Genomic DNA, 121896 nt, shown 5'->3' with positions numbered 1-121896 from the left:
TGTGGATTCCAGGCTGGGCTGGATCCACCACGACGCGTTCCAGCCTGACCAAGGACAGCGGTGCTCCTTCTGCTCCCAGCTGGGGCTGGGACACTCCCAGGGAACAAAACCCTGCCCGGAGGAGCTGCTGTGCCTGGCTGGATGCTGGATCCCGTGCTGGAGCCACGCTGCACTTACCGTGAGCTGCCAGAGCTGTGCTGTGGCTCCCGAGGGCTGGGCAGCCGTTCACCCCTCCGGACGAGCTGGACCAGGATTCCTGTTTGGCACCAAGCTTTGTCCTGGGCTGGAGCTGCACTTGGTACTGCTCTCTCAGTGCTGTGGCACACTCTGGTCTGTCCTGCTCCATGGAACCATTCCCAGGACCCTGCTCCAGTTCCTGACCCTCCTGCTGCCCCACAGCCCTGCAGGTGGCTAATTGCCTTATTATTTAATATTCAACTCCTTGTCTTTGTATTTCTGTACTTTGGCTGCCCTGGGCTGTCCCTCTCCATCCTCCTGCCCTGTCCTGCCCCAGCCCTGCTCTGCCTCATTCCCTGCTCACTTCACAAACGCCCCGCGTATAAACATAACCTTTATTGCACACAGCGCTGGGTTTTTTTTCATAGAAAAAGGTATTAACACATAAGCATTTGCAAATTGAAGCAACTCCTGCTGTTTTCAGAACAGTAAAATAGCATGCAATGTCTCGGAGACGTTCCTTTTTTAAAACCACCGACAAGATCAGGGAGAGAAAAAAAAAAAAAGTCGCTGAGTCTTTCCTTGTGCCCCTTTCAAAATGATGTGAAATATATATATATGTTTACATATATATTATATTTTTAAATCTGTAACATCAAATTCTTTGTGCCCTGGTTTCTTTTTCTGTTCGGAGAAGAAGAAAATAGCTTCATTTATACAAAAGAGTCCGTTATGTACAAGTTTGTTAATTAAATATAAACGGCGCGGGGAAACGAGCAGCATCCGGCGGCGGCCCTACACCAGCGTGTAGGACTTGGAGTAGGCTCCGGCACCCTGTTTTTGAGACCTGCCCACCCCCGACGTGCTCATCTCCAGCAGTGAGTCCCTGGAGCCCCCCACTTTGGAGTGCGTGGGCACCCGCGCCTCGGCGGCGGCGGCGGCAGCCACGGGGGGCTCGGCGGCCACGGGGGGAGCCGGGGCGGCGCTGGCGGCGGGCGCGGGTGCGGGGCCGGCCGGGCCGGGCATGGGGAGAGTCCTCTGAGGTAAGGTGGTTGCGGAGGAGGCCGGGGGAGGCAGCCCCAGGGGCTTGGCGCCGGGCTCCAGCGTCATGTGCCGGGCCTGCGCGTGGTACGCCCGCGCCAGGTTGCGGATGGAGGCTTCCCGCGGCGGCACCACCGGGCACGGCTCGTGCGCGTCGGGCTTGCGGAAGAAGGCCTCCGACTTGACGTACAGCGGGAGGTTGCAGTAGTCACCTGCCGAGGGAAGAGCAGGCAGGTAAGGCTCTGTGGAGACCCTGCTGCCCCCCCACCCTCTGGACATGCTGGTGTTGGGCTACGGAGAACCTGTGCTGTGGAGAACGCTTTGGGCTACGGAGAACGCGTTGGACTACGGAGAATGAGTTGGGCTATAGAGAATCTGGTCTATGGAGAACACGTTGGGCTACAGAGAACACGTTGGGCTATGGAGAACCTGTTCTATGGAGAGCATATTGAGCTACAGAGAACACGTTGGGCTATGGAGAACCTGGTCTATGGAGAACGCGTTGGGCTATGGAGAACGCGTTGGGCTATAGAGAATGAGTTGGGCTGTGGAGAACCTGGTCTATGGAGAACATATTGGGCTACAGAGAACATGTTGGGCTACAGAGAACACATTGGGCTATGGAGAATGACTTGGACTACGGAGAACCTGTGCTGCAGAGAATGTGTTGGGCTACAGAGAACATGTTGAGCTATCGAGAACATGCCGGACCATGGAAAATGAGTTGGGCTACAGAGAGCATGTTGGGCTATGAAGAAAACATTGGGCTATGGAGAATGACTTGGGCTATGGAGAAGCTGTGCTACAGAGAGTGCATTGGGCTACAGAGAACGGGTCCTGTCGAGAACATGTTGTGCTACAGAGAATATGTTGGGCTCTCGAGAAGCTGTGTGCTGCAGAGAACGTGTTGTTCTATCGAGAACGTGTTGTGCTACACAGAACAGGTCCTGCAGTAGAGGGAGGACGTGCTGTGCTGTAGAGAACACGCTGTGCTATAAAGAATGTGTCACATAATCATCCCAAAATTGTCCCACTCCACGCAACGCCTGGGATGCGTCAAGCTCTAGCGTTCAACGCTGTACACAGTGTCCTGTAAAGTATGGTGATGAAATAGTGTTAATTATAACACTAAATGCACAGTGATAAATGTTACAATGTGATGTAATGCTGAATGTACAATGTAATAAAGTATTATAATAATAATAATAATAATAATAACGTGATGCTGGAGTTCTGCTGCAGGACAGGCACAGATCCCGTTCTGTAAAGGACAGGGGGAAACGCTCCTTGTGCTCTGTGTCCCAGCGGTGCCAGCGCCCAGCAGAGGAACGTGGTGTGTCCCACACCCAGCTTTACTGTGCCAAGGTGAGTGGCTGTGCTGTCATAAACCACAGCTTCTGCTGTGCTGTGTTATGGCATCATCTATAGTTAGTGCCCAAATTTAGGGCTTTTATGTCCATGTATGGATAACCCGTGTTGTTATATTGGCTCTTATCAGTGTTGTAGGGTTTTATTTCTGTTCCATTACACTGCTCCCTTTGTGTTCTACAGCATCACCTCCAGCTGTAGGGCTTTCATTTAAGGATTTATATGTGCATAGATGTAAAGGCCTGTTATTAGTTTGCCTTTTATATTTGCAATATATAACACCCCTAGCCATAGAGCATTACTCTTTAATTGTACCTATTGTGCAGTGTGTGCTGTAAGGGCATGCTCCTCTCTTCACAGGATGTGGAGAGAATGTGCTGCAGGATCTGTGGTGTTAATAAAAGATACAGCACATACATATATGGGATTATTTGTATTAGTACCTTAAGTTTAGGAGTTATGGTTATGTGTATATATATAAATTTTTACATTTTAAATAAATTATATATATTTAAATAAATATTATATTTAATAAAATAAATGGATAATAAATAAAATAAAAAATATAATAATATAAATATTCTTTTTCTATATAAATGTACATAAATCTCTATAGAAATACATATAAATTTCTATAATAAAATATAAAAACTTTTCTATGTAGATATGTACATAAATCTATATATAAATATATAAAGATTTACATATAAGTATACATAAACCTTTATGTATAAATTTTTGTATGGAAATATAGAAATTTCTATATGAAATATAGAAATTTATATACAAATATATAAAAATCTATGTATAAATTTATTTTATATAAATGTATATCTTTGCAAATAAACATATAAAAATATATAGTTAAATATATAAAAATTACATAATATATATTTTTGTATAGATAGGGCCCTGTGTTATTATATTGTCTCTTGCAGGTGTTATATTGGTTTTATTATAGCACTATTGCCTTGAAACTTGTGTGCTTTATTATAGGTTCTGTAAATTCCTTTTTTTTAAGGTTACAATGGTGTTATACCTAATACACTCTGTGCTTCTTAAACTATGCCATAAAAATATGTGGTCTAATTTGAGGAGAAAGATGGTCCCATCATATTGTGTGTTATATAATCAGTAAATAAATTAACTATCAATTCCCACCTATGTATTTTTTATATATCTTCCAGGTGTTGTTCTATTTTGAGGTAATAAAACTCATGGGGGTGGGAGATTGTCGGGGTCTAGCACTAAGAACAGGGGAGAAATACTGAGGAATACAAAGGAATAGTGATGAATTCCACTAAAGCAGGGGGAAAGTGCTGATAAACATCGAGGAATACTAAAAACAAGGCAGGAAAATCCTGAGAACACCAAAAAATGGGGAAGGTCCTGAGGGTCTGGGGCAGTGCTGAAAAATGGGGGGAGGAATAACAAGGAATACTGATGGATATTAAAAAATGGTAATGAATATTAAGGAAGGGGAAGGAAGAGTAAAGAATAGCCAGGGATACTAAAAATGGGATGGAACACTAAAGAACGGAAAAGAATACTAAAAAACAACAACAAAAAAAGAAAAATATCAATGAATGAGGAAAGAACAGTAGGGATGCCAACAAATAGGAAGGAATTCTAAAGAATGGGAAGGAACAGTAAAGAATAGCCCGGGATACTAAAAAATGGGAAGGAATCCTTAAGAATGGAAAGGAACAATAAAAAGTAGCCAGAATACTGAAAATGGGAAAGAATAATTAAAAAAAAAATGGGGAAATACTGAGGGATGTGGAAAGAACTGTAAGGAATGCTACCAAATAGGGAGGAATACTGAAAAATGGGAAGGAACAGTAAAATACAGGGAAAAAATACTAGGGTATGGGAAGAAATCCTAAAAAATGGGGAGAAATACCAAGGAACTGGGCAAAAACATACTGAAGATTGGGTGGAATACCAAGGAATGGATGGAATGCCAAGGAAAGGATGAAACACTAAGAAATGGGGAACGGCGTTAAGCAGTGGAGAAAGAACATTACAGCACGGGGAGAAACACCAAGAATGCCAAGGAATACGGGACTGGGCAGGCCTCCTAAGGGTTTTGGGGAGCTTTGGGGTGCTGAGGGCGTGCAGGACCCCCACAGAGCCCACGGGAACCTACTCTTGCTGGCGCGGTGCGGGATGGGCACGGCCACGCCCTTGCCGCGCTCGCTGTCCTGGGGCTTGGGCGGGGAGGCGGTGAAGCGGCAGATGCCGGGCTCTGACGGGGTGCTCATGGAGGTCATGCTGTCGGCGTTGTCCGTGGTGCCCGTGGTCATCTGGTCCGAGGAGCTGTCGGAGATGAAGCACTCGGTGATCTCGAACTTGGCGTGCTGCAGCTGCTCCTCCAGCTTGGCGTGCTCGTAGGCGCGCGCCAGCTCCTCGTAGGTGGACGAGGCGCTCTCCGTGGACACCATGCTGTTCCGCCCCTTGTCTGTGGGGAGAGGATGTGTCACCCACCTTGAGTTCTCCCTGGCACCAGGATTTCTCCCTGCCTTTGTCCACGGCATGGGAATGCCCAGGCTGTCCCTGCTGGGATACACCTGGCCACCTTCAAGGCCAGGTTGGATGGGACGTGGAGCAACCTGGTCTAGTGGAAGGGTGGAACAAGATGAGCAATAAGGTCCCTTCCAACCCAAACCACTTGGTTTTTTAATGACTCTATCTATTTTTAATTCTACCATTTTTAATGATTCTATCCCCATAGCTGATCATGGCCCTGGCTGCTCATGGTTCCACAATCCCACTGAGCAGTTCTGCAGTCACCCTGAACTCACAGTTTGGGGTCTCTGTGCGCCCCAAAGCAGCAGATCACTGCCAGCAGCAGTGCCAGGGAGGCGGTGGCCCTGCATACCTGTGTCCTGCGAGAGGCTGGCGCTGTAGCTGTCACTCTCGGTGACCGTGATGCCGTGCTGGGAGCCCACTGTCCTCCAGTCCGAGGTGAGGGTCCGTGCGGGGGTGGACGCCTGGCACTTGGTGAGTGTCCACTGGCTGGAGTACCTGTTGCGGGTGCTGTGTGCAGACTTCACGCTCTTCCTCGACACGGGGTCTATGGCACAAAGGTGGCAGAGTCACAGTGGGTCCCTTCCCTCTCCCTGGAGCACAGCCTACCCCTTCTGCCTTCCCAGCAGCGGCTTTTGGGCACAGCCAGGGCTGGAGGACAGTTCCCCCACCCCTGTCCTGTGTGTACAGCCCCCAGCCCGGCCCCACACACTCACTGGTGCCGGGACGGATGTCGGACATGTCGATGAGGGGCCCCGTGTTCTGGATCAGGGCTGGGTGGTGCAGAGAGACGCCCGTGCAGAAGCTCTGGGGGTTCACTGCCTGGCTGAACTCCGTGTCGGTCACCGGGATCGTGGCTTTGTCATCCCCTGTGGGAGGGAGCTGGAGCTCAGACTCTCTCTGGCCAGGCGCTGTAGGCACCTGCTGGCCCACAGCCCATCCGTGGGTCCCCAGCACTCTGGGGCAGCAGGGGGTGGCACTCTGCCTGTGCTTACCCAGCTGCTTGATGCCCTCCTTGTCCTCGATGAGGAGCTGCACCCGCGGGATGTCGATGTGCAGGCGGGGGCCCTGAGGGGGCCCCTTCACCGGCGTGTCAAAGCTGCGGTTATTCTTGCTGTGAGGTGAGAGGGGACGCAGACCCGCCCATTACCGGACAGAGCCCCGGCGGCTCCAGCCTGGCACGGGCTGGGGAATGCCACCAGCCAGCCCACCCGGGGCTCAGCTCTGCCCAGGCAAGCTCCAGTGTGGCTGCTGGGACCCTCGGGCAGGTAGGAGCAGCCAGGAGCACTGGGCTGCTGTGCCACAGAGTCACTGCCACAACCTTAAGGTCTGAAACCCAGTGAGGGCTGTACCCAGGCTTAAAAGCAGCCACGACCACCCCCAGCACCACCTCTTCCCTGCCTGCCCACCCAGTCCCAGCCACAGGCAGATGTGAGACTCACCTGATCAGCATTTCTGCCAAACTCTTCGCATCTGTGCAGGAGACACAAAAACCAAGAAGTTTTTTGTAGGGAGCAGTTTAGGGCACAACGAGGCAGCCCAGGAACACAATCTGGGGTCCCGTGCTCTGCGCCTCTGAATCCCATCTCACCTCGAAGCCTCTTCAGCCGCTTCTCCTTCCTCTTCTTGCGGATGATGAAGAGCAGGGCCACTCCCAGCGTGGCCAGGATCACGGGGCAGGCGATGGTGAAGAGCTTCTTCACGTCATCACCTTCCCCTTGGGCAGACTTGATGGGGGGGATGGTGCCTAGGGCAGAGCAGGGGCGGGTGGGCACTCAGCGTGCCGGGACCCCCCTCTCTGGCGGCGCTCCCCCAGCCCGTGTCCCCACTCACTGCCGTCGTAGTCCAGCGTGGCGAACTGCGCGGTCTCGTTGCCGCAGCCGGCGCTGTTGCAGGCCTTCATGCGCAGCTCGTACCAGGTGGCCTCGCGCAGCTCGGTCAGGAACACCTCGCTGGAGCTGTTGGTGCGCAGGCTCTGCCACACCCAGTTGCCCTTGGGCCGGTACTCCAGCACGATGGCGGTGATGGGGCAGCCCCCGCTGCTCCAGCCCTGCAGGTTCAGCCTGGCGTGCGTGGAGTTGATGTGGGTGAAGAGGTGCTGGTCCTTGCTGAAGGAGGGTTCTGCGGGAGAGGAGCAGTCAGGAGGGTGGGGAGGGGACCCCCGTGGCCTCTGGCGGGGCAGGGACGCCACGGGCCAGGCTCACCTCTGCCGTGGGTCTTGGCCTCGATGATCTCGCTGATGCGGCCGGCGCCCACGCTGTTCTTGGCCGCCAGCTTCACCTTGTACCAGGTGCCACACTTGAGGCTCTCCAGCTTGAAGGAGCGCTCGGAGGAGCTGATGAACACGTCCTTCCACTCCTCGCTGTTGTCCACCGAGTACTGCAGCACGAAGCCTGTGGGAGCGAGGAGGGGGTCACCTCTGAGTGAAGGGGTTACGGCTGGCACAAAGCCTGTGCCCACGTCCAGCACAGCCTTGCAGTGCCAGGGCATCCATCACACACCAATTCCTGCACCAGTGGTGGTGAAACCTGCCTGCTGTGCCCACCACACAGAGCCAGGCAGGAGCCACGGACAAGAGGAGCGTGGGCACACCCAGAACCTCCTGAGAGCTCTGGCCACACCTCGCCTGCCCCCAGCACACCCAGGATGGCCCCGCTGCTCATTTCCACGAGGGAGTGCACGCTGTGATTGACTGGTGCGAGGCTATAAAGGGAAAGCCAGAATGAAGCAGCTCCCTCGGGAGGCTGCAGGGAAGTTGCTTCTGTCATTGCAGACCGCCTCCTCTGCCGTGATGAGGAGTATTAGGAAGCACACTGTGTCCTAGATGAGCAAACCTGTTACGTTGCCATCACCAAGGCACCTGGAGACGGCTGGTCTGGGCTTCCTGGGAGAGCACAGGGACACAGGGACAGCCCCAAGGGCATCGGGGCATCTCAGGACAGCACATCCCTGCTGCCCTGGCCCTGCTGACCAAACTTTCCTGGTGCACTGAGAGGTTTGGCTGTTTCTGCAGGATATTTAGCCAATTCTCAAATAAAAATAGCAGGGAAGAGTAGGCTTCCTGCCTTGCTGTGTGCATAATGAGCTGCACAAGGCAGGGCTGGCAGGACGGCCCCGGTGCCAACACCACCCAGGTACCACCGTGGCAATGCCAGAGGGTTCAGGTGAAGGAGCTCTGGGAACACCCAGCTCCAGCTCAGTGGGGACACTTCTCACACCTTCCTACCGCCAAGGATTCCCTGTGGATGGTGACACCAGGAGCTTCCCAAAGCCACGGGCATGTGACTGCCAGCAGTGTCGACACCAGCCCTGACACCCCCGCACCACCACCCTGGTGCCTGCCACTGCTTATTTATTTATTTTGTACATGCGGTGTGTTTTTAATATTTCTAATCCAATTATAACCAAATTTATCAACAGAGTCCGCTGGAGTGAAAGGCTGCTGGCTGGGGAGATTTGCTTGTAATTACTTTCATGCTTTTAATTAATTGTAAGCGAGGTCTCCTTCCTCGCTCCCCGCTCCCCCCTCCGCATGCAGCTGTTTCAACCTATAATTCATGAGATGAATCAGAGCAGAAAGGAGACTTGGGAAGGCTGGGATGCTCCTGGAGCCCTCCCAAAGCCCCCAGCCTGTCAGGGATGTGGGACAGCTCCTGCTCTGGTGGGTTCAGCGTGGCACCCAATGCCAGGAGACACGGAGAAGCACTGGGCTTGCCCTGGCCACCACCACCTTAGCACCCAGTGATGTGCCCTTCTTTAGCTACATCAGCCCCTGCAGCTTGTCCTAAACTCCTGACAAACCCCTCCTCAGGGCTGGCAGCCCCTGCTAAGAGCTCAGAGCCATCAGCCTCACTCTGAAGCATTTCTCAGGCATTTTGGAGAGGGGGAAATTGATGTGCGGGTACAAAAACGTGGCACAGCATGCCTGCAAATATGTTCCATGAGAATGGAACCAGTCATGGTTCTGGGATGAGCTGCTGGCAGCAGCCCCATCGCTCACAGCAGCCCTACCTCGGATGGAGCTGCCCCCGTTGTCCCCAGGGATCCAGGCCAGCGTGATGGACGACGCCGAGGTCTTGGAGACAGTCAGGCGGGGCTGGTCTGGGGGCACTAGGGAGGAGGGAAAGCCCATGAGCACCTCACACATGCAGAGTGCCCCAAAGTGTGCCCCCAAAAGTGGCAAGGAGACCTCACACTCATCCCTGCAGCAGGACGGACCCCGGGCACTGGGCAGTGGGGACGGAGCGTGTCCGTGCAGGGCGGGCACGCGGGTGGAGCCCTCACCTTGCACCAGCAGGTTGATGATGATGGTGTCGAAGCCCCAGGTGTTGGTGGCAGTGCAGGTGTAGTAGCCGGAGTCCTCAGCCTTCACCGAGCGCAGCACCAGCGTCCCGTTGGCCTGGATCAGGCGGTGGCCGTCCACCGTCACCGGGATGGCAGAGTCCTCGCTGCCAGCAGGACAGGGGGCACATCAGCCTTGTGTGGCACAGCAGATGGCTGTGCCAACATCCCCCAGCACGGCTGGCAGCCCCCACCATACCTGTCCTTGGTCCACTTGATGGCAGGGACTGGCTCCCCGACGGAGTTGCACGGCAGCCTCACGTCCTTCATCCAGGGCGTGGTGACGGTGCCTCCGAAGGAGATGATCTTGGCGGGGGCTTGGGGACAAGGAGGAGATCAGCCTGGGGGTCAGGCCCCGTGCACAGACCCCCCCAGGTGTAAGGACACCTGGGACCCCAGTGCTGCCCCTCCTCTGCCCTGGGGTCCCCCAGCCGCCGCTCCCTGCCCTGGGGCAGGGCACAGCAGCGGGGTGTCCCCCCAGGCTGGCAGCCCCCCGTACCTTTGCCCGCGGGCTCGATGGTGACCTTCTCGCTGATGTTGCCGCGGCCGGCGGAGGTGACGGCGGCCACCCAGAGCAGGTACTGCTGGCCCCGGTTCAGGTGGGCGATGCGGTAGAAGAGCTGGTCCGGGCTGGTCTCGTACTCGCTGGGAGCCTGAGGAGGGGGACACGGGAGAAGGGGAAGCTTCTGTGAGACCCCCAGCGCAGACCCCAGAGCCCCTCGCGGGTTTACCCCGGCTCGGCTCCGCTCACACCCCTCAATGCCCGGGAGAGCCGGCGGGTGTCGTGGTTCCTCCAGGGAGCCGGCAGCAGATGGCTGAGCCGGCATCCTTGTTCCCAGGAAAGGACTCTGCCCTGGCACCGCCGAGCTGCAGCAGGGCCAGCCTGCAGGCAACCCCAGCCGGGATGGCCCAAAGCCACGAGAGGCCAAGGGGGTCCCCAAAACCCACAGGGGGTCACCACATCACCTGCCCCAGCCCTGTGGTGGCCCTGAGGACAGGGCTGGCTGTGTGCAAGCACTGGGGACAGTCCCCATCAAGGCAGGGACAAAGTCACCCTGCCCCATGAACGCCACGAGGGGATGGACACAGCACATGGCAGTGCCACCATGCCAGCACCGGGCAGGGATGGGCTCCATGGCCCCCGTGGTACAGGATGGGTCTATTAAAGCATGACTTGGCAGGTGCCTGTGTGCTCACTGTCCCCACGTGTGCCCTTGTGGGGACACGGATGTGAGCGTACCCCAAGGCAGACACACCTATATGAATATTGCATAGTATACATAATTTTTTTTTTTACCCAAATGACAGTTTTGACAAGATGCCAAGAAAACAATATCGGATCCCAGCGGTTTTACCAGTTGCTTTGATGAAAAGATTATGTTGCCCTGGAAACCAGAGGCTCAGATAGTGAAATGAGTTTGAGAAGGAGCTTTTGATAAGCACTAGTCTGCAGACCTCCCATCAACCTCTCCCTCACCAAGGAGGGATGGGGCCAGGTTGGATTTCTATTTCATTTTCGGTCAGCTGCTGGCATGTTTCCCCCTCTGGAGCAGGCGCTGAGCAGGGCAGATGCCAGAGACTGGGAACAGAGAGACCATAGGACCATTCCCTGCTGCACAGTGCCCACGGATGCCCTTGGACAATTCCGCAGTGCACCCCAAGAGGTCTTTGCTGCGGCTGCTGCCTGGCATCAGCTCTCCCTCCCGCTCCTGCCTGGCCAGCTCAGCATTCCCTGGCCATTCCCAGCCCCGTTCCCATCTCGTACCGGCTGCCCTGAGCCCGGGCTGGAGCAGAAGATGGTGTACTTCCGAATGATGCCGTTGGGCTTGGCCGGCGGCAGCCAGGACACCACCACGCTGCTGGCAGAGGACGGCACAGCCTTGATCCCAGCTGGGGGACCTGGAACTGAGGAGGGACAGCATGGCAGAGCTGGTGCCAGGAGGTTTCCAGGGTCTCTGCCCAGCTGGGAGGGGTGGCAGCACCCTGCCGTGGGGCTGGCATCCCAACCACACCCTGGGAAGCAGCTGCAATGGTGGTGGCACACACAGGCAGGGACAGGTCTGCCTGCAGGACACCTCTCCACGGGTGGCTCTGGTCCCCGTGTCAGCCAGAGGCAGGAGGGTTAATTGCAGCCCAAGCTCTGCTTTAGAAACCATGATTGGCTTTTAATGGCCATCTCCTTAATCTGTCAGCCGTACCCTGCCCAGCTGCGCCTCCCTCCCAGCATCTGGCACTTCCTAGGACACAGGCCCAGGGATGCTCTGCTAGCGAGCTAATGGCATTAAAGTAGGGCAGGCGGGGTGTAAATATTTAAATATCAGCACTTAAGGAAAAGGAAAGAGAGGGAAAGGGAAATGCCCTGCCCATGGCTGTACACGGGGGGGTTTCCCCTGTGCCCCCGCAGCCCCTGGGCACGAGCGGGTGGCAGAGGCACTTACTGTCCTCCTTGGTCTGGATGTAGAGCACGCTGCTGCGGACGCCGTCGCCCGCCTGGGTGTAGGCCAGCACCTGCACGCTGTAGTTGGTGAATTTCTCCATGCCGCGCAGCTCCACTCGCTCCCGCGTGGTCGTGATGTTCTGCATCTCGCCCCACTCTGCGGGAGACGGGCCCTGTCAGCCCCTGTGCCCCCCAGGGCCCCCGTGCCACCCGCTGCCCCCGTGCGCTCACCTCCGTCCATGTAGAGGGACCAGAAGATGACCCGGTAGCCCTTGAGCACCCCGTTGAGGGTGCTGCGCGGGGGCTCCGACCACGAGATCACCGCCACGTCCGAGGTGATGGAGATGGCGCGCACGTTCTCAGGGGGCTGGCTGGGAACTGAGGGGGGATGAGGAGGACAATCAGGAGGAGCTGGAGACGCCAGGCTGAAGGAGCTGTGTCCCACACAGCTGACTGCACCCACACGGACCCCGCTGTGCTGCTGGAAGCCCTCAGCCCGTCCTGCCCAGCAGTGCTGTCTCCAACATCAGTTTTCCTTCTCCTGGGCCAGCGAGGTGGGTGTGAACCCTGTGCTGGTGGTGACAGGGAGGATGCTTTCCAGGAGGGGAGAGTGGGAGAGCTGACTGGATGCGAGGTAATTAGATCCCATTGCCCCGCAAGAGGTAACTCTAATTTTTATGAGCATTTAAATGATAATACATCACCATAACGATCCTCTTTGAAAATGATTATTGTTTCATATTACTTAGGTGCAAAAATATAAGCACCATGTAATTAGGGACAGAGTATAATAAACTAATACAGATAGTCCGTTTGAACAAAATGAAGGTAATATAATTATGGAAAAGACACTATTGCTAAAACAGGGGCCCTTGAATACCCCGGGAGGAGTGCTAATGCAGCCAGGAAACGATCGCGGTTTGACAGGCTAACGAGAGCCTTAATTAAGTATGAAAAACTGCTGAGCAAACGCACTGCAAAACTTTTTCCTCATTGTTTTTAAAACAACCGAGGCCATCAGCGACTGTGTCCCAGACAGAAACCTGCCTGGCACTTCAGCAGTGCCAAAATCCACCTTGCACCCTTTAGCTGTGCCACAAACCCAGTGCCACGGGTGTCCTGTGCCCCCGGCTCCTTCCCAGGGAGCTGTGAGGGCGCACACAGCCACCACCCCAGACCTGTGTGATGGGATGGGCACCAGCTGAGCGCCCTGGGTGGCACCTGGACGTGGTTTGGTCACTGGGCCATCCTTACCATCCTCCAGCGTGGTGGCGTTGATCTCGCTGGACGAGGGCCCCGTGCCCGCGCGGTTGAACGCCTGCACCACCACCCCGTACTGGGCAAACTTCTTGAGGTTGTCCAGCGTGTAGACCTCGCTGTCCCCCGTGGCCTTCATCTCCACGATGCTGTACTGCCCGTTGCTGCCCGGGCTGTTCTCCCGGTAGCCAATCTGGTAGCCACGGATCACCCCGTTCTGCAGCTCCTTCTTGGGGGCCTGAGCACAGCGAGGGCAGGACGGAGCAGTGTCACAGGGGTGGGAGGCTCGCAGGGCTCTGTGCCCCAGCCACCTCTCCACAGGGGCTTTTCCCAAGGCTTTCAAGTTGTTTTCCCTCCCCACTTTTCACTGAGTGGCAAAATAGTGATAAAAAATGTCCAGTGGGTCCTCAGAGCCACCGGAGAGGAAAGCGCTGCCTGGACAGCACCAGTCCCCAGCTGGAGCAGGAGAAATCCCAAGTCTGGCAGCCTGAGAGGCCAGATTGAGATCAATCTAAACAATATTTCTCTGAAGCATTAACAAATCAATAGGGTTGATTGCAAATTTATGTTACAATGCCAGGGCGATCCATCTCGCTGAAGTACTCCTAAAACGAAGTGACTTATCTTTCAAGTGAATCTTACTTTTCATTAATCTGTTTTTCAGTGCTTAAGGGGAGGTGGGGGGAGAAGCTGGAACCCTAAATTTATTGACTTAGCAGTTCATTCCCAAGTCCTAACTTTATAATCAATTTTATTTTTCATTAGGCAGCTTCGGAAAAATAAATCCGGTTCTAAGTTTTATTGATCTCTGCTCAAACACTTTGCAATGCAGCACCTGAGTTTTTACATATTTAGCCTCTCTGCCCCATGGTCCCCCACGGACACCCTATGAGATAATGAGCTTGTTGTAAAACATGATTGATAAGAGCCCTGAGCAATAAGGCGAGCTGCTTGCCCAGCCTGCAGATTTTCCCTTTTCCTGGGAGATTCTTCCTGATTCCTGTAATATTGATGGCATGCCGGGTCTCAGGACAAGCTGGGACAGCATTTAGCCAAACCCCCATAGCCAAAAAAAGCCCACACACCATCCCAGCCTCACTCACCTTCCAGGTGACCTGGATGCTCTGGGACGTGATGGGCTGCAAGGTGACATCCATCGGGGGGCCATCGGGAGCTGAGAGAGATGAACAAAAAATTGCACATTGAGAAGGTTCAGGAGCTCCTCACCAGGAAACCCCCTGGCTTTAGCAGAGCTGTACCTCAGCCAGCTTCCCCGTGCTCCCCCTGCCCACCAGCCCCACGCCAGGAGCCCAGGGAGGCACCTGCTTCCTCGGTGCTGATGGTGAGCTCCTTGCTGGGCTCGCTGCGCCCGATCTTGTTGAAGGAGTACATGCGGATGCTGTACACCGAGGCGGGGTGCAGGTCCACGATGTTCGCCTGGTTGATGGTCGGGGAGATGTTGCGTGTGGACTGCTTAAAATCCCAGGAATCTGGAAGAGCAGCAGAGCGGGGCAGAAGGGTCAGAGCCTGGATCCCACCCAGGGTCTGCAGTGCTGAGGGGCCATGCTCAGGCAGGTGAGGTCCCCAGGCACCCCCAGCTCTTGTACCCCTGGAGAGGTGCTGCTTCTCTCTCTCGCTGTTGTGCACTGGGGTTCAACTTTTTGCAAATATTGTCTCTTTTAATATTCCCTTTCAAATCCTCCCATCCAACAGAAATTACCATATTTCATTAATGCCGCTCTCTCCTTTCTTCATCAAAGGAACCGGGATGCAGAATATTCCCTTGGAGGCACCGGTGGGGCAGTCCCGCACCTGCCTGTGCCGGCCAGCCCCCAGCCCCACTGTGCCATGGGGAGGGGACATCACTGTCACCTACCTGACTTGTTCTTGTACTCGATATCGAAGCCGGTGATGATGCTGTTGCCGTCGAAGCGCTGCGTCCACCGCAAATTCATACTGCGGGCCTTCACCTCACGGATCTCCAGCTCCGGCGGGTCGGGGGGCTCTTGGGGACACAGGCAGGTTAGGGACACAGGCAGAGGAGGCCCCCAGGAGCAGGGGCACGCTCCCAGCAAGGCTTTGCACCGCAGGGCTCACGCAGGGGGGATGGAGTACCTTGCACAGTGAGCTGGATCAAGCCTCTGTCCTCGCCGTAGGAGTTGATGGCGTGACAGGAGAAGAAGACGGAGTCCCCGCGGTCGGCTGGTTTCAGCTGCCAGTGTTCCAGGGAGGGGAGCCAGTTCAGACTGAGCTGCCCCAGCACTGTGCCCTGCCATCCCTGCCTGCTCCACCACAGTGCCACTCGCTGGAGCTGCAATCCCTCCCATGGCACTCCCAACACCCCTCTGGGCTCATCTTTGCTACTCAGGGAGCCCAGGGCAGTGCCAAGCTCTGTGACACCCCTGGGGACCACCACACCCTCCCTGCACCTCCCTTCTTCTCTCCCACACCCAGCAAGACATCATCCTGAACATGGATGCCAGGGAGAAGAAAGAAGAAGGACAGGGCACGCCCAAATCCCTCCATCTTGGAACCCCTGACCCCCACGTACAGAATTCCAAACTCCCCTGTACCATGCTCCAAAATTTTTCCCTTCACCCTGTGACTGCTACTACCCTGCTACTTAAACTTCTGTGACCTGTAATTCCTCATATAACGTTGGTAATTTGCTCCATGAGTTGAGATCGAATTCCCAGGTGCCTTTGGCTTCCTGCCAGGGTCTCTGAGCCCCCGCCAGGATCTTGAGCCATGCAGAGACCCCAGAGGGATGTGCTGGGTCCTGGGCAGCCCAGGTAGGCGCAGGACGCGCAGCCCTCACCTTGAGGGTGGAGATGACCTCGTCGCCGTTGTCCTTGGTGGCGATGGCGTAGCGCATGTTGCGGTCGGGGTCGATGACGGTGTCCCCCTTCTCCCAGCGGATGATGATGGGCCGCTCGCCCCGCGCCGTGCAGTTCAGCTCCTTGCTCTGGCCCTTGATGGCGATGGTGGTGTTGGGGTGGGAGGTGATCATGGCCGGGACTGCGGGCGGGCACAGTGTCAGCGGGGGGACGCGCGGGTGCCACCTGTGGCTGCGGGGCCCTGCGGAGCCCAGGGAGCCAGCGAGGGCACGGCGCATGCGGCGCTCGCCCAGCGGCCCCGCAGCCGCCGGCGGAACCGTCGCGCTGCGTTATACAGCTCGGGATCATAAAATAATGAAGCAGATAAATTTTATAATGCATAGCATTACACCGGGGTAGACAATAAAACGTGAAAGACAAATAACCAAGTGCACACTATAATGAAGAGAAAGCCTCCAGTCTGAGACGTGCGGGTATGAATTATTGACTAAGGTTTTACACTCCCGAGGATGAGAGGAAGAATGTTTTCCATCACGGATTTGCATAATTCACTCGTATAAACCTGGGCAGAATACAGAGTGTGATTTCCCATCAGCAAGGCCGCCTTTGCACTGCAGATGCCAGAGATATTTTTTTCCATATTCACCCCAATATACAAAGGGGGCCAGTGGGGACACCCTGTGCCGTGGTCACCACCTGGCAGGGGTGCAGGACCCAGAGGTGCTCGAGCAGTGGGTGCAGCCCAGATGGGGATGGCTGATCAGTGCTGTGAGGGTGCTGTTCTGATCCCTGGCCTGGCTCTTCCCTGCTCCAGGAGCCAAGCTCTTTGTGCCACTCCAGTGCCATGCAGCGGGCTGGCTGTGGCTGGCACCACACAGGAGGAACGGGCTGGGGGACCGAGGGCAGGCTGGGTAAGCAGAAAAAAATGTAATGCATAAACAAACAGCAGTGCTGAGTCCTGCAGTAATGTATGATAATGACAATCCGCAAAGGCAACACACACTGTTCTAATGGGACACAAGAGGCTCTAATGAGCTACGACTCCTCGGCTTTCTGTGGCAATGTAATTCAATTAACAGCGAAGGAAACCTTTCCTCCTGAGCTGCTGGAGTTTGTGGGGTGCAGGACAGTGCAGTGCCCAGCTTGGTGCCCGTGTGACAATCCTGCCCCAAGGGGAGCACGGCACCCCCGAGCTGGCAGGGGATGGCAAAGAGCAGGGATGTTGTGGCAGCGCAGCCTGGGGCACCAAGGGTCACAAGAAGCAGCCCAAGGCTTCTCCAAACTCTGCCCTGTCCCACCCCCAGTGCTCTGACACCTCTGCCTGCCTGGGTCAGGGACACACGGGGACAGAGGCAGGCCTGGGAAGGACTGTCCCACCCAAGCACCCCGTGTCCCATGGGGTGGGGACAGAGCACAGGGACAGCCGGGGGCTCTTGCCCTTGCCCCAGAGCAGGGCTGGCTGCACAGCACAGCATAAAAGCACACACAACTGGAGGAGGGGCTCAGCACCCACTCCTGGCACGCCTTGCCATGCTCCTGCCCGCTGTCCCCTGCTCCTGCCATGGAAAACCACTGAGAGGCATTATTTGGGACACAGGGACACTGGGGATGTGGTCCCTGCACTCAGCCCTCGTTCAGCCCAGGCTGCAGCACGTGCAGCAGCAGAGGCTGGGAGGCCGTGGGGCCGAAGGGGCAGGAGAGCCCCCCAGGGCTGCAGAGCCTTGGCTGCACCGGCCCCTTCCCAGCGAGCACAGACCCTGGGAGAGGAGCTCCTTTTCAGGCTCTGCTTCACTGAAATGCACTTATTGATGTTTGATTAAAAGCAGCTCCTTGGATGTAAACATATCAACTTCTCTCAATTGCCAGCGTCCCACGGGAGCTGCACGTAGTCCAGAGCAGGAAAAGAGCACAACAAACCCCAAGAAATCCCCAAGCAGCTGTGAGGGTAGCACAGATTGGGGCACTGGCGCCTAACACCTGCCCTGGAGCAGCTCTGCAGCTTGCAGAGGGACCACATTGCGTGGGACTGGCTGCAGGGACCTCCGTGGGTGGCTGGGGGCTGCTCCTCACCCCTCTGTGATCCTTCCCTGAGTGCAGGGGCACCAATAACGTGGCACCAGCCACAGCTCACGCAGCACTCTGGGCACACAAGCTTCCTTGGAGGAGAGCTCACCTCCAACGCCTCCTGTGCCCTCCATTCTGTGCCCACCCCACCCAGCCAGCCTCTCCAGGTGCCCACAGCCTTGTTAACAAGGCCACAAGCAGAGCTGCTCCCCCTGGCAGGGCAGAGATAAGCCTGGGAACAAAGGGAGCCGACAGCCCCCAGCACGCTGCTGTCCCACACCCAAATTAAGGGGCACGAGCCGCTTGGCAGAGCGCTGGTGACAACTGAATGAGAACAGTGACAAGGGTGACAAGGGCTGTGCCTGCCTCCCTCGCCCCCCTCGTTCTTGTTTGGAGCTGGCTCTGTGATGTTAATTTGATTGCACCCGTCTCAGCTTCCTTTCTACACTGATTAGCTGAGCTTCACCTGAAGCATGAGATTAATTCAAATTGCATGGAAGCAATCAGTTATGCTCGTGCTGGGTGGCAGCGAACTTCCAAAGAGGGCAGTGCCACGACCACGGACAGGGACCCCTCCACCTGCCCCCTGGCTGGACCCCTGGCACCGAGGTGCTGGCACGAGCAGGCAGAGGAGCCCCCTCCCCAGTGCCCAGGGTGCTGCCGCTCCTGCAGGACCCCCGGGGAGGTGACTGTCCCCACCCCACACGCTCCCGACACCCGGGCAGGTGTGCAGCCATGTGCTAAATGGCATTTTTCACGCGCTGCTGGGCCCCTCACCTGCGCCCAGCCCAGCCCCGGGCACACACTCAGATACTGCAGCACTGCCCGCCTTCCACTCCCCGCTGGCTGCTGGTGAGCTCCTTGGACAGGGAAGGACAGGCTGCCATGCTGTGGCACCCAGGGACAGGAAAGCCTCCACCCCGTGGGTGACATTCCCCAAGCAAACCTGGTGGCTTTCCCCACCCACCACCCCCTGGCAAAAGCATCACCCAGCTGCTCCTGGCTCTGCCCAGCCCAGGGAACTCAGCGTGCCCGGAGTGTCACCCGGCTGTCCCAGCTCACCCCTTGAGTGGTACCAGGGCAGGGGATGTGTGACACCAGCAGGCTGTGGCACTGCCCTCTCCCCTGCTGACCGCCAGCACGCTTTGTTTGGGCTCTGATTAACTCTCATTTAACTCGGTCCGCAGTGGCCTGACTTTCAGGGAAAGCCAGCGCTGATCTCCCTTTAATTGGGCTGACATTTCGCTAAACAAACAAAAACCCCAAAATGAAACAAAACAAAGAGCCCATCTAATGCTTAATTGGCTGTGGCGCCTCGTCTACCTATTCATCCAAACCTTTTCAAAGGCGGCGAGGGCTCCGAGGGCTCGGGGAGATGCAAAAGCACTCGCATAATAAGGTTATGTGCTATTCAAGTCAGCAAGCAACCTGTCCTGGGATGCAATTACAGGAGCTAGCAGGGACACGGCACCAGCTCGGGCTCCCAGACTTCGCCTGCTCACTCGGGATTAATCGCCTCGACTTTGTACCTGCTCCTCATTGAAGTGCCTTGTTTGAAGTCGCTGGGTTTGATTCATCACTTGCAGGGATAAATTAAACAGCTGACAGCGAGGGGAACAGGAACCCGGGAAGGCAGAGGCTGGGTGGGGAGGGAGGGGAGAAGCCCCTGAGAGGAAGAGCTGCTGGTGTTGGGGAAGAAAGCGCCAGGCTGGGGAGGGGAGGCCAGGGCATGGTGGTGACCAGAGAGGGCTGCACGTCCCCTCTGCCACAGCATCCTGGGTGGCTCCACGGCTTCACCAGCAGCCTCCATCCCCTCTGGCACAGCGTGCTCACTGCCCCATTCCTGGCATGGCCAAGGCAAAGTTTAGTCCTTCTGAGCCCAGTCCTGACCCCAGCCCCTCCTGGAGACACCAGGAGTGAGGGTGATCGCTCTGGACCCCCTCCACCACCTCCTTTTGGAGGTTTGAATGCTCCCAGCAGCAAGGAGCCCGATAACTAACACGGAGCTGGCAATTATACATTCTGCTGATAGCAACGGGAGAGCAATCCAATAACACACACAGTTCAAACACGGTGTCTAACAACACTTCCCAGCCCATCCCTGTCAAAGCAGCCCAGCTATTTCCTTTCCTCCTGGATGATGTAGATTGATTGCCTGGTTTTATTAAAGACAAAGTGTGTTTAATAGCAAAAGGGAAGCGGGTCCCTGGAGGGGAGGAATCGATGCCCTCCCGTGCCCTGCATTGATCGTGGGGATGCGTGGGGCCGAGGCTGGAGCACGGCTGCTGTGGTTGGAACCCTCAGAGCAGAGAGGGAGGCTGTGCCAGACCAGGCTCATGTCCCACAGCCACCCTCACTGTGCCCACTGACCCCCGGGGTCACCGCTGTGGCCCTGCCAGGAGCAGCTCCCTGTCCCCGTGACGACGCCCCGTGGCACAGCCCTGGGTACCTACTCTTGACGGTGAGGAACATGGACTTGCTGATGTCTGTGCCCACGCCGTTGCTGGCCTGGCAGAGGTAGTAGCCGATGTCCTCCTCCAGCACGTGGCGGATGAGCAGGGAGCTGTTGGGCAGGATCTGGATGCGGCCCGTCAGGGGGATGGGGTGGTACTGCTGGGGGTTGCCACTTCCTGGCAGGGGACACAGAGGGACAGAGCTCAGCTGAGGCAGAGCAGCTCTTGTGAGGCTCAGAGCTGGGGTGGCCATGCCCGAGGGACTCTCCCAGTCTGCAGTGCCATCCCCACACACTGCCGTGACCCATGCCTACCTTTAGCGTGCTTCCACATGACTTTGGGAGGGGGGTACCCATCAACAGAGCAGTTCAGCACCCCGGCTTTTCCATAAATGCCATCTTGGTTGTTGGGTTGGACCACAAAGCGAGGAGGCACTGCGGAGTTTGGGAGAAAGGACGGTCACTGCAGGAAAATCCCCGTCAGATCCCTACAGCTCACACTGCCTGTGAGCACCGGGGTGCCGTGGCGCAGCCTTGCTCCTCACCCTCCCAAATTCCCTCTGCTGCCCTCTCTCCCAGCGGCACTGGGTGGGATTTGGGGCTGGGTGACCCCCGGGCTCACCCCGCACGATGAGCTGCCGCTCGCGGCTGACGGTGGCCGCGTCGTTGCTGGCGATGCAGGTGTAGTTCCCGTTGTGCTTGAGGGACACGCTGGAGATCTGCAGGGAGCTCATGAACTCCTTGCTCTCGATGGTGACCCCGGAGCCAGAGAGGATGACGTGCCCGTCCTTCCTCCAGGTGATGTGGATGGGCATGTCCCCGGAGGAGACCACGCAGGGGATGTAGAGGAGCTGTCCGATGGAGGCTGGCGGGAACTCGAAGGGCTGGATCAGAGGAGGGACTGTCGAGGGGAGAGGCAGAGGATGCTGCAGAGCCCATCCCAGGAAAGCCTTCCTCGAGTGGGGATGGGCTGCACTGGGGCTTGGGGAAGATGTTATCCCGGGAGGAGAAGCCCAGAAACTAAAACAGGCTTTTGATGCCACCAGGAACAAGGCCAGGGGACAGCAGGAGGTGCCACCAAGCAGAGAACAGCAGGAAGATTCTCCCACCTGGCAGGGCCACCCTGCTGAGGGTGGGGTGGAGAAACGCTGACCCTGCACTGGGGAAAGCCCCGGCCACCCCCAGCACGTGCCACCCGAAATTCCAGCTCAGCATTTATCCACTCCCAGAAAAGCCATTATTAGATGGATGCTTTTCTTAAAGGCGCTGCATTCAGAACCAGCCATTATCTTTCTGATAACTTAATTAGGCAACTGCAGCAGCATCTCTGGCAATGTGGGAGGGGGAAGAAAGCGGAGAGAGGGAGACAATTAGCTTAACAAGGCTCAGCACCTGGTAGATGAGATCCTCGTTCTGCAGTCTCCATAATTAAATTAGCAGCCTGCCAATTGTCCCTTCAGCAGCAGGGAGCTGCCCTCTCGTGCAGGCACGGGGGCAGTTCCCTGGACCCCCACGCACTTCCCTGGGCTCCCACCTCCACCCTGTGCCCGTCCTGCCACTCGGGCCTTGGCACTGCTGCCTGGTCCAGAGCACGGCAAGCAGAGGCTGTCACTGTCCCCAGGTGGGAGCACTGCCAAGGACAGGCAGGTACAGGCAGGGCTGGCCTGTCCCCCTGCCGGTGGCAGCAACGTGGCTCGAGCTGCCAGAGCCATGGAGCCAGTGCTGCCTGTTTTCCATAATTAATGAATAATTAATTGGGAATGCACTGCAGTCTATTGCAGAGCGGGGATGGGCTTGTGGACCACGCCTCTCCAAACACGCCCCTCCGGCCGCTCTGCCTGCTCCAGCTTCCCACAAACAGAGCTCACAACTCCCCTTTCCTGCCCAGATCGCTTCCCACTGCCATTCTCCTTTCTCCAGATCTTCCAGGCTCTTGCTTGCCCACAGCCTGGAGCAGTCCTGGTTGCCCATGGTGCCACCACAGAGCCCATCCCAGCAGCCCCAATGCAGAGGTGACCCTGTGAGCAGCCTCTGCCTTCCCGTGGGGTGAAGGATCACCCCACAGTGCCCTGGTAGTGTCAACCCCGCGCTCCCCAAAACTGCAGCCACCTGAGCAGAGCTGTGTGGGAGCCCCAGGACAGCACCAACCCACACGGGATTAATTAAAACCTTCAAAGATGTCTGCAGGAGTAAGGAGCTGTCAGGGCACCTTGGGGGAGGCTGGATTTTGGATTGTGTGCAGGGAAGAGGCCCCAGCAGCATCCCTGACCAGCAAAGCCCTGTGGAGCAGGGAGGTTTAAACTGGATCCTGGGGCTCCCTGGCCAAGCAGCAGCAGCTGCACCTGGGCAGGAGTTTCCCTCAGCACGAGATGGGGATGAGGCCTCCCAAACAGGGCTGCACATCCCTGCTCCTGGGGGAGCAGTGCCAGAGGGAGCAGTAAAGCTTTTACTGCTGCGAGATGGAAGGACCTGCATAACTCACTGGTGGAATTTCATGTGATCACCAGGCACTTGGGGCCTTAAAAGCTTTATGGTGCTCCATGCCACCCCGCGCTCCTCGGGCTACACGGTGATGTTTATTCACTCCCTGACTCTCTCCTAGGGCCTTTGCTATTCTTTTCCACAGGCCTTTTATCCGAGGGCCGGAGGAATTGAGGAATTCAGCTGGGTGTAAATCTCCAGCAGTGGAATGAAGACGTCTGGCCCGTGCTGCACCATGCTCCAGCCTGCTCACCTTCCTCAGCCCGTCACCGGCCACTAATCGAGGCAGTAAATCCACACTGGGAAGGGTTCAGTAGCCGCTGCTTCCCAGGATACACAAATCCTCTGCTGAACTTCAGCATCCTGCACCCTCTGAGGGCACCTCCCAGCGAATCCCGTTATTTAAGTGCTCACAAACCCCCTGAGATGATGTCCCCCCATCAGCCCTGCCTGTCCCAAGACAAGACCAACATCTCTGGCCTCTTTCCAAGCCCTGGGGCTCCACATGGATAGGGATTTATGTGAGGTGAGGAAAGCAGGGCTGGCCAAGCCCTGCAGACCCTGCACTGCCCTCGGACAGGTTATCCACAGCGTCCTCTCCCCTTTGGAAGGCTGGGAGAAGAGCATTAGCTAATCAAGTGGCAGCATCTCTAATCAGCTTGATGCGCTCTCTCGCTAACCTGATTCCTAATAAGAAAATGGTGGCTGGGAGGGGAGGGAGGGGGATCAGAGTAAATCCAGTGCACGAATCCCCCGCTGGGTGAGAGGCAGCGTGACAATTGGCCGGCTCTGTCCCCAGTGCCGCCGTGTTTGTCTGAATGATTTACTGCCAGCCCCGAGCTGGCGACGGGCAGAGGCGACCCCACAACTCCTGAGGAGGGGAGACCCGGGAGCTCCCAGCACAATCTCAGCCAGTCACTGGGAGGGAATGCATCCGGCTCAATTCATTAGGACTGATAGCTCCCTCAATGGGGCTGAATAATTGATGGCCTGGAGAAGCTTTTAAGATGTTCTGTGCGCTCGGAAGACCGAGAGTATGATTTTTTTAAAAGCTAGCACACACAGAAAAACATCGGTGAAGGTGATCCAAGCAAAGGTTAGATGTTTTAATACGTTATGTTTACACCATAAATCCCTGCTCCATCACTTGTAAGGGGAAATGGATACAGCGTGGCTCGGGGCAGCTGCTGGCAGCTGGCAGGACCAGGTAGCCAAGCCAGCTCCTGAGGACTGAGCTCGACTACAGAGCATGGCCCCACCTGGCCATGCAGGCGCTCCTCTGCCTCCATCCCATGCAGGGAGACCCAAAAGCAAGCTGGCTGAGCTCTCTGAGCTCTCCCTGGCATCCATCAAGCACCCTCTCACCTTTGACGGTGACGTGGACGCTCTGGCTGATGGAGAGCTGGGGCTGGATCAGCACGCTGCACAGGTACTCTCCTTCATCCATGCCCTTCTGCACATCCATCAGCTTCAGGGTGCCGTTCTCAAAGACCACTTGGCGGTGGTTGTCGGGCAGCAGCAGGGAGTCCTTGTACCACTTGATGGAGTAATAGGGGTAGCCGATGACCCTGCAGTTGATGAAAGTGTCCCTACCCGCGACCGCTGTTATGTTCTTCATGGCGCGGATGCTCGGGGGACCTACATATTGGGGAGGAAGGAAGAGGCAGGCTAGGTTAATTCCGAAGGGCCACTTGCTTGCGTGCAGATCTGCTGCTATTCCAGAGCTTCACAGGCCGAGGAGGTGACCAGGGCAGCCGGGAGCCAGCCTGGTTTGGGTGAGGAGGCGGCACGGGCTCCTCTCAGCTCGCGTGGGGACGGCTGCTCTCGGCTGCAGCCTCCAGCTGTTCTCCCTCACCTACCAACAGGGCTGTGCTCCCGGGGCACAGCCACACTTCAAACGGCAATCCCACTCAGTGCTGGGGGAGCTGAGCCCACACACTCCACTGCTGCCCACTGCGGGAGGTTGGACGGTGTTAATTTTCTGCTCTGGGCACTGTGCCTGCCCAGCGTGCCTCCACCTGGCTCCTCTGGCAGCACCAGAGCTGTGGGAGAGATGGGGAGAGCTCCCCCACCATCACAGCCTCTCTCTGCCTCTCCCAGGAGGAAGCTGCCAGCATTGTGCCAAACATCCTTGGCAAGAGCTGCTGTGGGAACCCGACTTCCACTGGCAAAAACACTTCACCTCCTTGAACCCCACTTTTCTGTGCCCCCCACTGCCAACCTGCGTGTCACTGAAAAGCCAGACAGCCACCAGTCTCTGTCTGGCTTTGGAGCTGCCTGAGGACTGGGAGAATGCTGCAGGTGAGCCTTTAAACGAGAGGTTTCATGCATCAATAATTACATTGTTCTCCCAGTCGCTGCATAAAATAGCAAAGTAATCTAAAGATTAACCCTGTCTTGACTCCTCATCCTGAGGGTGTAGCAAGATAACAGCTTAACAGGCACTCAGGATCGGCTGATGGACAGTGTTTTTCATTCTAGGACACGTTAAGAGAAGGAGCAGGAAGAAAGGAATTAGCATCTGGCTCTGTAACCATGTCTTGGGCCTGTTTGAGGGACGTGCTCTGTGCCACTGAAAAAGAAACCCGCATCTTATCTAGTGACAGCCCATCAAGAGCTGAGAGAGGGGAAAAAGGGAGACAAGGGAACATCCTCATTGAAAACGCTGCTCTGGCTTCTCCTGGCTGAGGGATGAACTTCCTCCAAATTCAGCAGTAAACGGCAGCAAAATTCCGACTCTCCTGGGATCCCAGCCAAAAAGCCACTAGATCCATTTCAAACCTGAGACACAGACAAACACAGCCCTTCAACCCTCATTCTCAGCAGACAAATAAACGCTCCCTTATCTTGTCTCGCTCCCACCTGTAAGCCTGGGAGCTTTAATTGGGGATTATTAATGGGCAGGGGCTTACACCACACCCCGTGCCTGAGAGCGCTCCCCGGCACACAGCGAGCGACGCGCTGCAGCCGTAATAACATGGTGATTAACGCGGCCATGGCTTTTAGCAGACAAAGAAAATACAGACATGACAAATCAAAGCTCATTTTCCACGATTTCACGTGCTGCCTCATCATCGTTTGTCATGGAGGTCCTGGTGCCACCCGGCGCGGTGGCTGCCAAGGAGTGGGGCTCCAGTGGGGAACGGGGGCAGCTGGCAGGGCACAGGGGACCTGGGACACTTCTGGGGCTGCCACCTCCTTCTCCATGCCTGGGGTCCCTCAGGGGGTGCCTGCCCACCCTGTGCAGACCCCAAGGCAGGGTTTGGCAGAGTGAGAGTGGACCCAATGTGGACAGTGCTGCCCTTTGACTCCTGCAAAGCCAAGCTCCAGCTCTCCAAGCCTCTGGAACTGCTTTCCACCTTGTTAAACTCCCTGCTTTAAGCATCAGAGAAGCTCAACCCTGAGGGTGTGCAAGGAGTGGGGCAGGGCTCAGGGGGCGAGGCTGGGGCAGCCAGGGAGACCCACAGGGCCGGGAAGAAGAGGGAGAGGAGAGGAGGAGCGATCAGCCGGGGGGGGGACAGAACCAAAACCAAAAAAAAAAAGCCCAGTAAAAGTCCTATTCTGATATTTAAAAGTAGACAGGCACCTCTTACGTTTATTCGCGCTTGGTATTCGGCGCTGCCCACCGAGTTCCGCGCGGTGCACCGGTACACGCCGCCGTCCTTGATCTGCGGGCTGCTCACGTTCATGTGGCTCACGGTGGTGCCATCAGACATGGTGTACTGGTTGGAGCGGTGCCCGCTGTCCCGCGGGATGGGCTCGTCGTCCAGCGCCCAGGTGACGGTGGGTGGCGGGGCCCCCTTGGCGGCACACATCAGGGAGAACTGCTCCCCGGGGTTGACCACCTTCTCGCTGAAGGAGGAGACGATGCGGGGGGTCCCATCTGGGGGGCACCCAGCGGGATGGGGGTCAGGGAGCGGCAGCCACAGGCAGCAGCAGTCACCCGCCAGCAGGATGGCACTGACCTCCCGCCCCGGGTTCAGCTGGGACAGGAGCCCAGCTGGTGTCCCTGTGGCAGGGAGATGCAGGCAGGGGCGAGGGGGCACAGATGCCAGCTTGAGGGGACACCTCCCTCAGCAGAGCCCATCCCTTATCACACTCAGTGGGCTGGATCATGGGGGCTGCCTGGTGAATGGGGTGCCCAGGGGCTGGGGATGGCAAGTCAATGCTTATTTTGGTCCTTCCCCATCCTGGCCGTGCTGTGCCCCTGCAGACATCACACAGAGCCCAGCAACAGGCTGGCAGCAGCCTCAGGACCCCCACCCCAGCGGGTCTCCCTGCCCCCCAGCCATGCACAAGCATCCCCTCAGAGAGGGGCAGAGGAAGAAGCCCCCAGCCCGGGAAGCCTGCTCACCCTCCAGCGTGATGATGGAGAAGTCCTGTGCCGTCTGGGACTTGCGGGTGGCGAAGCACTGGTAGGCCCCGGAGTGGCTCTTCTGGGCGGCCGTGATGAGCAGGGTCTCGTTGCTGATGCCGCGGATGGAGATGTAGTCATCCACCGCCACCAGGTCCGTGTTGCGGTACCAGCGGATGACGTACTCGGGGGACCCGCTGAGGGCACAAGAGAGGATGACGGTGCTGCCGATGCCCGTTTTGAGCTTCTTTGGTGTGAGGGTCACACGCAGAGGGTCTGTGAGAGAGGGGACAGGCGTTGGTGGTGCCAGGGAGTGCCGTGGGAGGGGCTCATCCCTGCTGCGCTCTCCACTCCTGCTGCCCCGGGAGCGCCAGCCTGGCTGGGCAGTAAATGTCACTGCACAATAAGGCAGGTGGCCCTGCCACCATCCTGGCTGCTGACAGCCCCTGCTTTTAACGTCAGGGTACTGTGGGCAGGATGGCTGCAAGAAGATGTGGTCCATGTGAGGGGCACAGTGCTGAGCTGGGGGCACACCAGGCTGGCTCTCAGCAGGCTGGCACCGTGCTCCAGGTAAGGCAGGCACAGTGGCTCTGGCACTGCCAGGATCCTGGTGACAGGAGGAACCCCCAGGAAAGCAGCACGTGATAAATACTTGGCCTGCCCAGATGGTATTTACTGTTTGGCTAGAGCTTATTTTATGTAAATCGACGTAAATTTTATGTAAATCAACAAAGCAAAGCACAGAAGCACCCAACACGTCGGACATGTGCAAGACAGTGGCTTCCAGCGAGCCAAACACTGTGCCAAAACACCAGGCTGTTGTTTGTACAGCTGTACAAGCCCCTAAAGCCGTACCCTGCTAAAGGCTGCACGTGTCAGAAGGCAGCAGGACCAAGCCCCACGCCGCTCCTCCCCGCCGGCTCTCACCTATGACCGTGAGGGTCCCGGTGACCTCTGCGGAGCCGAAGGTGTTGGTCACCTCGCAGATGTAGGTGCCGCTGTCCTCCACGCGCAGGTCGCTGATGGTCAGCCCCGTGATGCGCTTGCTCCAGCGGCTGTCGGCGGGGAGCGGCCGCCCGTCCTTGATCCACCGCACGGCCGGGTTGGGGTAGCCCGAGGCGATGCAGGGCAGCTCCACCAGCCGGCCCGCCTTCACCTCCCTGGACTGGAAGCTGTCTAGCATCGTGGGGATGGACTCCGCCGGGTCTGGGGTGGGAGAGGGACTGGGCTCACCCGGGGAAGAGGGGGACGTGAGGTGTCTCGGGGACACTGGGAGACCCCCTGGCATGGTGACATCCACTAGAGACTGGCTCTCCCCACTCCCCTGAGCTGCTGGCACTGCCAGGAGTGCATGATGCACCCGCTGAGCACGGGGTGCCCTGTCCCACCCGGCCAGCACAGCCCTTGGCAGCCAGGACAGCAGGCACAGGTGGAGGAGGGAGGAAAACACATCCTAAATAGCTGATGGGAGGAATAAACTCAGCATCGGAGGAATTACTCAAGGTGACACCTAATTGGTGCAAAATACACAAATTTTGTGGCACATTTCAAAATTTACAAGCAAAAGGGCCCATCAGGCAGCTGGGAAAGGAGAAAATTAATCACTAAGTCTCAGGCGTGAAATTAAATTCCAGGGGAAAGAAACCTCTTTCATTACTCCCAAGCAGAAGTAAAACGCCGTGACGTGTAAATAATGACAGCGACCAGGAGGGGACCGGGCCAGATCGAAGAGCGCGATTTGGGGGTGATACCCCCGGAGATGCCCCCGCACCGCCGGGACGCGTGGCAGGACTGGCACGGCCGGACCCGGGGTCCCCGAGGGGCAGGATTCGGGATTCGGCAAGCCCTGCATCTCTTCCCTGCCCTGCGGGGGGTTAATTCTCGGAGCCGGTGCGGGAGCACCCGAGGATGGGAGCAGCATATGGCAGGGAGCGGGCGCGCTGCGCCGAGCGGCTGGAGCCGGGCGAACTCCCTCCCTCCCTCCCGAGCGGAGTAATTTGGGCAGTCAGCGGAGCCGGGAGCGCCCCGAGACACCCGGCACTCCGGACTGCACTGCCTCCGCCGCAGTATCGCTTGCATGTTCGTCACATCGCGTCAGGCTGCTCACATCGCGGGCTGTCACATCGCATCGCCTCCCGCTCGGGGTGACGCGCGGCACTGCCACCGCCGCGCCCGGCTCGGGGCGGGGGGCTGCGTGCTGGGGGGGCGCTGCCAGCCCCCGGGGGACCCCCACGGCACCTCCTGCCCCGCACCGGGGTGTCCCCTGGCTGCGGGGAGCAGAGGTGGCGGTGCCAGCGCTCCCTGTGCGGGGTGGCAGTGCTGCCCGCAGCACGGAGGGGAGTGGACAGAGGGCAGGGCTGGGTCCATCCCGGGCACAAGAGCCCCCTCCTGGGCACAGGGGCCCCCTCCCGGGCACAGGGGCAGCCCCCCGGCCGCGCTGGCAGCCGCACGGGCTCACCTGAGACGGAGAGGCGGGCGCCGTTGCTCTGCCGCGTCTCCCCGCTGTACTTGTGCTTGGTGATACACCTGTAGGTGGACAAGGCATCTTCCTTCTGCACGTCCGATATGTACAAACCTCCATAAGAAGTAATAAAAAACCTATTTTCTGGAGACACAAAGGGAGGAGAAGAGTGAGCGAGCCTCCCCCGGCCCCAGGCCGAGCAGCCGGGTCAGGCAGAGCCCCTGCACTCCGAGCTGGCACCGGAGCCGCGGCAGGGAAAGAGGGACCCTGCTCCACCTCCCTGCACCCCCACCACATCGGGGTGCAGCTCTGGCTGAAGTTGGTGAAGTTGGCTGAGCCACAGGAGCCTCGAGTGTGCAGCAGCAGCCCTGGCACTGTGGGCACAGCATTGTGGGCACAGCCTCGCCCCATCGCTCCCCCTGGCCAAGCACTCACACCTGCCCAGTGTGAAGGTGGCTTTGGGGTGTGTTTACACACACCTGGGCTGGCAGGGCTCGGGTTCAGGCGTGTGGCACAGCTCTGGCACACGCTGCTCCGCCGCCGTGCCACGCGCTCCATGGCAACGCGGCAATTAAAAGTGAATCCGTCCCGCTGAGTTAATAATTAGCTTAACTTACTTAGAATCGTGTGAAAACAAATAAGGGCTTGAGCTGATGTTTGAGCCCCGGGAGGAGGGTGGCGGGAGAGCAGCCCCCTCAGGCCAGCTGGTTTTGGAGCCTGGCACAGGGGGAAGGAGTCTTTGGCTGGCGCCTGACCCCTGTAATTCATCACGAATTATAACAGTAATTAACACCAATAGAAAGGCCCGTGTAGTGGCTACATGGAGAGCAGGATAAGCCGAGGCTCTGGAGAGGCTCCCTGCCCACCTGGAAAGCACTTTGCCCTGCCCCTCCGTGCCAAGCAAGGCTTTCACCCCCAGCTCTGTGGGGCTCTGGGGTTTATTCCAGCTCAGTCCCAGCTGGGAGGGGACGCTCCATCTGCTCGGCTGCACCGTGCTGCCAGCCAAACCACCCCCTACCAAACCCCACCACTGCAGAGGGTAATTTAGTGCAGCTGAATGCTCAGAGTGAAAACCTTTAAACCCAGCCTGTAAATCAGCAACATCTGCAAATGGCTCCCTCAAGCCCTGCACAACGCCTGCTAAGCCAGGATCTAGCTGATGAGGCCAAACAACTGCTTCTACTTCCAGCACCTTTTGGAAGCACCTGGATATTCTCAATTTAGGCAAGAAGAGAGCTCCGTGGTCAGACTCAGGAGTGCAGAGTGAGCACGAGTGAGAGAGGATGAGAGGCAGATGCTCCCAGGGCACTCTGGCTCCCACACCCTGGCAGGACCCCAGGCCCAATTCCCTGCAAATACTGCGGGTGACAGACCAGCAGAGAGCAGGGATCCTCACCCAGGGAATCTGGGAGTGTCCCTGGCACAAGCCAAGGCAATGGCAGTGCCAAGCTGTGCTGGCATCACCCATTCCAGCCAGATGTGAGTGTTTACTCCAACTGCTTGATACAAGACAGTGGGGGACTCCAAACAGCAAATAACCAGCAAATAATTAATCATAATGCCAGTCAACTGTGGCTAACAGAGGCACGGGCACCTGCCAGGCTGGCACCCCATGCTGATCCTCCCTGGATCAGCGGGAGCTGCCATCCCCACATCTCCAGCAACACCCCTGCGACTCCAGCCCTGCTGGGAGGGTTCTGAGCCAAAACCTCAGCCCAAACCTCCGTGCCACGGCGTGTGGGCCCCGGCGTGGCAGCACAGGGCCCGCAGCAGGCTGCAGCTGGCACCAGAGGGGCAGTGAGCGGGGTTTGTGCCCAGTGGGAGCCGCCCCGGGCTCCGCGAGACCCCCGCGGAAGGGCAGGGGGAGCGGCCCCACAGCGCCGCAATCACATGCAAATCAAACATTAATTTTTCATCTCCCATCAAACCAGTAAGCGGAGAACATTGGCTGCACTGGAATTTGAGATGGGGGGAGCCGGTTTCCATGGTAACGGGGCTGTATTTTGCCAAGTGCTGGCAGCCCCAGCCCACACCCTCACACGCGGCCGTGCCTGGGGATCCACAGCCCTGCGCTGCGTGCTCTGGGCTGCAAACAAAGCCTTGTGCCCGAGACCCAGGCTCTGCACGGAGCTCCAGCCACAGCAACCTCCCCGGGGACAGGAGCTGGCAGAGATCCTGCGGGTTTAGGACCCACGGCTCCACCGTGGAGTGACAGGAGGCATCTGCCTCTCGCACGGTGTGGTGACACTGCTCCATCGCGTGTGAGATCCACCCAAGCTGACAGCACAGCTTCCTTGTTTGTTCATTTATTTATTTATTTGTTTCTTTATTTATTTTTCCTGGGAGGGGACAGGCGGCTCTGTCGAGGAACGTGCTGCTGGCCCCGGGGAGATGCGGGGCTGTAACTGGTGTAAGCGGCTCCAGCAGACCTCGCCCAAGCGACTTATTGCTGAGTTTGCCAGGCAGATTAACGTCTGAGGGCTCCAAATAAAATCAGATCTGTCTGCCAGGAGGTGGAAAGGCTTTACAGGAAGCAGAGGATTAAGCACATCCGTGGCCAGGCTGGGGCGAGGTGCCTCTAATAACTCATCCAGCGAGACTTGAGCTGCTGCCTTTGGAGACACCTCACCAAACCCTTGGATCAAACCAAGAGCCCACCACGAGCTGAATTCCACCTAAATTCCCAGGACCTGGCTCCTCACCTGGGGAAAGCACAAGGGTGAGAGGGGGGCTCTCCTGTGGGGTCTCACTGAGTGCACACACCCCTCTCCCACATCCAGCTGCCAGCGGTGGCCCTGAAACCCCAGCATCGTTCCCAAGGGGCTCCCAATTCCAGGAGAAAGATTCCAGCCGGTGCAGGTTACCAGCTCCTGCTCCATCCAATATAGATTTATCAAAACACCGGGGTCAGGGCTTCGGGAGGGAGCACGGTTTGTAGTTCATAAGACTAATGAGATAACTTTCCCCTGGTACTGCTGCACAATCAATAGGTGCCAGCGTTTATGAATTGGCCGCACTCGGAGCATGTGCATCCCAAGGCATCCCGGACAAATCCAATCACTCTTCGGTGTTATTTCTGGCTGCGTTTAAAGTGACAAACGCCTCCCGGGGGGAAGGCACGGAGGGGGAAGCCCCAAAGAGCAAAGGCTGTAATTTTCCACCGCTGCCACTTTTCTGCTGTGGCTGCTGCTCCACCGTGCCATTTGCCCGGCATGGAGCTCGCCTGGGGACAGGGAACATCCACAGAAATCCCAGCCAGGATGGGCACTCCTGCCCGCCCCATGGCACTGATCACCAGTGCAGTGCCCAGCGGGGCAGGGACACAGGGCACAGGAGCGGGCTGGCATCGGTGGCCGTGCACCAGAGCTGCCTTTCATCTCAGCAGGCCGAGCCCAGCTCGTGCCACAGCAAATGCTGAGAGCAGAGGGGGCCCGGGCCGGGCACTGAGATTAAAGCTCCTGCATCCCTCCCTGGTGGAGGTGTTAAAGAGGAGCTGTGAGCCGAGCCCAATGCAAATTTCATAGGACCTGCACAAATCTGACAGATTTATTTACGTGTTTGCTGCCGTGGGGATCCCAGGGGAGCTGCAGGGCAGTCGCTGCTCCCAGCCCTTCCAAAGGCAGCAGATCTGTGAGCTCAGCCAAAGGTTCCCACCTGGAAGAGCCGCGGGCATTTGTAACGTGAGCGGTGCCAGCTGAGCCTGCACTCGGGCTCCTCCTCATCCTCCTCTCCTCTTCATCCTCCTCATCCTCCTCTCCTCTTCATCCTCCTCATCCTTCTCTCCTCCTCATCCTCCTCTCCTCCTCATCCTCCACTTCTCCTCATCCTCCTCTCCTCCTCATCGTTCTCTCCTCATCCTCCTCTCCTCCTCATCCTCCTCTCCTCCTCATCCTCCTCATCCTTCTCTCCTCCTCATCCTCGGGCTCATCCTCATCCTCCTCTCCTCCTCATCCTCCTCATCCTCCTCATCCTCCTCATCCTCCTCATCCTCCTCTCCTCCTCATCCTCGGGCTCATCCTCATCCTCTCCTCCTCCTCATCCTCCTCTCCTCCTCATCCTCCTCATCCTCCCCTCCTCCTCACCCTCCTCATCTTCCTATCCTCCCCATCTTCCTCATCCTCCTCTCCTCCTCATCTCCTCATCCTCCTCTCCTCCTCTCCTCTGCTCCTCCTCATCCTCTCCTCCTCTGCTCCTCATCCTCCTCATCCTCCTCATCCTCCTCTCCTCACCCTCCCAGGAGCAGTGGCCCTTTTCCCGACAGAAGGACCCGGTGGTTTCTGCGGGAGTCAGGGCAGAGGGAGCAGCAGAGGAGGGGTGGAAATCAGGGATTCGTGACGGGCTTTCCACCTCCCCTCCCCGAGCTCCTTAACAAGCATGGCTCCATCTCCTCCCGTTACAGGATTAACACCCATCTCTCATTCTCCTCCCGCAACAAGATTTTATTTCTAATTACGCTGTAATAAAACTGGGCGCGCTCCCAGGGCTCCTTCCAAATGACTTGTCGGCACTCGGCGAGATTGAATCCTGCTCGGGCCGTTTCCGGCACCTCTGCCGGCTGTTCATTAGGCATGCATGAGGGAGAGGGTTTAAGAACAGAATTACATTTAAATGGCTTTTCTGAGAGGGAGACGTGAAACAAGAGAGAGAAGAAAAAGCAGGGAAGGTTTACAAGGAGGGTGTCACTGTCACCTCCGTGTCACACTGCTGTCCAGCAGCTGTTGTGCCAAGTCCCCGCTCCTGGGGCTCCAGGGATCTCACGAGCCAAAAAAATCCAAAAGAAAACACTGGAGGGGATTTCTGAGCATCAAAATTTTGCAACAGGATGGCAACCGGGGACAGGTGTCACCAAACACTGTCACCCTGCCCAGGACACTGCACACCTGCTGCTGTGCTGGTGGAGAGGTTTTCCAGCAAAACCAGGGATTTTCCTGTCAGGAAAACACACAACCAGAACAAATATGGGATGGGCATGATCAGGAGCTGGCACTGCCGATCTGGGTGTGAGCAGGCAGCCCGTGGAGCACCGGGAGCACCGCCTTTCCCTGAGGTTTTCCATCCTCCCTGGCAGTGGGCAGTTTCTGCTGCCTGGATGTTCCTTCCCAGATCCAGGCTCACGAGTCGGCAAAAACTGGGAAAACAGATGTTAGGAAAGATCTCTCTCTATTAGCTCCCTCGGAAGTGAGGTATCCTGCAGGGCTGGCAGGAGTTATTAAATCAAGAGTCATTATTTACCCAAGGGCCAGTCTTGCAAGTCATGTTCCTAGAAGTAAATCCGGAATTATGCTGCCCACGGAAATGGATTCACACGGGTGTGAGGGAGAGCACAGTTTGCCTCTCCGGGTTTTAATCCACCTCTGAGTCACCGGAGCGCTTGGCAGAGAAACCCAGCAGTGTTTGGGGACACTTGGGTTTGTTTGCGTAAGCGACTTCGGGAGTGACACACTTCCACTGAACCAGAGCACCGAGGAGGAGGAGGAGGAGGAGAGGGGAAGGAGGAGGGATCCCCTGGGGGGGCCACGGGGCCGGGGCTTGCCCGTGGAGCAGCCCCCTGCCACCAGCCACGCTGGCACTGCCAAAAGAGGAGGAATTATTCTCCCGAGGTGGTCCGGAGCCGCCTAATGCCAGCAGAAAATTACAGAACAGGATGAAGAGCATTACAAAATGAATAGGAGGGGACTAGAGATTTCCATGGCTAATCCTGTTAACGAGACAATTTCTTATCAAACTCATTATGTGGTGGAAAGCAGCGGGGAGGGAGGGAGGGGCTGGGCAGGGATGCTGGGGAGGGGGAGGGCGATGCCAGGCGAGAGGCATTCCCGGAGCATCGGGAATCGGGACGCGGCGCTGGCAGGGGAGCGGGGCAGCTCCCGAGCCCGGCTCAGCACGCCAGCCAGGGTTGTATTTCTATTTCCGAGCAGAGCTGAGTATTACTAGAGTGACATTTACCACCAAATAGTGCCGTCTGCTCCGGCTCCATCAGCAGCCCTCTCCCAGCGCTGAGCTGGGATTACGGCGGGCATAAAAACGTATAAAATCCACCAAGAGAACACTCAATTCAAAGAGGGAATTTTGGAGCGTTTTTTTTTTTTAATTTTTTTTTTAACCTCGTGTTACGACGAGTCTCGTTTTCCTGGAGGATGCCAAACAAAAACACGGTCCACAGCTGAACCTGTGTCTGCCCAGCTCAGGGCGGGTGGGCTGGGAGGGCAGCCCAGGGTGCCGGGGAGCAGGGCAGGGCTCTGCCCGCCGAACCCTCCGTGCTGATCCCCGCATCCCGCTCAGCCACGCACGGGCAGAGCTGAGCAGCCTGGCGTGGAGAAACGCGGCTGTGGCTGAGTGATTCCCAAAAATCCTCACCAGCCCCTCCACCTCCAGCCCCCGAGAATCACGGGGGGGGGGGCTTCGCCGCTACTTTATGCCCAGCATTTAATTTTCTTTTTTTTTTCTTTTTTTTTCTTTTTTTTTTCATTTGCTATTTAAAAAACCGCGGAACTAGTCAGATTTCATGCTAATGAGGAGAAAATCTGGATCGAGGACTGTGCAAAAATTTGCATCTCAAAGAGGAAAACAGGAAGTCGCTAAGAAAGGAAATTCCACGCAGAGGTAGCGGGTATGGCCATAATTAGGCTAATGCTGCTGCGTTCTGTCAGCTCGGTTCCATCAGCCCCGGGCTGGCAGGGACAGCAGAGCTCCTGCCCCCGCCGCGAGTGCCAGCCCGAGAGGGAGGCTGAGGGATGCGGGCACCAGGCTGGCAGTGCGGGATGGAGGATGGCACGGGATGGAGGATGGCACGGGATGGAGGATGGCATGGGATGGAAGATGATATGGGATGAAGGATGGCACGGGATGGGGGATGGCATGGGAGGGAGGATGGCAAAGGATGGAGGATGGCAAAGGATGGAGGATGGCACGGGATAGAGGATGATATGGGATGGAGGATGATATGGGATGGAGGATGATATGGGATGGAACACAGCATGGGATGGGGATGGCAAGGGATGGAACATGGCATGGGATGCATGGCACGAGATAGAACATGGCATGGGGTGGAAGATGATATGGGATGAAGGATGGCAAAGGATGGAGGATGGCATGGGATGGAGGATGATATGGGATGGAGGATGATATGGGATGGAGGATGATATGGGATGGAACATGGCACGGGATGGAACGTGGCATAGGATGGAGGATGACATGGGGTGGAAGATGGCAAGGGATGGAAGATGGCATGGAATGGAGGATGGCACAGGGTAGAGGACGATATGGGATGGAGGATGGCATGGGATGGAAGATGATATGGGATGGAACATGGCATGGGGTGGAGGACGGCACAGGATGGAAAGTGGCATGGGATGCAGGATGGCATAGGAAGGAGGATGGAGCAGGAAATGTGGTGGCCACAGTGCCCTGGGAAGAACTCACAGAGACTCTGGAGTTTCTCTGACAGCACCCCCAACACCCTGGCACTGCCCACAGCCAAAGGGAGAAACCCTCATGGCCCCAGCCCCCCTTCCCACCCCAAGGCAGGTGAACCCAGCCCCAGGCAGGTGAAGCCAGCCCCACCGCCTGCCTCAGCACAGAACGAGCCATCGCTGTCCCCCATCTTGAGAGGGGCTGATTTGCAGTTTTGCATCAATTTTCCTCTGATTTTTTAATTGGGTTTTGCTGCCGCTGCAGACATTACTGTGCAAACAATTCCGAATGGCTCGAACCAAGATATTTGCTCATAAAAATCCATCACCAGCGCCGAGAATGACAGAAATGGAAAATGCCTAATGAAAACAAAGGGGAAAACAACAGGTACCCTGGTCCTTCGCCATCCATCACCAACCTCGGATTATTGATGGGAGGGGAAAAAAATTCTCCCATCTGCAATCAAATCTTGAGAAATCTTGAAAAGCCAAACACCACATAGGAGGAAATTCTTTGCCCCCACTTCAGTCTGCAGGAGTTTCGCCATAATTATAATAAGAGTGAGGCTGCTGGATAACATGAGAATTATTTTCCCCACTTACATTGTCAAATGATCATTTTGCCCTGCAGTGAAATCTCAATAATTATAATGCCGAACCGTGAAAGAACAAAGAAATAAAAAAAGCAGTGTTTTCTTCCAGGGAGCGGGGGGAGGGGGGAGCCGCCATTGCAGAACTCAAAGTGCATCCTTCCCCTAATTATCTCTTCCAGGGCTGTGCATCCCTCACCCTTTCCCCACGGCCTGAGCCCCCCGATACCTCCCTCAGCTGGAGGGGGTTGTGTGGATGGGAGCAGCCACCTCTGTGCCCAGCGTGGCAGAGATTCCCCGCTGAGGAGCGAAGGGGGAGCGTGGTTTGGGCTCCCTGGCATCGCCCCCAGCCCCAATGCCAGCCCCAGCTCTGCCAGGAGCTCCCCACAGCGGCTGCCCACGGGCTGGGGGAGTGCCACGGCCAAGCCAGCTGTGCCTCGGTGTCCCCTCACACCCATCCCAACCCCGACAGCCCCTCGGCAGGGGAGAGGCAGGGAGAGAGGAGAGAAAGGGGACAGAAAGCAGAGGGGGGCGTGGGGGGGTAAAGGAGGCGAGCAAGAAAAACAAGACGACAGAACGCTTGCTCCACAGCCCTCGGCTAAATTACAAACCAGTTTACTGAGGTGGAAAGCTGCAGTGAGCTGAGGAGGAATATGTGGAAACCATCTGCAGATTTAAAAATAATCTATTTTACGATCACCCTCGAACATATTCTTTTGCAGAAACCAAATAGGATTTGTTGTTGTTGTTTTGTGCAAACTGTTAGGGAAAAATTACTAGAAACATGCAGGGGGTTTTGCCTTCTTGAGTACTGAGAGGCTAAATATGCCCTTCCTTATGTTTAGAATAGTAACAGTCATCTTAAAATTAACTTGGTCTGCATCAGAGCTTAAAACAGTTGCAATTCAGAGCCTGCAAAAGCAGGACAAACCTGCGCCGGGATATCTAGCGCGTTGAGCTGACAGATGTCTTCCTACATACAGTAAATATAGGTCGTCTTTTCCTACCCAGAGAACTGTAGATCTTAATTAACCAGGCCACTAGCAGCATATGCAATGATTTTTTTTCAGCTTGCTAAGTAAACCCTCCCGTGATGAGAGGGAAGGGAAACCAGAGGCACGTGAGGGGGACCCCCCTCTCTCTGCCGCGGTCAGCGCGGCCCTGGCGCCGCTGTTATTTCACGCTATAAAATCTGCCTAACGAGATGGGAAGGGTGTGGAGTGCCACATCCCCCTCCCCGTGCGCGGCCCAGCCGTGCCCAGCCAGCCCTGAACCCCGAGCCCTGAGCCCTGAGCCCGGCTCGGCCGTGGGGCTCCGCGGACTGAACCGCGCCTGGCCTCGTAAACCGCCCCGGGATTAAATCATCCCCAGGCTCAGAGGCAAACGAGCTAATGAAATTCATGCTGCATTATGATAGAGTCGTGCCGGGCCCTCGTGGAGGGGCGCTGGGGTGGGTGGCAGGGCCTGTCACCCCCAGGCACAGGGTCCCTGTGCTCAGGGCTGAGCCCGGGCTGGCCACGTCCCAGAGGAAGGCAAGAAGTGGGTGAAGTTTTACCAGACCCCGCCTGAACGAGGGTACCAGCCAGCCCCCTGCCCTCCCAGCAGCTCTCACACACTGGGTGCTCTGAACTGGTTTTTAAAAAGGCTGGATTGGAAGGAAGGGAGAGCAGAGCCCACGGCCACATCCTCGCACAGCCTGTGTTCCTACAGCCAGAATTGTGCTTGGCAGGGCGAGGACAGCACACAGAGCTCTGGAAAGGGCAGGACTGGTGCAGGCTCCCCAGAAAAAAAGCTACCCAGAGACTGCAGGAAGAATTCGAGGTCAGAAACTCCCTCTGCAAAGTGGAAAACTGCGAGAGAGCTGCACATCACTGCCCTGCACCAGCTCTGAAAGGATCCTGCTGGAGCCCAGACCTCGTTTTGATCTGACGAGAAAACCCAGAAGCCTCACAAAAGAAGCTCTGTCACCTGAAGCTCAGGGGTGAAGCGGAACGATCCCGTTCGCTGTCCTGGTCCCACGTGCCTGCCATCCCCTCCTCCCCTCCCTGCTACTCACTGGGGAAAAAAAAAATTCAGTGAACGCCACTCGAACAAAGAGTAGAACTTCCTCCCTGCTCATTAGTGCTGGAAAAGCAACAGAAAAAAAAAATCCCCAGGACATAACCTCCTCTTCAGCTCTGAAGTCTGAGCGGCTTGGAGAGGGTGGTTGGATTTGTTCTTTGCCTTTCACCTCGCTGGAGCTGGCCTGCACGCTTTGATTGTGCAGGCTCAGAGAGGGGCCCACGGCGAGGAGGGGACCCCAGACCCAGGGGGGTGTGGGGAGGACTGGCTCTGCACAGCCCCGGATCCCCAGCTGTGGGCACAGCCCCACCAGCGCCTGGCTTGGAGGCTGGGGGCAGCTTGGTGCAGCTCACAGCGACCCTCCCAGCCCGGGGACACTCCGAGCCTTCCTCCCACCCTCCAGAGGGGTGACTACAGGAGAAAGCCACTTCTCCTCCCATTCCCCACAGCCAGGAGCACTCCTGGGGCTGGTGGCAGGAGAGGAGGGAGGTGTGGGGTGGGACGGGGCCATCCCCTGCTCTCCCTTCCCACCATGGCCCAGTAAACATGGACTGGGACGTGTGTGAGCACAGCACCCCTTTGGAAAGGGAACAGAGGGGAGCAAGGGCCCTGCAGCCACCACAGCCACCAGTGTGCCACCACGAGCCCTTCTCCATTCCCTCCCGTCCTCCCGTGGAAAGGCCCAGAGAGAACTGGGGAGCTGCACACATTCCCGGGGGGAATCGAGCCTGGTGTTCCACCAGAGCCACAAATCCTCTGCAGAGCATCTGCCCCGTCCTGCACCACACATGATCCCCTGCAGCTTATCAATAATTATTAAGACAAGGCAAATGCACGTTGACCTAGTTAGACGTCCAAGGAGAAAAGCAGCCCCGGTGGCTTTGTTGAGCAACCTGGCAGTCCTGGCGGAGGCAGGCCTGGCACAGACCCTTCCCATCCAAATAATTCCCTCCTGGCCATGGGGAGCTTCATGTGAGCACTTGTGAGTAACAGTTTAGGCTTCAGAGCCAGCAGGGAAGTACTCTGAGAGTTCACAACGTGACCACAAAAATCATTCTGGGCCAGAAGAATTAGTGAGGTGCTGTGGGGTGCAGCACAGCCCCCTGGACCCAGCTCTGAGCAGCTCTGAGGACACCACAGGCACAGGGAAGAGAGACCCCGTGTCCTCCTGGCCCTGGCACATCCCTGGCCCCTGAGCTCGACTTAGGCAAACGCAGCCCTGCAATCAGATGTGATTTCCTAGCAACGAGCGACGAGGTGCTGGGGCAGCTCACCAGGAGAGCAGCGACCTCCACACGACTCCAAGGCCTTAAATGAGGTGAGATGCTGTCACACCACGCTGTCACCAGGTGTCTAGGGGACAGAGGGGGCTGCCCTGGCTCCCAGCACTGCTGTTAGGCTGTGCAGGTTTACACAGAGCAGGACAAGGGGGGCACCCTTGGGTATCACCACCAGGCTGCCCATCAGCTTTGGAGGGGGAATATCCATTTGCCACCAGGGTGGCACAGATGTGCACACAGCCCCCACGCTGTAATCCCCTCAGTTTGGAGGATCAGGGAGAGCTGGGACCCCAGAACTGTCTCAAAGGTGTGCCCCTCATCTCGCTCCCCTGCCTGACAGCTTTATGTGAGCCCTGAGCTCGCTGTGTGCTCTGCTTCCCTGCAGTGACATTCTGGATGAATTCCCCTCATCTCGTGCAGACTCTGAAGGCTCTCGGGGTGCCCCCCACCCTGCCAGGTCGGAGCATGGCTCAGGGCAAGGGACGTGAGGGCAGTGGGGACACTGCCTGGCCAGCCTGGGGGACCCCTCCTCAGCCCCTGGCCCCTGCCCGGGGCTCCCTCCTGCTCTGCACGGTTCAGTGGTGCCTGCACAGCACTGGCCGTGCCAGGACAGCCCGAGGCCTCAGTGCCAGCTCCAGCAGGCACGGCTGGGCTCGGGGACGGGCAGCAGCCCAGCCCAGGGTCCCCTCGGAGCAAGGGACACCGAGGTGCAAAGGGACAGGATGGCGTGGGCTGGGCAGTGCTCTGTGCCACTCCCCAGGGTGGCACACAGCACCCAGCCTCCCGTGCCCAGCTCCAAAGGTGACAGACCCCCTGGGCACAGCCCTTGTGTGGAGGGCAGGCACCCAGGTCTCCCCCCCCGGCAGCCTGGGAACGCTGAGCCCTTCTCCCCAGCCCAGTCCCTCTGTCCCCGCCGCGCTGCAGCTGGATCCGCCTCCAAGCGCCTCTCCAAAGGGACGGGATGCAAATGATTCCTCCCTTTCAGCTGCTCCTGGAGCCTCGCTGGCCGCTCCGCTCCCAGCAGCTGCTGCCTCGCACGGGGAGGGATGGGGAGGGCTCGGGGCTGATTTTGGGAGCGAGGAGGGGCGAGTATTTGCACAAATTTCCCTTCAGCAGCACCAAAGCTGCTGGGAACTTGTGATGGCAGCACCGTGCCCACCCTCGCTGTGCCCTTCCTGCACCCTCTCGGGCAAGTTCCTCCTCTGCCAGCTGCCTTTGCCTCCAAATTGTGACTCTCCAAACCCTAGCACCCACCACGGGCACACAAAGAAGCTCCTTGCCCAGCCAGCACAGAGGGCAGGAGGAGCTTTGGCTGCAAAAAGCTGCTCTGTCCCAGCGAGGGTGACACGGGGACAGTGGCACGGCCAGGCCAGGGCTGCTCCTCGCTGACAGACACCAGTGGGTGCACAGGCTAGAGCAGCAGGGCCAGCAGCCAGCCAGTTCACACATGTTTTATTCATAAAAACACCGCAAAGTTCACGCGCGTTCGCTAATTACTCAACCTGCTCCTCTGTCAGGTGAATAATGAGGGGAAAAATAATCAGCAATTTGTTCAAAACCGCATGGAGAAATTCCGAGTGCGTCGTGGCAGGGCTGTGCTCTGCACGCTGGAACCTGGGGCTGATGTGGTGCTGTAAAAAACCTGGGCCACCCGCCAGGGACCCCAATGTCCCAAATGCCACCGTGCCCCACACAGCCAGGGGCATTTCCAGGGGCTCCAGGGCTGTCACCGCTGCAGCTCGGAGGGGAAATGTCTTTAAAAAGCACCGAGGAGAGGAGCTCCTGCCTCCTCGGAGCGCTCAAAGCCCAGCCAGGCCTCGCTCTCTGCAGCGCTGCTAATTACCAGGGCTTTCCAGAAGGCAGGAATAATTAAAGCACCTTCCCTTTCCCTGGAGAAGGAGAGCAGGAGCCTTAGTGGATGGCACAGGGAAGGGAAAGCATTCCCCAAACTTCTGTGGTTTCCTCAGGAGCCTGGCAGCGGGGCAGAGCAGGCGGGAGCCTCCCGCGGGGACGCTCCCGTCAGCACCCCAAAAGTGGGGATGGAGCCAGGGAAAAGCAGCCAGCACCACACAGCTGGGTGGGAAACCTCGGGCTGCGAGCTGGAGGAGCACTGAGGAGCCAGCACATCTGCTCCCAAGGAGCCACTTCAGCCAGGGGACTCCTGCCTCGGCACAGCAATTATTTTAAAATAAAACGATCCTCTGGAAAGGCATGACGGAGCATCAGCCCTGGAAGTTCCCGCTTGCTCTCCCAAAAATCCCCATGTGCTGTGTCACCCTGCTGGTTTGGTGGGGAGGGGGTGGGTGTAAAGGCAGGGCCACCAAGAGGGAGCTCTGTGGCCACTGAGAGGCCTCCTTTGGCCACCACTGCCTTTGGGCTCTGCAACCACAGCAAAGTTGCAGTCAAGCATCAGCATCTCCACAGCAGCAAACGGGAGCGTAATCACAGAGAGGTGAGGGGAGGGAGGGAACAAAAAGCAGCAATAAATCACTCCCCTGCTGCTACCCGAGGAGATATAATTAAGTTTATGCTTAGAGTGGCATTGCTGACAGTAGTCCTGGAATGAGCTAAACACATGGCATGAGGTTAAGCTGTGTGCTGAGTGGCAGGTGACACGTGTGCTCAGGAATGTCCTTGATTAGGGAGTCCCCAGACACGGAGAGCACCAGGAAATGCCTGGAAAGCTGCACAGGGCTCAGGGCAGCAGTGCTCACCCAGAACGGGCTCTGCTCCACTCAGCCCGGGGTGTCCCCCCTACCCTGGTGCCCACCGTCACCCGTGGGTGCCCAGCTCGCCAGCCTGAGTCCTGCTTGTGCTTAAGCACAGGCTTAAATTTAAGCACAGGCTTAACTTTAAGCACATGAAATGTCCACTTATCTGCAGAGGATTATTGGTGGGCTCAGCTGCACACGCCAGGGGCCCAGCAGGGGCTGGATGCTCAGTGTCACCTCCCGGGACAAAGGGCAGAGACAAACCCTGCAGAGGGGGTGAGAAATGACAGGGGTGCCCAGGGGACAGCCACAGAGGCTGACACTGAGCTGGCCCAGGACACTGTGGGCACTGCAGGCCCTCTACTCAAACACTCCTGCACCTTTTCAAAGGCTTTCCTTGATTCTCTTAAGGGAGATTCCACAAGCCTGTGTTAATTTCCACTTACAGAAAAGAGCTTGGTGTGGGTTTTCTGGTAGCATGCAGTAATTGAAGACAACCCCCAAACAGGAGCAAGTTTTCCTAATCCAGCCTTACGATCTATTTCAAACCTTCTCATTTTAAAGAATCAGTGGAACCCTCATTCTGCCCATCCCTGAGGTCTGATGAACACATTTCTGCAGAGAGTGACGCTGCTCCTGGGTGCTGCCCCAGGTTTTATCACCTGGTGTCCCCTCCACTGAGAGAGAGCTCAGGCCTGGCTTTAGCAGCTCAGGCCAAGGAGCAGAGAAGGACACCCCAAATGCAGCTGAGGGGACATCCAAGAGGAGCCTCTTGCTGCCCTGCAGACCCTGCCAGAGCCATCAGCGTGCCACCCCCAGCCCCTGATCCCACCCTGGCCAGGAGGAGCCAGCGCACGGCCCAGCTCAGCTGAGAGCCTCCAGCTGCCATCTGGACGGATCACAGGATTTTTATTTTTTTTTTTCCATGCAAATATGAGAGAGGGGGTGGGGGAAGGCTGAGGAGAAACGAGGCTGCAAAATGAATTCAGCATCAATTATTCTAAAATATGCGTGTTAATATGGGAAGGGCTCCATGGCTGCATCCATCTCCACTTCTGTTCATTCTGAGCAGCAAAATGTGACCCGGGAAGATGACAGCATCTCGAGTCTCACTTACACAAACACGAGCCGGGCAAGGGGGGATATTAAAACGGGAGACAATGCTGCATATTAAAATGCCACAGATGGAGCTTTCTGCAGCCTTTGCAGTCTGCCTCGGAGATTATTGCTGGGCCATATTGTATTAAAAAATGGGGGGTGGGTGTGTTATTTATTTAATTTTTAAACAAATTCCATCTCCTACTCACGCCGGATGGATAAAGTGAGCTCTTGAGCTCCAGCCAGCTTTGCCAGCAAACCCACATGAAAAATGCATTTTCATTAATACAAACTGTTTGCAGTAGGTAAATTAATTCGGGAAATGGTTTTCATACATGGCAAATTATACGTTCAGTGAAAACACTGGATGACACTCCACAGTCCTAATAAAAGCCCCGTGTTTCCTGTAATGAAGCGGGACTGCCAGGTAAAGGCGGCGAGCTGGAACAATTAAACAAACAAACAAGTCAACAGCAAAGTGAAAGCTGCTGGGGCTGGGAGCCTTTCAGGCTGCTGCAGCCATCCCAGGATCAGCCCCGCAGGTGGGCTTTCCCAGAGAGGAGGAGGAGGAGGAGAGGAAGGAGCAGCCTGGGTCCCTTCCATCACCATGTGAGGGTCCTGCCAGGGAAGGTGCGGTGGGTTCTGAGGGCACACGGGTGTGGGCACAGCAGAGCTGGCCAAGCAGGCCCTGCCAACACTCCACCATCTCCCAAACAGGGAACAAGCCAGATCAAGCTCTCCCCTCTCGAGTTTCTCTTTGCTCTCAACCCTTCAACGTCTCCTTCAGCAGTCCCGTCCTGGGCGCCTGCTGGTGGCGAGGGAAGCGATCTATAATTGATGGGTGAGGCTGTGCCACGGCCCAGCCCCAGCCAGGATTCATCTGTTCTGCACGTAGCCTCCTCAGGTGCTGTCACGCCGCATTTACCGCGGCGTTTCACAGCCCGGCTGCTGCGGGGCCAGCCCTGGGCCTGACACCCTCGGCTCGGGGGGTCAGGGCCTGCAGAGATGGCACTCGACGTGTTCTCCATCCTGGTTTCAGGCGTATTTGCACAAATTTCCCTTCAGCAGCACCAGAGCTGCTGGGCACTTGTGATGGCAGCACCGTGCCCACCCTCGCTGTGCCCTTCCTGCACCCTCTTGGGCAAGTTCCTCCTCTGCCAGCTGCCTTTGCCTCCAAATTGTGACTCTCCAAACCCTGGGCCAGGCAGAAGGCAGGCACAGCACCTTGGAAGTGGAGGAGCTCGGAGTGATTTGAAGAGCAGAACAAACCTCCATCCCTGCATTTGTCACGGGGAACCGAACGCCACGGAAGGAGGGGGCAGCATTTCATAACAGCCTGCCACGTTAGAAAACAAAGAGTGATAAAGAATCTTTTAGTCACCTCTTAATTACATATTCCGGGTGCATTAAGAAAGGAGAAACGTATCTCAGGTCACTGCCTGTCACTGCGACAAAGGCCCGTGATGAGTTCTGTATTCAAAATATTTGCACTAATTATCAGCAGAGCTCCCCTTTGAAAGCGCTCGGAGGGGAGGCTGGTGTTTCACCCGAGGGAATCAGCTCGCAGCCCGCGCTGCCTTCGCTGCACTACACAGAAATATACTCGTGCACGGGTGTATTTTTACCAACGTGCCCGGCTATGTATCCATGGAGAAAAACCTATAAATGCCTAATGCTCGTCTTGTGGGGCTGGGGAGGGGGAGCAGCACGAGAGGGGCTCTGCTCCTCTCTCCTGCAGATGCTGGCTGAGCCACCACGGGCTCTGCTGGGTTTCAAAGGTGGGAGCAGAGACTCTCAGCCCCGGGCGACGGCTCCAGCCATGGCTTGGTCAGATGGAAAACAACCCTCTGCCAATGCAAATGCCCAGGGAAGGAGAGAAACGCGCTGAATGTAAATGGGACTGACCTTTAATTAGTGCATAAGGAGGCACAAGATGGGGAAAAGCCAGAACTTCCCTAGGCACCTTCCCTTTCTCCAGCACAGCAGGAATTGCTGTGTCCCCACAGCAGTGACTCTGATTTTCCAGGCAGGAGCTCCCCCAGAACATCCTCCCCCTCCCTGCCTGCTCCAGTGTCCCAGGAGGGCCAAGGGGAGGGTGAGGGATGGGCAGAGGTCCCAGGCTCCCACCAGGGCTGTCTGCAGGAACCTGGGCTCAGCCTCTTCTCCCAGGCACCTTCTGACAGGACAGGAGGCCACAGCCCCAAGCTGCACTGGGGAGGTTCAGGGCGGACATCAAGAAGAATTAAAGGGGTGTTAAACATTGGGAGAGGCTGCCCAGGGAGGTTTGGAGTCTCCATCCCCAGAGGTGTCCAAGGAATGACGGGATGTGGCACTCAGAGCTCTGGGTGACAAGCTGGGGATTGGTCACAGGTTGGACTCAATCTTGGAGGTCTTTTCCAAACAAAATGATTCTGTGCTTGTGTGCTCCTGTAAGTGAGGCAAGAGAAGGGCCACAGGCACCCAGCAGGAGCTGCTTGCCCCCACGTGGCCCCTGTCAGCCAGCAGGACACAGCACAGCTCCTGCCCGTGGCTATCGTCCCCATTTGACACAAACTGACCACACCAAAAGCCCTCGACAGCCCTGGAGCTGCCTGGGGCCAGCAGCCTCCTCACCCCACCCTGGGTGACATCTCGGTGTCACTCTCACAGAATTCCACATTATTTCCCTGCTTGTTGCCACCCAAGAACCAGGGAGCCCTCCCTGACCCAGCTCCTGCTCCTCAGCCAGCGTTTAATCGGAGTGGACAGCAGCAAAACCATGCAGATATAAATGGGGCAAGGAGAAAATAGCACGCTTCAGGTTCCTCGGGGAAGCACACGGGACCAGGAGACTTATTAATAAATTCTTCTTTGTTCTGTGTTGTCTGTGATAAATAGCCACACTCAGCATCAATAACCACGAACATCCTTGGCAGAGAGAGACAGGCAGGAGCCCATCATGCTGCTGAGGGCAGAGAATGGATTCAATTTTGGGGCTGAAGGCAGATTTCACAGCCCTAAACAAAATTATCAGAGGGGGCTGCTGCGGCCACACGTGCAATAAATGTAAGGTTACGGCTACTGGAGCAGCCGAACGTCACCCAGGAGTTGTAATGCCTTAAGTGAGGGGATAAGAAAGAATAGCCCCGTTCAGGAGGGCACCTTTGGAAAAATAACATTTATGTTTCTGAATCAGAAGTGTTTTTATTAAGGGAACACAACACTTCTGGAATGTTATTGCCCTAGAGATTACTCAAACTCCCACCCCTTTGCTGGCATCCAAAAGTAAATTTCCACGAGATTTTAAACACTGCTGAGACCTCAATAATTTGGGAGTAGGAGGGAAAAGAGAGCAGCAGCAAGAGACATTCCTAATGGTGAAGACATGAAAAACGCAGCTTTATTTTTTGATGATTGCATTAGATTTTTTTTTTTTTTTATCACAGAGATGAAAAATGAGCAGCTACCACCTCCTAATTCACTGCCTGGGGACTGGATTCCTCTCCGCTGCCATTTGAGGAGAGGCACTGGAAGCAGCACTGAACAGGAAATGAGTTATACTGGGGAAGAGCCTGTTCCATTGTGGAAAAATGGGGGGAAAATAGGGAAAAATAGCAACCTGGTGTAAAGGGCATACACTGAGGGCAGCAGAAAGCCCAGCACTGTGCTTAAAATGTAGAATCATGGAGTTGTTGAGGTTTGAAATAATCTAAAACCATCTGGAATTACCCAGCACTGCCAAGCCCAGCCCAATCTACGTCCCCAAGTGCCACATCTTTTAAACACTCCCAGAGATGGTGACCCCAACACTGCCCTGGGCAGCTGTGCCAGTGCCTGACAACCTTTCTGCTGAGGAAATTTTCCCTAATTCCCCATCTAAACCTGGCACAGCTTGAGGCTCGTTTCCTCTTGTTTCTGACCCCTCGTGGCTGCAACCTTCTGCTGGGAGTTATGGAGAGTGTGGAGGTTCCTCTGGGGGTGGTCAGCACTGTGGACTGGTCAGCACCAAGAACTGGTCAGCACCACAGACTGGTCAGCACCAAGAACTGGTCAGCACCACGGACTGGTCAGCACCATGGACTGGTCAGCACCATGGACTGGTCAGCACCAGGACTGGTCAGCACCTCAGACTGGTCAGCACCAGGACTGGTCAGCACCAGGACTGGTCAGCATCAGGACTGGTCAGCACCATGGAGAGGTCAGCACCAAGGACTGGTCAGCACCAAGGACTGGTCAGCACCAGGACTGGTCAGCACCAGGACTGGTCAGCACCAAGGACTGGTCAGCACCACAGACTGGTCAGCACCAAGGACTGGTCAGCACCAGGACTGGTCAGCACCACAGACTGGTCAGCACCACGGACTGGTCAGCACCATGGAGAGGTCAGCGCGGCAGAGCCGTCAGCACCGCGGACAGCGCCCGCCCAGCCGCAGGGACCCCTCTCCTCTCCGCACCCTTAAAAGCCGGGTTTTTGCCTTATTTTTGCCTTATTTGCCTTATTTTTGCCTTATTCTTTCGGGGTTGTCCATGCCCAGGAGGGCGAGCAGCGGCTGCTCCGTGCCCCAGCTCCCGCACACCGCGGGCTCCCAGCGTGCCAGCGCGGCACGGGCAGCATCGGGCTCCTCATCTCTCCCTCCTCCCCCAGAAACCTTTCGGCTGCCAGCGTGTGCGCCCACCCCCAGATCTGGTGACTTCCCCGGGAAGCTCCGAGGAGTAGGCAGTGCCATCCGAGGTGGCCGGGGAAGCGTACAACCGCCCGGAACACGCACGTGGATGGGAGGGGACGTGATCCATAACCCCCATTTCCCCCAGACAGCTTCTCCACTGAGCTATCACCAGGATAGACACAAAATGAAGAGGAGAAATGGTTTCAAACCAGAACAGGGTCAAGTGAGAGTCGATGTAAGGAGGAGATTCTTGCAGTGAGGTGGTGAAACACTGGCACGGGTTGCCCAGGGAGAGGTGGCAGATGCCCCATCCCTGGAATGTCACATTGGACAGGGCTCCGAGCAGCCTGGCCTAGTTGAAGATGTCCCTGCCCACTGCGGTGGGCTGGACTGGATGGCCTTTAAATGTCTCTTCCAGATGAAACAATTCCATGAGTCCAAAAGGCCACCAGTGGCCACAAGCCCCAGGCCAGCTGTGCAGGCACAGAGCACCTCCCCTCCTGTCACTGCAGAGTTTGTGCAGGCACCTGGGATTGCCTGCCCACTGTGACCATATCAGCCCTTTTCCAACAGCATCAAGAGCTCAGCACTGCTGCTGAAGCTCCCTTTGGGCAACACAAGCAAGTTTCAGGCTGTTGTCACAAAAGTGAACGTGTCTTGCTGAATTTGAACCCGACTGAAAGGCACAAGTGCTCAAGGAAGCAATTTGCACAGCAGCCTTGCATCAGGGCATCCCCTTTTCTTTCTTGTTAATCCTCTGCTCTGTAACCACCTTTTTTTTTCCCCCCTCATGCTTTCACTTGGAGCACCACGAGTTTGAAAGGATAAAGTACGTTAAGAGTTTTAATGCTGAGGAAGACATCAGCCTGACATTTTAATAACACTAAAGCTCTGGAATTTGCAGCATTATCACTGTAGTGCACACCTCAATGCCAGTCCCTCCACTGTGGTTCATACAAGCTCTACACCACATTAAACAGCACCAGTAAAGAAATCAGCCCCTTCCATGGTGCCTGGGACAAGGATTTTCCAGCACCACGTGCAGAGACATCCCAGGGATCACCAGCTTCCCTCCCATCAGGCTGCAGACAGCTGCTCCTTGCCCTCTGCCTCCCGAAGAGCTGAGCTGTGACAACTAAAGCAACGATGCAGAGATACAAACACTGCTTCTAGCAGGGCTTTTTGTCTCAGCACAAGACCAAGCCCTCTCAAGCTCCAGTTTCCCAGTTTTCTGCACCTTGCAGGATCACCCCCAATCCTTTCCTTCTACACACCACAGTTCAGTTCAGCATCACCCGCTTCCCTTGGTGCTGTGCCCATGTCAAGGCTGAAATTCATCCTAAATTCATCCGGTGCGTGCAAACCACGAGGATAGGATGAAGTTTGGATGACGCAGCGAGGGACAGACGAATGGGAGGGACTCTCTTAAAAACAAAGAGGGCCATTTCTGTCCACAGAAACAGGGTGGAAAGAGACAGACACCAACGAGCTCTGCTGAGAGGGACGGCTGCTCCAGCGCCCACCAGAGCTGCACAACGGGCCTGGGTGGCTGCAGGAAATTCTGGGAGCTCAGGAAAAGCAGCAGCTGCCCCATCCCTGCGTGTCCTGAGTCCCTGAGTCAGCAGCACCACAGCTTCACCTTCCCCCTGCTCTACACCTTCTGTCCTGCAAGAGGAGCAGCTAAAACCGTGTAAATCCAGCAGCAGAGACACACAGAGAAGGGAAACACTCGGGTTCAGTCCTGAAACATCCCCCACCTGCACCTTCTGGTGTCTCTGCTCCAGGAACCAGCAAAGCTCTGGCCATGAAACACCCGCTCAAGCCCTGGTTCTGCTTCCTCAGAGGAAACCAAATCCTGTCCCTTTCTGCCCTGCTTTTATGTCTGAGTACAAAAACCCTAAATGGGCTACAAGCATCAATCACATCCAGTGTAAAAATGTAGATGTCTTAAAAAGTTACAGCCCACAAGTCTGCAAAAAATACACAACTAAAATGCAGCCAAAGCCCAGGCGTTTTGGGAAGTTCAGACCTAGTGATGGGAGGGCAGAAACTGCTTCCTCTGCTGGCTTTTTGAAACACACACACACAGTTCTGCAAAGCCTAATGGCAACAGGCACCAGGGGACTTTTCTGGCTTCCAAAACCCCTCTCCTGTGCATGCAGCCCACACACTGGGACTGGGCTTAATGAGCAGGAATTTGAAAGCCGGCTTCGACAGAGGCTAAAAACGAGCTTAAGTTTCATGTGCAAAGTCAAATGCAAAAGTAAGTAAGTGACAGGAAGCCCGAAGAGTAAATGAGACTGTTACATCTTGTGTCTAATGAGTGACACCAGGTAACGCTGGCAAATTGCTCACCTAGAGACAGCATCAGTGAATTTCTGATGGATGAACAAGCCTTTTTTTTCCCCTCATCAGCGCACATCACAGTGAATGATGGAGCATGTTTTCCTGATGGTGCTGGGGATTGTCACAATCATTCGCTAAATCCGGTTCTGCCGGTAACACTGTGGCAGGAGAGCAAAGTGGCACTGAGTCAAATCCTCAGCTGGCATGAGCTGGAAAAGCTCCCCAAGGGTCAGCCAAGAGCAGCTGAGGGGCTCCCACCCTTGGCTTCCCACAGACAGCATCCTGGGGATAACCAAGGTGCACGAGGCAGGGCGAAGCACAAACGGGCAGTGTGAGAACTCCGAAGAGGCTCAGAGAGAGAGAGAGAGACGGTTCTGCAAGGGAGAACAAGGCGATTGCGGCCAATCTGCAGCCAGAATGAGATGAAAACTGCAACGTTTTGTGGGTTCTTCGACCAAACCAGGCCCTGGAAGCTCTGCCACAGCCAGCACTGGCACGGCCCCCGGCCGGTGTGGCAGGGCCAGGCAGCGCTGCCCGTCACGTGGGGCAGCCTCACGGCTGGGCTGCCATGCGTAAAAGGATTTACAGATGTAAAGCCACATCTCGATAACGCTTGGAACAAATCCCTGACATTCTTCACACAGCTCTGCACTAACAGGTTAGGCTCTAGCAGAGTGGAAACGGCAGCTCCCCGCTATTTCCACGTCTCCATCCCCGTTAACTGTTTGAAGGCTTCTCCCCTCGGAAGCAAGGTGGAGCTGGCTCGGCGGAGGCAGGACTCTCCGTGCTGACAATTATTCTCCATTCAGGACTAGCCATTTGCATGCAGTTCATTTGTGATGCAGAAAAGCTTGAACCTGTCATTATTGCTTGGCATCAGTACAGTGCTGTGAAAAGACACCGCTCGGAACATGCGCACAGCGCTGCACCCTATTTTCTTTAATCTAGGCTAAAATGACAATGAGGAAAAGCAGGAGGCAGGGAGGGAGGAAGATGGGAGTGGGGAAAGCATCGTTTCCACAAACAGGAGCGATTCTCCGACAAGCCAGGCGTGGGTACTGCCAGCAGAGCTCCAAAGGTTTGTCCAGGGATGATCCTGGCCGGGCTGGAAGCAAGGGGCTCCCCAGTGCCAGGGCATGCAGGTGACATTGGTGTGGTCCCCTCTGCACAGCTGCAGTCTCCTCAGCAGGACGATCCCCTGGAAGGCTCCAGGAGCCACCATTTTGCTGTGCAACACCCTCTGGCCAAGCAGGAGGAGCCCAGGGGTCCTCTCTGACACGAGCCCAGCACAGCCTCCCCCCTGCTGTCCCCAAGCACAGAGAGATGGGGGTGGCAGTCAGGGCAGGGGAGCAGATGGAAGGCAAAACCCCCTTGAAAGCTCTGCTCCCCATGGCCATTTCCCGTCTCTTCCCAACACTCAGGGATCACAAATGCTTCCTCTCCAAGACCACGCTGCTGCAGCCTGCGGGGAGGGGGCAGTGCCCTCCTTTGCCAGGGGAAGGGCTGCCAGGGAACAGGGATGGAACGGCTGACACCCTGGAGAGGCCTGGGGGACAGTGGGGGACAGTGCCAGGCAGCTCTAGCCCCAGCCCCTCCATCAGCAAGCACTCCAGACCCCCCCACGTATGCTGATATTTGTGGCCATCTGTGTTCCGGACGGTGCCAGCGCCCAGCCTCTCAACACCTCCCTCCTCTCCCCGATCCAGCACCCGACACAGGCACAAAAGCACAAAAAAATCCCAGCCTTGGCAGACGCGGACCAGCCCGAGTGGTCAAAGATCAGCTCAAGCCCTGCCTGTAGCCAAGGCTTTAACAGCTCTGTCAGAACGTCTGTCAGGAACTGTTCTCGCTCCGCAGCGTCTCCCTGTCATGTCAACATCCAATTGCTTTTGGCTAACAACTCGACCTCCGTGACTGCTTGTGGCGAGACACTCCAGATCCCCAGCACAAGAGCTGCGGGAAGGCATCTCCCGGTGCCAGCCCTGTCCGTGCGAGCCCCGTGCTGCCCGGCCGCCCCCAGCCCAGCCCAGCCCACGCCGGGAGGAGGCAGCTCCGCCATGCGCAGGTGATTTAGGAGCCCAGATCCCATTACGATTCGTTGCCAGCAGGGAATCCAACTCCCTTGTTACCTTTCAAATGAGCAGAGCTACACATGAATATTAAACACCACCGCGTTCTAGTCCCAGGGAAAAAAAAAAAAAAAAAAAAAAAAAGCCAGTCTTTGAGAATCCCTCATTAAGATGCACTGGACGCCTTGCTCAGGGAGCCCGAGAGCCAATTAAGCAGGACTGTAACAACCCTAAAACGAAGCCGTGCCTCGTTGGGTTCCAAGCACTGGCGGAGCTGGTGCGGGTGCTCTCCCCACGGTGCCCTGGGTGCTCCCAGTCTGTCCCAGAACACGACCCCAGTACCGAGCTATCGGCCAGGAGCTGCCTCCCCTCTCCCTGCCAGGGATGAGGCTCTCCCCAAACCCCCTTCCTGCCAGGCCCTTGCCTCCTTGCTCTCTTTCCAGCGCCTTCAGCAAAGTTTATTTGCTGACTTTCAAACCCCTTTATTTCCAGGCTGGATCGAGGTAACACGATCAGACAAGCCTGACGTGTTGTCCTGACTTTGGAGGGACTCTCTCCTCCTTCTGCTCCTCATCCTCATCCTCCCTGCCTCTGCTCAGCCCCTTCTGCCAGTGCCAGCAGCCCTCGCTCAAAATCAATTTCTATATTTCAGATACAAAGGTTGTTTTACTTGAAAAATGGAGCTGCCCTTCACAGAGGTAATAGAGAGATCAATACTAGTTACATCGAGTTTCCTCCTGAAAACGAGGAACTGCTGGCATTTTTCTCCTCCTGATGCAGCCAGGTGGGCTGAGCCTGCATCCCAGGCCCGGGTGGGTGCTCTGCCAGAGAGCCCTGGCGCCCACAGACCTTGGGAGTGGCTCCTCAAGGTCCCCTCTCCCTGCCAGCGACAGGAGGGGGTGGCGGGAAATGGAAGAGAAAATTGTGGATATAATTTATAATGCCTCATTAATTTGACAAATGCCGCTTCATGCGTGCTCTCCGTCAGCCCGTCACTGTCCCAGAAGCCACTAGATCAGCAGCTACTTCAGATGGAAAATCTACCTGCAGAGCCTGCTGCTTAGAGGAAGGATTAATTGCTGCTGGTGCTCACGGGGCTGTCCTGGGTGGCGGCTGCTGTGACCCCTGCACGGGGGACAGCGACTCCACAAGGGATGGGAACAGAGATGGGGAAGGCAAGGATCACAAACAGCTCTCAGAGAAAGCATTTGACCAGCTGTAATAGCTCCTTACCAAGGCTTTTGTACAGAAGCAATCCCATAGGAAACGCTTCTTCGCCAAAATGAAGCTTCTGTGGAAACTTCTCATTTCAGTCACGCACTGAATTCAATTTTGTCTCCATCCGAGAGAAAGTTTCCTTTCTTCAAATCTCCCCTGCCCACAGACTGTTTGTTTCTCTACTGGAAAAGCAGTGAGATGGAAAGGGAAAAAGACACTGGGATCAGGTGGATCCTGCCTAGTGCACACCTGCAGCTTCCCCCTTCCCTGGGAGATTCCATCAGCTCCCACCGGAGCAATATTTTGGGCAGAGCCGATGGGAGACGCAGGGGGCAGCCAGGAATGGAGCTGGTCAATCCTCCCAAAGCCAGGCAGCTCCAGCTGGAATCCTGCAGAGCCAGACCGAGCTGGTTCCCACACCTACGGGCGCCCAGGATTCCAATCCCACCAGGAAAACAGGGAGAGGCGGCTGGAGAAGATGTATGTGCACAAGGCACCGTTAGCACAACTCCACTCACTCTGCGTTGAATAACTCTTCCAGGCCATGAGTTAAATGGCAGCACAGAGCAATCAGGGGACAATAAATCCCTGGTTATAAATTCTGGCACTAGACTGAGATGAAAATCATCATCCCTGGCTGGCCACAACTGGTCCTGGGAGCAGGCCAGGAGGGAGGAATGTCTGCTCCCAGCCCCACTCACCCTCCCCAGGGGCTGCTGCTCCCTTTGTGCCCCCCTCAAAGACCCCCAGCCATCCCCAGGTGCTCCCTGGGGCGGTTTCAGCACAGTTTGCTCAGCCCCATAGCAGATTCCATTCCCTTTCCAAGCCCAGAGCTCCTGGGGTGTCCTGTGGCCACGGCCCTGTCCTCACATCCCTGCACGAGCAGCAGCCAAGGAGACAGCACATTCCCAAAGGGCTTGCAGCAGGGGGAGGGATGCGAGGTGTCACCGATTTACCTTGCTGCATCTCAGCGCTGCCTGCTGCAGCAGTTATTTCCTGCAAATATATTGCGCTGTGGGATGCCTGCGATATTTTATAAAGTTAATAACTTTTTTTTAATTGGATGAGTTTATAGAATCGTGCGAGCAATTAACAATAATTACGTTTAAGACACTTAAATTCCAGGATGCACCACAAACACTGGAATATTAAGCTATAAAAACCCTCAATTGTACATTCAAATTACATTAAGGGTCTGTTGGAAGGAATACACTCTCAAGTTTCAAGAGCCCCACTCTGTTCTGTTTCTACAATGAGCTTACATCAGATGTTGCAGCAGCAGCCCTGTCCCCATCCTCACCCAAAGCTCGGGCAGCACACGGATCCCACACGGATGACCCTGGTTTCTCAGGGTGGTGAGTCCCAGGGTGCAGGGAAAGCTCCCCTTGCCTTTCAGCACAGCCACGGACGCTGCTCTGGGAAGGGAGCTGGGCCCAGTGCTTATTTCATTTTAATCACCAGGTGCCAAACTAAATTATTGATGTCGGTTCTCAGTGACAGGTGAGGCATTTTATCACCGTGCCTTTAATAATGCAGGAGTCATGATCCTCGGCGCTCACATGTCAGGCAATTCTCAGGTTCCCCCGCCACGCCGCCGACGTTTCCCCGTCCTCCCTTCCTCCGAGGGCTCAGCACCAGCACCCATCTGCTCCCTGGGCACGCTGCCCTCCCTGTGGGACCTGTCCCCACCTGAGCAGGAGCCTGGCTGGCGGCAGGGACAGCAGGAAGGCGGCCAGGTGAGAGAAGGGATGAGCAGAGCCTGGCACCTCTGGAAACCCACCCCAAACGCTGTGCTGAGAAGGGGAACCCCCAGTGAGGAGGGCACGCGTCCTCCCCGTGCCCCACGCTGCAAACAGAGCCATTCCACACAGCCTGGCCGCCAAGAGGGACAGGTTCAGAGCCACCAAGCTTCAGGCTGAGGAACAATAGCTGCTAATGTCTCCATTTTGAGCCGTGCACACACAGCTGGCGCTGCCTCCAGGAGGGAAAGGCCTCTCCAGAGCCAGCACGGGGAGGGATTCTGGGGAGCACGAGGTGCTCAGGAAGGGAACAACAAAGATCTGGCCATGGGCAGCACTGCAGAGGGAGGTGGGCACCACTGGCAGCTCGGGAGCCCACCTGGCACAGGCTCTGGTCCAGCCCCACGGAGCAGCAGAGCCAGCAGCCAGGCCCAGGTGGCACAAAGCAAGGGGCACGGCAGAGCCAGCGCCGGGGATGAAGGGGCACTGCCAGCAGGTCCCCTGGCAGGTGCAGGTGGCTCCTGTGAGGGTCAGGGGTGGGCAGCACCCTGCCCTGCCTCCAGACCCTGCTGCACCCCGCACGGGCCTGATCCAGCCTTTGTGTTCCAACAGCACAGCCTGACATTTACAGGGGGAAAATTTTATTCCTGCTGTAAATAACCTCTAATAGTGCAGGTCATTACACTAATTACAGAAGATAATTAATTTTCCGATTCTTGTTAGGCCGCTGCATATTCCAAGAAGAGTGCTGTTCATTATTTTGCCGTGCAATTATGACCTCCCTCTCCTTCCCCTGCCAGCCCCGCCTTCAGGATTTCAACACTTTGTCAAGTTGTTTATCATGCAGCCACGGAGCTGTTGTGAAGCTGAGGGGGCGCAGGGGCTCCTCTCTGCCTCCCACCCCACCACAGGGACCACGAGAGCTCTGGGGGTGCTGCAGAACCTCCTCTCTGTCTTCAGCGCCATTCCTTGGCCACGACAGGAGGATCCCAGCAAGATCACCAGCCCTTCCTGCAGGTGCTGGATGCAGGAGAGGCCACACACCTCCCAGAGCCGTCGGGACATTCCAGCAGCCAAGGAGGGCACAGCCTCATCGACAGCAGGAAAGCTCTGTTCACTTGCTTGGAAAAGTCCCTTCCAAGAGCCCGAGCTGCTGGTGATGATTAATCTGCGGCAGATTGATGATGGCTTTCCCAGGGCAGCGCTCATTACCGAACTCAGCCCGGGAGCAGAACATCTGCAGGACCTCACTGCACCGCAGGGCTCGGTGTAGGGGCAGCCACCACCTCCCACACACAGAGAACACAATGAAAACAACCTGGCACCAGCAGCTCTCGCCGCTTCATCATCCTCACCCTGCTCAGGATCGTAAAACATGGCAGCAAAACAATGCACGGTGCTGGAGCTGCAGGATGTGCTTCCCAGGAGCCGAGGAGTGGCAAGGGAAAAGCAGCTTCTCCTTGGCCAAACACCTGTGGAGAGCCAGCTCTGGCTGGAGGAGTGTGCCAGATCCGGGCTGCCTGGCCCTCCAGCCACGCCGTAAATCTGGGTATCAGACGGGTTTTAGTGATAATCAATTGTAATAACTAACATGGAGCCCTTGACCAGATAAGTGGAATATTATCAGTCCAGCTGCAATTAGCAGGGCAGATGGATGGGGGCTCAGGCAGCAGTCTGGGTGTTTTGCAGCTGCTCAGCGCCCACGATGCTTCTCCATTTGCTGCCCCCATGAATTCACCAGCAAAACCCCGTGGCTGTAGGAACCTGACACCCAGGGCCTTGCCAGGGGAGCCGGCAGAGAGCGAGGCTGCCTTCACCTGGCTCAGGTGACACGGGGAACTCGCTGTCACAGGACACCCAGCAGGTCTGAGGGGCCTCAGCAGGGCAGCCGATAACACACACACCTGCTGGCAGAGCAGAGAGAATGAATTTTTAAAAGGCACATAAACCCCTGATGCTTCAAGGCATCAGCTGAGCGCTAAGGAGGATTAGCGGGAAATATCTCCCGTGGAAAGCTTATTCCACATGATTTCCACTGAAGGGATCCTTTCATCTCCCCCTGGAGCATCTCTTCCCCTGGCCTGATGCGCCTTGGCACTTGCTGAGCTCCTGGAAGGCACAGGCAGCCCGCAAAGGTTGACAGCTGTCTCTGTTCCAATGTCACCTCCTGACTGACACCGATGTGACAGGCAGCGTGGCACGGCCCAGACAGGGCAGCTATCCATCCCCGGCAGGACAGAGCCGTTCCTGATGGGACAGAAATCCCTGGGACACCCAGAGGCTGTGCCTGGTGGGACAGATCTCCCTGGGACACACAGACCCCGTGCCTGGCAGGACAGAGCTGTTCCTGATGGGACAGAAATCCCTGGGACACCCAGAGGCTGTGCCTGGTGGGACAGATCTCCCTGGGACACCCAGAGGCTGTGCTTGGTGGGACAGAGCTGTTCCTGATGGGACAGATGTCCTTGGGACACACAGACCCCGTGCCTGGCTCCGGGCAGGTGAGGTGTGAGCCTGTTTTGCTCCCCACAGAGCAGCACAGTGAGGATTTGCAGCTCAGCACACAGCCGGCGGTGCAGCCCAGCGCTGGGGCCTCCATGGAGCTCCACACTTCCCCACCATCTGCTCGGAAAGGGAATAAATCCCTGCCCTGGGCATTCCCTGGCAGCTTTTCCTGCCCAGCACCTCTCACCCTGTGCCACTGTGCCAACAAGGAAGCATCAGCTGCCCCTCAGAGCCAGAGGAAGGGAAAGGGTTAAAAGGAATGCCATCTCCCCTCTCCTTTGCCTTGGAAGGAGAGGCACCGAGTGCATTAAAATCTGGGTTAAAAATGGCTCTGCTCTACCTATCTTATCTTCTTTGTACTAAAAGCCTGGAAGAGCGGCAGGTTTTCACGCGGAATTTTCCCGTCTAATCCCCTTTTGTTAGCTCTGATACTGGCATTGCAATACAAACCTCGTCCGGGCGATTTAGGAGGGATTACACGCCCTCAATCCTACAGCATGTGGGAGAAAAATGTTTCCTCAAATCAAATTTTACACAAACCGGTATTTGAAAATAATCAAAGCGCAAATCCGCGCCGCGGGGATTTCTGCAGGGAGGTGAGTGGGGGGCGGGAGCTGGTGCCACCAGCACCAGGACACTGTGCCAGGGCACCCACAGGAACTCAGAGCACACCAAAAAATAACCCACGCTGTGACCTGGGTAGGAGATGTGCAGAGACACGAGCGAAGTGAGGGCTTGGGAGCTGCTCCTCACCCCCTTCCGTGCCAGGTGGGTGGCAAGAGGGCACAGAAATCCAGTGCCACTGCAGCCAGGCGACAGCTCTGCCTTCTGCACGGCCAAATGAGCTCTCCAGGGCTCTGCACTCGTGTGTTTGGCTCAGCTTTCCCGATGAAATATTGCTGGTGCTGCTCCTGTAATATATATGTCACAGATGCAACCTCATTTTATTGATCTCTCCTAGCTGCCGGGATATCCATCGTGGAATTAATACGTCTGTATCTTCACCAAAAAAAAAAAAAAAAAAAAAAAAAAAAAAAAAAAAAAGGGTAAAGCCCATCTGACAGTTTCAATTAAGGAAGCGTGAAAAGCGATTTGCGTAAGAGGCTGGGGCTTGGCGGGGGAGAGCGGGGCAGCCCGCGGGCAGCGCGGCTGTACGCTCACATCTGGGTAAGTGAAGTGATTTCCTACAGGAGCTGATGGAGGCCAGACCCGAGTCGGGGCCGTGGCCATCTCCGCCTGACGAGCCCCCCGTGCCCGCTGTGCCACCCGGGGCGACAGCGGGGCCAGCGCCCTGTGCCCGGGCAGGGCACCACACGGGGGGCCAGGGAGGTGCCACAGCCCCCCGAGCTCCCGGGACACCCCCCGAGAAAGTTACACCCAAAGTAAGCATCAGGAAAGAGGGAAACGCGATTTCCTGCCGAGCTCCCTGCGGTCCTCATTGCAAACTCCTTCCCTGCATCACGCCAGAGCCCCCGGACACCCTGAGCATCCTTCGCTGGGCACCGGGAAAAGCCGGGCACGGGCACTGGGAAAAGCCGGGCACGGGCACTGGGAAAAGCCCGGCAGGGACACTGGGAAAAGCCGGGCAGGGACACTGGGAAAAGCTGGGCACGGGCACTGGGAAAAGCCGAGCACGGGCACTGGGAAAAGCCGGGCACGGGCACTGGGAAAAGCCGGGCACGGGCACTGGGAAAAGCCCGGCAGGGACACTGGGAAAAGCTGGGCACGGGCACTGGGAAAAGCCGGGCACGGGCACTGGGAAAAGCCCGGCAGGGACACTGGGAAAAGCCGGGCACGGGCACTGGGAAAAGCCCGGCACGGGCATCCGGAAAAGCCCGGCACGCTGCCAGGGGATGCCCAGGTGACACAGCTCTCCCTCCCCGGGCATTTCAGGAAGGACAGCAGGGAGCGGGAGGCTCCGGGATCGTGGCACTTGTCAAGTAAAATGATCTCCCCACATCCATGGGCTCCCGGGCGGCGGAGAGCTGGGAAATGTTCCCGGTTCTGCCACGCACAGGAGAGGATCCCCTCGGTGCTTCCCCTCCTCTCCGCAGCATTTCGGAGAGAATCAGCAGGGAAGGAGGGAGGGAGGGAGCGCTGCCATGCCCGTGCCCTCTGCACCCAGGTGCCCCCAGCTGTCCCAGGTCCTTTTCGGCTCCTCAGCTCCACTCTGGAGCAGAGTGGAAACCCCAGATGAGCAGGGGATTTGGGACACTCCTGCCATGCACAGTCCCCCACAAACCCTGAATGCAGACACGCTGCATCAGCTCCTTTCTCTCCCCTTGCCCCTGATTTGGGGCAAAGCTCTTAACTCCACCATAAAATTAAAAGTCGTGTGTCCAGATAAATCAATTAAGACCTTGTTTGCAACACCTACAGCTCAAGTCCCCCTGATCCCGGGTCTGGCCAGCTGTCGGAACATTTGGCTTCTTCTCAGCAGGACACACAACAACACACGAGTGCTTAAAAGCACTCATCTACCAGAGGAGTAAAGCCCCTTCCTAATCCACTCTCCTGCTGAACGTGGGGCTGCCGGGTGGTCTGCAAAGCTGCTGGCCCCCAGGAGAGGGGAGGAGAGCCTGCTGGCCCCGGGAAGAGGAGGAGAAGGAGCAGTGGGAGCTGCTGGGAACCCTCTGGTCCAGCTGCCCTGAGCATCCTTTGCCCCCAGCCAGCTCCTGCCCAGCAGCTCTTTGCCCTGTCTGGACGCTGCTCAGAGCAGCACAAAGTGCTGGATGGGCCAGCCCAGACACCACGGGCAGAGAAGCAGCCCTGCTCAGCCCTGGAAGCTGGGCTGGCACCACAGGCTGCCAGTGTCACCCCCTGTGGCCCCCAGGACTGTCCATCACTGCTGGCAGAGCAGGACAAAGAGAGATGCAGGTGGATTAGAAACCAAACCTCAGGTGCAGCTTGCTGGCTGTTCTCAGGCACAGCAAATGAAGATTCCCTCCCCAGTTTCCCTGGACTCCTGCAAACCAGCTGCTGCTCACACAGCGCAGAGCTCAGGGCCCTCGGGTGCCTTTGGCTGCCCCATCCCAGACAGGGCACACACATCACCCCTGCAGGGCATGCTCTGCCTCTTACTGCTCCTGAGCTGGGTTAAAGCAGAACAAAAAGAGCCAGAATCACACGGTGCCAGCCCGGAGGTGCCAAAGCCAGCCCTGCACCTGGGCACAGTGAGAGTGGGGACCTCAGCGTGCCAGCGTTTGGGAATCAGTCTGGAAGCTTGGACTTCTACACAAGCCATGGGCTCACAAGCTCCAGACCTGCTGCCTCCACTCCTTCCTAAACCCACGATTAAAACACAGCTTTACAGCTTTGACACTTGCAGAGAGCAAAGCTGATATTCCCTGAATCCCTGGCCATTCCCTGCGGCCAGGCACTCCTCCCCTGGGAGCCCAGCTGCCCCAGGCTCCACAGGGTGCTCCCCAGCACCACCAGGGCTTTCACCCCTCTGCACAGTGCACCCACAAGAATCCCCTTCTTTTCCACTCCTTCATCTCCTCCTCTTCCCTCAAGTCCCCCCTGTGAAGCTCCCTGCGTTGGACTCCAGGGATAAAAAAATAAAAAAAAAATGGGGAGAGAAAAAGGTAAAACACAAGCACGGAAAATCCCACAACAAAACAAACCAAAAAACCCTGACAACAAACCGCGTCCCTCCTGGCAAAACCCAGAGCGCCGCTTACACAACATCGTTACTCGCTCCATTATTTATAGGGCAACTGAAACATTTATTCCTACACAGAACTACCCGGCGTGCAGGGGAAGGTAACGGTGGAAATCCTCCTGGAAGAGCTAACTCCACAGCCAATCAATAAGCAGATCAGCAAATTGCTATTAATTATGCTTGCTGGGAGCCCCGGCCCGCCCCAGCCCTGCCTCTTTCTTCAATCAAGGAGAAGAAACGTTGGCTGCATAAAATAAACCCCGTCCTGAGCACTGGCAAGAAATTAGTTTCAAAGTCAAAGCCACCAGATTCCAGAAGTTCTCATCCCAAACCAGGCAGTCCCAGAGCCTCCACACCTGCAGGGCCATGGTGTGGGGATGGCTCACAGGGACAGGGGGTCCCTCACAACCAAGATTGTTCCCATTGAGCCCAACCCTCTCCAAAGATATTGAGCCTGATCCACCCCATCTCAAAGGCCAGGAAAAGCTGCCAGTGGCTCTTGGCAAAGCCTGGTGGCACTGCCATGCTCCTGCCAGTGCAGCTGTGCCCCCTGCCCCACAAACATCTTTCTGTGGCCATGGATTTCAGGGAAGGATGAGGTAATTACTGATGGGTTATGGGCAGGCTGGAGCTGGACTGTCTCAGAGTAAGGCTAATCAATAGCAGGCCATCAATAGGGCAATTAGTCACCTCTGCTGGGAACTGTGCCCCAAGGAGGCCCCAATCCCATTACTTGGGTCAGCCCCCAGTGCTGGTCCCGGAGGATCAGGGGCACTGCAATCTGATATTTGGGACACACAGCACAGCAGCCCCGTGCCAGAGCTCACAGCTGGGCCTGCCCTGCCTGCACGGAGCAGAGTTAAAACAAAATTAAATTAACTCAGGCCAGGAGCCAGCTCGGTGCGGGTGCTGGAAATGAGGGATGAGGGGAGCGGTGCACCTGTGAGAGAGGACAGCTCTCTCCTGAAGGACACAGGGCTGGGCTGTGGTGCCAGGCAGCATCAGAGCCGTGTGCCCTCGAGTGACAGTCCCCCTGCACTACCAGGACAAGGGCAAAGGCATCCCTGTGCCCAGGAGCTGCACTGTCAGCATCCTCAGCAGCCTCCTCCTTCCCAGGTGCCAGCGATGGCCGGCGGCCCAGGACCAGCAGGACACGCCGTGCTGGAGGTCTCCCCCGCTTTAATAGGATCTGTCGTCTGGCAATCTAATTTGATCGAGGAAAACTAATGAAAACAGGCCCTGGTCTGCAGCACGGATTAGCCCAATCAGCCCAGAGTGGCTACTTGATTGTTCAGCTCCCTGGCACCAGCTGTGCCTGTGTGCAATCAGCCCCGAGAGCCAGCAGGCTGCATCCGCCCCAGCTGCCCCCAGCGCAGGGCTGGGGGTGCAGGGCTCGGGCACCCGCGTGTGACCGGGCACAAGGACAAGCACAGGACGCTGAGAAGGAAGCGTCTCCACCAGCACAGGTTTTCTTTGGCTTTAAGGGATGTCCCTGGGTTAAAACAAATCCCATTACTGAGGAGAACGGCGTGTCTGGTGCTGACTGCCTGCACTGTGAGTGCCCAGGGGTATTCACGGGGCAACACATCCCAGGACAAGGCTCATCTGTCCCCTCCAGACCCCAGGGCCGGGTCTCCAGGGCTCAGAGAGGTGGAGCAGACCCACACAAAGCATCAGAGTCACCCCAGAACGGTTTGGACCTTAAATATCATCCAGTTCTACCACGGGCAGGAACACCTTCCACTATCCCAGGGTGCTCCAAACCCTGTCCAACCTGGCCTGGAACAATTCCTGAGATGGGGCAGCCACAGCTGCTCTGGGCAACCTGTGCCAGTGTGTGGAGGAATGGGGTGGGAGAGGACGGGAGAGGGAAGAACAGTGTGGAAAACACCCAGACTGTGGCAGTCCTGGGACTCCTCGTCTGGGGACCTCCCTGGCAGCGTGAGCACAGGTCCTGCGTGGGTCCCTGCTCAGGATGGCACTCGGGGAGGCAGGGAGGAGCTGCACAGGGTGGGAAATACCTGCACCAGCAGGGGCTGTCTCCTGCTGCTGCACACCTTTGCTCAGCAGAGCAGACACAGCAGATGCTCAGACACTCAGCCCTACACGTTCGATCACTCACACTCCAGGAGCCCTGGGGTGGCCAGAGCTTGTGGCACCTCTTTGTGGCCACCACCCAACGGGTGCCACACGCCGGGGTCAGGACCACGAGCCCCAGCCCCATTTCACACCCACGGGCAGAGCAGGACGGAGCGCTGCTGGAAATGACACTGGCACTGAGATGTCTCACCAGGTGTGACAGCACAGGGCAGCTGGCACTGCCACCTCCAGCAGCACCTGGGGCTGGGGCGAGTCTCAGGGCAAGGGCCAGACGTGCTGGCTGCTCAGGGGGGTTTCTCAGCCTCTCTCCAGCCCCCACACATGGGATACCAAAGAAATGGGAGGGTTTTACCCACAGGGAGAACCTCCAAGCACACAGTGCTGGCAGAGAAGTGTGAAGCTTTAGGAATTACAGCCCTGCGCCACCTGGGACACGTGCGTATTGACTCAGCCCCGAGCCTTTAATAAGGCAGCTAACAGCATTGCTTTTACATTCATCCCTCTTACAAGCTGAACATGCCCAGGACAAGTTCACATTCCAGCTGCAGCCCTCGCCGGGCTCAATCGAGGGATTACCCAGCCTTGTAGCTACAGCTCACTCCTCTCCCCTTTCTTCCCTCTCTCTGTTCTGCCTCGCTGTCAGGTCAAGCAGCTCGTTCCTCTCCGTGTTTAGGTGTGTGCTGTGCCTGCAGATCACACCCCTGCCCCAGGTGAGGTGCCCCTGCCCTCTCCTTTGCAGCTGCTGAGGAGCAGGGCGCGCACCACCGCTCTTTTCAAGTCCTTTTAAAGGATTCACCCAAACACTTCTGTTACTGCTGGGTCGGCCAGGAAAGCTCCCCAAAAATTCTGCACCTGCGCTCCAGAGCCACTCGCGCTGCCAGCGCCAGCAGGCTCAGCAGATTAATGTCACCGCCGCGCCGCACACACGTCTGCTGATGGAAAAGTGATGGCAGAGGGCAGGAGGAGACTTTGCACGGACATTAACACAGGCTGGAGTACATTAATATTATCGATGGGCTGTCAGCGAGGCTAAAGAGGCTGTGCCAGCCCTGAGCAGGGGATGGAGGCACCGCAGCGGCGTGGGGACAGACGGCAGTGGCGTGGGGACACAGGACAGAGAGGTGTGGGGACACAGGACAGTGGTGTGGGGACACAGGACAGAGGTGTGGGGACACAATAGTGAGGTGGGGACACATGATAGTGAGGTGGGGACACACAACAGTGGTGTGGGGATACGGGACAGTGGCATGGGGTCAGAATAGTGGGGTGGGGACACAGGACAGTAGTGTAGGGACACACAATGGTGGGGTGGGGACACACAATAGTAGGGTGGGGGCACACAACAGCGTTGTGGGGACACAGGACAGTGCTGTGGGGACATACAACAGTGGTGTGGGGACAAAAGATAGTGGGGACAGAGGACAGCGGTGTGGGGACACACAATAGTGGGGTGGGGGCACACAACAGCATTGTGGGGACACAGGACAGCGGTGTGGGACACACAACAGCGAGTGCACTGCCTGTGGTGGGCACGGTGGGGTTCTGGGCAGGAGGGCAGCGGTGGCAGCGCACAGAGCCGGTGCCAGCGGGGCTGTGGGGGCACAGGGGCCCGAGGAGCGGGAGGCAGCCTGCGAGTGCCCTGACCCGTGAAGGAGCGGCCCCGGGAAGGCCCCTGGGCCGCCCACATGCTCGCTGTCAGCTCCGCGCAGGCCGCGGCCCTGATGCCTTGGCCTCCCCCTCTCCAGGCTGCCCGCCGGGGGTGGAGGGCGATGCTCGGGCACAGTGGCACACTCCGGGGAGCACCTCCCCGTGCCCACCGGCCTGGCGACACAGGGGGGACGCCACATTCCCGTCCTGCTCTGTCCCCGGCAGCCCCAGCTCCCGGCGACGGCGCGGTGCCAGCGGCGGAGCGCGGTCCTACGGCGGCGCTGAAATACGGCAGTGGGAAGTCCCCTACTGCTCCCTGTGTAGCATTTTATCTTAATAACGTTTTATCTTGGATGACAAGCCTGTATAATGTGGTTTAAAAGCCACGGCTACGCTGACACCAGAACAGGGGGAAGGAAAAAAGCTCTTCTCTCCCGTCTGATACATTTGCTGAGGTCACAGCTCGCGAACCTCTCGCTGTATCTCGCTCGCCAAGCTGGGAGCTGCTTTGTAGAGGCAGCGGCGGGAGCTCAGCCCTGCTCCTCCCTCCCACTCAGGGTTCCGGCTCTGAAGGCTCCGGCTCTGCCTTTCCTTTGCAGTTCTGGCTGGGGGAGGTCTGTTCTCCCCCCTCTCCGTGCACTGAGTGCTGCAGGCGTTGAAGGGGAACTGCGAGGCTCTGCTGGCGGGAGGCCGAGTCCCAGGGGTGACCTGCCTGTTCCACCTGCCCCAGCAGCACAGCCCTTGCACGGCCCAGGCCGCCTCCACACCCAGGGTCACCACGTGGAGCAGCAGTCCTGCAGAACCCAGCCCTGCAGCACCCAAATTTCCCGGGCGCGGCGTCCCTGCTGCGGCAGGCGCCGCAGCGATGCTGCACGGCACGGCATCGTTAGGGAGACAGCTATTCTGGTCTAATTGCCAGGGGTTCACGGCAAACGTGGCAGTCTGTGCTCGGAACAGAACCGGGGAATCACGTTAGAGACAAAGGATGCCCCAAAGAAAGAGGAAGAGCTGACATTGAACCAGAGAGGGGACAGCAGCACACAGCCAGGCTGACCTGGGGAGGGAGAAGACACTGACCCAGCACTGAGGGTTAAGCTCTTCTTGGGAGAGCTAATTTAAGGTCAGGCAAATCCTGCTGACAGATTATTTTTCACCTAAAACGTTCAGATCGGTGTCTCAGCCACCGCAGCACAGCAGGACCTGGAGAGCAGCTGGAGGAGCTGCTGGAAGTGCCGTGGGCCAGGCTGGAGAAGAGGACAGCCCTGTCCCTGTCCCTGTCCCTGTCCCTGTCCCTGTCCCTGTCCCTGTCCCTTCCCAGGACCCCCTGCCCCACGCTGGGGCCCTCTCACTCCAACACAGCCACGGCAGCCCAGCAGCCTTTGCCAAGACCCAGGCAAATCCCAGCCTGTGGTGGTGTCCCAGGAGGGATGGGAGACCCCCCCCACCCCAGGCTGTCACTCTGTCACCTCTGCTTTGCTGTGACAGACAGACAAGCCCCAGCTCGCAGGACCATCAATTATTCACACACTTTTTCTGAATATTGATGTTAAAAGCAAATTCCCGGCTTGCCCCTCGCCTGCACCTCCAAGGGGATTTTCACGCCACGAGGACCCAAGAATGGTTCCTGAGGAGCCGCCGGGGGGGAGGGACACGTGGAGGGACCTTCACTGCCACCAGGGGTCTGCTGGCATTGGGGTCTGCACTTCAGGATGGGATAAGAAACCTCCTGTCCCACTGCTGAGGGATTCAGCCCAGCTGAAGGAGCAGGGAGGAAGCTCAGGGAATGAAGGGATGTGTCTGTCAGAGACAAAAGGAGCTTGCTCTCCCCCTCACTCGTTCATGAGAAAATATTTGTAAACAAATGCTTCCTGTTTGTGTTTATCCAACTTTGAGAGACTCCAAATGGAAGCCTGCTCCCCATACCGTATCATTACCCTTCATTATTGCAATTCTCCAGGCTTTAGGTGGCTGGAGAAGGAAACCACAGGATAATGCACCACTCAGAAAGCTGCAGCGAGTTAAACTGGGAGAGAGGCAGGCCCAGGCAGCCCAGGGACACCAGGTGGGCACTGCCCATGCAGACCCAGCACAGCTCCTGCATCCAGGGCAGGAGAGCGAGAGCGATTCTGGCCCTGTGTGCCAAGAACAGCAGTGTCACAGCCATCGACACCTTGAGTGGCCCCAAACACCAGGATACTCCAGCTGGATGCTTCTCCAGGCTGGAGCACCTCACCCAAGCCGTGCCAGACCACCCTCACCCCTCCCTTGGCCTCCTCTGGTGATGGTCTGAGTGTCCACTCACCACCAGAAGGTGCTGGAACAACCAAAGGACAGCTGACAAATGCTGACAGGAAAGGAACGCTCTTGAAACAGGGAAGGGCTCCAAAAAGAAATCTCATTTGTAGATCATTGCCTTGATATCTCAGCGTTTTTTACTTCACAGTTCTGTTTTATATAGCCCTGTTTATGGCACTGATCTCTCATCCTGCAGATTCATCTCGCATCATCGTTAAGGTTCCTCCCCAGCTTGCAGAGATGCCTGTGCTTGTCGTAAAACTCTATGTCGAAATTTCAGATTAATTAAAAGCTGTAAATTGCAAGGCCAGATGCGATAACTCACATCTTCATCCTTCCAAAAAAAAAAAACCACAAAAAAAACCAAACCAAAAAACCAACAAAAAAAACCCATCAAAAAACCAAGAAACCAAATCAAAACCAACCAAAAACCAGGAAAATGAGAAAAGTGGGAAAGTCTCTTGGTTTATGGCGTGGCTGCCCCCGAGATGGGCTCAGCCACGTCCCTCCATCCTCACTGTGACCCAGCCAGCGCTGCCACCGAGGGTCCCCAGCGACACCTGGCACGTGGCAGGGAGTGACACGGTGTCCCCAAGGTGCCACCCCAGCCGGGCTGGTGACACTGCTGCTGCTCAGAGTGCAGGGAGGGGTGATGCTGGGCAGGGCACCGTGCCAATGGGCCCCCGGGCAGGAGGGGAGCCCCACAGTCACCCCAAATTCCACCCGACCGCGCTACGCTGTCCCGCGGCGATGCCCGAGCGGGTCCCCACTGCCCACGCAGCTGTGGCAGCGTGCAGAGGGGACAGACGCCGTCCCCCCGGGCTGGGGACGCTGCTCCCCGTGCCCAAGGACACTCAGGCAGCCGTGCCCACCATCTGCTCGCTGGCACGGCCAGCCCAGCCTCCAGCACCGCGGCGTGGCCTGTGCGCACGCACCCAACACTTCCACCCCTAAAACCACCCTGAGGGGGGGAACAGGAGGGGTTTCCTCCAATTCCCCCCCGTTCCAGCTGCCCCCAGCCCTCCTGCGGGCTGCTGCTCCTCCTGCTGCCCCCATCCTGTCCCTGCTGGGTGCCCAGGAGCGGGGCAGGAGCAGCATCCCTCCCTCCCTCCCTCGCCGAGCTCCCGCTCGCTGCAGATCTCTTAATGCATTTCCTGGCCAAGGGTGAGGAGATTAAACACTCCATAGACGGCGAGCTGACACAAGCTGACAGACCTGAATCTTCTGCACATGCATAAGTGCCAGTCCTCATCACAAGGATGCTCATTTGCCAGCCTCATACCTATCACTTGGGCTGGGAGTCAATCTAAATAAAGCAAATTCGCTTCTTCTGAGGGGGAGAGGGAGTCGCTGGGCTGTCACAAGGTTGAGCTCAGCTGGCATCATTCTGAAGTGGAAGGTGCTGCAGGAGCAGGAAGCAGAGGGTTTCCAGCCTCCCAGGAGGGAGAGGAAGGCAGCTTTGCTTTGCTTGAAAGCTGCTGAGCCAGGAGAAAGCGCTAGCCCCGGGCCCAGGCTGCGAGGAGCTGGGCTGTGGAGTCAGAATCACGGCATCACCGAGGCTGGAAAAGCCCTCTGAGATCATCGAGGCCAACTCCAGACCTCCCTGGGCAGCCCTATCCGTGTGCCAGAGGTGAGAGCAGAGCAAAGCCTGGCACGTGGCTGGCTGCTCCTGCTCACCTGAGCCAGCCCTGCCAGGACAGCACATTTCACCCCATGCCACTCTGACACAGAGCCCAGCCACCCCCAGGGACTCAGAGACTGGTTTGGCTTAAAAAGGACCTTAAAAATCCTCCAGTTCCACCCCTTGCCCTGGGCAGGGACACCTTCCACCAGACCAGGGTGCTCCAAGCCCTGTCCAACACTTCCAGGTAAAGAGGATCCACAACTTCTATCCCTCTCCTTCCCTCCTACCCTCCAGCGCTTGGTTGCAAGGATTAAGACTCATTTCCAATGAAGTTTTCATTATTTTCTGCTCTCCTTCTTTATTCCCCAACTCATTTGCATTACAAAAAAATTAAACAAAAGCTGCTTTTTTGAATCTCCACTCATTACTCCCATTACATTTGTTAACATCATTATCTTCAGCTGAAGATGGCAACTATTATCAAATGTTGCAGAGCTGCTGCAGACCTCTTGCTATATTACTCTGGAAAATTGCTTTAATGCTTATGCTTTTAGTGGTTTGAAAAAACCAGCTATAGCATTAGAAGCCATAAAGAAGATAAAAAAGTGCATCATTCGATAATAAGTGCGTTTTTCCCCCTTTATACTGAAATATAAATACACGGAGGTAATGCAAGATGCAGAAGCTCTTCCTCCTCCTCCTCCTCCTCCTCCTCAGTGATCCAGCACGGACACTCTGATCTGACCCTCAGTGTCTCTCTGTCCAACACTTCTCTTCAGGAAAAGTTATTGTAATGAAAACTGGGATCAAAAGGAAATAACTCGAAGGACAAAATAGTTCAATTTTCCTGGATTTTGGCAAAGTATTTCTGAGAAAGGAGAAAGGAGAAAGGAGAAAGGAGAAAGGAGAAAGGAGAAAGGAGAAAGGAGAAAGGAGAAAGGCCCAGGGCACGGGTGGTGAACCTCTGGGTTTGGAGGGGAAGGAAAGCCCCAAGGGCAGGCTGAGGTGGCCTGGGTCTAATGCCAGGGACATGTCTCAGGGTCCCACTGTCCCCACTTCCACCTGGAATCCACCCCGGATGACCCCTGGAGCACTGGTACCATCTCTGCTCAGCCTGGCTCGGCTCGCTGGTGTCTGAGCAAGGAGAGAGGATCCAAAAAGAACGAGCTGAACACGAGCCTGAGGAAGCTGGAGAGGCCAGGCTTGGCAGGGCAGAACAGAACTGGGGCTGGGGCTTCCAAATCTCCCTCCCAAGGAGATGATGTGCCCCAAGGGTCACCAGGAAAAGAAAACAGACAGGAAATCCTTCCCTGTGAGGTGGGCAGGCCCTGGCATGGCAGCTCTGCTGGGGCTGCCCCTGGATCCCTGGCAGTGTCCAAGGCCAGGCTGGACGGGCTTGGAGCAGCCTGGGACAGTGGGAGGTGTCCCTGGGGACTGTGCTGGCCCTCACCCCGGCCATTCCAGCTGTGAGGATGGGACAGCACGGCCCAGGAGCTGGGACCATGCACAAATCCCACCCCAGCATGGGCAGGGCTGATTTACGGCAGCTGCAGGAGAGGTCAGGGCTTGATAGGCCTTCATCGATCAGTTAATTAAGCCCAGGCAAAACAAACCCAATGAACGCAAAAATTTACAGCCCCTGCCATGGTTCAGGTGCAGCTGGAGCTCAACCCACCCATCTTGTCTCCTAACAAGGCTGGGCTTTTGAGGGAGATCCAGACCCTGCTCTGGAGCGGGCAGGATGTGCTGCACTCCTCCCTGCAGCACTAATAATGCTCCTAAACAAGATCAAACTGCCAAAACAAGGGGGCACAGAGGTGCTGAACCCTGCCAGAGAGGAGCCCAGAGCGCGTGTGTCCCTTGGCACAGCCCTGGCACGCTCAGAGGGTGGCACACGAAGCGTGACTCCAACTGTGCACCAATGCAAAACTCACAGAGCCCCTGCTGCGAGTTCACGCTTGGTCACACAGCCCACGAGACCCACACAAAGAGATTCCAATTATCACTTTGTTTTCCATCAGGCTTTTGGTGTTGATTTAAGCTGCCCAAACAAATAATTACGGTCTTATCTCCATCACGCAGCAGCATTAGCCACAATTCATCATTTTTAGCTTGTTTTGGGCATTGTGTATATATGGGTAAATAAAGAAGGAGCTCAGCCATTCCCATTTCATAGAACCTGGCATTGCAAGATGGGCATTTTGGTTAAATCTGCTCTTGACTAGAACAAAAATGTAATCTCCAAAGAACTCTGCAGGAAAGAGAAGCACGTGTGTGTTTTTAACAGCCTGGGGAAATGAGACCAGCAGATCTGCAGAGCTGAGGCACAAACGATGCTCCGTGGGGGCACACAGGGGTGTGCTCTGTACCCTTCCCTTCCCCAGCCTCAGGCAGGGCATTCCCCACCAGATTTCCAGCTTGTGCAGCTGCAAACCAGAGCCCTGGGCACCCAGAGCCCTGGAAGAGCCCGAGCCTGGCTCACCCCAGAGCCAGGCAGTGAACGAGAACTCACGGGGAGTTCCCAGATCCGACACGACAGGTTGTGCCAGAGCTCTGCCAAGAGAGATCACGGAGATGATGGCGCAGTCAATCCTTGACACGGGCGGGCGCGTGCCGTCCATCCAGCGTTTGCAGCAGCCACAGCTCCTGTCCAAACACCGGGACGTGCCAGGATGGGGGGTGGATTACACAGCAGTGCAGGGAGCAGCTCTGAGCACGTGGCCCAAGGTGCAGGGAGAGTTCACCCGGGCACGGCAGCAATCCCTCCCTGCAAGGAGCAGCGTGGCTCCAAGCTCGCCGGGCAGGGGGAAATCCCACCCGGGCACCCAGAGCCGGGCACCTGCTTGCCAGGAGGTGCTTCCCGAGCCCTGCTGCTGGTGAGCGCTGGCAGCGAGGCCCAGCTTTGCTGCCGGGTGTGAAACAAGCTGCAGAAACACCTCGGGAGGCGCCCGCGAAACCGCAGCGCCAGCGAGCCACGGGGCTGCAGGCACAGCCCAGGCTGAGAGCCACAGGGACACGGAATGGCACAGCAGGGACACCCCCTGAGCTGGCCCCGGCTCCTGCTGCCTGCAGCACGCTGCTCCTCGCCAGGGTGAAGGGTTTGTGGGGAGCAGCAGCTCCCAGCCGTCAGCTGGGGGCTGGAGCAGGGTCTGGTGAGTGCAAAGCCATGACCAGCACGGGGTTTGCACCTCAGCCACCACCAGAACTCCTCAGGGATGGGGACACACAGACCTGTCCTTCCCTTTACACCCTGAAATGGGGACACACAGACCTGTCCTCCCCTTTACTTCCAGGGATGGGGACACACAGACCTGTCCTTCCCCTGCTCCCCAGGATGAGGACACACAGACCTGTCCTTCCCTTTACTCCCCAGGATGAGGACACACAGACCTGTCCTTCCCTTTACTCCCCAGGATGAGGACACACAGACCTGTCCTTCCCTTACTCCCCAGAAATGGGGACACACAGACCTGTCCTTCCCTTACTCCCCAGAAATGGGGACACACAGACCTGTCCTTCCCTTTACTCCCCAGGATGAGGACACACAGACCTGTCCTTCCCCTGCTCCCCAGGATGAGGACACACAGACCTGTCCTTCCCTTTACTCCCCAGGATGGGGACACACAGACCTGTCCTTCCCTTTACTCCCAGGGATGGGGACACACAGACCTGTCCTTCCCTTTACTCCCAGGGATGAGGACACACAGACCTGTCCTTCCCTTTACTCCCCAGGATGAGGACACACAGACCTGTCCTTCCCTTTACTCCCCAGGATGAGGACACACAGACCTGTCCTTCCCTTTACTCCCCAGGATGGGGACACACAGACCTGTCCTTCCCTTTACTCCCAGGGATGAGGACACACAGACCTGTCCTTCCCCTGCTCCCCAGGATGAGGACACACAGACCTGTCCTTCCCTTTACTCCCCAGGATGAGGACACACAGACCTGTCCTTCCTTTTACTCCCCAGGATGAGGACACACAGACCTGTCCTTCCCTTTACTCCCAGGGATGGGGACACACAGACCTGTCCTTCCCTTACTCCCCAGGATGAGGACACACAGACCTGTCCTTCCTTTTACTCCCCAGGATGAGGACACACAGACCTGTCCTTCCCTTTACTCCCAGGGATGAGGACACACAGACCTGTCCTTCCCTTTACTCCCAGGATGAGGACACACAGACCTGTCCTTCCCCTGCTCCCCAGGATGAGGACACACAGACCTGTCCTTCCCCTGCTCCCCAGGATGAGGACACACAGACCTGTCCTTCCCTTTACTCCCCAGGATGAGGACACACAGACCTGTCCTTCCTTTTACTCCCCAGGATGAGGACACACAGACCTGTCCTTCCTTTTACTCCCCAGGATGAGGACACACAGACCTGTCCTTCCCTTACTCCCCAGGATGAGGACACACAGACCTGTCCTTCCTTTTACTCCCCAGGATGAGGACACACAGACCTGTCCTTCCCTTACTCCCCAGGATGAGGACACACAGACCTGTCCTTCCTTTTACTCCCCAGGATGAGGACACACAGACCTGTCCTTCCCTTACTCCCCAGGATGAGGACACACAGACCTGTCCTTCCCTTTACTCCCCAGGATGGGGACACACAGACCTGTCCTTCCCCTGCTCCCCAGGATGAGGACACACATCCCACCCTTCCCCTTGACCAGCACGGCGATGGTTTCCGTGCCTGCACCATTTGCTTCCCCAGCCCTGTGACAGCGTTTACAGCCCCTGGCAGTGCCCAGCTCCAAGCACCAGGCTGGTTTGGGTGAGAGAAGCCGCTTCTCCTGGAGCTGGGCCTGCCTGTGAAGGGTACCCCTGGCTAGGGATGCCTGGCACGGAGGGAAGAGCGGGCACGGCGAGGATGGGGAGGGGCGACAGCACTCAAGCAAAGAGGACCCAGCTGGTTGTGACACGCTCAGCCACGAAAAATTAGAGTTTTAAAGCTGCTTTCGGTGGAAAGACCCAGAACAGGCAACGGAGGCTCTGGAAAGGAATATTAAACACTGCAGAAATAAAAGGTATTGCTCAAGAGAAAACATAACAAGGCTGAAACCCAGCGTGGTGCAGCCTTCAGATGAAATGGAGATGAGCTGCGAATGAATTGCTCCCTCTTAAGGGAATTTTGGGCTTTTTAAGGAGGGAGGGCACACCCGTCCTTCCCTTCCCGGGTGGGGTGGGGTCCAGAGATGCTCTCCGGGGCATGTGGAGGCTCCCTGGCTCTCTGTGCCAGGGCACAGCTCCCACTGGGCCCTGCCATGCTCTCCATCACCAGCTGGGCACCATCTCACCCCCGGAAGGTTCTGCATGCAAAATCCAGAGTCAGGGCAGAGCTGGAGCACAGCCAGGGGAGGATGGCCCCAGCCCCAAGGCTGCCAGAGCTCCAGGGGCCTTTGGGCAACGCTGCCAGCCCAGGGTGGCATTGCTGGGGTGTCCGTGCAGGAGCAGGCCTTTGATGGGTCCCTTCCAAATGAGGATATTCCACAATTCTGTGGTGCCCTGCAGATCCCCCAGCGCTGCACAGGTCCTGCCATGCCCCAGCCTCTCCGCATGCCCCATTTCCTGTGGCACGTTCCACGAGAATCTCAGTTTCCAGTTAAAAATAACACCAGTTTCCAGCCCTCGAAGGTGCAGAAAAACGTGACCTCTAAAAATCCAGAAACTGAAAGGCAAAGCAAATGAGTCCCAAATTTGTCTACGCTATAAACGTCAATTTCTTTTTGAAAGAAATGAATGTTTTTGATGAATGTTTTCTTGAATGCCTGCTTTTGGCAGTGCTGCCATCTGTGAAAAATCTCTGCCACGCTCGCTATTAAGATTTCATTTCCAAGAAGAGCTCATAGCTGCTTTAATAAATGGTTAAAAGATTGTCAGGGGTCCAAAGGGCCAGCAGCTTGTTTACCACAAGTGGCTTCTGTCACCAAGCAAAGCACCTTTGACTGATAAGCTCAGAGCCTGCCAGATCACAGCAGCTCCCTCCCAGCACTTCCAGAAGCACTTCAGCACTTGGGAACCTGATCCCGAGGGCCTGGGAGGGAGATTTCCAGTCCTGGAGAGCCCTGGGGCACGCCGAGCCCTGAGGGGTGCCACTCCTCATCCCCCAGCCTGGACGGGCCTTTGGCACCTCTCATTGCCAAACAGCACAAACCTGACAGGGAGAGCCCCTGGGGAGGGCCCTGGGCTCTGAAACAGCCCCCAGACCCTTCAGAAGGGGCTGGGGGCACATCCAGCAGTGGCAGACTGAGCTGTGCCCACCAGCCTGGCACTGGGGGCACATCCAGCAGTGGCAGACTGAGCTGTGCCCACCAGCCTGGCACTGGGGGCACATCCAGCAGTGGCAGACTGAGCTGTGCCCACCAGCCTGGCACTGGGGGCACATCCAGCAGTGGCAGACTGAGCTGTGCCCACCAGCCTGGCACTGGGGGCACATCCAGCAGCCCCAATCTGGGCTGTGCCCACCAGCCTGGCACTGGGGGCACATCCAGCAGTGGCAGACTGAGCTGTGCCCACCATCCTGGCACTGGGGGCACAGCCAGCAGCCCCAGCCTGGCACTGGGGGCACATCCAGCAGCCCCAGCCTGGGCTGTGCCCACCAGCCTGGCACTGGGGGCACATCCAGCAGTGGCAGACTGAGCTGTGCCCACCAGCCTGGCACTGAGGGCACATCCAGCATCCCCAGGCAGGCTGTGCCCACCAGGCTGGCACTGGGAGCACATCCAGCAGCCCCAATCTGGGCTATGCCCACCAGCCTGGCACTGGGGGCACATCCAGCAGCCCCAGGCAGGCTGTGCCCACCAGGCTGGCACTGGGAGCACATCCAGCAGTGGCAGACTGAGCTGTGCCCACCAGCCTGGCACTGGGAGCACATCCAGCAGCCCCAGCCTGGCACTGGGGGCACATCCAGCAGCCCCAGGCAGGCTGTGCCCACCAGGAGCCTCCCCTGTGTCAGCAGCAGGGCTCCACGCTGTGGGAGATGGAGGCCTGAAATGGCTGGTGTATTTGTAGATCCTCTGCGTGACTGAATCAAGAGGAACAATAAGATCTTTTTCCAGATTCGGCAAACATCAGTATAATAAAAAAAATTAATTATATGCTTGAACACATGCACCAGAGCAATGCCCTGTATTTTCTCCTAATTGTTCTCCAAGCCTTGCAGAGCCACATTTAAATAAAAATGAAGCAGTTATTTAAACCGCAATTAAAGATGGAGCAATTTATTTTTAAACTTGAACTATCGTCAGCAGAGCAGGAGGGGAGGAAGGGGGGCAGCCCCGGGACCCCTGGTGCCCCCCAGGGCAGGTTCCACTGGAGCCAGCTGCTGCAGGGGGAAGGCAGAGGAGCAGAGCAGAGGCTTCACCGCCCCACCAGGAGCTGCTGCTGCTCCCTCGCTGTCCCACAGCTGCTGGCACAGGGCACAGCAGCCCGTCCCTGAGCTCACAGCCCCGTGCTGTCCCAGGGAGGATGAAGGTTTGGGCTGAACCCCCTAGGAAGGCTCAGCCCTGGCTCCACAGCCTGGCTCAGCTCCTGCCCACCCCACGGGGGTTTTGGGGGGCATCTGCACCCCCGGGCTCCTTGCCTCCCAACCAGGGGCTGGTTTGTTACCAGCCAGGTGCCCACCACCACCAGGTCAGGTTCTGCACCCTGGGACTCAGCCCTGGTGCCAGCAGGCAGTGTCCCCTGCCTGGAGCAGCGAGAGGTGGCTGGGAGGGAGCTGGGGAGGGAGGCAGGGAGGAAGAGCTGCAACCACAACAAAAACCCACCCTCTCTTTTCATAAGGCAGCAGAATTTATCAGCCTGCAGCCCTTCACATCTGTCTCCTCATACAAAATGAAAGAGGCTTTGAAAAGCGGAGGAGATGAAATAAAGCCGTCTGTGTGAGGAAGCTGGCATCCCTGCCACTGTCACTGTCACCATGGCAGGAATAATGACCGCGATTGTTTCTGCATCTGGGGATGTGCACGGCTGCACGGGCAGCAGGGGGAGGGGGACACACACCCACACCCCCTCCCCTGCCCACGAGCCCCCTCTGGGGTGGGCTGCACACCACGAGAGGTGCTGGCTCCAGTGCTGCAGCTCCTGGCCCTGGCAGGCCCCGGGGCAGGAGCTCAGGCTCACACCAACGTGTGGTTTGGGACGAGCTTTGGGCTGTGCAGCTCTCACAGCACCGGGCTTTGCTGTGGCAATCACTGCCCGGGCAGGCTGTGCTCCGGGGAGAGCTGGGCCAGGGGACAGGAGCCAGCTCCTCCCTCACAGGTGACATCTAAACAGAGTAGAGAAGGACAGGAGTGTTCTCCATGGAGAACCTGCACATGCCAGCAAGCCCGTGTCTCTGAGCTGGCTCTGGTGGCTTTTTGGGATGTTCTCGGGGCTGTCCTGAGCTGGATTTCCCTGGGTCACTCCCAGCTCCCTGTATTCTGTGTTTCCGTTCTCTTCTGGGATTTTCATGTGGATTTTGGAGCATTCCAAGCCCATCAGGCTGGCAGCAGCCTGCAGGCAGAGGGGTCACTCCAAGGACCCCTGAGGGGAGGTGGCCCATGGTGATGGTGGGTTGCACCCCCAGTGCAGGGAGTGCTGAGCACAGCCTCGGCTTGGGCTGCTCCAGTGCCCTACAGAAACCCACCCCAGAGGGTTTCAGCAAGGTCTTTAAAATGCACAAAAGCATCAGAATTTAGCAAGTGCCCCATGAACAGGGACACGAGAGCACGGCCCCTGTGGTTCAGCAGGGACTCAGATGCTCCAGGCTCGGCTCTGGGGTCAGGCAGGAGGGTCCTGGGCTCAGCAAGGTGCACGAGGCACGTGAGGCTCCAGGTTTCAATACAGAGCTCGAGCTGTGCCCCACAACCTTCCCTGGGGCTGGTGCAGAGCACAGGATCCTCTCACAGGGAAGTGCAGGGCACACTCCAAGAGATCCTGAGGGACTCCAGGGGAGCCCAGACCCCTCTGAGGCTCACCAGCCCCAGCCCCCTCCTGCCCACATCACTCCCCTTCTCCCCACGCCACCAGTGGGGAGCTCCAGGGGACTTCCCTCTTGTCCTGGCCACTGCCTGTGTGCCATTCAGTGCCACTGGAGCGCTGTACCCCAGCACAAAGGGTCACCCCAGGAGCCAGGAGACCAGCAGATCCTTCCTCCAGCTGATCTCTCCCTGCTCCTGCTCCCTGCTCTCCACAGGAGATTTACAGCCCACTGCCTCCCTGGGGTCTCCAGACCCTCAGGGCCCCATCCCACCCTCTCTCTACTCGCTGTTCGTCCCTTCCCTGCGGCACAGCTGCTGCTCAGGGTGCCCTAAAGCATGGCCCTGGCACAGGTGCCCACAGCAGCCGTGCCTGCCCCATCCTGGCAGTGCCCAGGGCCAGGCTGGACAGGCCTTGGAGCAGCCTGGCACAGCAGGAGGTGTCCCTGGCTGTGGCAGGGCTGGGATGGGATGCTCTGAGGCCACTTCCAGCCCAAACCATCCCAGGAGTGTGCGATTCCTTCTGCTGCTCTCAGCCAGAGCTCCCCTCCCCGCAGGCGCTGCCAGCAGCTCTGGTTTGGGACAGGCGGAGCTCGGTGCCACCAAATCCCCACCCGGGCCCTGCTGCAGGGCTGGGGCTGCGGGATTGGGGCAGCAGGAGGTGACAGGGACGCCGGGGTGGCCGCCGGGGCTCGGGGCTGTGCCAGGCTGCTGTTTACTTGTTGTGGTCCCTGCGTGTGCCGGGTGTGCATGCGTGTGGAGATTGTCTCCAACGTGACTCTGCATTATCGGGGCTATAATGAGTCCTTGTTAAAGTGGATTTGATGGAATAATTATATTCCAAAAAAACCTGCGGGAAAGCGCTCTCCCCTCTTAAAGGGCAGGATCATCAAACGTTCTCGCCACATTATTTGCAGTCACACCTTCTGCTGCATCTGCTCCTTTTAAAATCTCTAACTCCAATCTGATCTGAATATATAAATCTGAATTATCACAGCAAAAGGAGATGTGCTCACACCTTTTTTTATCTGTTGCCATGGCGATTAGATAAAATTCACGCCAAGTCTCTGGGGAAGGATGAAATGATTTCAGACAGAATCTCACCCCACTTGGTGAGAATAACGCCTGGAGCTACTTCCCTCTGTAACAGGTCTGGGCACATGTCGCAGCCAGAGAGGGTGGCAAGGGGTGGGGGAGAAGGCAGGACACCTTTGGCGATCTCGGGGCCGGCAGGGGAAGGTTTGCGGCTCCTGCGGGCAGCAAGGACAGGACGCGGCTCGCTGCCATCGCATCGCGCCCGGCTCTGCCCGGGGACAGCGGGGGACAAGGCAGGGGACAGCGGGGACACGGCAGCGGGGTGGCCCCGTGCCCGGCCCGCTCCGCTCACAGCCTCCTGCTTCAAACCAGCCGGGCTCATCCCAATTCCGGGCAAAACCCACCCAAAAGAGCGACCCGCAGCGAGTCCCCTCTGCCCCAAAGCTCTGCGCGACGCCAAAGGCGAGCAAGGGCGGCTGTTCCCGGCCGTGTTTGTTCTGTCCCGGCTTCCAGCTTTTCCCCAGGAACGGGAGCCTGATGGCCCCCAGAATGAGCCCATTGACACCAGGACAATGCCCAATTATCCGGGGCCAGGGGCACCCCCCCGCCCCGTGCCCCTCGGCAGGCAGCATCTGCCCGGGGGAATGCTGAGCCCAGAAATCCCAGAAACTCCAGAAAAAACAGAAATCCCTGAACTCCAGAAATCACAGAAATCCCAGATATCACAGAAATCACAGAAATCCCAGAAATCCAGAAATCCCTGAACTCCAGAAATCCCAGAAATCCCAGAAATCACAGAAATCCCTGAACTCCAGAAATTCCAGAAATCCCAGAAACCCCAGAAATCCCAGAAATTCCAGAAATCCCAGAAATCCCTGAACTCCAGAAATCCCAGAAATCCCAGAAATCCCAGAAACACCAGAAACCCCAGAAATCCAGAAATCCCTGAACTCCAGAACTCCCAGAACTCCAGGAATCCCAAAAACCCCAGAAATCCCAGCAATCCAGCCTCCTGCCTCACCCTGGACTCCCCACATCTGGGATGGATTACAGTGGGGTTTGTGTGCAGTTCCCACTTCTGTCATTTCAGAGAAAAGCAGCGCAGCCCTGGCCAGGTGAGCAGAGCACAGAGAACATTTCAGGGGGGCTGGACTGCCTGAAACCCTGAGGAGCTGCTGCCCTTTCCTTGCCCAAGCACCAAAGAGCTGCTCAGAGGAGTTTCAGGACCCCAGACCCAGCCTTGGGGACATCTGAGGTGGGACAGAAAGGGCCACGCAGCCCAAGTGACACTCACAGCTGCAGCACCACGGATTAACTCAGGCAGAGATATTTTGGAAACTCCTGAAAGGCTCAGCCCACAACACACAAAAAAACCACGTCCAAAACTTCACAGAACTCAATTTTTTTTTTTTTTTTCAGCTCCTTCCTTCTGGCAAGCTTTACGTTTTGCTTTCCAGAGAAAAGGCTTTGTGGATAACCAGTGACTAAGTACATCCTCATCTGCGCAGCCCTCAGAGGATTTGTATTAGGCTGGTGACAAAGGCAGCACCCTTAGAAACGCTGCTACCTTGACAAGTGCTCTATTTAGAATTTTTCCAACACCACCTATCAAGTACACAACACTGAAGCAGCAAATAACAGCTCAGCTCGGGCTTTGCCAGGCTGGCAACGCTCACAGCCTCCAAACCCCACTGCCCTCAGCCCCAGAGCTGTTTTTCCCCCTGGCACAACCTGGAAAAGTGATATTTGTGCCCAGCAAGGCAAAGCTGGACACAGTGACACCCCTGAGCCAGCTGGGAGGGTTTGGTGTGTGCTCAGGGGGTTGGAAAAGCCAAGCAGTGCCCAAATAAACACCTGGCAGCAGCTGAGGAGGGGCAGAAATGGCTCAAACCCCACTTGGTGGTGTCACCAGTGTCTCCCTGGGTTGTTTTTGCAAACTGCAGCTGGACAGGCACCCCAGGGGTGCCCACACACCTGGGCTCCACACTGCCACACAAAACAAGAATAAAATAATAAAAGAAAAGCTGTTTACAACGTTGAGTTCTAACGCAGCTTGCAGCAGGATTTTCTCACTCTCACTCCACGGGAGAGGGGTGGAGGGTGTGTAAAACTCTCTGCTCAGCTGCTGTGCTGCTCTCCAGCCCCTCAACACAGCCCAAGTGCAGCAGGAGCAGCAGTTTGAGGTGTGATTGTCCCCCCAGCCCTGTCCTGTCACCCCTGCTGCCCCCCAGGCACAGCAGCAGAGCCTGGCAGCGGGGCTGTGTCGGTGGCAAGGCTGCAACACGAGGCAAGATTGATTCTGATGTGAGCACCAGCAAGGCAAATGGGTTTTTGAAAGCCCTGTAATTTCTCTGCAACCCTTGACTTCTCTAAACACACAGCAGCACAGTCAGGTGGGCACTAAACAAAAATGAGCTGCACTAATGATGATTTACGTGCGGGATAACCTGCCATAAAGAGTTTATCTCTGATTTCGGGGTAGGTTACGGCGTTGCCAAGTTAACCAAACAGCACAACTCGTCACCCATAGCCCGGGAGGGAGGCAGCAGCTCCCACCAGCAAGGTTCTGCACCCACCAAAAGAGCAACAAGGTCTGGCTGAAAAAGTGTCAGAGGTTGGGAGACCTGTGATCCCAATTAAGGAAAAAAAAAATTATTCAGTCATAGAATTAAAGAACAATTTGTGTTGGAAGAGACCTTAAAGTCCACCTTGTTCCTCCTCCTGCCATGTGCAGGGACACCTTCCACTGTCCCAGGCTGCTCCAAGCTGGCCTTGGACCCTCAGGGATGGGGCAGTCACAGCTGCTCTGTGCCACATCAGAATCTCTTCCTAGAACCTGAGAAAGCTCAAAAAGGCTCCCTCCAGCCACATGTGGAGGCAGAAGCTGAGCTCACAAGAGCAGCCCCAGGGGAAGCGCTCTCTGCCCCCGTTTCTCAGCTGCAGGTGTTTTGGTTTGGTTGGGGAAAAGACATTTACTGTGCCAACAGTCACTTCGAAAGAGCTGTGTGCCACCAAGCAGTCTGGATGGAGATTTCCCCCGCCCTGCACGTCAGGACTGTTCCTCCCGTGCTGGGAAGATGCCCAGCCTTCCACAGGGAGCACTGGAGCAGAGTTCTGGGGAAAGCAGCGGGGTTGGCACGCTGGAGTCAGGAGAGAGCAGCAGTCCAGAGGCAGCCGTGAGCCCAGCTCAGAGCTCAGGTGCTGCAGTTCCTGCACACCCGGTGTCTCACCGGGCACAACCCTCCACTGGGACCAGCAGGGGCCTCAGCACCACAGCCCAGCCTTCCTCACCTCCACCCCGCCCCTCCCCTCATCCTCCTCGCTCAGAATCAGGGCAGACGCAGAGGTTCAGCAGAGGTCAGGGAAAAACATATTTTTGGTAACAGCAAAGCCACTTTTAGCTCTAACACACCAACAACAAAAAAAAATAAGCTTCAGGCAGATACTATATTTGTAATCCAACGGCAAAACATGTTTGCTTGTGTTGACTCTGCACTGTAACACAATTTATATGTTCTGTCTTTAGGGTAATTATTGCTTTAGAATGTTAAAATCGTTCCACCCTAATTAAATCATCATATTAAAAAATCCACTGCCACAGCAAACCGGGGAACGAGTCTGGTTGGGATCACGCGAGTGCGCGGATGCTCACTTGGCAAACACACCACTGAGCCCGCTGGCCACACAGGCTCCATCCTCCAGAATCCCAGACCAAAAGATCCCCAAACCACCGAGGAAACAGCCCAGGCTGTCCTGTGGTGGACCTGCTGTCCCACCCAGCAAAGGCAGCAGCCCACGGCGGGCAGAGCATCACCCGCACCGCCCAAAACGCACCCAGAGCACCCCGGGGATGGGCACTGCCAGCCACCACACAGAAATCCACCTCGTGTTCCCACACCCACACAGCCTGGCAAGGGCAGGGTGCCCGTCTGTCCCCTGCCCAAGGGTGCCTGCCTGGGTACTGCCAGCCCAGCACCTCCAGGCTGCACTCAGGGGGCACAGCCCAGCAGCAAGGGCCACCTCAGCCCCAGGAGAGCGGGTCATCACCCCCTCCAGGCGAGCACTTTGCTCCTTCAGCTGCTCCTGCAGCCCCAGCCCCGCTCCTGGAGGCCTCTGCTCCCCGTGGCAGGGCTGAGCCAAGGAGCAGCACCGGGGCCTTCTGGCCTGTGAGCAAACATCAAGCACAGAGCACTCACTTTGGGCAAAATCCTTTAATTCCCTCTGGACGCCCCGGGGGAAGCAGTTATTGATTGCTTCACTGCCAGCTCACACACGTCGATAGCAAAGGAGCCACGAGGTCACCCCGGCACACGGGGACACGGAGCTGTGCCCACAGCCTGCCACAGCTGCCAAAAAACCCCAGGGAAATACCCAGGGGAAGCCAGCTGGCCCTGCAGAGGTGAGGGTGCTGTCCCTCCCACAACCCCTTCCCCACGCAGGGAAGTCAGCTCCGAGTGGGACACGGCCCAGGACACGAGGCAGGGGCATGGCACAGGCAGGCCAAGCAGGTTCCACCACAGGGAGAAGGCACGTGATGGCATTTTGACCAAACTCCTTTCCCGTGGTCGAATCGGTTGTGAAAATTGACAAGAGAAGGGACTGGAGCATCATCCTGACAAGACAAACACCAGCCCTGGTGCAGCAGTCAGACACGGGCAGCAAGGGCAGGTGCTGTCCCTGCTGTCCAGGTACCCAACACATCCTGCACAAACCAGGATGGGCACGAGTGCTGCCAAAATCCCACTGAGCATCCCTCACCCTGGGGACACACGGCCAGAGCACCCAGGAGAGCCTGGGCACCTCACCTCTGCTCTCACCAGCCTGGAGCTGCAAAATCACCAATGAAAGCCTTTGCTGGGCAGCAAAGCACAGACAGCAAGCCAAAAACCAGACCCTCCACGACAGCAGATATCCCACAGGGCAGAGCAGGTGAGATTTCCAGGAGAACAGGCGCTCCTCTCTTACCTGGGATGATAGAAACGGTGTCTTTCTCCCAGGACACAACGCTAACGTATTCCTGCACTGAGGAGGGGATGAGGCACTTGAAAACAGCCACGTTTCCACGCATCGACCTTTGGTCCTCCACCCGAACGGTGTACGGCTCCCTGAAAACTGTGCAGGAAAGCAGATGGTTGGTAGCATGACAGTGCTGCGGGAAAACACACACTTCCTTTTGCTAGAATCCCACGTTTCCCAAACAAACCAACCCACCCAGCCACACGCTGCTTCCATCCCAGGCACCTTCCCGGGGATTCTCTGCTGGGGAATGTGCTGCTGGGCTTGGGACAGGGGCACACCTGGCCCAGGTCCTGCTGCTGGGACCTGCCACGGTGCCCAGTGCCACCTGAGCTTGCTCAGCGTGGGGACCAGTGACATTTTGTAGTTGTAATGTGCATTTCACCCCTGGATGCTGAAAATGCATCCTGGGAGGGACAGCTCGTGGCGCAGAGCCTGGGACCCCCCTCAAGGCACTGCAGGAGCATTTGAGGCAAGCAGATGACAATTTTCCATGTTGCCAGCACGTGCCCTGTCTCTCAGGGAGATGCACATCCCTTTGACAGCTCCGTGCTGCTCCCTGGACCAGCAGCAGTGCTCCAGGAGCACCCACCTCAGCCTCTCCAGCAAGACAGAGAGATGTCACCGACCCCAGCAACACAGACACCACAAACTGCTGGAATTTTAGTGCAAAATGCACTTGAGGGCAGCTCCCTTTTTACAGTGACAAAAACATGGAGACATTGCCATCCTGAGAAATACATGTTCACTTTGTCATCTGACAGCTGGCCAGGGCAGGAGCAGCTCCACAAAGCCCTCAGCAGCCCCAGCAGGAAGGAAAAAAAGCCCTCAGCAGCCCCAGCAGGAAGGAAACCCCTCGTTCCCAGAAGGAAGGTGTTCTCCCTGGGTGGGAAGTCCCCGTGGACATCCCACACCTCACTCAGCCAGGCCAGCAGAGAGGGTGGCAGCATTCCCAGCCTGCTTTCTGGGCTTTCAGGGCTCCCTGCTCAGAGATGTGCCACGAGGGCACAGGGAGAAGCTGCACGGAAAGGGGCTGCAGAGCCAAAGCAGATTAAGCAGCAAAAGCTTCCTTAATCACCTGGAGCTGAGGTTTATTCACAGGCTTTAAAGGCCAGCAGGGACCACGAGGAGCATCCTGAATGCTCCCTGCCACCACGGGCAGCCCAGCTGGGGACAGAGCCTGGGCACAGACCCACAGCCAGGGCTCCTGCCAGCAGGAATAACCCTAGCAGGGGTTATTTTGGGAATAACCCCCAGGAGGGCAACACTCAGCCACAACCAGCCCACGTAAAGCTCTCCCCTGGCTGGAGAAATTTGCTCCATGTGCTCGCCAACAGCCTTCCCAAGACTTCCAGAGATTTTTTTGCCCCTCATATTTTCAGTTCCCAGTGCATTTTATTTTACTGCCTGCTTTCTGCAGCTGTAATTGGCTCTGTGTGCTGCGCTGCCATTGGGAAGCACTGGAGAGTGACTGGGGTGTGGCATGGCCAGGAGGGAGCAGCAGCTGGGGAATGCTCCACCACCATTGCCAGTGCCAGAGAGGCAGAGCAGCTCCAGGAGCTGGAGACATCCTGGCGGCCCCCCTGGACATCCACACCTCCTGCTGATGCTGGGGAGGCTGAGCTGCCAGCCCGGCAGCAGGGCTGCATTCTGCAGGACTGAGATGGGGGTGAGAGCCAGGATTCCCTCTCTGTGATCCCAGGGCACGAGGGATCCCAGCAGAGCCACACCAGGAGAGCAGCAGCTCCACGTTTACTACACCCCATCTGCTCCTCCAGCACGCTGTGGTTTATAGGTAACCTGAGAGTGCTGGTAAATAATTCACCCTGCAGAAGGGGGTTAATACCCATTTACTCCACAGTACAAGGTATTAAAATAAAAAACCCTGTAGTCACTTCTGTCACGTTCCCTCTGCTAGCCCCACTTTTAATAGGTTACATAATGAAGCCATTCCTGGGCTATTAGCCCTCCTCAGCCTGGTCAATAATTTACTATAATGGCTTTTAGAATCAGCTCTTTGCCATATTCCTGCTTTTTTTTATTTATTTAATTTTTTTTTGTTCCTAATAAGCCTTGGCAAGCTGGGGCTGGGTGCTGCAGTGGGAACTGGGCTGTGGGACACTGAGGGTGACAGATGTGGCCCAGCCCCTCCCACAGCTGGGAGAAGCGGTTGGGTGAGACAATCCTGGCTCAAAGGGAGAGGAACTCTCCTGCCACCAGGCTGCAGCCACACCACTCACTGGACACCTCCAAGCTGCACATCCCACCCAGTGCTCTGCCCTCCTCCCCGCTCCATCCTGTTGCAAGAGCCCAAGGCAGCAGCCTGGCACTTGGCAGGCCCCTGGCAGCCCACGGAGCAGAGCAGGGGGAGCCAGCCCCTCGTGCACAGCCCAGAACCCACAGGCAGCTCCCACCTGCTTTGACGCGGATGTTTGGGCTCCTGATTTTGCCAGCCGAGTTCTCTGCCGTGCAGAAGTAGTCGTTGTCGTGGATGAAGCTGTTGAAGGCTGATGGCGAGAAGGGGTAGAGCTGCAAAGTCCCATTGGCATGGACATGCCGGATGTGGGGCACATCGTAGATGTCGTCACCTGTGGCCAGGTACCAGCGAAGGACGGCGCTGGGTGACCCTGCTGCCGGGCAGGGGATCACCACCCCCACTGTGCTGGAGAAGGTCACCTGCTGCAGGGAGTCGTTCACAAAGTAGAGGCTGGTTCCAACATCTTCAGCGCGTGCTGTGGGCAAAGCAGAGGCCACAACGGCACGGGGTCACTGCGGGGACTGCCAGGCCTGGTGGCACAGAGAGACCCTGGCACAGAGAACCTCCATGGCACAGAGAGCCCCTGGCACAGAGAACCACTGACACTGAGACCCCTGGCCCAGAGAGCCCCTGGCACAGAGATCCCCTGGCACAGAGATCCTCTGGCACAGAGAGCCCTCCCCCTGGTACAGAGACCCCCATGGTACAGAGACGGCCCCCCTGGAACAGAGACCCACTTGGCAAAGAGACCCCCAGCACAGAGAGCCCCCCTGGAATGGAGACCTCCCTGGTACAGAGACTGCCTGGCACAGAGACCCCCCTGGCATAGAAACCCCCATGGCACAGAGACACCCCTGGCATAGAAACCCAAACCCCCATGGCACAGAGACCACCCTGGCATAGAGACCCCCTGGTACAGAGACCTCCCCAGCACAGAGATCCCCTGGTACAGAGAACCCCATGGTACAGAGATCCCCGTGGCACAGAGACCCCTCTGGCACAGAGATCCCCTGGCACAGAGAGCCCCCAGCACAGCCCTGAGCCCTGCGTGCGGAGCAGGGGAGCGCAGAGCATCCGTGCACGGCTGGAAGCACACAGGCCACCTTCACAGGCCAGCGCTCCTGCTGCCAGCACGGATCAGGGATCACAGGCACCTCGGCAGGACAGCCAGGGGCTGTGCAGGCGGGGTGGGCACCCCGGGCAGCCCCCGAGGCTTCCCCAGGGGTGCCCAGCTGGCTCCGAGCACCCATGGCCCCGAGGAGAGCACGCCAAGCACGGCCACCAGCTCTGCTCCTCCTGCCAGCCCCGACACTCCTGTGACCCCCCAGCCCAGAGCGGCCCCATCCAGCACAGCAATGCCAACACACCCAGTGCCCACCACTGCCAGGCAGGGCAGAGACCTCCCCTGCCACCCTACCAGTGCCTCCAAGCCAGGAGAGGGCTGGAAAACCGGGATCAGGGCTGCTCCCCTCTCCCAGAGGCACAGGCAGGGGAGCTCAGATCCACCTTGCCCTCAGCCCGAGCTTCTCCTGGGCACCCGAACGAGGGCTGAGGTGGGTTCAGGGGCACAGCCCAGGCAGAGCTTGTGGCCACCTGCATGCCCAGGAGCAGCTCTCACCACTGAAGAACTTCATGGGAAGTAGGGAACGGACCTCTGCCCCCAACTCCTGGTCTCCAGGACCACGAGCTCCCCCTTCCCCACCCAAGCTGGCAAAATTGGCTATAAATAAGGGAGAGGAGGCCCCCAGTCACTCAGATCCGCTTTCTTTTTTTAGCTGCACTCTTTCCAAGTGGGCGGAAGGACAGGGATTGGGAAGGGCCCTCGGCGGGTGTATTAATAGCGCGGCTGAGCGCACGCCCGCGGTGCCGCAGAGCCAATAAGCAGATCAGCACCGTGCCGCGGTTCAGAACGAGCCACGGGGGACCCTCCTGACCTCGATTCCTTAACTTGGGGAGGAGGGGACGGCAGCACAGGGGAGAAGGGAAGCCTCACCCGCGCGCCTGGGCTCTGCTGGCCCGAGGAAGGGCTGGCTGAGCGGCCACGGTCGCCCCAACGCCGTGCCGAGCTTCTCCAGCCAGGTGCCCGTCCTGCCTTGGTGCCACCAGCCAACCCACTCAGGATGGCGCACCCCGAGACACCCCAGCCCTTCTGGGAGCAGAGTCCTCTCCATCCTTCTCCCAGCTGGATGTTCAACCTCGCGCCTCTTTCGGCATCTGACTCTTGCTCTCTGTGCACTGCACAGAATCGTCCCCAAAAGCGACCAGGGTTCCTCCTGTGCCACAGAAGGGATGAGCTGATAGGTCCAGCTGTGCCACCACATGAGACAACCAATTTAGAGGCCACGAAATCCTCTCCTTGTGTCCCCACGCGCCGATTCCCTGTGTCCCCACACGGGTGGAAGGAGACAAAGCCGTTTGTTTTCCCCTCCCTGGCTGAGGAGCACCAAAGACGGACGGACAGAGGAGCAAAACTCCAGGCGAGCCTTTGCAGAGCCACGGGGCCACCGCTGGGCCCTGCAGATGTCATTTTGTGACATCTCCGGGCCGGTTTGTCGTCATGAATCAGCATTTCCCTTCATCCGAGCGGCGCGGTGCTTCTCCCAAATACATGAAAGGGAAAAAAGCCGCACATTTGCAGGCAGAGGAAGGGAAACAAAGCCTGCACGAGCAGCACAGAGCTATTTGTGGCTGAGCCTGAGCTGAGCAGAAGATGGCTGGAGCCAGGGCACAGCAAAAGCCACCTTCAGCCTGGCTTTGGACCAAGGACATCTGGCTGTGCCCCGTGCTCCATCCAGGATCTCTCCCCAGATCCCTCATTACAGCTTGAGGAGGCTCCTGGGGCACCCAGAGCCTGCCAGGGAAACATCTTCACCCTCAGCAGCACCAGGAGGGTTCAGAGCTGGGTGGGTGAGGGGCTGGGAGTGGAAAAATACCTCATAAACAGAGAAATTCAGATTACCCATAAAGCTTTTTCGGGTCAAAGGGGGAAAGGGATTTCTAATAGAAAATGGAGGTTATGGGATTGGCAATAGTTATGTGACAGACGTATAGAGTTAAATCCTCATAATCTCCTTTACCATTTAGCATTGAGCACCATCCTAATTCCATGTTTCATAAAACTGTCTCCAAATCACTGGGAGAGATTAAAAATTTAGAAATAGCACAGCAATATTTTTAAACCAGAAATCACTGCTCACATCTGGTCAGCTGTGCTGACCCTAACCTACATATCGAGGGCATTAATTCACATGAACCTGAGAGGAGGAGGCTGGGAGAGCTGAGGTGGAACACTTTCTGCTGGGAAGGCAGCCGGGAGCCCAGCCTGGCTCCAGCTGGGAGCTGCACCGAGCCCAGCACAGGGCTGGACACAGGCTGGCTCTGAAGGGCAGGTGTTTGAAGTTATCAGAGCTCAATCTTCCTAAATTGTGCTAAATTACAACCTAGAGCTATTGAAATATTAATATCTCTATTTGAGCTGGGAGAAGCAAGTCATTTTGCTATCATCCCTTCAGAATATTTACTAGTTTTGATGGCTGGGCTTGCCGAGCTCCAGCACCTTCAGTGACACAGCAAAGCGCTGGGCTGTCCTGCAAACACCTCCTAGCTCCAGAGAGGGGCCACAAACTGTCCCCAGGATGTGTCACCATCTCTGGCAGAGGTGCAGGAGCGTGCCCTGCCCGAGCAGCTCAGCAATGCCAGCATGAAACCTCGCAAATTCTTTCCTCCAGGTTCTTTTCTCCCAGGTTCTTTCCTCCCAGGTTCTTTCCTCCCAGAAGAGCCCGTCCTTTTCTCAGAAGCAGATTTAGGAGCAGTCTCAGACAAGGGCCAGCTCCGTGCCAGCCAGGGCTCTTCCTCCCGAGATAAGAGGCTTTTCCTTCTCTCCGTGCACGCCCATCACCTCTGCTGGCAGCACACAGCCGGCCCCGAGCCCACCCAAAGCCAGCGAGCCCCCCAGGTGCTTCAGCCGGGGGGAAACCTGACAGAGGCGGGGAAATGCTGAGGAATTGGTGTTTTGGGGGGCTCCTGCCATCCCCCGGGCAGGCACTGCACTGGGGGTCACGTCACCCCACTGGCAGCAGTTTTCTGAGAGCCCCTTCCTGGTGAGGACCTGCCGGGGCTCCCCCCTGGAAAAAGCCCACCCGAGGGGCTCCGGAGGGGCCAGCAGGGATTCCCGAGCCGCGCTGCGGGGATGCTGAGGAGAGCAGCAGGCTAATGGCCACCTCGCAGCTCATTTATTATCCTCATTAAGGGTGTTTGACACCTGCCCTGCCCAAGGAGAGAGCGGACCCAGGCCTGGCGCTGGGAATTACAGGTAGGTGGCAAGTCCTGATGGTTCCTGCGTGCTGAGGAGAGGACAGCGATTCCATCACACCCTGCCTGCACCTGGGGAACGCTGGGGGAGCCTCCGGCCTTGCCCTGAGGAGCTCCCTCATCCCCTTCACAGCCCCTGTGCCAGCCAAGGGATGACCTTGGGGTTGATGGAGCGGGCAGTGGCACTGCCAAGCGCCCTGGAAGGATGAGGAGGGAAGCACCAGGGCTGGTCCCTTCCAAGGGGAGCTCAGGGGTGCCTGGGAGAGCAGCACGTCCTCCCGGGGCGTCACCTCCCCACCGTGTGCCAGCCCAGAGGGTTAAATTGTGACTCCTGCGCGCTGTGCCACTCAGGGAAAGGTCTCAGGGGGGTGGAAATCGTGTCAGGAAATGCCAGGCAGGGCCCGGGGCGTTCAGCTGGTGCCCAGCACAGCAGCAGGTACCTGCCACAGCATCTTCCCTGCCCTGGCACTGCGATTTGGCCGCCACAGAGTCCCACCCTGGTGGCACAGCCCCTCTGGCTCGAGCACCACGCTCCTTCCCGAGGTGACAGAGCAGAGAGGGAGCGAAGGAGAGCCTGCCTCTGGTCCTCGGTGGGTAAGGGCACGGCTCAAACGTGCTCCAAGAGCCTGCTCCTTAATGCATCCGCATGGAAATTAGGGCCTGAGCCACCTCCAGCGATTACGACAGCACCCAGGCTGAGGCTGTAACCCTTGCCTGGGGAAAAAAGCTCTCCCGGCTGGATCCCTGCCTCTGGAACCTCCCGTGCTGCTCCTGAGAGGCCCCAGCCCCACCACACAGGGGCTGACCCAGAGCTGGACGTCCCCCAGCCCTGCCCCACCTCCCGAGCCCCCCAGCCTGGGGACCCTGAGCTCGGGGGGTGAGGAACGAGCGCGGGGGCCACAGGTGAGGGCCCCTCCCTCCCCTTCCAGAGCCACCTGCACGCCTTGGCCGTGCTGACCACAACGCCTGCGGTCCCGAGGGGACATCTGTGACATCACCCAGCCAGAGTGACAGCGCCGTGTCCCCAGGGAGGTCGAAGGAGCGGGCACGAGGGGCAGGCAAGGGGACACACCACGCATGCCTGGCCTTGGGCTCCCTCCACAACGGCCAGGCCACGCTCCCAGGGCGTCACAACCTGCCTGGTGGCTTCGCCAGGTGGAGAGCAGGATTGCCACCACGCAGCCAGCAGCAGAACACACCTGGGCAAGCCCTGCCAGCCCCTCACCTCCTCCCCAAGGCGTGCTGGCTCCGCTGTCAGGGCCGGGAGCTGCCGCAGCCCTTGCCAGGCGCAGCTGGGAGCAGGCAGAGCGCGAGCCTGGAGATGGAATTCCTGCTTGGTGCGGCTGTGCTGGCGGATGATGGCGGCAGCCCGCGCCTGCTGGGGGACATTTCTGCGGGATCCACGGGCAGGGCGAGGGTGCCTCCCAAACCCTGATTATGTAAAGACCGAGAGCTGAGATTCCAGAGGCAAGGAACGCTCTGCACCCGGAGCTGCCCCGGCGCATCCTCCCCGAACAGCAGCATGGCCACGGCTGCCACGACCCGGCGCCTTCCTCCTTGGTGCCCGCCGTGGAAGTGGCACCGTGTAGCGTGCTGAGGTCCCTGCCCGGCTGCCAGGTGCCTCCATGCCACCCGAGGCGCGGCTCAGCCTCGCCTGCTGCCATGTCAGAATTCCTGCCACAAAGACTTCCAGCTTTATTCTCGCCCTTGGCTCGCCAGCTGCTCCAGAGAGGGACGGAGCGCTGCCCGTCCGTCCCCCCAGCACGCGTGGCACACGGGCAGGGATGCTGGCACCCCAACAGCGAGGCACTGGGGCCACGGCTGCCCCAAGGCATGCCCCCAGCTCCAGAAGGGCTGCTCCACAGCACACCCCTGGCGCTCGCCCCGCGCACCAGGCACAGCCTCTTCCCGCAGAGGACAAACAGCCAGGAGCACCAGGGTGCCTTTATCCACCGCCCATGCCAAGGCAGGAGCAGCCCAGAGCCCACGCCAGGCGCAGGTAAAGGCTCTGGGCGAGCCGCCACGGTGGCTCCTGGTGCTGGGAAATTTTGGCAGGATAAACAAGCGCCGGGCACGGCGAGGAGCCGAGCACTGCAGGCTTCTCCTCCGTGCATTTAATGAGGTTTCCATGTTTCATTTCAGAGACAAACGAGCGCTGTGCCACACTGGGGGGCCGAGATGGGAGAGATTAGAATCCGCGAGCTGCACCGTTCGCTGCGCCCAGCGCGGGAACATCATGTAAATATAATGCCAATATAAATCAGGCGGCAGAGCCATCCAGCAGCATCACGCAGGGAGACGCTTCCCTGGCTCCCAGCCCCTCAGTTGTGGCCAGTCCGTTCCTCATCACACCACTCGCCTCCCCTCTGCCTGCCAGACCATCTCGCTGCTCAACTCTCCGCTTGCCAGCCACCCATTTCTGTTTATTTCATAAACAGGGGCAGAAATAAGCAGCTAGAGCCCATCAAGGGATTTCTAAACTTCAGGGGTCCCTTGGATCAAATGTTTATCTGCTTTCGGTTCATACTTGAGCTCTTGTTCTACAGCAGGAGCACGTTAAAAGGATGTGCTTCGATGCCCAGAAATATTAAGTATCTGAAAGGTTTATCATGCATTAAGCAATTCATTTTTTTTTATCCTATTATTCTAATGAAACTTCCATTGTATTGCTGTCCTCTCTCTGGAACCGCTTCGTGTTAACACTTTGCATCACCAGGACTGTTCAATGCTGAAGATATCTTTTAATTTTATTTTTTTTTTAAGAAATAAAATGTAAAATGAGGCCACGAGGAGTTGTGCTAATGGAGGCTTTTAATTTGCTCCTCTCCAAAGAGATAGCTCTGTGGGAAGAGATCCCTTTTCCAAGAAGCTGGGGCTGAAAAGATGCAAAAAGCAATAAACCAGTGCAGCTCTTTATTATTTTGACTATTGGGGGTCGAAAGGAATCATGGCATCCTCGACGGTTATTTGTTTCCAGGTTTGTTTTTTTTCCTTTTAGCACGGCGAAAAATGCAAATGTAAGCAAAGCAGACGCTGGCACGTTCAGCTCAGCAGATCTGAAGCACAATAGCGATTTTGGGTAAAGCTCCCAAAAGCAGCTGCACCCCAGCTCGAATAAAGCCGCTATTCCATAATTAATAATTGATGGAATAATTGATCATCACCACACGACTGGAGAGGGTGCCCTATTAAACCTCGGTAAATATTTTTCATTGGATTAACATTCAGCTAACGGGGTAATGGGCAGCAAGAGAGGTCTCATGCAAGGAAGCAGCTCCGTCCCCTTTCTTTCACTTTCCTCATTTCCTAAAATTTCCCCCTTGCTGTTCTCAAATGTCAGAGACGATAATTAGGGCAAATGTCATTTTCCGTCCTCCGAGCAGACAATTTTCCAAGAGGTGGGCGCTTCCAGCACCCGCATCCGCAGGTCGGGTGGTGGGCAAAGAGGTAATTTATTACAGAAACATAATTAAAAATTCCCGCAGATCCGGAAATGGGCAATTCCTTTATGTAACACGGATCGATTGTTGTAACAAACGCAGTGGGATTTAAGTGCCCGTGCTCCGCGCAGCTCCTGCCTCTCTTTAATTGCATCTAGAGCAGAGACTCGCTTGGAGTATCACCTCGCTGGATGTGGGCAGCATCCACTTAATGCCCAACTTTAAATTAATCCGTAATCTTCCAGCGTGTGTCTCCTTGACACGCTTGTTCCACGGCTCTCCCCATCCCCCCCCCACCTATGATTTATCTATAATCTGATTGATGCCAAGCCCTTGGGTTACACTTCACACGGCATTCCTAGGGGGAAGGATGCGAATTTTAAAGCATGGCTGGGTTTCGCCTGCTGACGGGATCGGGCTGAGAAGCGCTTGGGAGACGCGGAGCGCTCGGTCCCGGCGAGGCCCCGCCGGAGGATGCTGCGCCCGTCGGTGCGGGGTCCCGGCCGCCCCGGGGGCTCGGCCGCGGAGCCGCTCCGGGATGCGCCGGCACCGAGCGGTCCCGCTCCGCGTTCCGAGCCCCGCTCCGCGCTCCGAGCCCCGCTCCGAGCCCCGAGCCCCGCTCCGAGCCCCAAGCCCCGAGCCCCGCGCTGCGCCGCGCCGTCCGGGGCGAGCGCTCCGGGAGAGCGCACCGACAACCCCGGCCACTCGGGGAGGGCGCAGCGACAGCGCGGCACCGAGAGCCCCGGGACCCCGGGGAGGTCACACCGAGCCCCCGGAGACCCCGGAGAGGGCATCTCGAAATCCCAGCAGGGCTCACCGAAACCCTCGGGACGCCGCTGAGGGCGCACCGAGAGCCCAGGAAGGCGCACCGAGAGCCCCGGGACGCCGGGGAGGGCGCACCGAGAGATGCGCGACGGCGAAACGGAGCACCGAGAGCCCCGGGGAGCGGGCAGCCCGTGCCACCCGCCCGGCCCCGCTGCCAGGGACCCCCCGCCGCCCCCGCCGCGGTCCGCACGTACCTTTCGGCAAAGAGTACAGCAGGAGAAAAGTTACCAGCCACATGCCATACAGAGCAGCTCTGGCCCCGGGCTGCGGCGCAATTGCGGAGGTGCGGTGCCCCGGCGTGCCGCGCTCCTGCCGCCGCTGCCAGCCCGGCTGAGGTGCCCAGCGCCGCTCCCGCTCCGCCCCGCTCCGCTCCCGCCCGTGGGCCGGGCTCCCGCCCGCGCCCGCCCCCCCCGAGCCGCGCAGGGCTGGGGGCGGCCGCGGCCCCCGCCGGCAGAGCCCCTTCCTCCTCCTCCTCGGCGTGCGCAGGGGCCGGCAGAGCCCCTGGCATCCCCCGGGCTGCGCTGCCCCCCGCGCTCTCAGCCCCGCTCGCCCAGCCCGGCAAAGCGGCACCGCGCAGCCCTGGCCCGGCTGAGCCCTGTTCTGGCCCGGCTGAGCCCTGGCCTGGCCTGGATGAGCCCCGTCCTGGCCTGGCTGAGCCCCGTCCTGGCCCGGCTGAGCCCCGTCCTGGCCCGGCTGAGCCCTGTCCTGGCCTGGCTGAGCCCTGTGCTGGCCCGGCTGAGCCCCGTCCTGGCCCGGCTGAGCCCCGTTCTGGCCGCAGGGACGCGGGTGAGCGGCGCGCCTGGGCCAGCCGGGACTCGCACCCGCACTCCGCCGCTCCCCGGGCCGCCGCACGCTGGGGACGAAAGCAGTGCAGCGGTTTGGGTGGGAAGGGACCTTGCAGACCACGGGGACACCTTTCAGGGTGCTCCGAGCCTTGTCCAGAGTGGCTTTGGACACTTCTGAGGGTGGGAGGGCCGGGCTGTGTCAGCCCGTGGTGCTCCCGTGAGAGGGGACACGAGCAAGACAGGGCCAGCAGATTCATTACAGATTCATCCCTCCAGCCAGCAAATAACAAACAAATACCAGCTAATGCTTTACTTTGGGGTGTATTTATCCAAGGCTTAGCTCAAGCCGAAGCTTGTACTCCCCAAGACTTAGTCACACCAAAGCCAATTTGTCTGGACCGTTAGAGCATTCAGAGTGTCTTTTCTTGAAGTGATTATAGCAGGTTTTCTTTGCTTTCCAAAACAGCCTTTACAAGCCCAATTTGTTGGAAAATAAACAGAAAGAAAGATTAAAGCATTCAGATTTCAAACAAAACAACCAGCAGGAAAAACATTACGTTGGGATTTTTTAAAAAGCGCTGTTTAGATTTAATTGAGAACGCAACTATCGTCACGGAAATTGGGAAAACAACAGCCCCGTGGCCATTTCCAGCCCTCACTGCAAGCATTCACACCTAGAGGTGAAGAGCTCACCGAGGGGTGCCCGTGGGTGGGAGGTTCCCATTTCAGAGCAGGGACACGGAGCAGCTGCCAGGACTCAGGGTCCTCCATGCCCACCCCGTGTCCCCTGTCCCCTCCCTGCTCCCGGCCACGCTGTCACCTTAGTGACCAGCACAGCGAGGCCACTGCCACCTGCCCCCTCACAGAAACAGGGGCAAACACTGTGCCCATGCTGTGCGGCTCTGCCACACCACAGCCTTCCCTCCTCTTCCTCCCCGAGGATGTTCCTCCTCTTCCTCGGCGCTGCCGAGCTCCGTAGCGCCGCCACCACCCCCTCCCCAGCCCGTTCCCAGGCCACCTCAGCGGCTCGTGGGTGTCGCAGCCCTCCCACGCGGGCACGTGCCGCTCGCCAGCCCCCTGGCCGGCGTCCCGAGGGGCGGCGAGGCGGCAGCTGATGCACACGCGGGTGCCCACACACCCCTCCGAGGTGCGTTCCAGTCGCCACCCACACCCGCCGTGCAGATGTTCGCTGATGCTTGGCCGGGAAATTGGTATGCAGGCCCACACCCAGGCAAGCGGCAAAGCCCGGGCTCTGGGGAGCCCCCAGCCACATGCCAGGCATCTGCCCCCTTCCCTCGGCGGCAGCTGCTGCAGGATGGCAGCACAGCCCGGCCCAGCCTGCTCGCAGCGAGCTGCCAGCCCCGGAACCCGCTGCAGCACTTGGCAAAGCAGCACGCAGCGCGTCGGCCTCAGGTGTGATCGGTGCCCTCCTACACGGGGGGGTGAATGGAACGGGGATGTGTGGGCTGGCAGGGCACTCGCTGGCACAGCACCCACCCCACAGATCCCTGTGCCAGGCATGTGAGCAGGGGGAGTAAATGCTGCTCGCCCGTTCATTTTTAGCTCCCGTGGCTGCTCAGCAGCTCCTGTGAGTTTCCTCACCATGCCCAGCTCAGAGGATCAACCCAGCACCCTGATGTCCCCCGCCAAGGGCTCCTCCCTCCAGGACAGGAGCTGCTGGGAGCAGCACCAGGGTGCAAACAAGGCTGGCAGGGTGAGGGCTCAGCCCAGCTCACACTGGGGGAGCCCTGGTGAGTCCTTGAGCCGCCTGTGCCTCACTCCTGCCCTGTTTGCTCCTCCACGGATGGCTCAGCCCAGGCCCTTTGCATGGCTCAGCCCAGGCCCTCTGCCAGCTCGCTGAGCCCGGGCACACGTGCAGGGCTGGCAGCACTGGGCAGGCAGCCAGAGCTCCCAGAGCAGGAGCTCCTGCCAGCCCACACCTGGGGCTCAGCCCTTGCCACCGTTTGGGGACAGCAGCGTCCCCACGGCTGCGTTTGGATGCACACAGGAAGCGTTTGTGTGTCGCCTTTGCATGCGCAAAGCCCGCAAAGCTGGTGTCCTGCTAGCAACCAGACTGCACCGTGTGCTTCGTGTGGCTGCGATGAGGAAAGGCAGGAAATCTCCACGGTAATTATTTGGGCAGCGCTGACCTGCGCTTGGGCAGCTCGGGCGGCTCGCGGGAATGCTGGCCAGCAGTGGCTCCTGAGGAGAGCCTGTCTCAGGCTGTCTGTAGCCACTGCCCTGCTCCCAGGCAGCCAGCAGCCTGCCAGAGCCAGCAGCCAGCCCAGCTGCACGGTTCAGAGGTGAAGCTCACATTGAGGAATTAATTCCCTGGCCCAAACTCTGCATGAGAGGAGAGATGATAGCAACGCATGCCCACGCACAGCTCTGGGAGGAGGGACCCTCTGTGCTTCACCACGGCACAAACTGCACAGGGGGGTCCTGCTGCCTCCCCTGAGGGCATGGGGCATCCTGCAGCCCTTTGGAAACAGCCCCCCACTTCCATCTCCCCCTTCCCTGGCATTTCTTCTGCCTCTGGGCAGAACCACACTCAGCCCCAGGCTACCCCAGAGCTCTGGGGATTGCCGCAGTGTCCCGTGCTCACACAGCTCACACACCCCGTTAGCCAGCGAGGCGTTTCCCCCTAAAGGCAATTGCACTAATACTCCAAAACCCCACTCTCCTGCGGGCACAGAGAGGAGAACAGGCATGGGGAGGGCTGGCACAGCATCCCCAGCCCCCGGGGCAGCCCCAGCCGAAAGGTTGTGCCCCGTGCTGGGCACAGGCACCGCAGTCCGCATCCCTCCGGCCAGGGCACACCTCACCCCAGCCGGGTCCCAGCCCCGTGCCCTGGGCCGCCCTCGCAGACAAATCCCCGGAGGAAGCGGTCATTAAAACAACAGGGCTACTTATCTGTCTGGAGCCGATTGCCGCAAAGCACTTCCCACGCATCATCATCGCCCACTTACCCTCGCAGCACCTCTGCGGGCAGGGCCAGCCCGCTGTGACCCCTCACTGCACACCCCGGCCCACGGGGACAAAGGGCTGAGTCCTGCCCAGCCCCTGCTGCCAGCCCAGTCCCCCAGTCGGGCTCTGGGGGTAACTGCAGCATGGGTTTCAGCTGATTTCGGGGTACATCTGTGTGGAAGTAGGATTCCTTCCAGCAAAACCTGTCCTGGAACCCCGTGCCCCTCCTCCCAAGTTGCCCCCAACCCCAAGGCTGGCCCTGTGTGGATGCTGAGGGGGGGAGGATCCCACCTGGCCTGTGGCTGCAGCCCCCCGTGCCTCAGTTTCCCCAGTGGCAGAGGGGAGCAGGCTGCTGGATAAACGCCCTGAGGGTGGCCAGGGGCTTGTGCCTCAGTAGCACCCCTGGACAAACAGTGCCAGCAGCTCAGTGTACCCAAAATCCACATCCTGCTCGAGCCCCTTGGGTCGTGCGCTGCAGGAACAGCGTTTCCATGAGGGATCCCTGGCACTCGTGACTGTGAACAGACAGGACACGGAAACGGGGAACAGCTTAAACCTTCCAGCCCAAACCATCCCGCGGTTCTGTTCTCTGCCGAGGGCTCCGCGTGCCCCTGGCCGGGCAGCCGGCACGGAAAGGAAAAGCCTTCCCAAGGAAAAGCTCTTTCCCGGCAAGAAGCTGGGATTTGGTTCCCTCTAGTGTCTCCTGTAGTGTCGCTGCTCTCCGCGGCTGAGCGGGGACAGGGGGAGCGGGGACAGGGCCAGGGGCTTCACCCAGGAGAGCAGGGACCCTGGCCTCGGCAGCTCCAGCGGCTTTGCACAGTTTCAGCAAGCTCCAGGGGCTAGACAGGCTGCCCAGGACAGCGGTGGAGGGATTTAAAGCAGGGATTTGAAAGACAGATGTGTGCAGATGTGAGCTCTGGGGGACAGGGTTTAGTGCTGGCCTTGGCAGCGTTGGTTAATGGACTTGGATGGTCTTAGAGGGGTTTTCCAACCTCTGTGACTCCAAGGCACGGTCCTGAGGCACAGGGCTGGGCTCATGGGGACCCTCCTCTGCTTCCAGCCACATCCCACTGTGAATCCCACCGGGAAGAGCCAGCCTGTCCATCCCGGGCTGCACTCCCACAGTGTGGCTGCCTGGGGCAGCTACTCCCAACCACCCCCTTTGGGGCAGGTGTGACACGAAATGGGGGCTGGAATGCCTTTCCTGGGGCTGTAGGATAATTCCAGCCCTCGGAGCGCTGCTGGTTTTGCCGAGGTGCTGCTGCTGCATACGCTGCCTTTCCGGGAGCAGAGCAGAGCAGAGGGAGGCCGAGGCACGTGGCTGGCTCCCCGCCAGCCCAGCCCATCTCTCCTCTCTCCAGTGCTCCTCTCTGGCTCCCTGAGTCACCATTTGCTGCTCTCCTCTTTAAACTAACGAGGAGACATTTTGCATTCGCGTTTCCTCATGGGCGAAATGCGTCCCTGGCACCACGGGGCAGGGCTGGCAGCTCCTCCCTGGCTGCTCCTGCTGCCTCATCCCCTCGCTTCCAGTTGGGATGAACGCAGGCACAGGCCAAGCCAGAGCCCCTCTCCCTCCTACCTGTCCATGCAGAGCCCAGCAAAGCAAACAGGGAATAAATAACCAGCGCCAAGGGGAAGCTGTTTGGCTCTGGAAGCCTTCCCGGAGGAAAAGGGCACTCCAGTTGTCCGCTGTATTATTTACCCAATCCCCTTTGTGCCGCAGAAAAAGATTTACTCTGAGAAGATTAATGGCTCAGGGGGCTGTGAGAGAAATCCCCCGGGATTGCCTGGTTCAGGGGAGAAGGCAAACACCTCCTCGCAAGGCCAGGGAGCACAGGGAGCACAGGGAAAGGGCTGAGGGGCTGGCTTTGTCCCCTCTGATGGGGACAGTGGCGCGCCCTGGGAGAGCAGGACCCTCTCATCGGGCCAGTGGCAGGAGGAAGGAGCCACAGTGCCCTTTTCCTGGGGTAAAGCCAAAGCCCCAGGGCTCAACATCCACAACAAATGACTCTGGAGGCCTGGAGAGCTGCTGGCAGCCCCTCTACCCCGGCTCAGAGAGGGCACACCTCCTGTGCATCCTTCACTGCTTTGTGCCCGTCCTCTGCTGCTGGCTGGGCTGCTCACAGCCGAGCCCTGAGGAGACCCTGAGTGCCAGATGTGCAAGGTTTGGGTGCTGGGTGTGCCCTGCCCTGCCCCTGTCCCCCGTCGGTGTCCCCAGCTGGGCTGCGGGGCCGTGCAGGTGCGGGCACACGCGGGTGTCCCCAAGCCGTGCAGAATAATGCCATTAATGCCATCTGGTGCCGAGACAGAGCCAGACAGGGCTTTTCACCCCCCTAATCCCCGGCCCCAGAGCCACGGGGGTCCTGTCTGGGGAGGGGAGGGCAGGGCTGCGGCCCTGGCAGGCTCGGGAGCCAGGAAAGAGGGGAATCCTGGGGCTCGGGGCTGAGGACGGGCTCGCTTCACACCCTGCTGCCTTCCTGCCTGCTGGCACCTTCAGCTTTTGGGGGACACAGCCCCACCACACACGGGCAGGGCAGGTCTGTGTGGCCAAAGCCTTCCGTGCTCCTAAACAGGCACTTTGCATAGAACCTCAGGATCATTTAGTTTGACAAACAGCTCGAAGAGGGATGGAGCTTAACCATTAACCATTTTGTCCCTCGGTGGAAGGGCTCCTGCTCCTGCTTGAGCTGTGCAAAGCTGCAACGAGTCTTTATTAGTGGGTCACTGTCAAGTCAAAATTATATTCCAAAATAATCTCCTTAGTGTGTTAAATAAGCACCTCAGATTAGACAAATTGCACGGATTTTGCCTAATAACCTTGCCCCAGCTAATCCTATTTTTCTGCCAATGTCTGACCTCCATCGGAGCCCACACGAACCCAGGAGTTGGTTTCTCCACCCCGGTGGTGCTGGGATGGTCAGGGTCACTGAAGGCAGCCCCTTGCACACCTGAACACCCCCAGTGGCTTCAGGCGAGGGGAGGAAACCCCCTGAGCTGGGGTTTCTCATCCAACCCATTCCCTGCTCAAGCACCCCCAGAGTGATGAGGCTGGGAGTGAGTTCTGCACTGCATCCCCCCTGAACCCTCCTCCTCTGCTTGTTTGGGTGCCCGAGGTCCTTTTTGGCTTCAGGGGTGGGGGACAAGCAGCCCTGTGCCCTCGTCACTAGGTGTCACCTCCCTCCTCCTCACTCTTCACCCAATTGCGGGAGAGTTTTCCTCTCTTTTGTCCTTTTTTTCTTCTTTTTTTTTTTTTTTCTTCCTGGTTGAAGCTGAGAGAGCCCGAGAGCTCTCACCGAGCTCCGTGCTTCACCCGAGCCCCGTTCCAGACAGAGAGGATCTCCCAGCAGGGCAGGGAGGGATTAAAAAGAGGGAAAATCCCCCAAACGCGTGGGTCAAGATAAAGGCAGTTTATAAAGTGAAAGCAGAGGGAGCGTGAGTGCAAGAAAAAGGAAAAAGGAAATGCAGGAGGTGAAATTCTCCCCTTGCCATCTGCAGGTGATGCCCAACCCCTTCTTGGGAAATCCGAATTGTTCTGTAAGGCAAACGTGCCTCACAAACACCCCCCTTTCTCTGCCTTTCCTTTTCTTCTCTACCTGAGCAGGTGTCACCTGCTCTGGGATGTCCCTTTGGTCGCTTTGGGGTTGTCCTGGCCGTGTCCCCTGCCAGGATCCTGCCCACTCCAGGGACAGCGCTGCTGTGGGAGCAGCAGGAACCCAAACTGGAGTGCTCCCAACACCTTCCCAGCTCCCAACACAGCCCAGCAATGCCAGGGATGCCAGGGGGAGAATTAACCCCATCTCAGCCAGGCACGAGGGCACAAAGAGCCCCACAGAGCTGCCAGCTGCTGCCTGGGCACCCCAAGGGAAAGGCAGGTGCCGCAGGATCCAGGACCCGCAGCTGGGGGAAGAAACATCCGGAGCAAAGCCAGGGCCTGCCCCGCGCCTCGGGCTGCGGGAACTTTGCTGGGTGTGCGAGGAAGGCGCCTGCAGGGCAGAAAAGTGGTTGGGTCTGGGCCAGGAGAGTGGGCGATTCAAATGCCTCGGGCACGCAGTTTAACCTCTGGGAGCTTGAACTTTATTAGCCAAGAAACTCTCGCTGGGTCTAAGAGAGGGGGAAGCACGAGGGCAATTTGCCTTCTGGCCGTGCCGGGTAATGGGTCCAGTGGAGCGGGGTGAGGGTGGCCGCTGGCCAGGAGCGCTGGGCTTCGGCTGCAGCTCTGCTTCCATGGTGGCATCACAGCCCTGGGACTGCAGAGAGGCAGGGTGGCATGGCCAGCGTGCCCCTCTCCTCCCGGGACAGACACCCAGGGGTGCTCCCCTGAAGCAGGAGCACCCCAAAGCATCGCTGGCAGCGCAGGGAGCCTTCAGCCTCCTACCTGCACCTACAGCTCCTCCTCGCTGCCTTGCCTGTGGAGCAAAAAGCAAAGGGAGAAGGGTTACACCGGGCAGTGTGGCTGAGAGGGGGGAACACGGGCTGAACCCTGGCCCTGCCAGCTGGCAGGGCTGCAACAGGCAGCAGAGATGAAACCGTGCCATACCCACCTCCTCTTCTTCCTCCCTCCGCAGTGGAAGCGCTGGCCTGGGGGCGAGAGGAGCGACTGAGGCCGAGCTGCCCCCACCCCGTCACACCCACCCTGCAGCCCTGGCACTGCCCGCAGGCTCCTGCCCAGGCTGCCCCATGACTGCCAGTGCTTTCTCCCTAAAATTGGTGGGCAGCATCCCTGCAGCAGCTGTGAGCGTGGGCACCCTGCACCAAGCGGTGCCAGAACACCCAGGCAGGGCCACAGGGTGCCCTGCACACTCAGCACCGGGCCAGCCTGGGAGCTGCTGAGGTTTGAGGGCTCTGGGAGCGCTCTCTGGAAATGTCAGAGTTTTCTCGGCTATTTTTAATGAGTGACCTTCCCTCTGAAGCCCGGGCGCTGGCAGGGAAACACAAAATATTTACGTGGTCTCCCTCCCAACTCGCCCTGTGCTGGGAGCGTGCCTGGATGGAAAGTTCCCAGGCAGTCCCGGGGGCAGGCTGTGCCCACCCCGGTGCTGTGGGGGCAGAGTTGGTGACCCCCAGCCCCCTCCAGGCCAGAGGAGGGGCTGAGTGGAGCACAGAGCAGAGCCAAGGGGTGCCCGGTCCGCCCAGGCACTTACTGAGGATGATGAGGAGCCCAATGACAAAAGCCACCACGGCGAAGATCAGCCCCCCGTTGCGGATGGTGTCATAGTCTGGGGAGGAGGAGGAGGAGAGCCGGGAGGTGTCAGGGCAGCCCCTGGGGGCACAGAGCCAGCAGGGTGGCAGGGGGCTGCCCGTGCCCCTGCCCTGCCTGCCCGGGCACACACTCACCGTAGCTGAACCTGTCCTGGCCCTGCTCGGGCACTTGCTCTGAAAAGAGGAGAAACTCCAGTGAGAGCCACGTCCTCGGGGTGTGCAGGGGGAGAGACCAGGACCGAGGACTGCAAGTGACAGTGCTGTGACCTCCTTGGCACGCGGCTGAGCCAGGAAACTCCTGGGTCTCACCCTGGGAGCTCTAAGGTCCTGGGCAAACTCACGGGATGCACTTGCAGGCTGCACTGCAGGATGCTGGGGAGCCTTGGGGCTGCAGGTGCAGCTGCAGGCAGCGACGCAGCCCCACTGCCCTGCAGGGCTCCAGCAGCGGCTCTGTCCCTTCCGAGAACAGACTGAGCGACCCCTGAGGCTCACACCTCACACCCCAACCACCCTCCTCTGTGTCACCGAGCTCGTCACCGTGTCACCGCTCCAGCTGCCTTACCTGAGTGCTCAGCCCTCTGCCGGGAGCAGCTTGAAGGAGAAATCACCCCCAGGAGAAGCCAAATGCCAGCTCTGCCAGGGGGCTGTGGAGCTCTGAGGGTCCAACCCCATGTCTGCCCACCCCAAATCCTCGTGGAGAGCTTCCCCCTCGCAGGGAGCTGTCCCCAGGGAGGTGGCTGTCCTTACCGTCACCCATGGCCTCGGCGTGTCCGGCTGCGGCGGGCGCCTCGCTCTGCGAGTGGGCACCCACGGGAGCGCGCATTAATTGGGAGACAAACCTCATTAAACATTAATGGCCTCGGTGTAATGTTTATCGCAGTCACGAGGGGAGGCACAGGGCTCCCGCCCGCCTTTGGGAAAGAAGGAGGGGAGGGAAGGGCAGGGGCAGCACCCACCGTGCCAGCCGCCGCGGAGGGCTGGGCACCCCGAGCTGCGCGTCCTTGTCCCGGCCCTCCCTCTGTTCCCATTGTCAGCCCCGCTGGCCTTCACCTCCCGCCGCGGTGACGAGCCAGGGACGGGCTCTAATAGAGGCTGTGACTGCCTTTAGCAGGAGAGCAGCGGGCAGCACGGCCCGTCCTCACAGCCTGGCACCCAGGGTGTGCCCCCCGGCCGGGTCAGCCCCTCCGTGCCAGCTCTGTGCCATCCCAGGGCCCAGCAGGACCGCGATGTCCGTGGTGCATCCCTGCCGGTGGTGGGCACCGGGATGCCGTGCCCTCCCCGGGCGGTGCCAGCCCGGCGTGGCCAGCTGCCAGGAGGGCTGTGCAATCCAGTTTGCTCTAATCTCGCCATCAGCGAGCCGGAGTCACGCGCAGAAGCCGATTAAGCGGGGCGGCCGGGGGGGAGCCGGCCCCGAGGGATGCTCCCCTTGGCAGGGCCGGGGAGCACCAACACCCAGAGCCCCCGGCAGCCCGGCCCCGGTGCCACGGGGAGCAGCCAAGCCCCAGGAGGGTGCTGGCCTGTCGGGACCCAGGACATCTCTGGATGCCCTGGATGTCTCAAAGCCCTGGCAGGGGCTCGGAGACCCTGTCAGGAAGCCAAAGACACCTGGAAATTCGATCTCAACTCATGGAGCAAATTGCCAACCTTATATAAAGAATTACAGGCCACAAAAGTTTAAGTAGCATGGTAGTAGCAATCACAGGGTGAAGGAAAAATTTTTGGAGCACTGTACAGGGGGGGTTTTGAACCTTGTACAGGGGGGTTTGGAATTCTGTACATGGGGGTCAGGAGTCCCAAGATGGAGGGATTTGGGTGTGCCCCGTCCTTCTTCTTTCTTCTCCTTGGCATCCATGTTCAGGATGATGTTGGCACGTGTGGATTGGTTCATGGTGAAAGTGCACTTGCCAACAAGGGCGAAAAGTATTGGAAATTGAAGGTAAATATCTTATACGTAGTTTTCACTATAAAAGAGACAACCACCCCGTGGGTGGGGGAGAGTGCCCTTGGCTGTCTTGCTGATCAGACCTCGGCTGGACAGACAGAAACACTTTGTAGACAAGGAACAAAAAACTCAACTGAAGACCAAAAGCAAGAGTCCAGACTCCTTCTTCAAAGTGCAGCCTGCCCAGAACCGCCTTTTCCCGTGCTGGGGCAGAGACAAATCACAGCCGAGCCCGGCACTGGCCAGGTGGGGCCGTCACAGCGGCTCTGCTGTCACCGCTGTCACCGTGCCCTGGCAGCGCTCAGCATCCGCCGGCGCGGCGCGCCAGCAGCCCGACCCCGCGGCTCCCAAAAAGCCCAAAGTGTCCGTGGCTGCTCCCCCGCACTCCCTTCCCACGGCTCTGGCTCTTGCTGGGCTGCAGAGGGGGGCTGGGGGCACAAAGCCCGGCTGTGCTGCCCCTGCTCCCCTGGCCCGGCCACAATGGCACGGCGTGGGAAGCTGCCAGGCTGCCCTGGGAACGCTGCGGCCCTCGAGACAAGGCAGGCAGGCACCGATAGAAACGAGATTTTATTCCTTTCCCCTTAGGTCACAGCACAGAGCACACCAGCCCTCCAGCACAGCAGCACACTCGCCTATTTAAAAGGAGACACAATAGCTCAGTTTATTTTACAACAGTCAGGGTTTGGCCATTTCACACACCACAGGGAGCTCTTTGTTTCGTGGTAACACCGACGGCACACTAGGGACAGCACCGGGACACACACCGTGACACTCGGGGCCCGCCTGGGGTCTGCTCTGCCCGGGAGCTCTCTGCAACAGCCAGGACGGAGGGAAGGGACACAACACGAGACACACGCTCCCTCTGCCTGGCACAGAGCTGCCCGGTGCCACCAGGTGATGCCAAGCATGCAGGGACACAGAGCACGCTGGGGCAGGGCCACCACAGTGGGATGGACACAGCAGAAACTCCTCTCAAAACTGTCCTAGGGGACAAGACCCCTTTCCTGGCGTGGGGATGGCACCCTGAGGGGTTTCAGTGAAGCCTTGGGGACCCCCCACCCAAGCTGGCAGCCCCCAGCCCCAGCTGAGGTTTTACCTGCCCATGGGAGAGCCAAAAATCACAGGTTTGCCTCTGACCCATGAGGGGACACAGGGTGACAGTGACCTCTGGGCTCAGCACGTTGTCACAGTGCAAGCTCAGGTGTGCAAAAGCCCCGAGAATCACTCAGTGCCACTCACTGCTGCTCCACGGGGAGAGGGGACAGCTGGCACCGGGGGTGACAAGGGACAACATACAGCACTGACAGGGTGGCACAGGGGGTGACAAGGCGCCAGCAGGGGCAGGAGCACCAGGAGGAGATGCCAGTGCCCCTTCCGTGCCAGAACAAGCACAGACAGGATCTCTGTTTCCCTTCAGCCCTCAGACCGTGTCACCCACCCAGCTCTGGCTGGCGGGCAGGAGCTGGTTTGTGCTGGTTACTGAGGTCACTGCTGTGCTGCTGCCCTCACCCACAGTGCCACCGTGCTGGGCACCTCGTGGGCCTCTCTGCCACCAGGGCCTTGCCTCACACTTAAAGCAGCATGCCACGGGTCTGACCAGGGACAGAAACGGGGAGTGCCAAGCAGGATGGGCAGGAGAGCTCCCTTCAGCCTTGAGTCCAGCGCCCCAGAGCCCCCAGGCAGGAGGGCTGAGCCGTGGGGTGTCCCTGCCTGGCTCACCCCCCACCATGGCTGTTGTGAGGCTGGGGGCATGCAGGGGCTTATTGCTGCAATGGGGACGGGTGGCCCTGAAGTGGCTGAAATGGCACTGCAGGTCCCCAAGCCCTGCCCAGAGCCAGGGGGGCCGTGCTGCTGGCACTGGGCAGGGAGCGGGGGTCCCTGCTCCCGGTGCCCAGGCGTGGAGGGCACCCCGAAGGGCAGCAGCCTGCCGGTCCTGCAGAGCCCGAACCACACGCACAGCACGAGAAGGGCGAGGAGAAAGTCACGGCTACAACATCAGCAACAACTAGCCCTAGAGGTGATGATCATCTCACAGCGACGTCACACACGGCGGGAGGCAGGGAGCTCGGTCAGCGGGGTTTAGTGGGGCTGGGAGACAGAGACCCGGCGCTGGGGCACGGAGGGGGCACGGGCACGGCAGCTCCGCGTCTCCTGGGAGGCTCCTGCTGCTGGGGTTTCAGTTTCCTCGCAGGCCACGGGCGTCCGCGCTCCCTCCTCGGGTCTCTGGCTCTGCGTGGGGAGCAGAGCAGTGGGTCACAGATGTATTTTATGAAAAATCCTTTTGTCGGGGTCTTTTCTCCCGAGAAGCCGGGAAGCCTCAGCTTCTCCATGGTTTGCTGCTTTAGGATGTGATTTGGAGAATTGTTCACCCAGCATGTGAAATTGTTTTTGCTTGGTGACCAATGACAGCCACCTGTGTCGAGGCTGTGAGCAATCACAAGATTTTATTATCATTCCTTTCTGTTCCTTCCCAGCCTTCTGATGGATCCTTTCTCTCTATTCTTTTTAGTATAGTTTTAGTATAGTATTGTAATGTAATATAATACCATAATATAATAAATAATATATTATTAATTAATTATAATTATTATATTATATATACGATTATAATTATTATATATTACTATAATTATTATATATTATTATAATCAATGTTATATATTTAATATTAAATAATTAATATAATATATAACATATAACATATAACATATAATATATAATATATAATATATAATATATAATATATTATATATTATGTATTATATATTATATATTATATATTATATATTATATATTATATATTATATATTATATATTATATATTATATAATATAATAATATAATAATATGTAATATATAATGTATAATATCATATATCATATCATATCATATCATATCATATCATATCATATCATATCATATCATATATCAACCTTCTGAAACATGGAGTCAAGTCTCATCCTGAGACCCTTGAACACAACCACAGCAGTGGGTCAGGCTTTCCCCACACTGGTTGTACCCCAGCACAAACTGCCAGCACGGGCTCCAGCCTTCCCCCTCTGCAGAGCAGAGCCCAGGGGGTTGGGGAGCCCAGAGTGAGACACCCCGAGGAGTTCCCACCCAGCTTTCTGAACAGCCTAAACCCAAAACCACTCGGGGGCGGAGGAGCAGCAGCAAAGGAAGTGCAACACAAGAGAAAGTCCGGACAGATGCTTCCTTTTCCTGCCTGTGGACACTCAGGACCCTGCCAGCGCTGAGTTTCCTTGCTCTGGACCCCCCCAGTGCTCACCCCCACCCCATCCCAGGCATGCAGAGCTGCCCGGTCCCACTGGTGTGCTCAGAGCCCCACAGTCACCCCACAGGCAGCCCCAGCCGTCCCTCCCACGCTGATGTCCCCACCCAGCCTGGCCTGCACTCACAGCGTTGGCTCCTGCTCAGTTCTCTGCCTTCTGTGCCGCCGTTGCTGCAAAGGGAAGAGCAGAGGGCTTTGTGGTGCCTGCCCAGCAGGCTGTGACACGGGGAGGTGGCACAGTGACACAGGACAGGGACCTTACCGTTCGAGGTGATCAGGTTCTCTGCCTGAGCCTCCTCGTCCCCTGGAGCCCTGCAAGGAGAGGAGCACGGTGAGGGCAGCTGGAATCTGTGCCCATCAGGGGTGGGATCTGTGCCAAATCAGGGCTGGGGTCTGTGCCCATCAGGGGTGGGATCTGTGCCCATCAGGGGTGGGATCTGTGCCCATCAGGGACTGGGATCTGTGCCCCATCAGGGGTGGGGTCTGTGCCCATCAGGAGCTGCAATCTGTGCCCATCAGGGGCTGCAATCTGTGCCCCATCATGGGTAGGATCTGTGCCCATCATGGGTAGGATCTGTGCCCATCAGGGGTAGGATCTGTGCCCCATCAGGAGTGGGATCTGTGCCCATCAGGGGTAGGATCTGTGCCCATCAGGGGTAGGATCTGTGCCCATCAGGAGTGGGATCTGTGCCCATCATGGGTAGGATCTGTGCCCATCAGGGGTGGGATCTGTGCCCATCAGGGGTGGGATCTGTGCCCCATCAGGGGTAAGATCTGTGCCCCATCAGGGGTAAGATCTGTGCCCATCAGGGGTGGGATCTGTGCCCATCAGGGGCTGGGGTGGCCAGGAAGGTGCACTGGGAGCAGGCAGAGCTGCTGCCCCAGTTTTGGGCACCCCAAAGGGACACCCAGAGAGTGCAGCCCCCCTGCCAGCTGTGAGAAGGAGCCCGGGAGGATCAGAGGGAGCAGAGGGGCTTTCCAAGGGAGGTTCCCCACCAGGCTGCCCTCACTCACCTGGGCTTCTGCTTGAAACTGCACCTGCACCTCCTGCCTGCAAGGGGAGAGAAGCTCTCTGAGTGTGGTTCAAAGGGGAATGGTCTGAGGCCTTTCCCACCACGGGAACAGCCCCTGCTGCCCCACCTGCCAGCCCAGCACCCAGCACCTCCCCCTGACTTACTGAGGATGAGGAGAATGCCCACGGTGAACAGCACCACGGCGAACACCAGCCCCCCGATCCTCAGGCTCTGGTAATCTGGGGGGGGGACACACAGGGCTCGTTGCTGCTGGCTGCGGGGAGGGGACAGCTCTTTGCTGCCCCTGGCACCCCCAGGCTCAGCAGTGCTCACTCACCATAGTTAAAGGGATCCTCCTCCTCCTTCTCCTGGGTGGCCACTGGAAATGAGCAGACAAGGCGGGGTGTGAGCTGAGTGAGCCCCTGCCAGCTCCCCACAAAGTTCCCCAGCCCGTTCCTGAGGTGTGTGTGGCACCTACCGTCTGCCACGGCCGCTGGCACCAGCAGGGAGCACAGGAAGATGAGCGCTGCCTCCATGGCTGCTGCGAGAGAGGGGACAAGAGAGGGTGTCAGCACCAGAGAGCTCAGGAGACCATGGGGACATGGCCAGGGGGCACGGGGGAGCTGCAGACAGCCCGTGGGCCAGCCCGTGCCATGGGGAGAGCCAGGCTGCTCCTAGGAAACAGCCCAGCAGGTCAAAGGCAGGGAGGGAAGGGCTTGAGCAGCCAGACAGATTTCTGTGAGGTTCTCTGATGTATTTTCCACCATCTCCACTTGGCAGAAATCTCAGTGCAGTCTCAAGTTCGCTCTGCAGGCAATGGGGCCAACACCCTGAAATCCCACCCTGGGCATCCCTGGCAGTGCTGTTCAAACCCTTCTGTAGCTCTGGCAGCCTCGGGGCCATGCCCATTCCCTGGGGAGCCTGGGCAGTGCCCAGCACCCTCTGGGGGAAGAACCTTTTCCTAATATTCAACCTAAACCTCCACAGAGGCACGAATAATAAAGAAAAGAGGCTGGATTTACAGTTACCCTAGTTTGCTAAAACACTCAAGCCTAAATCCCGCTGTCTTTGGGGGAAGTTGGCATAACTTAACCAGTTTGCTGAATATTTCCAGCCTCCTAAACTGGGACAGACTCCACTCGCACTTGGGATTATTTTTTTTAATGTGTTTTTTGTTTCAATTAAAAACTTTCTCAAGAAGATTTAAGAGACACCACGGAAGAAGAGGCAAGAAGAACAATTTTCCTTTGCTCTTCCTGCGTCTGCTCTTAAAACTTCATTGGTTTTGAGCATCCCAGGGCTCCTCTCAGCACGGCGCGGCACAGCACCCGGCCATCAGCCCCCGACCCGGCCCCTGACGATGATTTGTCCCAATTAGCAGAGCAATTACACTCCCGCAATGAGGCCAGCGGCCCTGGTGGGACTGAGCTCAAAGACACTCTTGCCCTCCGGGCTCCCTGCAGCAGCGAGGAGAGGCCATAAATAACCTCGGTGTCCCCTCCCACGGGAGCCTGGCCCTGTCCCATCGCTGGGGACCCCCGGCCGGAGCACGGACCTCTCTCCCCGGCTGTGAGGACGCTGTGGCCGGGCTGGGACACTCCGTGCCAGCTCGGGCAGGGGGACACGTCCCACAGCTGCATTTGGGATGGGAGCGACCCGGCAGCGCTGCTCTGCCCAGGGAGGGCATGGCCACCCACAGCCCGCTGCCAGCATCCCTCCTCCCGGTCCCGGGGACAGCCAGGGGACAGGGGGAGCTGCTCGCCGTCCTGCCCGCTGGCACGGGGCACTGTACACCCGGTTCTGTCCGGGAACACCCGGTGCCAGCAGGAGAGGCGGACGCGGCCCCTCGGAGCGGGGTGGCGGCAGGCTGGCCGCTGCCCCCGTGTCCCCGGGGCTGTGCCTGCTGCTGGCAGCGGTGCCAGGCGCTCACCCCGTGCCCCGGCGCCGGGCTGGGTGCCCATACATGGTCCGGAGGGCTCGCCGCTGCCTCGGGAGCGCAGGGCAGGTTATCGGGAGCCCCGGGAGCGCCGAGTGCTACAGAGCTGCCGCAGCTGCTGCGCTGGATTAGTGCCGATAAGGAAGGGGCCCTGGACACAGCAGGAATTCAGCTCGCTGACGATGCAGAGCCCGGCACAGAGCTGCTCTTCAGCCCCCGCAGAGCCTGACCTGATTCCGCTGCGACCCGAGCCCAGCCCAGCCCCGCTGCCCCCGGCACCCGCAGACCCTGCCGCGCCCCTTCCCGCAGTTTGAGCCGCAGGACTGGCACGGAGCAGGCTCAGCAATGCCCACCAGAGCCGGCCCCAGCAGCTCCCACTGCACCCACAGGGGCAGCGCCGGCCCCAGCGACCCTCCCGGAGCCCGCCGTGCTCCTCACAGCCAGCGGCATCCCAGGGTCGCTCCCATCCCATCCCATCCCTCCCTCCCTCCCCTGCCACGGTTTGCCATTCCCAAGGCGAAGTGTTTACCCGAACACTGGAGGGTTTCATCCCCCTCTGCTGCAGCTGCTGGGCCATTGTGCAGCGCGGCGCTGCACGGGAGCGCTCCCAGACAAACCCCCTCGTTTGCTGAGATGCACATTTTGGGTAATTACCAGGTCTTAGAAACACACACAAAGAGCCCACAGCTGGTGACACAGTCACTTCGAGCTGCACATGTCCTTTCTCTCACGTTGGAAGCTGCGAAATCAGTCACTTTACCCCTCAGAGGGCTCTGTGTGTGCACAGGGGCTGTGACCCAGCTCACGGTCTGGTGCTGTGATCGATATTAATCGGCAATATTAATTGGCTCCCATATTCCTCAAACAAATAATTCATCAGATTTTTACTGTTTTGCTGCTACTGGATCACTCCCTGAAGAACACACTCGGGGAATTTTGCGTTATTTCCTGCCCTGAGCCCCTCCACGTGGCACTGGGCCCTGCCCAGCCCCTCACACCCCCTTGCTCAGCGTTTGGCTTCTCGCACGTAGCGCGGCGGAGTTCGCTGCCGGGCCGAGCCAAGCTCGCAGCACACATATGCTCTTTGTTTTTCCATCTCAGTTCCTAGAATTCACACACTTATCTCTGCACGAGTGAACCGCCAGGGTTGGCAGTGTCCCTGCTCCGAAGGCAAACACGGCGCTCCGCCGCGCAGACGAGCGCAGCTCTCCTCCAAGGGAGCATATGCCTTGCAAAGAGCCACAGGTTTTTTGGGTTGCTCCAAGCTGGCCCACCCACTTCTTCCTGAAGCTGAAATAAAGTGAGAAGGGCGAGCGCTGCCGCGGGTTTGCCGCTCTCCCCGCTCCTGCCTTCCCTCCTGCTGACTCCAGCTGCGCCTTGGCACAGGAAAGGAGAGGAAAACAGCAGCTGCCACGTCCCACGGCCCAGATCTTTCCTTGTTTTCTCCCCATTGGTGACACAAAGTTTGGAGTCACCACGGGCAGTGGAATGCCTGTGACTCAACCAAAACATGGGGGTTTCCTGTTAAAACTGCGAGATCCGGTGGAACACGGAGAGAGGCGGGGCAGCAGCAGCAGCGTCCAGGGCTCGCCTTCCCTCCCATCCCAGCTCAACCTGCTGCTTTCTGAGGGATTCCAGACCTCTTCCCACCATCCCTACCCCCACAGCAGAGCCGGTGGTCGGAGGAGGCAGCAGGGATTTGTGAGAGGCTCAGGGGGCAGGAAGCAGCCACACCGAGCGAGGAAGTACGCGGAGTTTTTGCTGTTCTCTGGGAGGATGCGGATGAGAGTGGGCTGGGGGATTAACCCAGCCAGGGCTGGACCTGCCCCACGGTGAGGGTCAGTCCTCGCTGCCCAGAGCAGCCGGCGGTGACACCAACAAGGCCGGGTGACGGGCAGGGTGCCAGCCTGGCAGCAGGAGCTGGGAGCCACCCACACCCACGGATGATTCACGGCCCTGCCGCCGCCCTGCCACGCGCACAGCCAGCACTCCCTCCGTGCCGAGCCCAGCCACGGCTCCTCCGCAGCCTCTTCCTCCTGGATGATCCCTCCTTGCCCATTCCCACCCTCTTGGTGTGTGTGTGCGTGCGTGGAGCCCGGGAGAGGGAGAGGAGCGGGCAAATCCGGGCAGGCAGACCCAGTCCCTCCTGCCTGGCTCAGCAAACCCTGCCAGAGCAAGGCAGATGAATTTGTAACGCCGCTGGATCTCCAAGTCCCCTTTTCCTTTCCATTGTTTTGCATTGCTGTGCCCTGTCAGGTCTCAGCCATCACAGCGCAATTCCGGGCAGCCTCCGCCTTCCATCAGGAGTCCTCGGGGCATCTCCCGAAGATCAGACCTAGTTAAAATCTCTGGTTTCTTTGCAAAGCCCCCCAGACCGTGACAGCAGCGCTCCGTTGCCCGGGGCGTTTGAGAGCGTGCATGTGTGAATGGACATTTCCAGCTCCGCATAGATGTGCTCTTCTGCCATTTCACGTCAGCATCAATCTGGCTATTAATGTGCCTGTTGTTGTGCCTCGTGCTTCTAAATGAGAGAGGAGAGGAGATTTCCAGCCCTCGCCATTCTGGTCTGGACGGCCCTTCCCAAATCCGGTGCTGATTCAGAGGCTGGCTGGATGGGAGACACGCTTTGCTGCAGTCTCATCGTCTCTTCTGCTGGCTTGGGGAGTCTCTGAGTGCACCATCCCTCACCTGTGCCCCAAAACTCCCCTTGCCTCCTGCAGGGCTTCTTCCAGCCTCATGGAACTGACCCTAGACCATTGAGGAGCCTCAGCCAAGACTGCCTGGCCATGTGTGGCTCAGCACAGTCCCCAGCCCCCGGTGACACCCCAGTGAGGCAGCGAGGCCAATCCTTCAGTGGGGCAAACCTCCAGAGCAAACCCTGCCTAGCCAGGGAACCCAGCCTGGGCTCCAGCAGGTACAAAACATCACCTCCCACAGGAGCCTGCTGCTCCTGAGCCCTCCTTATTTGATTAACAGATAACCAAGGGCTGTAAACCCGACTGTGCACCTGCCTGGACCCACCACGCTCTCGTTTGGCCACACAGCAGCTGAATGAGCCCGGCTCTGCAGGGGCATCAGCCACGAGAATCCCACAGGTGAGGCAAAGGAGGGGTTCCCGGAGGATCCTGGTGGTGAGAGTGCCCCAGACCACCAGGACACCCTGGCAGAGCAGCGTGCAAGGAGCTGTTTGAGGCTCCTGAGCGTGCTGGGCTGCACAGCTGAGCCTGCTCTGCAGCACATCAGAGCGGACATTTTCTCCCTCCTCTCCTCTGCTGTCACCATCAGCCACGACCACCGCGGGCACGGGGCAGGCAGCAGCGCCCAGCAGCACGGCTGCTGTCCCCAGCACAGTGATGGCAGGTGGCACAGCCCTGGCTGGGACAGGACAGGACAGGACAGGACACCTCCATGCTGCCAGTGCCAACGGTGCCCTCTCCATGCTCGGGGGCACAACAGCTGCAGAGCTCAGCAGCCCTGTTACACCTTGCAAACACACAGACAGCAAGGCAAACACGGGGGAGAGGCTGGACACAGAGCTGCTGCTTTGCTGTGCCAGGGAGTGCCCTCCACACCCGGCACAGCCGTGGCTCCCCACCGTGTTTTACCTGAATGAGAAGGTTGAGACAAAGCAGATAAAATTTCCAGGTGAGCGCGAGCCACGAGGCTGATGGGAGGAAGGTGTAGGCTCACAGGATATCCTCCAGCAGGTTCCAAACATGCTCTAACAGGTGGCCTGGCTTGGCAGCCATGGCACTTCATGCTGGCAGCTCTCCACTTCACTCCACCCAGGAACCACGGTCCAGTTGTGCATGAGCAGGGATTCTCTGCGTTTGTCTTTGTTTCAAGCTGGGAGCAAAACCACCCAGCAGGACTGAAAATCCCCACCAGCATCTTGGAGCGCTGCGGGCTTGCCAAAATGGGTGCTCCCTTCTAATCCACACACGGCTTTCCCCGAGAGGCTGCTCCTTCACGCTGCTTGTTCACATCCACACAAACCACCTGTCACTTCCCCTCCCACAGAAACATCCCTGCAAGATCCAAGTTCCACCACATGGACTCCAAAACCCGCTTCTGTGGAAGCATTAATTCCACACCCTGAGAGAGAGACACGCTCTTCCCTTCCTCCGTACGCCTCGAGGATGAGGCGCTCGCCTGTTTACGCGCGGTGTTACTACAACATTGCACAACAGGAGCCCGAGCGCTGCCAAGGGCTGCGAGAGCGGGATCCCCCCGGTTCCCTGGGATCCCCCTGGCTCCCCCCGGATCCCCCGGATCCCCCCGGCTCCCCGGCATCCCCCCGCTCCGCACAGCCCTGCCAGCCTGCCGAGCACCGCCCGTGCTCTCCCCGCGGGGGTCTCGGGTGGGGTCCGCCGGGGCATCCTCCCCAGCGCGGGGGGCTGGTAACCAGGCAACGGCGGGATGAGGGAAACCGCGGTCCCCTGCGTTGCCATGGCAGCCGCCGGGGCCGGGATGCGGGCGAGGGGCGATGCCCCGGGGCAGCGGCGCGGGGTCGCGGCCGCCTCGCCGAGGGGAGCGGGCTGGGGGCTCGGTCCCGCACCCCGCTACCGAGACACGCACCCCCTGCGTGCGGGGCACCCCGAGCCGCGCACCGCCGGGCGCACCGCGACCCCCCGAGCCCCCCGTTCCCTCCCCACCCCGAGCCCCCCGGGCGGCCGGACCCACCTGAGCGGGCCGGGCGGAGCCGGGCAGAGCCGGGCTGGCCCCGCGGCGCCGGGCGGTGCCGGGGGAGCGGAGCGGAGCGCGGAGCGGGGCTGCCGCACAAAGGGGAGCGGGCGGGCGGGGCGGGGGCGGCGCCGGCGGGGCGGGGGGCGCGGGCGGCGGCGGGGGCGCGGCCAGCACGGCCCGGCCCCCGGCGGCTCGCAGATCCCCCCAGAGGAAGGCACGGGATGCTCAGGGGCATGGAGAGACTCTGCTCTGAGCACCGCCGGGGGTGTCCAGCCTGCGGAAGAGGAGCTCCAGGGAGAGCTCAGAGCCCCTTCCAGCGCCTGAAGGGGCTCCAGGAGAGCTGGAGACAAGGGATGGGTTGGAGAGACAAGGGGGAACGGCTTCCACTGCCAGAGGAGAGGGTTAAATGGGATATGGGGATGAAATTCTTCCCTGTGTGGGAGGTGCGGCTCTGGCACAGCGTGCCCAGAGGAGCTGTGGCTGCCCCGTCCCTGGAATCATCCAAGGCCAAGCTGGATGGGGCTGGGAACAACCTGGAATAGTGGGGGCTGTGTCAGGGATTTGGAGCTTGATGGCCTTGAGGATCCCTTCCATTCAGAGGTGCTACAGAAGTCACGGTGCCTGCAGGGTGCAGGTGTGGAGGGGGAGCGCTCACCTGGCTGTGAAAATCCCTTCCCAGAGCTCTGAAGCCTGGACTCTGCCCCGAGCTCTGCTCCAGGTGTGGGGGGAGCCAGGGGCAGACTGGGAGCTCAGAAAACACACACAGACGAATTGCAAACACGGCACTGAGGCCTCCTGAGAGCTGGGAAGGGGCTGCCACGCTGCCAGGCCAGGTGCCCAGCTCACAGGGCTTCAGTCACGTCACTCAGCCCGCCTCAGGTCAGGGTGGGCAGCAGGGCCACTCTTCCAGCCTGGCCTGGCTCAGTTTCAGGCACACCCAGGACCTGGTGCTTGCATTGCCAGCCCTGAACCCAGCAGCATCTGGCAGCTGCAGAAAACCAGAGCTGGAGTGGCCCAGGGCAGGTCAGGAGGCAGGGCACGCTTCAGCCAGCCAGGGAGAAACGCTGTGTGGCGGAAGGGCTGCCCAAACAGCCCTGTGCAAAGCTCTGAGAGCCCTGCCACAGAGCTTTGTGGCAGGCCCCGGGTGTTCCCATCACACAGCCAGGCAAGATGGGCAGGGAGATCCTAGTTCAGGGTGCCAGATGGGAACAGGGTGCTGGGGGCACTGCCAGGCAGCAGCTGAGAGCCACGGGCACCACCCCGTCCCAGGCCAGACTGGCACACCTCTGTCTGCCTGCTGCTGGCCTGGAGAGCCATTTCTTCTTGGAAAAACACCTCAGCAATGCTGTCAGCACGGAGCTGGCTCATCCCCTGCTCACTCCAACGCAGCTGAGATAGGGATCAGGCAGTGACGGCACCGCTGCACAGCCATCTCCCCGCTTCCAGTAAAACATAAAGGGAAAATGGAGCAGCACTGGCATTTCAAGGCAATTATTCAAAGGGTCAAGAGATACAGACCAGCACTGAGGAGCTGGAAAGCATCAAGTCCCTCTAATGCATAGGGATAACAGGATAAGGCTGTCAGTTACCCTGCACAGAGGGAGGCAGGGATCAAGGCGTTGTAATCAAGTTTTGGGCTTCTCTGACCTTATCTGCCTCTGGGCTGTTGTTATCCACAGCACACAGTAAAACGTGCAGGTGTCACCGTGCCCTGGGGGCTGCACCAGCACGGTGGGGTCTGCAGAGCCCTGAGCACACATGTCCCCTGCAGCAGCAGCCAGGACACAGCTGGATGGTGCTGGGTGTGCTCCGTGCTTTCCTTCCCTTGGTTCTTTGTTTACAAATTCCCAAGGAGCTGCCCAAAATGAATAGAATAATAATAATTAAAAAAATCAGCAGCAATTTTTTTTGCTGTACAAACTCAGGGAGAATAGAGATCCCAATGCGAATGTGGAGAGGGAAGAGGAAAAGCAGCTCCAGCAGTCGCTCATGGTGAGCATCTCCTCCTCAGTGCTGGGCTGCTGGAGAGGCTGTGCCGAGCTCCAGCTTCTCTTCTGGAGAAACTGGGCCAAAAGTAAAGCAGAGGCCAGGCAGGAGATGCTGATTTATGCTAACAAGGGGGCTGGGCTGCTCAGCAGTCTGAGAGAAAGGAGCACAGCCACTAGCTCCAGCAGGGCACGACTTCATCCCAGTCCGAGTCCCTTACCCTGGAGCAGGCGTCTCCTCCCCGTGGGCCTGGGGCAGGGACAGAGCCACCTGCTCTCCAGAACCTTCCCCTCCAATTTTGAGCTCTCTCCCTGTAAAGCCAGTCCCTGAAATTGCCTGTTCAGTGGCAGTGCAGCCCTTGGTGCCATCAGGGGCACTGCGGAGCGGAGCAGTGACCAGGCTGTGTGCAGCCATGAGGCTGTGCTTACCCCAATAACACCATTTTCCAGCAGCCCAGCCGTTCCTGGTGCCCTGGATCCCTGCAGGAGCAGGGGCTGAGCACTGCCTGCTCCTGCGCTGCCCCGCCAAGCTCCAGCTGAACTCCATCCGTGCCAAGTGGTGATGTTACTGACCGTGGAAAGGAACCAATCCCCAACTAGAGGAAAAGCATTTTTGCAGGGAAACATCATCGCTGAAACCCTATAAACAAATCTGTTTTGACACAGCAGAACAAAGAGCTATAAAAGGAGAGATCGGGAAAACCGCGGCTAATGGGCGGTAATTCACGTGGTGCCTGCCAGGCTGTATTTTTGTAATTTGGGTCCCTTTGGGATGCTGGCCTACGATTTCCAGAGCTCAGAGGAGCTTGGGAACAGATGTGGGGCGATGCTGAGCACCCCTTTTCTCAAGGGATGCCCTGGAGCAGGACATTGAGCAAGAAAAGGGCTTTGCAAGAGCCACAGGTGATGCCTGGGCTGTCCCAGGAGCTCCTCGGGGCTGGGCTGGCACCCACCACAGCTCTGCTCCCCCAGGAGTGGAGGCAAAGCGGTGTCCAAGGCCCTGCTCCATCTGCGCGGCGTTTGGGAACAGCACGGCGGCCGTGGCCAGGCTTCACGGGGAAATAATCACTCCTAATCTGCTTAGGAGACTCCATCCCTTGGGAAAGCACAGCTTACCTGCCTGCGGGCCTGTGGGGACACGCTGCTGGATGGCAGGTTTGGAAGAAATAAATTAAATTGGTGTTAGGGGCTGAAAGCGTTTCTCTGCTGTGAGAGACTTTCAGAAGAGCAGTAACCCCTGAGGAGGAGAAATGCACAGCAGAGGAGGAGGTCCCACACGTGCTGAAATGTTTCCATTACTGCTCCCAGGAACGCAGCTCCAGCAAGATCAGCTCTTACTGGGCTCCAGTTTTTGGGTTATTCCTTCTCAAAAGATCAGTTTCTCCAGTAATGAACCACCAGGAGCTGCTCTGACTTTTCCACAGAAACCCCCAGACCCCC

The 121896-nt window shown here is 57.9% G+C and overlaps 3 protein-coding genes across 7 annotated transcripts; all 3 read right to left on the bottom strand.

The window, feature by feature from the left end:
- Positions 1-553: 553 nt before the first annotated feature.
- DSCAML1 (DS cell adhesion molecule like 1) lies at positions 554-97022 on the bottom strand. Of its 4 annotated transcripts, none has more exons than XM_064397639.1 (33): positions 96846-97017; positions 88233-88550; positions 85768-85914; positions 29797-29943; positions 28266-28544; positions 27339-27614; positions 26571-26867; positions 24350-24622; positions 21126-21404; positions 20819-20938; positions 20505-20681; positions 15969-16168; positions 15266-15362; positions 15027-15155; positions 14473-14640; positions 14254-14324; positions 13148-13388; positions 12125-12271; positions 11895-12050; positions 11222-11361; positions 9956-10109; positions 9656-9773; positions 9400-9563; positions 9127-9225; positions 7320-7508; positions 6949-7236; positions 6707-6862; positions 6558-6588; positions 6111-6229; positions 5832-5984; positions 5468-5662; positions 4736-5047; positions 554-1430 (listed from the first exon to the last, which is right to left on the bottom strand). In XM_064397639.1, exons 1-33 carry the CDS (start codon positions 96886-96888, stop codon positions 973-975), a joined length of 6141 nt encoding a protein of 2046 aa, XP_064253709.1. In that variant the 5' UTR covers positions 96889-97017; the 3' UTR covers positions 554-972. The 4 variants fall into 4 exon arrangements, with proteins under 4 accessions (XP_064253709.1, XP_064253710.1, XP_064253711.1 ...); XM_064397640.1 differs by having other exon boundaries at positions 6111-6214; XM_064397641.1 differs by lacking the exons at positions 28266-28544; positions 29797-29943; positions 85768-85914; positions 88233-88550; positions 96846-97017 and having other exon boundaries at positions 26571-26836; positions 27339-27472.
- Positions 97023-104454: 7432 nt separating this feature from the next.
- On the bottom strand, positions 104455-106843 carry FXYD2 (FXYD domain containing ion transport regulator 2). The gene is made up of 6 exons (XM_064397660.1): positions 106350-106843; positions 105738-105776; positions 105545-105619; positions 104945-104981; positions 104779-104809; positions 104455-104650 (listed from the first exon to the last, which is right to left on the bottom strand). Exons 1-5 carry the CDS (start codon positions 106444-106446, stop codon positions 104785-104787), a joined length of 273 nt encoding a protein of 90 aa, XP_064253730.1. The 5' UTR covers positions 106447-106843; the 3' UTR covers positions 104455-104650; positions 104779-104784.
- A 1251-nt stretch (positions 106844-108094) lies between these two features.
- FXYD6 (FXYD domain containing ion transport regulator 6) lies at positions 108095-118592 on the bottom strand. 2 transcript variants are annotated; one of them, XM_064397658.1, is made up of 8 exons: positions 118469-118592; positions 112328-112387; positions 112187-112228; positions 112014-112088; positions 111851-111887; positions 111099-111148; positions 110964-111007; positions 108095-109773 (listed from the first exon to the last, which is right to left on the bottom strand). In XM_064397658.1, exons 2-7 carry the CDS (start codon positions 112383-112385, stop codon positions 110979-110981), a joined length of 291 nt encoding a protein of 96 aa, XP_064253728.1. In that variant the 5' UTR covers positions 112386-112387; positions 118469-118592; the 3' UTR covers positions 108095-109773; positions 110964-110978. The 2 variants fall into 2 exon arrangements, with proteins under 2 accessions (XP_064253728.1, XP_064253727.1); XM_064397657.1 differs by having other exon boundaries at positions 112328-112390; positions 118469-118584.
- Between the last annotated feature and the right edge of the window lie 3304 nt (positions 118593-121896).

This window comes from Passer domesticus, chromosome 23 (genome assembly GCF_036417665.1).
Source record: "Passer domesticus isolate bPasDom1 chromosome 23, bPasDom1.hap1, whole genome shotgun sequence".
Classification (NCBI taxonomy): Eukaryota; Metazoa; Chordata; class Aves; order Passeriformes; family Passeridae; genus Passer; species Passer domesticus.
This window is presented reverse-complemented; position numbering and strand designations above follow the sequence as displayed.

What these genes read in the sequence shown, in the direction of transcription:
- FXYD2 (XM_064397660.1), bottom strand. Translation starts at nt 106,446, where the DNA reads ATGAGGTTTGTCTCCCAATTAATGCGCGCTCCCGTGGGTGCCCACTCG. An exon ending in CGCCGAGGCCATGGGTGACG is followed by an intron (nt 105,777 to 106,349) that starts GTAAGGACAGCC and finishes TCCTCTTTTCAG; the next exon opens with AGCAAGTGCCCGAGCAGGGC. An exon ending in CCAGGACAGGTTCAGCTACG is followed by an intron (nt 105,620 to 105,737) that starts GTGAGTGTGTGC and finishes CCTCCTCCCCAG; the next exon opens with ACTATGACACCATCCGCAAC.
- FXYD6 (XM_064397658.1), bottom strand. Translation starts at nt 112,385, where the DNA reads ATGGAGGCAGCGCTCATCTTCCTGTGCTCCCTGCTGGTGCCAGCGGCC. An exon ending in GGAGGATCCCTTTAACTATG is followed by an intron (nt 112,089 to 112,186) that starts GTGAGTGAGCAC and finishes TCCCCCCCCCAG; the next exon opens with ATTACCAGAGCCTGAGGATC. An exon ending in AGTTTCAAGCAGAAGCCCAG is followed by an intron (nt 111,149 to 111,850) that starts GTGAGTGAGGGC and finishes CTCTCCTTGCAG; the next exon opens with GGCTCCAGGGGACGAGGAGG.
- DSCAML1 (XM_064397639.1), bottom strand. Translation starts at nt 96,888, where the DNA reads ATGTGGCTGGTAACTTTTCTCCTGCTGTACTCTTTGCCGAAAG. An exon ending in CATGTTCCTCACCGTCAAGA is followed by an intron (nt 16,169 to 20,504) that starts GTAGGTACCCAG and finishes GCCCGCCCGCAG; the next exon opens with TCCCGGCCATGATCACCTCC. An exon ending in GCGGCTGAAGAGGCTTCGAG is followed by an intron (nt 6,589 to 6,706) that starts GTGAGATGGGAT and finishes TCTCCTGCACAG; the next exon opens with ATGCGAAGAGTTTGGCAGAA.